General features: G+C 45.2%; 4 protein-coding genes and 1 long non-coding RNA gene across 6 annotated transcripts; 2 read left to right on the plus strand and 3 right to left on the minus strand.

The window, feature by feature from the left end:
• Positions 1 to 2,201: 2,201 nt before the first annotated feature.
• On the minus strand, positions 2,202 to 13,403 carry ATP6V0E1 (ATPase H+ transporting V0 subunit e1). The gene is given in 5 exon segments (XM_037397867.1): positions 2,202 to 2,717; positions 5,599 to 5,703; positions 5,705 to 5,726; positions 10,952 to 10,999; positions 13,208 to 13,403. Coding segments are annotated over 4 exon segments (246 nt in total). The 5' UTR covers positions 13,312 to 13,403; the 3' UTR covers positions 2,202 to 2,717; positions 5,599 to 5,631.
• A 1,024-nt stretch (positions 13,404 to 14,427) lies between these two features.
• Positions 14,428 to 18,637, minus strand: RPL26L1 (ribosomal protein L26 like 1). Its single transcript, XM_037398800.1, has 4 exons — positions 18,508 to 18,637; positions 17,336 to 17,508; positions 16,466 to 16,606; positions 14,428 to 14,599 (listed from the first exon to the last, which is right to left on the minus strand). Exons 2-4 carry the CDS (start codon positions 17,501 to 17,503, stop codon positions 14,471 to 14,473), a joined length of 438 nt encoding a protein of 145 aa, XP_037254697.1. The 5' UTR covers positions 17,504 to 17,508; positions 18,508 to 18,637; the 3' UTR covers positions 14,428 to 14,470.
• A 1,086-nt stretch (positions 18,638 to 19,723) lies between these two features.
• ERGIC1 (endoplasmic reticulum-golgi intermediate compartment 1) lies at positions 19,724 to 82,523 on the minus strand. 2 transcript variants are annotated; one of them, XM_037398798.1, is made up of 10 exons: positions 82,498 to 82,523; positions 57,581 to 57,642; positions 50,751 to 50,823; positions 40,493 to 40,587; positions 39,728 to 39,852; positions 37,121 to 37,225; positions 33,543 to 33,603; positions 32,268 to 32,368; positions 29,371 to 29,493; positions 19,724 to 23,539 (listed from the first exon to the last, which is right to left on the minus strand). In XM_037398798.1, exons 1-10 carry the CDS (start codon positions 82,506 to 82,508, stop codon positions 23,432 to 23,434), a joined length of 864 nt encoding a protein of 287 aa, XP_037254695.1. In that variant the 5' UTR covers positions 82,509 to 82,523; the 3' UTR covers positions 19,724 to 23,431. The 2 variants fall into 2 exon arrangements, with proteins under 2 accessions (XP_037254695.1, XP_037254696.1); XM_037398799.1 differs by lacking the exon at positions 82,498 to 82,523 and adding an exon at positions 79,432 to 79,599.
• LOC119152970 lies at positions 79,664 to 100,202 on the plus strand. Its single transcript, XR_005105994.1, has 4 exons — positions 79,664 to 80,279; positions 88,114 to 88,311; positions 89,496 to 89,651; positions 99,379 to 100,202. It is a non-coding gene; the product is annotated as an uncharacterized LOC119152970 (long non-coding RNA).
• A 7,549-nt stretch (positions 100,203 to 107,751) lies between these two features.
• DUSP1 (dual specificity phosphatase 1) lies at positions 107,752 to 110,430 on the plus strand. Its single transcript, XM_037398500.1, has 4 exons — positions 107,752 to 108,258; positions 108,397 to 108,545; positions 108,659 to 108,878; positions 109,370 to 110,430. Exons 1-4 carry the CDS (start codon positions 107,889 to 107,891, stop codon positions 109,738 to 109,740), a joined length of 1,110 nt encoding a protein of 369 aa, XP_037254397.1. The 5' UTR covers positions 107,752 to 107,888; the 3' UTR covers positions 109,741 to 110,430.
• Positions 110,431 to 126,487: the final 16,057 nt, after the last annotated feature.

Consider the following 126,487-nt stretch of genomic DNA (forward strand, 5'->3'; position numbering starts at 1 on the left):
AAAAAACATTTTTCCCGCTAGAAGCTTTGTAACGTGATTCTCGAAAGGAGGGACCAGCCACCCACCTCTGACAACTAAATTAAAGCCCTTTGCGTGAGTAAAATGCTTCTGTGATTTCCAGTAGAGGAAAAGTAAACTTCAGAACAATTTCCTGTGAGGGGCACAGATGCAGATACTTGAATTTCCTAAACAATATGAACAAAAGAAGTTAAAAGCATTGGAAATGACCCTGACCTAAACACTTGCTGTACCTGCCACCAGTGTTTATAACTCCCAGTCTTCAAGACCTGACTATGAAGTCCGTTTCCTTAATCTTCCTCATTTTTTTACCTTCCCCCAATAATACCAATGCACACAAGGAGATCAGAGAGTTTCTCTGCAGTCAGGCTTTCTATCTATTTCAGGCACCAGCCAGCTTCCTTCATGTATACTTTAACATTTAGCATTCTCTTCTGTTGTCAAAAAAACCCAAGAGGAAACTGTTGACGGCTTTGATACCTGCATTGTTTGTTAAACACCAGTGGCTGAATCTGTCTGCTCCAATTTCCTGTAGTCATGCAAAAAAAAAAAAAAAAAAGAAATTATCTGAAGCAGTGTTAATCCCTGGCACACATGGAGCAGACCATTCCATAATCACGATGTAGACAGTAGGTCACACAACATTCAGCAGAACAGAAACAAAACATTTTCAACTTCTTCAATCATGCTACCACCTGGTCTCAGTTTCAGAGAAAATATTAACCACTCAGATAAAGGGAAGTTTCTTTATCTGAAAAGCACCTAAATAAAAATTGAACCGGGGCTCGTTTGTCCAAGCTTTGAATAGCTCTTTATATTAAATTCACCAACAGTGAAACACACTGTGTAAACTGTTCTAGTTCTCCTTTGAAGTGATAGCTTAGAACCTAAAATAGAAAGCTTGTTAAAGAAAATGATAATACCAATATACTAATACCACTCTTTGTCATTGGATATTTTCTTTTTTGATTTCTCACTTCAGGGTAAGTATGACAGGCAGATCAATGTATTTTTAAAACTGTTACATATTCAAAATTGTCAACAATGTCTTGAAGCATTTCACATCCCCTCCTCATATGATGTTAACATGTATTATCCTCCACACACTTCAGAAAAAGACAACCAAACAACTGCCTAAGCTTTTGCAAGATCACTTGGTTTCAAATTTTCTTCAGAATTTTGTGACACACTATACAGTGTCATGGCGTACAACTTCTTGCACGTTAAAAGTACAGCTTTCCGTAGTAGGTAACTTGAAAAAAATTTCCACTATCCCAGTCCCAGCAGTCACTATGCTTATCTGTAATCATGGACGCATTCTTACTTCTTTTGCAGTTCATGCTGTCTCCAGTTTTCGATCATTGCAAGTTACAGCATTTTGTCAGGATCTTGACATTTCCTGTACAGTAAAGGGTACGATCCCATTGAACAAGTTAATCATGCTACCCAAAAAGGAAAAAAACAACCCAAACTACGCTGTTATGTGCTTGTGCATAACAAAACACAGCAAGTAATAATTGCAATTCATCTGGACATGATGTAAGGAGATCAGAAAGCATACATGAAGACGTCTGTGCATGCAGCAGTATTTATGTCCTTTGAAGCTAGTCCTTAGCAAATGACTTACTAGATTAATTTCCAACTCCACGGACTCAGTTGACATCAAGGAGCCTCAGCAATCTTTCACCTCTGGCCTATATTGCCACGCGCTTTATCAGGTCTGCAAGTCCACGTGCAAGCGTCAAGTCAGCATGAAACAACTGTTATGTTTTTGTTTGATTCAAATGCTTGCTACTATACGTATCCTCCAAAGAGGCCAGGGAGTAAGTCAATCTCCTATCAAAATTACTATTTATGCTTCATTCAAACTAGTCATGTTATCTCTGCTACTGAATCCCCCTAATATCAGATGACGGGAAGTTTATGGAGAAGAGGCTCTCAAGCTAAGCATTCACTTCTTCCTGCAGACCTTTCAGCAATTTTAGACTGCAAACTCAGCCCTTTTTTAGAACTACTCAAGAAGTCTTGATACAGGCAGCGAGCGTGCTCATCTCGCCATGCTATACAACTTTATTACAGTTTATCTACATCATCTAAGTTTCCTCAGCTTAACTGTGGCTTACTATTGTCTGATTAAAACAACAGAAAAGCACACCGTAACAGTTAAACATGGCACAAGAATATTTGGTATAAAGCAGAGGATTAGTTTTATTTCCACATATGAGAAATTTTATGACCAAATTTCCCAAGAATACAACTAATTTTAAAAAATAAATGCCATCAACATGTGGCACCATTGTTTCTCCTCTTCTCATACAGTTTCATTGCACACATTTTTTTCAAGTGTAGTCAACCAACAGGGGTACACAGCAACAGACAACCTAAGACCTGTAAGACATATACAGCGTTTCTACAGGGTGAGTAAAATGATCAGGAAAGCAGACTCTGTGACCCATAAAAACTTTAGAAATTTTCATCACTTCTGAAGTTAACTAAGATTTACAGTACCAAAAAGGAGTATAAATTGCATTAGGCACACTGTTAAAGGTATAGTAGGAAAAAATATAGGGCTTTGAACAAGCCATTTGAAGCACAATAGAAAGGTTAAGGCATTAATGCAGGCTTGGTATCCAACCAACTACGTTAAGGGCATCTTTGGGTCAGTGGAGTTTTTCATCTGGAGGAAATCTCTTCTTTACCTGTAAAGCAAAAGGCAACTTAATTATTCCTTTCCATGGATACAATTCACTCTTGAAGACCTGGTTGTTAACCGCAACTATTTCCATTCCACAAATGCACCGAGAAATGGGCAAGAACTGTAGAGAATTCATCTATATGGAGCTTCAAAGGAGTTCTCTCTACTTCCTTCTTTCTTAGCAGTTTCATTTCTGAAGTTACTGCAAGTAGCTTTAGTTACATCATAAGCTGGTAGAACAGTTATTTTACTAGAAAGTTTTCAATGCTGTGACAGCATCCAGTCATCTGGATGATAGCCCTTCTTGCACTTGCATGAAGAAAGTTTCTGGTCTGAGAACACCGACTGCAAATTGACAAAGTCAAGGATAAAAGATGGCGTTAGAACACATTACTTAGAAAAGGCTACAGCCCATATTCACCACAGCTACAGAAGTCTGCATTTTCTTACATACTGCCATACAAGCCATTAACTTGATTATCTGGACAAGTCATCTGATACGTCATGATCACCTGAATTGGAGGGATGCTGACCGAAAAGACTGAACCTCCATAATTTGGCATAGATCAACCAAGCCGGCATCTGTAGAAGCTCCTCACTAGAATGCAGTAGCCTTCTGTGTTCCACTTTTAGCCTGCTCTGTTGGTCAAATAAAATGGGTTTGCTTTGCTTAGACTATCCTCATTTTTAAATAAGATCTCTCCACTCTGGGAGTTAGTATTTCATTCTCTTTAACTCTGCATCGTCTTTAGTAATCTATCCAAACCTCAAATGAAAGAGAAATGGGATGCAGAAAGGAGTATAGTACGTGCACCCCGAGTGCTGGAAAAGCACATCTTAAAACCCAAAAACAATTGGTCAAACAAGAAATGGTAGCTATCTTCACGGGAAACTGTGCAGTGTCAGAGAGATAGATCCCAACTCTTTCAGATGGAATCTAAGCCACAGCTCCTGTCTAATGAGAAACTCAACAAGAGGCTCCAAGTGCAGAGGCACACAACAGCAAGAGACAGGACGCTGTAACAACCGGATCATGGTAGCCACCTCCTTGCCACTCCACTCACTCAACACTTCAAGAGTAATTCAAACAAGATCATGGAGAATAGTATGCCCTGTGATAGCCCATTTCTAGCAGGAAATAACATCATATTTAACTATGATATTTGAGGATTATTATATGCTTTTACTTTCTTGAACCATTCTTTTTCACAAAGAGAAGAACCTTAATTTCATTCCAGAATTAAGCCAATGAAATCAGACATATCAAAGGTTAAAATAAACTGCTTCATATAACGCAACAGCATGCACTATATAGGCCTCAAAATCTCCCATTAATAACTTTTAAAATGACAGTTCCTCACATAAACTTTCTGGCCAGCCCAGAATGCATTAGAGTTCTCCCTCTTCCTTGGTGGAAATTTACTTCTACTTCTCCGGGAAATCCTATATTGGAAGGGAGGGGGAAAAGCCCTGACTCTTCTAGCAGGCACCTAGGTTCCAGGAGTTGTATCTCTGGTTACAACACACAGACCATTCATCAGCCAGAAGGAAGCCCAATTTTTATATCCAAGGCATCCACTTGTCCAGATAAATACATCTCTGTTTCAGATCTCAGGCAACTGAATTATCCTATGGGATTCAGGGATCTGTACGCCCATTACCAGAATACACTGGTCTCTGTTTTAGCTAACTAATTATGTGTTAACACATGAGCAGTAAAAACGCTCTTAGGAAATTCAGCTTGACTGACTTGGCTAATCACAGGCCTCTACTTGAAGCAGGGCCAACTCTACCTTTAGCTTCTGCTTGCTGCTTAAAAAAGAAGATACAGACACACACACATGCCACAGTCTGACAATAGCACAGTTCAGAGAAGCCTACTTTGAAGCAGTGGAGCTTTGCTTTAGGGTAAATGTTCAGGATGCTTTACAGACAGCGTTTAACTGAGCTGTAACATCAACTGTCATCTGTCCGCTGCTATTGGACTTCTGTAAACAGAAGTTAAAGTAATAACAGCAAGGGGGTAGGCAGTTAAAGCTAAAAGGACAAAAAAACCCCACAACCAAAAAAGTAAAAAACTTCTGTCTCTAATATTATTCAGTTACCAGCATAACAACTAAAACCATGGGTACTTCTTTCCACAGCTATCCTTCATTTGAACCTTCGACTCCAAATGCTGCCATTCTAGAGAAACCCGAAGTCATCCTGGTAACTTTCAGTACAAGACTTTGTATTTTTGCTGGTCACATCAGAAAGTATGCCCAAGAACTGCAACAACAGCATTCCAATAGCACTGCCCAGATAGCAACCACCAGCTCTATGATTATAGCCGCACACAGGCTATCATTAAAAAAAAACCCAAACGCTCATCTAAGCTCAGTGTTAGTGCTATACGTTGACAGGAGATAAGGGATCATTCTCATTGCAGTTCTCACTGACTTCCCAGATGAATAAGGGCAACTGTACATTGCTTTGGAAATCAGGACAGGTCTTGGATGAAGTGGTAGTAGGCTTGAAGAGAGGTCTAACAGTTGTTAAAGATTAAGAAATCCACTTATGCTAGCTATTAAGAGACAACCCACGCCTGACTATTTTTTGTTTTCTGTAGGAAGAAGAAATGTACTGTCATTCTTACAAGCCCCTGCTTACTGAAGCACAGCACCACATGACATGATAGCAGAGAAAATAACTGTACAGAATTCCATCCAAGCTTGTCACAGTATCCGTCAGAGATTACATCCAAACTAACGCTTTGTTACAGCCTATAGAAAAATAGACTTCTCCTGCAAAACAGCTAGCAATTCTGACACAATGCTTACACTACTGTTCATTTCTCCTGATGCTTTAACATACAAAATAGATTATAAAGTTGGATCAGACTCCACCTATCGATAAATTGCAGCAGAGGACATACATCCTTAAGGCCATTGAGATTTAAGGTACCAGATTGTTTCATTGCTTAACTGCGGCCCAAAGAGGGGGTTGAGTTGAAGCCAGAATTGCAATCAGGCCACTGCAAGACAACCCCCCAACCCAAAGAGAAGAACATCAGCCAATTACAAGCTTATGATGAAGGCAAGGCTTGTCCAAAGCACAAGTACTATCAGAGAAGACGACTATTTTCAGGAAGATCTACTACCAAACCAAAATTCTACTCAAGCTCGTACACAAAGACCAGATGGCAGCAATGAAGATCTGGTACCAAATCAATTCTGCAACTGAAACAATAAATTGTCCTGTTCAATTTGAAGCAACACAAACCCACCAGACAGCATTTCTCTCATACTCTTCCTTTGACAGGAAGGTGTTTAGAGATGTATGAAACTTGGGTATTTGTGGGCTCAGAAGAGAGAAACGTAAGAGGGAGAGACCTGCCTCTGAAGCATCCTTTAAGCAAAACCCTCTGAGATACATGCTCTCTCATTTTGCTCTTATTTTCAGTGTATGACAACCTACCCTTGCAGAGATGGTATATTTTTCATCAGAGATTGAACAAAAGCAAATTTAAACCCGGCACAGAGGTCAAAAAACAGGAATCTGAAACAAAAGGGTACAATGCTACAGGAACACACACACAGAGAAAAATTTTAAAACCCCACAACAAAACCAATATAACAACAAGCCCCAGATTATCAGCAGCAGCAGCCTTGACAGGAGAGCACTTGACAAACTTAACACGCAAAGCCATAGCCAGAACTGAGAACAAGAGGAATGTAGTTTGTGGAAAATACCAGGAAAAACTAAACAGAAATAAATATTCCACTGTTAAATGATACATTTGCTTTGTACAATATACAAGATTCAGAAGAAGCAATGGATGCTTCCATGGATTTAAATCTATGTTAAATACTTATATAAACACATTTAGTGAACACACTGGCTCATCTGTCTGCTATTTCTAGAATGCTTTGTAAGAGGAGAAAAAGCAGAGCAGCTTTGTAATGGGAGCTGCCACCAAATGATATCAGAGTGCTTAGGCAGTCATGGAAAATTCCACACAAACCTTGATGCTTTGACCAGCAACCCATGTGCAGGTCGGCTGTAAAATGTGTAGAACAGCCAGGGGCAAAAGATGTGGACCAGACTTCAAGAAACCCATCACTCCTCTTAAAATTTACACGTATTTATTTTCAGTGCTGCTTTCAGTTTTGCACAAAGTAGGACTTTAAATGATGTGCTGAGCCTGCCGCAGTGTATCCATCATGTAAGCTTGAAATATGTAAGCAGGCTCTACAAAAGCAATTAAAACATCAGCAAGACACCACCAAGAAGAGCCAATAACCTTTAGGTTGAGGTGTTTCTACTTTGCTGTCCAAAGCAATGACAAGATATTTTGAAACCACATTATCACTATGTCAAATTTACTTAAGGGAAAAGCAATTAGCTCTTTAAAAGTATCTTGGAATTTATTTTGCAAGTGGTTAATTTTCAGATACAAAAGACAGATGAAGGGGTGCCAAGAGCACTGTACCATCTGCCTTAGCAATCCTGAACTAACAGAAGTGGGAGGAGGGTAGGAACACTAAAAGCCTGTTAAAGCACATTATTCTTTTTCTCACTGTACAGAAGGAAGGAACTGTATGCACAAATATCTCACCTCTCTATGCTTCCTAAGTTCAGACCCAGCATGGCTGTGAATTAAATGAGCTGGAAGCACATTCAAAATATTGATGTGTCCCAGCTGCACAACCATGCTTTAGGCAAGCACTGTGCAGTTTTCAAAAGCTATTTGTTGGGACCATGCTGGATACCCAAGCTCTGAGCCACAGTGGCATTACAGGTCAATAGTATATCCTCCTCCCTGCCCTGCTAGGGCCGAATAATTTAAAGCAGTAGTTAGGCACTGAACTCTACGACTCCCTTGCATTCAAGGTAAGTCATGAAAAAGCTTTTCCCACATTTTGCTTAAGCAATGCTGCTTTATACAATAATCTATCATGACAACGCAAAACAAAACGCAGCATTCGAAATAAAACAAAGCAAGCCTCTGTATCCAACATGTAATGTTTCAGAGTTGCTAAAATCAGGTATGGCATTCGAGCCACCCACAGGTCCTTAAATTCTACCAGATACCATTTACAACAGTTAGTGTTAATTACCCAGCTCAGACAAGGAAATTAAAGTCCCTTATGTTCTACCAGAAAGATTTTTTTAAAAGGTCTTCCTGCCATAACTGCCATCTGTCTATGCTGCATATTACAAATTAAGGTCCTGCTATCTCTGTTTAAATGTCAATTTGGGCAACCATATTTTAATCCTTTTAGAATCAGTAGCAAATAAATCTCTTTTTCAAGCACCCCATCCTCTGTTAGTGGAATACTGTTTCAGGAACTGCTTTCTAAACAGCACAATAGGTTTAGACTTTGACAGTACCTTACAAACATAGTGTAACCTATAATTTCTGCAGCAGTAACTCCTTATACTTTGCCTTGTATTTTATCAGGTTCCTAAGGCTCGTGCATTCTCCTTCAAAAGACTGCTGGGTACAATACCTACCACAATTATGCACTTACCAATGCAAAACTTTTCCACAGAACAACCAAATCAACACCACGTGATCAATATGGTTATTCAAAATTATCACTGTTACATCTAAACACAGAAACAGCTTTAAGTTGAAATGTATTTGACTTCAAATTTAGTTAGCACAAATTCAGTTTGATGCAAATCAATTTGTCGATCAAGTGGTGTTCAATGAAGGCAGAAAATTGTTTTTTCCCCTGATTTTCAACTGCAAAGGTAACTCAAAAGTGTAGGGAAGTAGGTCTAGCAGAGTTCTAAACAGCTCTAAAATAAGTAGGTAACAGCACCAGCCCCCTACTAAGTACTGTACGGTAGAAGACCATACCTGGGGCAACACAAGTTATTTTAACCCTAACATATCCAACAAAGAATCCTCAGAAACCATTCTTCTGGGTTTCCTTCAAGACTGGCATGAAAAATTAAGTCTCTGGTCACTAAAATTAAGGTTCAAAATTTTTTCAACGCCTCCCCCAAAAGAGGAAGAGGATATGCAAAGAACAGATTTACATACATTTGAATAAAAAAAGAGGAAAGAAAGGTTGAACCAGATGATCTTTTCCAACCAGGGCTGTACTATGACCTCATACAGAATTCATGAAGGGGGTTGGGGGGGTGTGGGCAGTGGGAAGAGCGTGTGATGAGACAAGTTCTGTCTTGGAACACGAGAAGAAAAATCTGGTTTCTGTTGTACTCTGGAAAGCACACGCTATGTACGTAATTTGTGTGGCTGGGTTTAAGTACTAATGGTTTAAAATATAGCAAGGTTTTGCTGCTTCTCTTTTTTCAAGGGGTAATTGGAGAAAGCCAAATGGAATACAGAAAACAAGTTAGAGCCCACAAGATTACAAAAGAATCTCCTCACTGGACATGCAAGAACAGATTATAAGTCATGTTAATGATACTAGATTTATAATAGGTGTGTTTTGGTACCAAAAAAAAAAAAAAATCACTAAGCTTACAAGTCAAATACTACTGCACATTCGAAGATTCCACAGCATTCAGTCAAAGTTAAGAAATTCTATAACAAATACATTCCGCATCCTAATCTAGAGGTGTCTGAAGATGCCACATGGCCTTGACTTTAAGGAAACTGCACTTCTTCAAACAATAAAGAAAACAAACCCTAAGCTTCAAGGATTTTAGAAGAGTAGGACATCATTTCTATTAAAATACAGAGTAGAAAGAACTTAAGTGAAAACTTTAAACAAAACTCAAACCATCCCAACTTATTGTAACCTAAATGCAGTAACCTAATAAAAATGAGCACAGAGTTGCCTTTTCTTAGCGAAGCATTTGGGACCTACCACAAGATTGGGCTGCTACGTACTTTACGTGCAGGCGAGGGGACCTTCATAGCACTGAGATTCCAAAATTTCAATCCCAAATTCAAGTCGCTGGCACTACAAAGCTTTTCAAGTCTCTACATCTGCTCAGCAAAACGTGAATTTTAAAAAAACTATCACAGATACAAAACACAGAACCATGTGCTGTTCTTTTACAATTATCCAGCAGAATGATTACTTAAGACTTCACATGTCAAATACTCTGAATAAAAAAACCCACGACCAACCAAACCAAAAAACCCCAAGGCCTCACCTGTATAAAACCTGAATATCACATTAAACTAAATCAAACCTGCACAAGTCTGTGCCAGAGGCCAACGCAACGTGGAACTAAATAGGCCTCTCCTGGAACATGCTGATACTGATAACATGTTTTTTGGCTGCCAGTTCTTTTTGGGGTTTGAGATTAGAAATGCATTTCTCTAATATCATGTTAAACTCCTCAGAGTAGCATAAATAATGCCTAAATACTTCAGGAAAGTACAAATACTACTCAGCTTCAAATGGAACCCTGAATAATGATTTTATTACAAGTTAAAACTAAAGATCTAACCAGACTTTTACCAATTTACTCTCCATAACTTTGAAAGAATGTGTTATTTCTGCATTGACAAGATCAGTCCCTACAGCTGAGGGAACAATACGCACACTTTCCATTACCAGACTCCAGCTACAGCTGGCTTACCTCTTGCCAACAAGCAAGCATGATATGAAGAGTTCCTCAACAAGTAATTTTGTTATTTCTACTAATTCTCTTACAGAAAAAGAGGCAGCCTCAAAATATACATTTAAACAGAAACAGTCTTAATATATCAAAGCATAAGTCTGTCACAAAAATTGTCGTATATAGGAAAACCCGCACGTATAGGTTTTTTCACCCACTGCTCTACCAGATTTCGACAATACATTCAACCAAACTAAGTAAAGCAAATTCATCAGTAAGTTTAAATTACTATCACCTTAGAAATAAATGTAAAGCATAAAGAATGAAAAAGGCAAAAAGTCATTGCTCTACTGTAATCAGGAAAATTCTAGAATTGACAAACTGCCATTACACTTGTGAGTGAATAAACCAGTGAACTGGAAAGGAGTAATGTCAAGTCAATGCAGAGCACAATTCAACTGTTACGTGTCAGAGGACAAAAGGAATTCAGGTTTGCTTTAATTCAGTAACTTGCAATAGCAAAATGTTTTCTTCTGCACGTTAAAGGTCTTTAGAACTAAGAATTCTAAGAGCTGTCAGAGAATGCCATCTGCCTAAATCTGTGACACATTTGAAAAGCTTCTTCCTGAGTATTTTGAGGATATAAAAAAGGAACTTTTGATTGTGTCAGAACTGTATCTTAAGAGGCAAGACATTATTTATACTTACAACAGGTAGCAGCAAACAGCACAGGTCACCAGCATTGTGTTGATAACACTGCAAAAAGAAAGGAGAGAAAGAGCTGATTAGTTGTCATGTTATGACTGACCACAAGATAGGTCGGAAAAAAACCCCAGCAAACAAGTACGAGTTCAACTTTGATCATATGGAAGGTGACTCAACATGAGTGTTCTAACTTACTCCAGCTGAGTAAGTTGCAGAGGCACAGCTAAGACTCTGCAGAGGACTGACACAGCTCTGGCAAGCAGAAGCATACAGCTGTATTTAACAAAAATCTGTCCAAAGAGGAGCACACTTATGGAATGTCCTTGCTCCATTTCAGTCTCTTCTACCAGCAATTTACTGAATTACTGAAGCTGGATGTTTTAATACTAACGGTAAACAAAAAACATTTTTTCCATTTGCAAAATTCTGCTTACAGAAAAATTTCACTATAAAATAACTCTTTATTTATATCGTGAAGGTTTGCAAAACAAACACAAATAAAATCCTGAAGCCACATGAAATTATGCTGTAGTATAAGATTTTCCTTTCTTGCTGAAAGAAAATTGTCAGAAAACTGTAGTTACACTGAAAAGAAGCAAGAACCAAGCAGCTTTTGAAATTGAAAATGGTAAAACTGCAGCTATACACAACACGATTTTGAAATGAGATTTTCTAACAGCAAATGATATGCAGCTCATGGAACTCAGGAGCAGAGCAGAGAGGTTTTTTTATTTTTAAATTATAAAAAGGGATTTCCCTCCATGTATTGCCTCCCCATCCAAGTAACAGAACTCACGCTAGGTCAGTAACTTCCAACCTTTTTGTGACATGGGTAACATTCATATTTTTCATCTATCAATACACACCCACCTTCTGTCTACTTTCAAACTAATGCTACAAAGCTAACACAGCCTGGATTAAGCTCAGGAACCCTTCCTTTCCAGGGAGCCCCAGAGTCATTGTTTAGGAGTTTAACCTATGCAAAGTGAATTCTTAGATCAGTTAAAGTTTGCATTGACTTATTTTGTTGGAAAAGAACAATGCTATTCAGAAACAGGCTTTGGGTGGAGTTTTTTTTTTTTATTTTTTTAATAAGATAAATTAACAGACTATACAGTGTTACTACAGTCATGCTATAGAATCAGAACACAGCAGTGTGCTCTCTATTTATAGTCATTAAACAATCACATTTTGGAATAACGACAAAACATCTGTGCGTGACCCACATACTTAAGGACATGCCTGGAAGACATATTTCCAAGGTGTTTCTGAGGGCAGGCACATTTTCAGACACAAAACACAATTCAGGTATGAAACTAAGGCAGCAAATATCAGAGCTAAAGAGAACTTGAGGAAAATTCCTCCGCGTTCAGGTAAACAACTAAGAGAAAAGACAGTTGGTACCTGTGGAGCAGAGGGGATGTCAGAGAGATTAAGAAGTCATTATCTCCTAGGGAAAAGAGAAAGACAAAAACTTGTCTAGTTTTTAATCTCAGCAGCTACAATCACTACCACTGCAGTAATTACGCTTCTGCCTAGGTGCGCCGCTTTTGTCCTCAGGCCACCGCAGCCAACAAGGCCACTAGCACACATTAAGCAGGAACCGAGATCTACTACAGCAGCTTTTTCAGCCTCATCCAGTGCGAAACTCGAGGATGGTGGAATGAGGTAGGAAGAGATGGAGTGAGAAAAGGAGGAAGTTATTGCTCAAACAGCACCTAACCGAACAACTGACGCCCTTGCCACAGGGCGCCGTGTATGCGGGCGCGCACAGGCCCGAGGGGCACGCTCCGAACGGTTGCGGGTCACTGAGGCGCGGGGACCCGCTCCGGGCCCCGGCCCCACGCTCAGGGAGCCCCGCAGCCGCTGGCTCCGGCCCCCCGCCGCTGGCTGGGTCCCGGCTGGCACCGGCGCCTGGGCCCCGGGCCCACCCGCCCTCCACGCTGCGCCAGCACGGCAGCTCCGAGCCCGCAGGCCGACTGCGGCAAGGCGGCGGCTCCGGGCCCGGCGGGGCGGCGAGCGCGGGGCACACACGGCGCTGCAGGGCCTCGGCGGTGGGGGGAAAGGGAACTCGAGGGAGCCGGCGTCGCCAGGCCGCAGCTGCCCGGCAGGCCGCAAGGGCACTGCGCGCCTCCGCCGGGCCGGGCCGCGGGGTACCGGGCCCGCCTCCGCGGGAGGCCGCCTCACACGCTCCCCCCCCACCGCCCCGCGCCTGAGGGGGAAGGGAAGGGGCCTCCCGCCGCCCCCCCGGTCACTCACCCGCGGTTAGGCCCCTTGGGCACGAGCCACGGCAGGACGCCGCCGACCACCCCCCAGAAAACGCTCATGACGATGATGGGCACCGTCAGGCCACCGTACGCCATGGCCGGGCTGGCGGGGGCGGCGGCGGAGGGAAGCTGCTCGGTCAGACCCGGCGCGGCGCCTCCCCTCCCTTCCCTCACGGCCGGCCGCAGCGCCCCGCCCCGCCCCGCCCGCCAATCAGCGCCCGACACGTCGCCGGAGCCCGGCGGGCGCGAGCGCCGCTTGGCCCCGCCCCCGCGCTGCCGCCTGAGGAGCGGGAGGAGGGTCGCGGCAGCGAACCCCGAGGGCCTTCGCAGTGCCGGGCCTCCCGGTGAGGGACGAAGCCTCTGCGCCGACACCGGCGCGCAGAGCCGCCTCCTGAGGCAGACCGGCGCCCACGGACGGCTCTGGGGGCGGGAACGTCGCGTGCCTCGGTTCCCCCATGCCAGGGCTCAGCTCCCAGCGCGGTGCGGCGGGAGCCGGGTGTGGGCCCTTCCCTCTCGATCGGCGATGAGGGCCGGCCGCCGAGCCAGCGAACTCACCTCGCTGTAGGGCTCGCCACACGCCGCAGGCGCTCGCGATCCGCTCTCCGTCACGGGGGTGTGAAGCACCAACCCCCCCCCGGTTGACCCAAAACCAGCGTCAGCAACAGCACGGAGGCGGCCTTGGCTCTGCCCCGGGAGCACCGCAGAGGTAACGCCCATCCTCAAGGTGCAGCGCTCGTGTAAGACCCCGAGACATCACAGCTGTGTGTGGCCACAATGCGTCTGATGCTCTAAAATATCCTTTCCCCTCCAATTCATAAGGCAGTTGAGGAAGTGTAATTTCAGAGAATGACAGAAAGAGATTCATGGCCAGAAATAACTTATTTCAAATGTTGGATAGAAAATACACACACAGTGCACACAACTAACATGTTCATTTAAAACCATGAACACATCCAAGTTAAGGACCAGTGGAAGAGACAGAAGTATAATGGTCATTAGACACACGTTTTCAGGACTGCACTATTCTAACACTAGTTGAAATATTCCTTTATGGGGAAAAAGCCTTCCATTTTCTTAAAAGTAAAAATAAGTATAAAAACCTTTCTAATTTACAGGAAGTATTTTTTACACAGCCAACATCAAAACATGAGGAGTATTTAAATGCTACAGACACAACGTATAAAGACCTTCTAAATGAGTAGACACAATAGGTTTAATTTTAGCAGTTCTTTAATGGTGTCAAATAGGAACCCATCTATTCTTGCATCTTTTCGATTGTTTCTTCCTTGTATTTGCCCTTCTCCTTGCCAACCTGGCGAGATTTTGCTTTACGCTCCAAGATCTTTTTGCGGTCTTTGTCCAGTTTTAGCCTAGTGATCACCACCTAGAGAAAGGACAACAAATTTAGTCTCTCTTCAGTGTTGGAAGTACAGCAGCCTGACAGAACTGTGGTAACATAGCACAGCCCAAGAAGACCAGCTGTGGCACACAAGTATTATTTCCACACACTATCTCATTTGGTTTGAGTAGAACCAAGGTACTGAATTCCCTCTCTATTTCACAATTTTCCCAGGTGCACTTAGGGATCATAGTATATGGACAGTTGCTTTTATGCACAGCCAAGAACACCTGCACAAACTGAAAAGCAACCAAATTTCTATTTACTGCATAACAATTACTTCAAAGTAAATCCTATTTCCACTATGCTACTCAAACATAATGGACACTACATCCATCTGATGTATATGTATAGCAAACAGCTGATCCCACCACCACAAAGGCATGTAACGGATCACTATTTTAATTTCTCCATGTTTGAAACAATATTACCTACATTTTGCAACACCAGAAAACTGTGCTGCTGCCATTATTGTGTCATTGCTGTACCTCTGGCTGAACTACAGGCAACAGCAGAAGTTTACACACCATAGTGACTCACAGGAAGACATTTTAAAGAACACATCTGCTGTTGAACAGCTGCAAAGAGGCCAGGCAATTATCAAGTATTACCAACAGGGACACATAAAAGGTAGATTGCTCAGGCCATCAGCCACCCTAGCCTTAATGATACTTCTAACAAAGCAGCAGCAAACTAAAGCTCTAATTTTCAGCTCCTCGCAGCCTTCAGTGCTGTTTGTGCCCCCTAAAACTGGCAAAGTTATACATGTGTTGGTATTACCGAAAGGAGTACTTTAAAAATACAACTGACAATCAAATCCCAGAAAAACCACATAGGCTGCACCAGGGCTGCACACTCTTCAGTTCCATTGTGCATTTAGGTCTCTAACTGTAATTAATTCCTACCTCTTTACCTCTGCCTCCACCCCACTGCAAGTTTGCAACTAACAAAACATTCCTCTGTTCCTTTTCCACTAATAGCCAGAATCTTTATGCAAGGCTTTATCAAGTTCCGTTTCCCAATTAGAGAAAACTGTCACAGAAATAAAGGACCAGCACAAAATTCAGCTTCTTTCACTGCAATTCACCACACAAGCAGTACATACACTGCCTCCATCACAATGTCACCTTGTCCATCAAATGTTATTACTGCACACAAGCCATTATGTTGTTTTGGAGTAATTCTGCTCTCCCTCTGCTGAACATGCCAACCATTTAGAGCAGAAAACCTGCTACAACTGGATTTCTTCCACAAACACTTCAGTATGTGTGCCCACATGGCAAGGCTGAAGCAGACTAATTTTATCTGCTGCGAACCAGGTTTTGGCTAGTTGTTCTGTTTAGTTTGAAATGTTTCCCTATTATGATCTAAACAGGCTTTGCCTGGTTTTCATGAACTCTAAACACTGTAAAACTGCAGGCTAAAGCCAGATTTAGAAGAACTTGTAGCCCACAAGAACAAATCGTGATTCTGAGCGTCTCCCTCAACATTTCTAAGATCTCCTTCACCAGTGCAAATGCCACCATAGCAAAGGTGAAGGGCTGTTTTAAATGATCTGGTTTGTGCTTTACGAACGTCAGGCTCTTAAAAGAAGTATTTAAGCAAGACTCTAATATCTCTAGCAGCTTCTCCACCAAATCAGACCTAGAAACATCAAGGAGTTCTTGGTTTCAATTCACTTCTCTACCATCAGTACACTAACATTTCCTTGTTTATTACCCCATCAATACCATAGTATCTCAATCTATTATTCCACGTGCCATAACGAGGTTCTACTCATGCCAGCAGCAGTGTCTTCGTCTGCCAACAAGGTCTGCTCGTGCATTTCAGACCTCACTTCTCGCACTGTACCTTGCTGGGATGGATCCCCACGTGGACAGTTGTGCCATTAGCCTTCTCACGCTGAACACGTTCAATGTAGATGACATATTTTTTTCTGTACACCTGGACCACCTTGCCAATCTGCTGTCCTTTGTAGTGTCCCCGGACAACCTAAACACAAACATAAGCAGCATGTTGTCTCATACTTCAAAACCACCCCTTAAACAATTACCTGACCTTAAGAAACACTATCTAATTATCGCAACAGAAACCCAGAACTGCACAGGTTGAACTCCCAATTCTGCTTTTGTATAAAGGTGCCACAAAGACATCAATTACTGGACAAGTTCAGCAATCACTAAACCAGAAAATACAATGGGTCAGAACCATAGCTCTCCCTCATTTTCCCTGTGGTAAACTCTAATAAAGGAACTTTATCTTTTCAACCAGAGGGCTAACAGTCAAATTCAACAGGTTTTCATCTTAGCTGTTCACCTATCACTGTGTTTTTATAAAAAAGCCACTTAAATTGGATTAATTTCTAAACTGATCTTTCAAATATCACAGGCAGCAAATAGTCTATAAAAAAAACAATTCTCATTTGTATTTTACTTCTGAAAGCCTTTAAGCCAGCATGATAACGCATGTAACCAAAGCGCAGTAAAGCTGCCAGCACACTTGTGTTCCTTGTCACTGATGTGATCTCAAGAAACACTCCACAATAGGCCAAGTCTATGACTACCTTAACCTGTATTATTTCTGCAAGACTCACGGCAAAGCTCCAGCATCAATCTGAGTTTGTCTAGCCTTTCCCTTTTGCACAGGCTATACGTGAAAACTAAAACACAGACAGAAGTTCACGTGTGACAGTACCACTTAAGAGACAGACAGCGCAGCTACCTGGACTTCATCATCCTTTCGAATGGGCATAGAGCGGACATTGTATTTCTGCCGCAACTCCTTGGAAAGTGGGGAGGACATTATTTTTCTTCGAATGTGAGAAGGTGCATTGAAGTGTCGTTTGCGGTTTTTGCTGCGGTCTGAGGTCACAAATGGATTGAACTTCATTTTGGCTGCATAAAGAAAAACAAAAGTTTGAGACACTTTTAACTTATACATGCTATTCTTTATAATCTACCCACATGAAGTACGCTAAGACATAAAACAGCTATTGCAACTACTTTTAATCCTACCCCCAGTTAATATATCCTTGCAAACTGTACTTTTAAATAAGATTTAAGCCTCCTCCCTGATTGACAATGACCCTGTGATTGACAGATGTGCTACACACATGCACATCAGACCTTTCTAATACAAAGCTTGCTGTTCCCAGGACACCTGGCTGGCTAGTCTTAATTTTGCACTGTAGTATGCACCACCTTCATTTATAAATGTATATTCTGGACACACAGAGAGAGGGAACTCATCCTGATCAGGTATCTCCAATAAAGCACACCACCAGACTGGTGCATATAACAGACCTGTAAATCTAAGATATTTTTGGCCTTCCCTAAATCGTAACAACTGCACTACAGGATTGTGTGTTATGACACAACTCATCCTGACAAAGGCACGTCCATTAAAGGCTGCTTTTGCTCAACTCCGCAACTTTAAAGCGCTCTGCACCTGTCCCTCCTGCGCAGGCCGTGCTGTGCATGGCAGCCCGCCCGCTGCCCGAGCCGCAGGAACCCAGTAACCCAGTGTCAAAGAACAAACCGAGGAGCATGAGGTGTGCCTGGGGCTCAAGCTCCCGCGGCGCACCCGCAGGCCTGCCCCGCCGGACATCCCCGCAGCCACGCTGCAATGCCGGGCTCCTGTACAGCCGCTGCCCGGGACGCGAACGCAGTGCCGCGGCCGCAGCGCCCGGGCCAGGGCCGCTCACCTCCCCGGGCACCGAGCAGGGCCCAGGCCGCGCCGCCCCCCAGCCCCGAGCGGCGGCCGGGCCCCTCCCCGCCGCACTCCCGCCCCCCCGCAGGCCCCGCCGGGTACGCCGCGGGAGCTCCGCGGCCAGTAGGGAGCCGCACCGCGCAGGATGGCGGCGGATGCGACGGGCCGGACCGCGCCGCCCTTACCCCGCTGCTGCCGCCGCCACGCTCGCCCGGAAAGAGAAACACCACCCGCTTCCGCTTCCGCGAGCGGCCGCCGGGAACTCGCGAGACCCTGCGCGCGGCGCTGGGGCCACCCGCGCCCCCTGGCGGGCGGCGGGCACAGGTGCAGGGTGGTGGGCGCTGTGCCGCCCTGCCCGGGGCCGTGCGCCCAGCCCGGGGCCGTGCCCAGCAGCCCCGTCCCCGCTCGGCGCCGAGCCAGGGGCGGCAGCTCCGGCCCGGCCCCGCGCCCGCGGCCCGGCGCCTGCCCCCGCAACCCAGCGCACCCGCGGCAGCTGCTCGCGCTTCAGGCAGCGCTGGTGCCGTTACGCTTTTCCAAGACACACAGGAATTTATTCCCAAGGAAAATTCCCGGCGGCAGAACGCGTTATTGGTAGAAACCAACCCGTCCGTCGGGTGAGCAGCAGTACAGACACCTGATGGCACTGTGGTTTATACAGAGGCGGGAGAAGTTTTCAGACTGCGGTAGCTGTGGCAGGCTGAGGGTGACCTACCGCCCTACCAGGCGATGACCCGCTGCCCTACCTGGTGCCGCTGCTCCCCATTACGCACCACGAGGGCCCTTCGGCTCCATCCCACCGGGCAGCCCAAGCACCAGCCTGCACCGAGGGTGCTGGAAGCAGGCGGCATCTCTCCCTGCACGCAGATGCTGTGCAGCAGACACCAACGCTAGCAAGCGATAGCGGAACTTAAAAGGAATTGGTTTCTTAATAAATTGCAGATGCACACAGTGCCCACGTTCACTGTGTTGTAACCCTTTACTATTAATCTTTTCTAATTGCCTCAGACACTTATTTCTAAATCATCAGTGAAACAAGGCCACCAGGAAATTAAAGGGGTGGGGGGCAGGGAACAAAACCCAGGTTATTTTCTATACCAAGCAGCACAGTGACTAAAGCTGGACCCAGCAAGTTCTAGGCACGGTCCACGCACCTCTCATTAAAAAAAGGGAGGTTGGGACACTTGGTGCTGTTGAAAACCCAGCACTGAATGTCCAGACATGACTCAGTGCCGATTACAAAAGAGCCTCGTGTTAACTTTCTACACAGTGACCTGGCTTACAGTGATTTCATTGTGTGATAACGCTTAGTTCACTGAAATAATAATTAAAAACAAAAGGAAAAAGCCCTTTTAGATTGATTTTGCAATAGTAGTAGTGCAACAAGAAGCCAATCAAAACACATGAGAATTTTATTTTTAATTATAGAACTAAAAAGGCTAATATTTTATTAACATAAGGTTGCAAATTAAAAGAGAAATGCCAGAACTCTTTCATAATCTCCACGGTAAAAATGCTAAAGACTTGTGCTTTAAACATCGCCGTAACATACTACAGGACTGCGTTCTCCCTCCCCTGGTCCTCTCTCCCTTCTTCCAAGGACTATTGTGAAATACCTCATTGACATACCTCAAACGGCTATTCTAAAGCAGATACTCATCACAATCATTTTCAGCCCAAACAGTTTGTCTATCACACGTAAAAAACAACTTTAAATGAGAAATATTCAGAAATTAACTACAGACATTACCATCTACACTGCAGATTTCACTTTTTACAGAGCAGTAGTTGAATGCAAGTATTTGATAAATCCGATAAAAACATTCACAAATGCCTACCTTCCGATTTTTTCTTACCCCATTTCCATTTTTTTTCCTTAAAAAAATAATCTTCAGCAGTCCACATACTGCTCAGAATACACCTAAGCACAGCTTTCTCTAGAGCTAAAAATGTTAACTCCACCATTGCAAAGCAGACTATGCCACAAATTCTCACTGTATGATGGCGTGTAGCTTTAGAGGGACTTACTTAAACTGGAATATATACAAGTTCTAAATTTTTTACTTCCTACAGGGATGTCTTTCTTGGAAAACCACAAATACTTCTGTCAAACTGCTGACTTGAAAGAGCAAAGTCAGGAATGTGGATGAACACCTACAATCAATAGCTTTCCTTCTGCTACGGCTTGAAATTATTTTTGTTTGCAATGACGTTTAAAAGCATAACTAAGCTCATTTTGTCTCTAGACAAAATGTTGGAAAATAAAAGTGAAATCTAATGAGACACATATGCATGGGGCAGGACTGCTATCACAGTAACTACCTCACTTTCACATTTGGAGAGATGAAGAGCAGATTCTTCTGTAAACACATGATGCAGCATCATTACACGACCCAAGCCACCATGTCTGAAGGACAAGCTCACCACAGCTCACGGCAGACCCAGAAGGTAGCCTTGGCTTGGCAGTACTCAAAGGCTTAGGCTTGGTTTAGAGAGATAAGGTGCGGACTGTTTCCTCAGCAGAGTTTTGCCAGAACTTGAGTACAATTTGGTTTCCACATCTAGCAAAAAAAATGTGATTTATTAGGTTACTGCAGTCGGCATTTTGGCAGAGAGAGCAGGCACACTGAAGTATGCATCTGTTATTTCCAAAAAAAGCCAAACAATTTCACTGGTCTGGTTTAGAGAACTGGCCTGGACTGCCCTGAAGGCAGTGTTTCATTCAGACAGAGGATAGGGAGAAGGGCAGAAATAACACGTCAGGGGACACAAGGAATCTGCAGCCAGCTTTGCTTGTTTGTGTTGAAGAAACTGTACCAGGGAAGAAATTTAGGAAAACTAACAGTACAGTCCACTGCACTACAAAGATCTTCTCTTGCACAGCTCAGGAGAGGGATGCACTGCTAAGATACTAAAAATTACATCCCTGTAATCCACTGGGTTTCACAAGCTGTGAGCAAAGACTCAACAAACTCAAGAGGAAAAACTAGGACATGTTTGCTGTAAGCTTCAGCTGGTCATAGTGGATTAGATTAGAGGAAATCCTCCAGCCAGCAAGAGAAGCAACTGCAATGGAAAATCCTGGCTCCTACCGGGCAGCCGCCGCTGCCATCCAGTGGGTACCGCTTGTGGGGACACACGGACGCACACACCGAAATGAAGACAAGCATCTCATTTTTCAAGTTGATTTTTGTAAATGGAAAAAAAAAATATGTATAAAATCTATCCATACATTAACAGATACAGGAAGTTACACAATCCAGTTTACACCTAAAGTAATAGCAATCAGTCCATAATATGAAGAGGGAAAAATTCCAATGCTGTACTTTGTCCGAAGTCACTACAGGGCAGAGGATGGCAGGGGAAGGGTGGCTGGCTGCTTCTTTTTGGTGTGCGGATAAAACTGGCTACCTTCCCTACTTCCAAAGTAAAGAGACAATTTCAACAGACATGTATTAGGAATACTTACTTTTGAAATGCATCTGACTCTAGAATTAACACTGAATATTCAAAGATTCGTATTATTACAGTATTAACGTTTGGATACTTTTGCCTCCAGGAAAGGGCAGTGGGCAGTAGATATTATCCAAGAGAAATCCTGCACCTGTCAGAATTTACAGCATTGATTGAGTTAAAGATTTTTATTTTAGGACTTTCATCCATCCTGGAACGCTTAAAATCTGTGTATCCTCAGCTCAGACATTTACAAAGCATGCAGAGACTGTTACTACTCAAGGAACATTTAGGAGGCTACGGAAAATGTGCTGGTGGGTATTGGTCTAATTTTAGTGAACTCATGTCTACCATTACATGCAAGCCACCTGGCAGTAGTTTTCCCCTCATGCCTCCGTTTATTGGAGGCCCCAGAAGACAAGGCTTGAATGAATGGGCATGGAAGCTCAGGTACCATTTTAAGGAATAAAACAAAACAACTACTAGCAGGGGCCAGCTTGTGGGAATGTCTGGCCTGCTACTGGTGTACCTGTGGGTGAACGTGTCAGTCTGGGGCTCAGAAAAGATGCCTGACAATTTTAAAGGAAAAGGGAGGCACCTTAAACCCTGAAAAGACAGACATCCCGTGTTTGACAGGTGTATTCAATATACACACACAAAGCAAGACAGTAAGCTGTGCTCATCCACCCAGAAGACTGCACCATTTTCCTGAACACATAGAATATACAACCCCTTTTCAAAATAACAATAATAATAATAATAAAGCAGAAGTGCAGAATCCAGACTGTTGGGTGGTCTTTGTGTTTAAAAAACATAAGAAAGAATAAAAGCTAATGCTGTAAAGACAACTATTCCCTTTCAAAGCAAAGGCCACATAAAACTGTGTTGCTCAGTTTGGTTTTTACTTCATGCCACCTGTAAACACAAGACTGGATATTCAGTTTCTGGGAAGAAATGAAACCACTTTTACATCCAAAGTAAAAAAAAGGCCCTCCACTGCCTGGATCACAGATTACCCAGGAAAAGGTAGCTGGGGGAAGGCTTCCTCTTCTCATTTGCTCATTTCATTAGGAAGGTCATACCTGAACAAAAGAGCTTTCAATAAAAGCACAAAACATTTCTTGATGTTATTTCTGCCCTCTGTCTCTAAAGTTTGCTACGGGGACTAACACTTCCCATTCCTCACCAACAGATACATCTCTTTTTGGCACCACAGGTGGAATTTCTTCCTAATGTATAGTTTTACCTTATACAAAAGTCGATTGTCTAACCATGCAAATCCAACAGAATTCCAAAAAGTGCCACAAGACAGCTCAGCTCTTTGCAATCTACTACCTAGCTCGTACACTGCCACAGGAACCTCCCAGAGAACACTCTCATCCTTACTTTGATCTGGCAGTATACTTCATATATGGCATTTCAACCTCTCTGTCTGGGGGGAGAGAATCGAAATCCACACCCTGATTCCATTGATTTTTCACTCTCAGAGCTCTGAGATGCATGGAGATTTCCTTGATTTGTTGAAGACTTCTTCACTGAACAGCCTGATTAGAGAAAAACTTACTGATTCAATCAAATAGAAAATAAAGACAAAAACAGGTAGTGGTAGATTTCTCAATCTTTGCTCCTGTCCTTGGAGACTAGGGTAGAGTTTCACCCCTACTGCATTTTCCCCAGCTGGATCTTCTTCCAGGCCTCTGATGCTGTGAAAATGCAGGAGTCGAGGATCCCAGCTACAGTAAATGTTCCTCCAATGATGGCACATATCTGAAACGTACAGAGAGAGGAAACAGTGTCAGTGATGAGGGAAAACTTTACACAGCTTGAAACCGAGAGGAAAGATATTATTGCCTACTGCTAGGGTATTTTTTGGAAGCATTGTAAGAACTGGGTAACAGTACTGGGGACGTAATTACATGACAGTAATTCAGGAAAACCATTCCTTACAGTGGAATAACTTAGTGCTATCCTGAACTCATCATAGCCTGAGCTAATCATAAATCCCAGCTCTACGAGCCTACAGCATGAATGCCGTTCCTTTCTGGGGTAAACTCCACGTAACAAAGTTTTCTAGAAGTTCTGTGTTGCTCATATCTTCCTGCTACTGTCTTCTACTCTAAATACCACGGCCTTGTAGTCTTTTCCCTGTTTCACAAGACACAGCATTTGCAAGCAGGCAAAAGACACTTACATAGCATGTGAAGGACAGTGACTAACAGAAACCTAGCTACCAGTGACACCTACAGCTAAGTCTGTCTAACACTTTCCATTACAAGGGCTGCTTACAAAAGCACTGCCAACTTAACTCTTTGTGGGCCCGAGTTTTCCATGCAAGATGTCTCGGGCTGAATTATTTAAACACCAGTAAAAACACGTAATCATTTTCAAGAACAGAATTAGGGAAAAAATTAATCTCCTGATTAGCATAACAGCCTACTTCAGTTCTCAAGTGCTAGAAAAACACACCAGTATTCTGACATGTCAAACCGAAGGCACTTGGGCTTGGAGCACCCACAATCAGAGGGCACCGGTTATGGACTTGCAACACAGTGGTTCAGTTCCCTTATCTATGAAATGGGGACAACGCCAAACTTTCCTTCCAGGGAAATTGCAAAGGAAAATGCATTTGAAGGGCTCAATGCCATGACAATAGCCATCTCAGAGTCCTTGTGGAAACATATGGCTTATACTCAGGACTGAGTTAATACAAACCACCTACTAGTAACAAGGCATCAGTCAAACACCATCGGGTGGGAAGAAACACTGCTCACAGGGTGCCACCCCAGCCCTCACACTGCACAAGGCAGGGTTCACATGGAAAGTATGATACACAATATTGTAATGTAGTAACGTTTAACAGCCAAGTTATAATTACACAGGACCTGGCGTTTCCTAACTCCCACATTTTTTACTTCATAACTGTGATGCTCTTTTAATTTGGTCTTTTACATTGCATAGGATTAGGTGGCTGTGAGAATAAGAGACACCAGGTCAGTGCGAAGGGGACAAGATACAGAGCTTATCTCCTAACAAGGGCCTGCCTAGGACAAGGGGAATTTTGCTGCGAGCTACAAGCCAAGAGAGAGGAACCCCAAAATCAGTAAGCCAATGTAGCAGGGCATCAGGGAAATACAATACAACTGACACAGAAGGCAACCAGTGCCACACTAGACCTACCATGCCACGTCTCTTCTCCCACACAGCTTTATGCCCCATGGGCAAAGTTACAGACAAAACAGTAACATAACAGCAGCAGCAGCAGCATTCAGCTCGGCAGGGAGTTAGCAGCAGCAATGGAACAAACAGTTCGTAAATGGCAGCAAGAAATAAGGCACTCATTTACATACATATTTATAACTGGGATATAGGATTTAGCGAGCTTGGTGAAAAGAGGAGCTGCAGTCAACATGGATTTTGCAGGACAGTTGACATTCCAGCAGATAAAGGCTTCAAAAACCAGAGCGCCAGCCCGAGGCAGTTAGTATTTCTAGGGGACAAGTCCAGCTCCTGCCCCTTGTGCCCCCCTCCTTGCTATCCCTCGGGGCATGACGCAGGATGACTTTTCAGGGAAAATGACCGCAATGGGGTTGGGTTATTTCAGTCCACAGAAGCTCAGCTGACAGGAGATGTTCACCACAAACAACAGAAAAACCATCCAACACTAAGATTCTGCATCATATGGTAGGAAAATCTGATTTCAGTGCAGCAGCGCAAGGTGGTGGGGAATAGAAAAAAATATATATTCATCCGCACAGCTCTGTACTGCTGAGTGTTTATGAGTCACACACACCTGGCATTCGCTTGCAGCCTGCCTCCCAGCACGCACACAGCCCTTTTGTTTCCTTGTGACAAAAAAAAAAAGAGCAGCACCGGGGTTGGTCTCTAGGTCAGCACAGAAGCTGCACCACCGTGTTTCTTTATCATCGAGTTCCAATATGTACGGAGTGTTGCTCCTTAGCAGCACTGAAGGAAGTCAGGCATCATGTGCTTCGTTACATTTAATGGAGTTTTATACTGGGAACAATCTGTGTTTGGCTCCGTGAGGTTACAGTTCGACTCAGGCCCAGCCATTAGAGAAGGAAGGGAAAGAAATACAGAAGTGTAATAACTACAGCAGTGACGGACCGTGCAACGTGGGGTACGCACAAGGGTTCTGAACAGAAAGAGTTATAAGGCAGTGGCTGGGATGCAGGCTGAAGTTTAAGGGGAAACATGAGCGGATATGGAGGAGGCAAGGCTGCAAGCAAAATGACAGAAGGGCAAGTGTCAGATATGTGACTGTGGACCTCTGGGATGTCTTTAAAATCTGAAAATTGCTTTTAACGACAGAGGGAACCAGTAGGACCCCTAGGTAATTCCTAGTAAGATAAGTTGCAGAATCCCACCCCCAGAGATTTCTGGCTGACCTGCAGCACGTCTCATAGAACAACACTGTCTTGGTTTTAAAAACACCATGGGTTTTTCATACCTGTGTATCACAAACATTGATTTTATGATTCCTGTCGGTAACAGGACCCATGGCCAAAATAATTCTCCCTGCAACCATTCCTCCTGCCTCAATTATTTCCAGTTTAATTTTTTTCACACTTACAGGGCAGATGAGTCCTCCCATTATCGGGGGGGGGGGGGGGCGCGGAAATTAGAGAAGTCTATTCTTTTCTTTGCATTTTGAATGCTTCAGCAGAAATTTTGCTTGTTTTCTGCCTGCTCTCCCCTCACAGCCCCTAGCTGACCTCACAATAAAACCTTCTTTCAACTTGGCCACTTACAGGAACTTGTAAATTTTAAGCAGCAAAACTTTCCCCCTTCCACCATACATCCTCAAACACAAGGCCATGAATGGCTTCTGTCTATGGGGAGATGCCTTGATTTTACGCAGTACAGTTTAACGGGCAAAACCTACTGTGTTTACCACTATATGCCAGGTGTCTGTGGTTAACCCCAGGATCCACAGAAAATTCACAGTATGGTGGCAGTGGCAGCGTGGACGCACAAGCAATACAAAATCTTATTTGGTACTGAAGTTATTGAAGCACGATAAAGTAAAATCGATGCTAAACCAATGCCTTTTGTCCTGCACAGGAAGCATCTCTCACATGGTACAGAAAATTAGGTTAATTCTTCATACCACAAAACCCCCAGGAGCAGACACGGGTTAGAGTTGGTCTGCTGGGAAGACAGAAGACCTGGGAACACCGCTATGGTGCTACAATGCTGCTCTTAGCAGTGCTGAAGTTTTTTTGGGACAAACTCATTATGAACAAAGGGCATCAGATAGCCTTCCCAGCAGCATGTTCTCTGCTCAACAGCCAAGACCCCTCTCTCATCTCATCTCTCCACATGGGATTATCCCTCCACCGTGTATCCTTCCCTCCAATGTTGACACTGTTTCCCTCTTAAAGTCTCTTTCAAGCCCACAGGATCCTCTGTCATCCCTGTGAGATATTTAAATTTACTGAAAGCCACGCTGGTGCCCCAGTAAACAATCTGCTCACTAAAAGAAGTTGCAGGTGATCCTCTCTACCCCAGAGCCCCTCTTGTGGTTTTTAAATAAAGCAGCTGCTGCTCAGAAAAAGCTGATGCTTTCCATGGCCAGCCCCGTTCAGCAATGACTCGAGATGGCCCAGTACAATCTCCACTTGGACCTCAGCCCAGTGCTGATCATCACTAACTGGTCTCCAGAGCAACCGTGATGCAAAAGGCCGCGCTAGAGATACAGGAAGGGACTAAAGCAGTGGAAAGGACAATGGAACAGATCATGTCATCAAAATGGGGCAAGGAAACCTAGGACAAAAGGTGCTTTGATCCTCTGCAGCGCTGCTCCCTCCCAGAACCTTTTCAATGTCACCCTGAACGCTGTAAAGCTTTACGTGTAGCCATACACATACACAGCCAAGGCTGCCCTGCTGTGCAACATTCCCAGCCTAACAGAGCAGGAGCAGGACATCTCTATCAGGGCCAGATGGTCCAGACTGACAGCCACAATACAGCACCTGCAACGAGGATCTGCCTCTAAGTCAGCCAGGTCTGACAAGGGTCTGGCACACCAGTCTGACATACTGACTAACAGCTACTGCAGGCAGCCGTGTCATCCACGTGTCTCCATAGGAAGGATGTTCAATTGGAATGGCCCCAGGTGAGCTGCTTGAGACTACAGCCATGTGTAAGAGCAAACAAAAGAGACAAAAATCAATTGTAAGCCTCTTCTAAAGCAGTCTAGCAGCCAGCATGTGCCTGTCTACCTTTACAGACAGGATGGGACAAAACTCTGGCTGGTGCCATCTCAAATTCAAAAGGTCATTGTGACAACCAGTGAGGAAAGCCTCTCCTGTGGACTCCTCCTGTGAACTCTGAAGCACAGTATCAAATTCAACAAAGATGCTATTTATATGCATACAATAGCGTATCAGCAGTAAATCAATGCTAGCAACGGACATGACAAAAAATTAACGCCAGCTATCAATCATTTCCAAACACAGTTTCCTGTTAAAAACACCTCCACACCCTCACCCCCAACAGGATGCATACAACACCTATGATAGCATATTGATAGGGTAAGAAGTAGAGGCAGTATGAGATGCCAAGTCATAAAATGCTGATATGTTTGACCTTTTTTAGGACTATGTTTTGAAACCAAACAGACATGCTAAGAAGAAAAGGTCTTAAACCAAACCACAGCATTTCGATTTTGCTTCAAGTCCCTTGCTCTCAGTATTTGTGTATCCTAGTGATCACATGCATTACTAAAGTTAAGGGAACTTGATGTTTATCAGAAACTGCAAAATCAAAATCTTTTAAGTGCAGCACAGCCACACTGTTTATGTTACTTCCAATGAAAAACATTCAAGCAGTTTAAAAATCAAAATCTGAGGTCTTCATTCCAGCCAATTTATCAACGGCTTCACATTCCACCATGCCTTACTGGCACAGCAGATTGCAGCTTAAATTTTAAGCCAGCTCCCTGAGGACACGTTTTTTAAAGTTCTGGAAGATCTTTAAATAGCTCTTTGCCTAACGAGCAGTTTGGACAGTACAACTTTGTTATAGATGGTAAGATCAGTACTGCAGGATCTTACCTGGGTAGATCAAAACATAACTCTTCAGGAAAACACCTCTGGAATTTGATAATGCAGCTCTTCTCCACTTCTACCCAAGAGTAAATGTCTGGAAGTGGTATACCCATATTAAGCCAAGCAGCAGCACTGAGTAAAACAACTGCCTTGTATTCTCTGCAAGTTAGATCTCATCATTAGAGAGATGGTTTACTGCAGCACGCTTTACTGCATACCACATTTGCTTCACTTCCAAGTTTCTGACACGCTGCAATACTGCCCATCCTGCCTACACAGAGTTCAGCACTTCTAGAATAGGATCATTTTCTTTCTTCGTGTGCCTAGCTATTAAATCAAGTTGTCAGCGCACAGGGCTCACCAGTTACCTCACTCACACTTCAGTACAACCGTGGTGATGTACTGCTTTATTTCATTCATGTCACAATGCTCTGAAGCCGAAACTCAATTCTTCTGGAGAAGAAAGGCTCAGAAGAGAAATGAAAGGCAGGCATGAGAAAGGAGAATTAGAGGTTTAGAGTAACTCACCGATGTGATAAACCTGTACAAAGGCTGTCGTCTCTCTGTGTATTTGACTGTGATGGGGCTCAAATCGTAACGAAACCAGATAGCTGGGATAATGCGGCCAGTGTGACTGTAGGCTACGTACTCCTAGAAAAAAAAGTGGGGGAAAAATGGCAGAAAACGTGAGCAATCTCATTCCAGATAGAGTGTCTGGAGTAAAACTCCATCTGTGGATCTGACCCTTATTCCACTGTTCTGTACTAATGACTGGACTGAAAGAAGCAAGCAATTCCTGTATGACTGCCCACCCTCATCCTTATCAAGTAGGAAAATAAGTTCTTTACGGTCTGATGATGATATAGCTGGGAACAGAGCGTGATGGTGCTTATTCTCATCTTCATTCAAAGTTACAGAAGTAAACAGAAAGGCTGTCATTGATTTCTCTAGCTTAGATCTGTTCTATTTAAATACAAGCAGTGTCTTAAGTGGTTGCAGGTAAAGTTTTTTGTACTGTCAGTATGTAAATCAGATACTAGGATATTCATCAAACAGAATTTAGTTTGCAAGAACCTGAAAATCCCTTCTCACCCCTGCACTCAGAATAGCAAGCAGCAGCTCCTGTCTGTAAGGCCCCCTTCGTATTGGGGCCAATAGTGTGAGCGCTTTGCCCACGCAGTATGAATTGAGCCACGTTTAAAAATCATGCTGAAAGTCAAAATGAAACTGTATACAGACAAACATTGGCAAAGGTTCAAAAAATATTCCAAGCTGGCTTGGGAGAGACAGCTTCACAGACTGCCAGTGATAATCTCCTTTAATCCATTTCTTTAATAACAGGTTACAGTGCAATCAACCAGCCACAGGACAACACCCCGACAAGACATACCGCAGTGTCAGTGTAGAACAGATACTAACCTCAACTTCGTATCAAAAGTCACATCTTTTTGAGCTAATATTTTGCCTGTACTCTCAGTGGAAATAGGTATCCATTTTCAAGGTTCAGGACATTTATCTTGGCAGACTGAAGAAAAATCAAAGAATAGCAAGCTGGGGACTCAGCAATCCCATGTGAGCCATCAGCACCGGCATGGCACACACTGCCTCTTTACCCAGCTGCTCTTCCCTTCCTTACCCCTGTGACATGCCTACCAACTCAGATGACCTCTTCTGTTTCAATTCTCCTTCACGCAGAGGCAAAGACAACCTCCAACATTTCAGAAAGATGAAGGAAGGACAAGCAATAGGTGACCCACGAGCATGATACAAAAAAAGATAATTTTACCCTTTGTGAGCTCACAGGGAGCAAGTGATACAGCATCTATCTCCTTCATTAATGTCATATAAATCCCAAATTTCCCTGTATTTAGATTTTTCCCCATGGATGACAAGAGAAGCAGAATGCAGCTGAAGTCTCTAGTCATAGTATTTTCAGGGCTCTTACTGCAGAAGTTCTGCAGCACATCTTGGGACAGTGGTATCTGGGGAAGAGTGGAAACAGAGGGCCTAGGAGGTCAAAGGGGAGAGCAGACAGGCAGTCTGTACTTAAGACACTATTCGTCTTTCCATACTAGTCAATCTACGTCAGACTATTCCAATGGCTTCTGCTTTCTGTTTCCCACCAATGAGTATAGGAGTCAAGGACTAAAGCACAGATAAAGAGATTATTTTTTTTAAAGAGAAGAAATTGCAGAGGCAGCACTGTTTCTCTGCACTTCAGTTTTGATAGAACTGACCTCATTTTTTCCTTTTTCTCCCCTTTTCCCCACCAGCGATCCTGCCCTGATGAGTCAGTCTTGGCTGAACGCCCCAATTTACAACCATGCTCACAGAAGTGTCAAAAGCTCCTGCTGTCTGTTTTCCAAATTACTTTCAGAACTTGCGTCGCAAAGGTCTTATCAGAACAACAGTTGTGACATTAAGCAGAACAAATACATTGTAATCTGAACAGAGGGAGACATCCAAATCACTGGGACGCACTGTACAAGCAAGCCCAAAAGTCACTAGACAGGAATGTTAATCTGAGAACTAGGCCATGACAGTGCATGCCTGATTCTCAGTTATGGCAAACTAGCAGTAATTAGATATTATAAACAGATTCTGGACTTTCGTTTAGCACCTGAATGGCAAATCATTTTAAATTGAAAGAGACTTTTTACCTTAAAAAGTAAATAGGGTCTGGGTTTTTTGTTTGGTTGGGTTTTTTTTGGGTTTTTTTGTTTTTGTTTTTTTTTTAAAGTTCAATACATTATATTATTAACATACAAGTATCTTCACAGTTATTATAACTTTATAATTCTTAAATTAATTTACAATAACTATCATAATCCACTACAAAGTAGGCACTTTGAAACGGTCAGCCAGTACATATTTGCTGCTGCAGGTTCAGTGGCTTAATATCCAAAAATCAACATTTGTAAAAAGCTAAAAACTCTGCTAACTTATTTTTCTGATACATCCATCATAATTGAGACTGTTTTATTAGTAAAACCACGTGTAAGTGCAGTTTTGTATGTTCAGCTGGACTGCAGTTTCCATGCAGACGGAGCCTGACACAAATCACAAAGAGTCCCCGCAGCATGTAAAATCCTTCCATACGACTTAGAGAAATGCAGATCAGTTAAACTGACGTATGAGAAAGTCAGGAGTAAGAATACCTTTCTCCAGAGTTAAAGCAGTACAACCACCTGCTCTGACAAACCCTCACAATCCCAACCCTGGTAAACACCAGCACCTGGAGCACCAGGAGCCCCACTCTGAAGAGCTTCAGTTCCTCCTTCTCCCAGCAGAGGCTACTGCTCACCTACAAACAAACGGACGTGGCTGCAGAGCAGAGGAGCAAGGAGGAGGAGGAACGATGAAGATCCTCCATGCATCCACTGGGCTGCAATGAGGAGCTTCTCTGAAACTACTCGCTGCTTTACCTTATTTGCTACAGTGTATTGGTACGAGTATCGCTGCTTGCCGCTCATGTCTTCATACACCGTCGGGACTATCTTCAATATGTAATCGTGAGATGCGAGAGCTGTGGTCAGGCAAGGAAAGTATATGTTAGCATTCAGAGAAAGGAATCACAGCCTACGCAACATTTCAAAGTAAATGCGCAAAATCAACTAAAATAAGTCAGCCACAGAAAAGGTATCTCCTTCCTCCTTATCTCAGGTTTGGTGACAAAGTGACAACCCTACATTTACGTCCTTTGTACAAAACTTTGTAAGGCAGCTGGATGACACCAGAACCTGCCCACCATTCTAAGACTTTTATAGTGCCACAGCCCACAGAGAAGTCTGGGTCACTTGAACCTTCCTAACTGCTTGCAAGTGTAAATGATTCAGTCTTATCAGCACCACAAAAAGCTGTCCTGGTTTAATCAAGAACTAGCTCAAGTCAGAGCTGCAGCTCACTGAGCTTCTTTTGACAGAAAAAGCTGAGGCATCACAACCTGTGTACTCCTATTTCTTGTGCATCCATCTTTTTTTCTCTTCTTCCTTCTCCTACAACTGCTTAACAAATTCTTTTTTTCATTATTTAAATGGCTTGTACCATTTTTTGTGTCTGCTGAAACAGTTCTAAAACAGAATTCTAAACTCTTTCTCTGCAGGATCCTTTAGCCAAGTGTAACACAATAACATTTGGCTCCTGGGAAAAAAACAAAAAAACCAAACCAAACCCCAATTGTCTAGCTTCAGGAACAGCCGTAGAAATTCTGTTCCAAGAAGCAGACAAGACTGATATCCTGCAGGACCCAAACACCTGATGGAGAAAAACTATGCTGAATTGTAGCACGCGCTGGAAATTTCTTTTTACGTTGCTGGTCATAAAGGAGGGCAATGAAAACGTCTATCCTTCCAGCCACAGGGTAGAACTTAAGGTAAGAACTAAACTGCAACACAACAAGAAGGAAAAGTTCTGGTGGTGGTGACAGCAGCAAAGGGAAGCTATAGGAATAGGGTGGGGATAAAAAGCTCAGTATTCTGAGGAGGTCATAATAGACCTGGAGACAATGTCCAGGCTGCAGAAGGGCTGCAAAGGACCTTCTCTATGGTACCGAGGAAAATGGGAATGTCAGTCAGCAGTGTTTGGATCATTTTGGGTAAAGAGACAAATTAAAGACCTCTGGATACTCCGGTGTTGCATGAATGGCCCTGTTTTCCCTCCTACAAAGAGTGGCTAAGACCTGTAATCACAAGAATACATACGATTTGAGCTGAGTTTGTCTGCTCCCTCCAAGGCATTGAATGCTCCATGAACGTTATGGACCTGGAAAGCAAAAAGGCATATGAAGAAACAATGCTCTGACTCTGCATTCTTGACCTTTGCTTCCCTAGCCTATCCTCCAACAAGGAGATCAGCCTGATTCAACCCTTCCAAAAACAAAGCCTCAACCCAGTAAAAAGATGACTTGAAATATCTTTCAGTGACCATCACTGTAGAGGTTGGTTCCAAGTAAAAAAAGTTGATTTCACAATGTCTTACAAGATGAAACTCCAAAACCACTCCAAAGCTAAAGGAATTGCAGCTGGAAGAGGCCAGTTGTGAAATTTCATTGTGAGATATTTCCTAAGAGCTTTACATAGTTAACTGTGAAATTAATTTATCAGGCTGAAAGGGAAATAAATAGGAGTCATATTCAGGTTACAACTCAAGAGTTCCCCTGTAAAGCTCATGCCGTAGCAGTTTGGCTTGTACAGCCTTAACTCATTAGCCCAGCTCGCACACCATGCACACTATGCCCTTGGAGATGGGAAGGACACATGCCAACACTGCCATCCATTCAGCTTTTCCTGCAGCTGGTCCCAGGCATGCAAGTATCCATAACAGGATTTCCATCCCATGCCTTCCACATACTATGATCTGGAGCCTGATGTCCACCAATAGAATAATCAATCTGTGAACTCTTCAGACAGGGAAAACCCCACAGCAACAGCTGTAGGTTAGAGGTTGCATCATCCACATCATGTACAGCAAGCTATACAGAAAGGAAAAATAACTCCACAACCCAGAAATTCCTGGTCTTAAGCCAGACAACAGGGAAGAAGAGTTCGGAAGAACTATTGGGTCATGGGTGTGACAGAGTTTCACCTCACCAACAGAGCAATGCAACCTCCTTCCCAGACCCTCGCAACAACCGGTACCACGCGGATGTATTTGTCTCATCCTAATGGCTGTTTCCCTATTCCCAATGCTATGGAGTGGATGATGGTTTGGAGGAAGCAGCAACTGAGCCCATTTATCTCCTGAGAAAAAAAATTATAGAGAGACAAAATCATCAGCAAGTTCAACTGGCAAGATGCTGGTAACAAGCACAGAGCAAAAGCAACAGCTGGACTTTCCACAGCACCTTTCAGTCGGCTAGCATTTGAAATGTTTTAAACAACAGCAACCATTTCTGAACTGCACGTGCAGACTGTACGCATTCTTTACTCACTGCAAAAAGCGCACAATGAAAGAGATGCCCCTGGACTGGGCTACGTTATTATGTTCCATTCTTGATACAGCTGAGAAGTAAATCTCTTACAGAATATCTGGGCTAGAGACTTTAAGGTCCACTTTGAACACTCCAGCAGTAAATATTCAGAGGTTACTCAGCAAACAACTGTATCTGTCCTGCAAGGTACCGATATATTTGGACTTAAATTCCTGTCCTTGGCTCCCCAGCATCCACACATCTGTTCATACGTAAAAGTTGTCTGCTCTGCATCCCTCTTCATGATGAGTTTGCAAAGCTGTGAGTTACAGAGCTTCCACACAAAGCCACCAGACATCTCCACAACTGCCTGTTTCTGTGCCATCAGGTCCTTTAGTACACCTGCCTCTCTTCTCTTACAAGGTGGATGGCATTTGTAACTCCCAGTCTGATGTTTTACCATGATTTTCCTTGTGGAACATTCTGGACTCCCATTACAATACTCGCTGTCTGTAGATTGCTAATTAATCTCTGCCATACAAAGTGCACAGGTATGTTCCTTGGGGGAACGTACTTGTTCGTACCTTATTAAGTACCTGGAGAGACTTCAACAAGGAGTAAGCTTTTGGCTGCAGTACCAAAATTGTTTTGCAACAGAGAACTTCAACAAGCCTGTTTAGCCAGAGAGCAGGACCGTCCTGCACTACCAAGGCCAAATCCAGTACTTGCAGTAAGGGCACAGGACGCTAGCCAGCGGTTTAACCGTGCCAACACTTTATTCTTTCTGGAGAACACAGCATGTACCTTAGTGGATCATTCCGGCAGAGCTGGTAACAACCTACAAAGAACTAACTCCCAGCACATGACACAAGCGAATGAGAAGCTCCTCAGCCTCTTCAAGAAATATCAGCATATATTACATCAAAGCAGGTGGAGACAACCCAAAATATTCAAAGGTGTACCTACATAGATTTAAAGCTCTCCATACTCGCTGGCTCTCTGCACTGCTTGCTGAGTCTCGGTAGCACATGTTTAGCGAACATATCCTTCTTTAATTTGTGCTGTTGAACTCATGTTTGCCTACAGGATCAGCAGCACCTACATGCTCCGTTCTTGTGTATGGAAGATGATGATGAGTTATTTTGAACTTTGAAAATACTAATCATAACTTGTCCAAATCGGGAGCCAACTACATGTTTACTAGACAGGTTTCTCACCACCAGAACTGAAGATACTTGCTTCTTTGCCCCCAACAGTCCAGGCTTCTCATCTCATTCATGCTGATTTGCACTTCAGCTCCATTACTCAAAGACTCCACGATAAAACAATGGGAACGCTACCTTAGAGCGCTGATTTCCCACGCAAACTGCAGAACTCCCTATTAGCACTTACCTAATATTTTTCATAATCTCTGTGTGCTTTACAGACATTAAGCCAAGCTTATTTATATGCTAATACTCCAGCGTTCCCACACAAGATATTTCCTAAAAGAAGCCGGGAGCAGAATCAGAAGACTACAAAGCAACGCTTAGACTTGTTAGCATGAAAAAGGGTTTTGGAAGTGGGTGTACAAGAAGCAGACTAATGAGACGTCTGTGCTGAGGAAAGAAGATTACAGAGAGACTACGGGTAAGCAATGTTTAGGGTGAGACGCAAACTGGGTGTGCACATATATAACTCCCACCTATGATGCTAGCTCCTTGGAAGTAGGCTAGAGAAGTGCTGTAATCTGTCCTTATTGAGAAATCATGAATTATTACATAACTTGCAACACCTGGTGAAACTCTAACCACTGGGCAAGTGCACACACTCAGCTTCTTCCCAGCAGGGAACTGCCAGTTCTAAGTCTAACTTGTGTTTCATAGAACAAATTTGACTAATAGGTGTTTGCTATACAAGTACAGTGAAGTGAATTAAAAATAACTTGACTGGTGCCACGGTGAACACAGTAGTGAGCACACATCTTCCCTTAGCATACTCAGTGCTCCTCTGCAAAGGCAGTAAAAATTTGTTTCCTGCATTGATACTGAAAACAGTACTGCATAGGATTTTGCAAAGCCATGAATCTGTATTTCTACTCCCTGCAGGAAGATAGCCACAATCTTCCAAAAGCACTTTCAGATAAAAACTAAAATGACCGAATGCTGCTCCTTCCTGAAGTGGTGACATGTAAACAGTTTGCAAACTCTTCAGGACTGAGTGCACACTGCATGAACGCAAGGGATGGACTTGCTTACCCAGGCAGTTGTTTCTTATGCCCTCCCCGCACCATACGTGGTCCTTCCGTAAAACCGAAGTGTCTAGTATTAAAGTCACTCTCATTGCATTCATTCCCCTAAAGCCAGGGAATTTTCAGGGAAGAGAACTCACCTGTAACTTGTCCCCAAATGAAAGCTTGTGGATGACGTGAGTCATGTCGGGATTCTGAGGCTGCGCAGTGGCACTGTGTGTTGACACGTGAAAGTTACCAGGGACCTAAAATTAGTCAAGACAAGGAAGACAGGATTTCACATTTTATCCCTCAAGGCATTGCTCAGCTCTGTGATACGAAGTGGAAATACCAGGATCCATGCAGCCTGGCAGGCTGTATCCACTTAGCAGTGGACAACCTCTGGCACATCGGAGAAAGGCTCTGAAATACTTTCCTGCACTTGACCAACAGCCTTATACTGCACACAGAGGATCGCTTACATCCCGCAGCCCAAGAGTCTGGCACCCTCACATTGCCGCTGCTGCTGACTAGGAGGCGATGAGTGGATCACTCCCAACTTTAGGGATTCCTAACACTTAAGGCTATGTCTTTCATCCCTATTACCATAAGATTCGTGTCTCTGACAGGCAACAAACAGTTGCTTAATGTTTTACTCCCACATCTCACATTTGTAAATGGGCCCACTGCTGCAGAACAACCCAAGAAAGCTGTGGATACATTCTTGTTGTAGTACTGCTCACGAGTAAGCTTACATTTGAGAAGATTGTGTGTAAGTATGAGTTTTATATAAAAAAAGAAAAAACCCACTGAAAACAGTGAAGCTTCCCATACAAACTAAGCTAGGTCTTCAGCTGCTAGCCCTGGCAACAACCCTTCCACGTACAGCATTTTTCCATTCTTTATTTTTTAAATGTAGGGTAATACAAAGTTCTGAAAAATACAGATTTCACCTAAGGACTCAGTTCCAAGACAGAAAATAAGCACTGTTGTCATTCTGGTGGGATCACTCTGGCACGCATACACTTCTCAGGTCACTAGCTTTACTCCATGAAGTCTTTCCGCAGATTCAGCTCAATCACTCTTATGGAGGATGCAAGAATTTTCTCGTATTGAGAAAAGGTTGGAAAATTAAACAACACTGAGAAGCAATCTGACATGGCCTAAGACAAGAGTGGGAGGACAGTTATACAACTGGTGCCTGTTGTGCTCTCTGCAGAGACACCTCACCAGCAGGGCCACGGGAGGCCACATGCCGGTTCCATGTGCTTTCAGGAAAGCTAATTTAAATGACTTGAGGAACAGCAGTGCACCCCTGGGAACACTTTCAGGTGTGGACACAAGCTGTGTCATACACAAGCTCGGTAAACAGGGTGGCAGCGTCTGCAGTAAGTAGTACACACAATCATCTCACTGATATCTCGTCCTCCCTCGTCAGGTTTGAGAACAACACCCAAGTGTAACCCTTGGTCAAGTTTCAAAGCCTGGCTACGTCCCACTCCAAGCACTGGCTCATACAGAAGCCTGTACAATTCCTGCCAAGGGACTGCAGATGTCCATCATCCGTGAGAGGTTCAGGTTTTCAGAGCCAGAAGCCCTGGACCAGGTCCCCTTCTTCTGACAGCAATCCCAACCATATGAGGCAACGCAATTAGTGGCCCTTCACAGATTAAGCAGTGAGGGGAGCTCCTCGCTGCCACCTGCAGCAGCCCCCTTTTGAGTTGTTTTGGGGAGCAGAACACACCACATCTGGCAGAGAAACCCCCCAAGTATTTCAGCCCTGCGCTTTGGGAACTAACAGAACAAGAACTGCCTTTCAGGAAGCCCTTTCCCAGTTTTGTGGGCTATCAGCTGCCAGTAATCTTGGTGGCTTAGAGGCAAGGGAAGAAATGTCCTCTCTGTAAGTCCCTAATCCTCTCCACGCCACAGAATCAGTAAGAGGTTCTGCCTGTTATTTTTAGATGCGATTTAACATGACCTGGGAGGAAAAGAAGGAAGTAGGATTTTGTAGCCTGTGGTACATGAGGAGGCATGAATAAAGGGTGTGCCCTTCTGAGGACATCAGTGGGCCCCACCACTGCCTCCCCCACCCCAGCTAGTCATCTCCAGCATTACATAGCAAGATTATTCAATTCTGAACACACCCATCCCAGAGAGGAGCCTCCTCCAGGCCTGGATTTTCATTCTTTGAGACAGAAGCAGAGCATCCCGACAAAGCATGCGCAGAGGCCGCACGCATGGATTCCAAACATCTCAGCATGGAACCGCTTCTGTTATGCTGGCACCCTCTAGTTGGGAACATTCCTGTCATTCTGCAGCTCTCGAAACAAAAGAGCACTTGGAAAGAGACATTGCCAAAGACCTCTACACAGTGAGTCACGTTTTGGAGGTGCAAAAGTCATGACGAGTAAACATAGAAGGCATTCGGCATTTGTAGGTAATTCATACATCCCCCTAAACATTAGACTGCTGCACCGAGAGAGACAGCAGTGGCCGCAACGCAGAGCTGCTCTCTGCTGTTAAGCAATGCTGCCTCAATTACCTGTTTCGGAGGACGAAGAGAAAGCCTGATCTAACACATTCTGTGCGGGCCTATCTACGCCGCCTCCTCTCTCTGCACTGTTCTGCAGCACTGAAGGACTGAACTTACCACTGATGAGGGACACAAACATACACTCTACAGGAGAGAGACTGACACACAGATTTTCATAAGCGTTTTACAAATGGGTCTTGCTAGCATTTCCTCACCCACTGTCATTCCTACTCACCTTGTTGATGCTGAAATGGCCCTCAAACCTGCAGCCATCCCCATTATTGAGAGGTATCTTCATCGAGTTGTCAATATGACCCACTTCATGCCTTCCCATTTCATCTTGGATGTCTAGTCCAACTACTGCATGGGTGGGAGGGGAGGAGACAAAAAAAAAATCCAATCAAAAGAAATAACAGGAAGGCTGCATAGGAAAAGCATGCACTGCTTTTACTGGGAAAAAAATCCACATCTTTTTTCCTGACATTTGACTGAACTGTGCTAGTAACATCATTTGTCAAATATTGTTATACCATCTCTCGTAGCCAAACTTCTCAGACTGTATATTTGACACAAATATACCTCCCTTATTTTTCCAGCTGACTGCAATCTCAACTATATAAATAGAAAAAGGTCAGGCAGATAAAGCAGGTGATTTGCAAAAAGCCAACAAATTGCTGATGCATTCAGAGTCACAAATGAAACTTGGAAGGTTTCTTGCTCCCAGACACAGAAAGGTTGCTATGAAAAAAGGAAATAAGATTTAGAAAGAAGCCAGTGACAAAGTTAGTCAGCCACTAAGAAGAGCTGCAGAGCGAGCACAGCGTCCAAGAAAACAGGTGTCCTGGCCTGAAAAAGAAAGCAATGTGGCATTGGCAAAGGCCGCAGCTACTTTGTCTCCATCAACCTTGTTACAGAAGAAGGGCCACTGTACCAGTTTGGGACTGTTTCAAGTATTACTTAAAATACAAATAAAAACCATTAAGTGAAAAGGGGTACTCACATTCACAATGCAGGTTTGGCAAACTGATGTTCAGATTCACTTCTATTTTACCTCCACTGTCTTTGTCTGGGTCATCCACGTAGAGCTCATTAACTCTGGAGGAGAGAAAACACAGGTGGGTTCAGGCACCTAGCTACCTTCCACAGGGGAAAAAACCAAATAGCATGGGAAGGGAAAAAAAGGAGACTTTGAAGCAGGGGGTTTGACTGTGTGACAGCTGCAACAGAGAGAGACAGAGAGTGAGAGCAGAAAAAGCTCTCCACAACTGCACAGGGGCAAATCACAATTTAATTTTACTTCTTGCATGGCAAGTGCTGGAGGCTTTAAACATGTCCCTTGCAGCAGCAGCAAACAAAACTTCTGGTCCGATTTATGCTTCTTGCCCTCTCCCCTAACCTGAGTTTCCAGAGCTGATACAAAACAAGAACCTGATGTTGATGAGGCAGCAGGCTAGTGTGCTAGCCCTCTGCATACCTAGTCTGCTACTCCTTTTAGGAAAGAGGGAAGCATGGGCTTTTCGATTTGTTTCACAAATAATTTTAGAGAAAGCCCGCTCTCAACTATCCCACAGGAAAGGTTATTTGTGTACCTAACTGCCTTTTGTTATTGCCACCCAGCGGACAGAGCAGCAGCAAAAGAAGGCAGCATGGCATAGTTGTATCTCTCTTCTTATTATCTCATTTCAATCTATGAACGGTAACTGAAAGCAATGACTAAAATTGAGGAGAAGAGGATTTGAGCCAGGAACAGATGGGAAGAAACATCCTGGACAGCAGGACCCAACACACTATGCAACAGTCTCCCAGAGAGTAATGTTGTTTCATAGCACCCACAGTGCTGGCACATATTTCACAGAAGACAAAATACACATATAGAGCGAAAGAAATACAAGAGTATAAATATTTATTGTCAGCACATACAATCCATCTGACATGTAAAAAATAAACCAAAAAAATCCAACACAAGCACAGCTGAATGAGCTGAATGGTCCTAGAGAATCCACTCCAGGGAAAGTCACCATGCCGAACTGAGAAGACTGTGAGATTCCCTGACAGCTCTTTCTCCCTCAAAGCCCAACACTGTTTTCGGCCTCATAAAATACGAAGAATTGACAATTTATCTTCCAGTCAGACAGATTATAAAGCTATGGGAACTTATGTTCAGGCAAGCTACATAAAGTAAACTACCTTTGCTACTAGAGTGCTATGTATTATTTTTATTTAATGCTCAAAGTGCATGAAACCCTTTGACAAGCCCTTGCAGAAGAGTCTATATGCTAATAGACAAACCAGACTAAGGGCAGCTACAAGACAGATTCAAAGTGATTTTGCTCTGGTGATACATCTCTGCACCATAATGAACTGTTTGCCCCGTGGATCGAGAAGAAACAAGCCTTCACACTGAGAAACACACAGCTGCCAATTTTTTTAGAGGTAATTACTCACAGGTCAGTGGGGTTTACAGACACTCATTTAAAACCAGCACAGCATTTGTTTTCAGCTTCACAGCCCTACCTTTCTCTGTTTTTAATTGGCTTGACAAGTTGCTTGCAATCATTACTCAACGTATTTTTCAAGTGATTAATAAAAATGACACAGAGGGAGGGGAAAGATTGCTCATCAGTGACCTAGTTAGAAGCTTCTTGGCTGAGCCCTCTTCTCCCTGGTGGAATGTATTAAATCTTCTATGTGTTTATTACTGGCAGATTGGGTAGCAATTGGGATTAAGTCATATGGCCAAGTATGGTTGTGAGGAGCAGCTCCAGCCAGGACAGGCATTAATCCCCCAAAGCCATGCGCCTTTCTGTGCTCCCCAAATCCTCCCATCAAGATCCCAGTTGGCAGCAGACCTGTTTCGTAACAGCACCTGGCTTCTTCCCAGCTCTCTGCCGTCTGAGATGTGGGCCATGCCCAGCCAGTGCCGCCAGCAACTTGGCGTTACTGGCAAAAAGGAGCATTCATGCCAGGGCTGACAGAGAAGCGGGTCAGGTTCAGCAGCTCAGCTGAACATCCCAGCTCCTTGGAGGAAAGCTCTAGGAACGTCAATATTTGTATTTGCTGATTTCCAGTTCCAAACCTGTCAGAAAACACGCGGTCAGGTGCAGTCTGTCAGCAAAGGCACACAAGTGAGCGAGCAGTGGGTGCCGGCAGGAGTTACGGGATGAACCACGCAGAGGGAGCCTACGGAAGCTCTTATGTAGGAAGGCAAGCAGTGAGGTCACCCGGCTGCAGACTGGATCACTGAGGCAAAGAGAAGTAGGCCAGTTTGTCACGTCACACAGCCCATTAGCTGCAGATAAAGGAAACTGGTTTCCTGTCCTGCACTCCAGTCACTGGACCAACGGTTCCCAACTTGTCCCTTGGGCAAGGCTCACAGCCATTTCCTCCTCCTCCTCTTTACCTACTAGCCCCCTGGCCCTCTCCCACCCACGTTCCTGATTTCATAACCCCATCTATCACTCCTTAGACATCTGACAGCTTGTGATAGTTCGTCTTCCCTTCCCCTCCCTCGGCCCTGCAGCGCTGCCGTTCATGGAGCATGCTGCCTGCTGAACCCACTGCTCCCATCTGGCTCCGGCCGCACCAGCTCTTGCGGGGGGCCCAAGCCCACAAACCCAGCAAGGTTTCTCACCAGCGGCTCCAAAGAGCACCCTTCACGCTGACCTGCTCTGTTATTGAGGTTCCCTCTCACTATGGGGAACCAAGGACACAATGACAGCACACCACAGGCTACACTCGCTGGGGCAAACCGCAGGAGATACATCATCGTTTTCAACAAACTGGGAATATCACTCCCAAAATACGTTCTGGAAACCTCACAGGTAAAGCAAACGGCCGGGGTCAAGGCTAGTCCCTGTGAAGCAGAGCCACCTAAGTCTGGACGGGGCTGGCAGGGAACCGGCACTTACACCTCCCTTGCTGTCCTTCTCCCCAGGGCCAAGCAGCTAAATTCCACACAGCCTTCCTATTATTGAATTGGACAATTCTGGGATGTTGGGAAAAGCACTAGTTACCACCTCTAGTAACTCTCCCTGAAGGGATAACGTCTCCAGTGGAAGAATGAAGTTGGTTCTAATTTATAGCTGTCCCTCCTGGAACATAAAGTGTCCCAGGAGTAACAGAGCTTAACAATGAATCCAGGACGGCCACAAGGCAAATAAAACCCGAGGTCAGACAGAAGGACACTGTAAACACAGCTGCTGCTTTGGCTGTTTAGAGGCAGCGTACAGCGTCGTATCGCAGCTCCAAAGATGACGCATACCTTCTCCGAAGACCCTAACCACACAGGAGCTGGTATTTCACCGGTTGTCGTTAAGGACTATGTGAGTAAAAGCAGCACAATAAAGCAGGGGTGAGGTGCAGAGCTAGGAAAGTACAATGAGGGCAACAGGACGGGGGGAGGTGGCCCTCTCCCCCCCCAGGGCCTCCCACCACTGATTCAAGGAAAGGGAGGAAAGCTGCTCCACGCAGCAGGAGCCATGATCCACACAGAAAGAATCTGCTTCACTTCTAGAAAGAACCATTTCTAAATACCTCACATTCCTGAGTGGTGCTGCTGGGCTTCTCGATTGCTTATCCCCTTTGCTGACAAACTTGCAGCATTACACAGAAAATGTTGGAAGCACTCTAGCTAAGATCGCAGATCATGCAAATGGCACGCCGAGACAGAATGAAAAGGAGAAACACCAGCAAGAGATCTCAGCATTTCTTTAAGATTTTATCCAAAGAAAGCCAGACCCATCCCTCATGCTTTAGCACTAGATTTACGACACAGCAGCTTTGTTTCCCCAGAAACAAAACTTCCTCAGTAACTTACTTCCTGGTCACTACTAACCAGCAGCCCTGGCCACTAACATTAGACACTTCAGCACTTCAACAGCTGAAGAGCTTGCGGCCCTTGGAATACAAGAGGAGACACACTGCATCGACCTTTCAGAGCTCCACATGCTTCCTGGGTGCTCTCTAAACACATCTTCCTTGTCCTTTATCATCTTCATCCTAGCCTCTGTTTCAAGTTTTAGCCTTTTTTCCCCTCCTCTTTCACAGCAAACAACAAGGCACCCTCCCTCCCCAGCCATCAGCCATATAGAAAATACAGCCATTTACTCCAGGAAGCTGCATTTTACCTTGTCCTCCAACTCTCAGAAATCCTCCCTGGTCCCCAGGACCCTAAGCCTAAGAGAGAAAATAATTATTCTTTCTTGAGGGAGCTCAAAGCTTCTCAAAAGACTTTCTCAGGCAAACTCTCTTGGCTTCACTTGCCATTTCAGCTCTAATCAACCACCTTCCAGAAACAACCATCCAAAGCTAAGATTCCTGTACTACCATCTTTTCAGTTGTGCCAGACCGGAGAAGATCCAACATAAGATAAACAACCCATCTTCTTCTCAATCTGTGCAAGGAAACAACAACCTGCTGGTCAGCAAATTCGCTACTGTGTAATAAATTGTGCACATGTCTATTGCTCTGCCATTTGTAATCTTACTTCTACGCCCTGATCTCAACCAGTTCTTCACTGAGAAGGTCTTTGTCCCAGATTAGGTCTTAGCTCAGCTGTGAAGCACAGAAAATGCACTGTCCTACACAGGAAGGAATTACAGTTCTCCAGGAGGTAGGAAGGAGAAGGGTTCGAAAGACGTCAATGTAGATTTGAGTCAGAAATTGCAAATGACATCACAACACGACCTTCCACTTCCTGCTAACCCACACATGTGCATTAGGACAAACGGCATAACAGCACTTCACAAATATATAACACCTTTTATTAAGTAATCTCCAAGTTACTACGCAAACACTAATTAAGCTTCTTAGCACCCCTGAGAGGTAGGCAGCTACGTATTACATCCTTCTACAGAAAGGTCTCAAGGTTAGTCCATGGCAAGAAGAGGATTACAACTCCGCACCACTCTGACTGCTAGGCTGTATCCCCTGTGCTGGTCTAGTTTGCTCCAGCATTTCATCTGCCTCAACGGGATCAGTTGCTGGAGTTGGAGTTTTATCTCCAGTTTAGCATCAGAAGGTATCAGTGGTAGCACTGTGCTCCGGGTGCAGACGGCTTATGCTCCGAGCTTACAGTTTCCAGCAGAAACTCTTGCTGCACCAGGATCACGCTCTGCTGCTTAGAGCAGGTGCAGCTTGACCCAGCAGGTTGTTAGCAGAGATTTTCATGGGCCAAGAGCCACAAGACACATTCCACATACCTTGGAGAAGAGCTAAGGGACGAAAACCCTCTGAAGGCAGGTAACAATTCTGCTTCACTGCAGGATCAGGCTTGGGCATACAAATGAATCCAGTGTGAACAAGCAACGCTGGTCTCCGAAGCTCCTAGTGTTTTGCTTCCTTCCACATTGGGGGTACCTGGCAGCCTGCACGAACAGTCAAATTGTGCTGCACGTGATGTGGCCCCGGCAGAGGAGCTGCGCTGTGTGATATTCATAGACTGGGCAAGGTATTTTTCAAAATGACTAAAGCTAGCAGGTGTCTCCAGTGAATGATCCGGTCACCTTAAATGAACATTTATTTGGACATTGCTCATGATTTACAATTTAATACAAAGACAGTGTGTTTATTACTGCTTCAGTAATTAATTGCCTTGCAGGGGGGCACAGCCTTCCAAGTGGCAAAGCTGTAACTTCAGACTGCTCTTTGCCTGTTACTATATTTAAAAAAAACCCAAACAACAAACCAAAAAACCCACTGCCAGAAGCTGTGTGCTGCTTTCTGCCGCATGCTTTGGCAGAGGAGTTATTGTTGAGCAGCTACACTCATACCACAAGTACCCCATTCACACCCTTCTGCCCCTTCCCCTGGCTGCCAAAGTGAGGCAGACTAGATCAGTTAATTACATCTTTCCTCCTTAATGATGGAATACTTGGAAAACTCTTATTGATTCTACAGAATATAATTCATGACCTAATTATAGTGATAAAACTGCAAGATTATCATCTTGCCAGCTATTAACTTCTAGCACTGATCTGAGTTAATTAGAAAAGATAGGTGATTTCTACACTCTTGACTTGCAACATAACAGCACGATGAATGAGGAAGGCTGCTAAAAGTATGCCAGGCAATTTCTAGCCCTGAATCTACTCTCAACTCTCAACCTACTACTGATCCTGCCCAGGAAATACCAAACAGATTTAGCACTTCAGCTTAACTTCTTCAGCTATCTGAGTCGTTTGCTCAGTGGGACAACCGTGCTTGATACTGACAAATTTTGCAGAGGTTCAAATGTGTAGCATGAACCTCCTTTTTTTAATCCATCTTTTACAGAATTAAGGAGGCCAATCTAGGTTCTTGTTTTGGACTAAGTCTTCAGTCAGTCTCAGTTTGGACAGAACATAAAACCAAATGAACAAAAACTAATCAAGAAGCTCCTTGATTTCGAGTCAAAGTCATCCTCCCTTCAACTGCAATGACTGGTTGTGGCTGAGCAAAGAAGGAAAAACCTCTTCCCCCACCAGCCCTTCATTCTGCTTTTCCTGGAAAGAATGCAGCCCCACCTAAGAACCAGGCTTTGATTTCCTTCATGGCTGCTCAGCAGACAGCCTGTTAGGGTCACACAATAAATCAAGATGAGAAACTAGGAGTTTTCTACCCTACTCAGGCTCTACGCAGGAAGCCAGTCAGCAGCAAAATAGGAGATGCATTTGCAGCGCGTTACCTATGGCACATGAACTTCCTGCATGTCTGCTGTAATGTGCGCACGTCTTAGTTTGGCTTCCTAAACTGAAGTAAGATCCCCTGCACAGACGCAATCTTCACGCTCATTAGAAATGCCCACACGAGTTATGACATACCTACTGTGATGCACGCTGCCTTCCCCACATAGGTAATCTCTTTGGTTTTAGTGTTATGACTGTTATCCTCAAGATGAGGGCGTAATTTCTTGGCTTTCTGCCACCCAGACAAGTCTTTAGCAGTTGAGATTATAAACGCTAAAACAATGGGCTGGTCAAGGAAAAACTGCTTTGAAGTTGGGCAACACTGACCGTACTGAGATTTCTAGTAATACCAGGAATTTCAGTTGCTACAGCCATATGAACGTAGAAGAAAGTCCAACAGTGGGTAGAAGCGAACAAGTATTCGGGGTTAGCGTGGTGCGCAGCAGACCTTATTTTCTCACATTGCAACATGAGTTCCACAAACCACACCAACCTCTAACTTTAGAGACAGATACCAAAGAACCCTCCTGCTGGTGAGCCAGACAGTTAATCCTGTGGGTACCACTGCTGTTGAGGTTGCTGCTGACTTGCCCTGCAGCAGGCTGTCAGTGCACACACACCATGCACAATTACTTGGCTTAATGGGGCTATGAGGTAAGTATGAGTCCACATCAGCAAACCTGGTACGTCTCTGATGTGAGGCACCAGGCCAAGTGCTCTCGATTTCACCTTGCCATCAAAAATGTGCAGCTATCCCCACGCAATCCAGCTCTGTCAAGCGCATGACTGCTTTAAAGGAAACCTGACGCAAGAGGAGAAAGACTGATGCAGTCTCATAGTACAGCCAGCACTGGCAAAGCAGGAAAGCTCACCCCATGTAAGTGCATGCTAATTAATCATTCAGATCCTGGCTGACACTAGGAAACTTCAAGCTGGGAGAGATATCTGTTGTAGGAGACTTAATACAAAAGAAACTCTAAGCTTGCAATAAAAGTTGATAGGAATTGAACAGTTTGCACATAAGGAATCTTCCGTATCTTCAAAAGTATTTGATTCATGGGCAAACAAGGCTCAAAGTATCTCTGTAAGGTACCGTCTCCCCTGTTATTTGCTACCATCCAGTGAACCGGTGGCACAGAGTTCTCACACTGTTTGTTCCAGACCACGCAGAGCTCCACACTTCTGCACCCTTATCCCAAATGATGAGGCTATATACTGCCTTGCAACACATCGCTACTAACACACAACTGAAAAGGAAGCACAAGAGGTTCACAACATCTTTAAACACCTTTAAGGTGTTCCCAGAAGAGAAAACAATGAGTAAGAAATGGAAAAAAGAAAAGTTTACTTCCACTTTAAAAGTTGCTGAACTGGGAAGCACTTTGTTATGTGACTTTCTAAAATATTTCCACTATTACAGGGGAGCCTGTTCACCAAAGCTGTGGGTGACCTGTTCCCAGCCACAGAGGTTTTGATGACCTATAACTCATCAGAAGGAGGTTTTCGTATTCTGCAAGCTATTGTGTTGGATGGTCCATGACAAATCAGTTTCCTGCATTCGTCTCAGTCTCTTCCACGACATCCTCTCTAAAATTTTACGGCTTTACCGCTTACAAACCCAGTTCCTGCTAGGAGAAGGCAGTTTACCATCTCTCTGACGTTTTAATGAGAAACTTGTCAGCTGAGCATGCAGGAGCTTATAGCACTTCTAATATCTTTGCGGAAAATGCATCATCCTGTTAAGAAAAAAGCATGAAGAGGCCTCAGAGGATCATACAATTTTGCTATTCAAAAAGAAATCTCTAGTCGGGAAACTACCACTACATAAAGGCATGTGCACTCAAATAACTGGATCAAAATCAGGTAACTATTACTAATTCTTCTGGTAGAGCATTAACTAAACAAAAAAGAAAACCAGATGAGAGAATGAGATCTAAGAGGACAGCAAAAAAAAGTACTATTTTACCTGAAGCAATTTATCTAGCTTTTCTCTGTTTTTTAAAACAAGAAAACCCAAGAAAACTCAGCTCCTGAGAGAAGTGGGTTGATAAGGCGGCCCTAGTATTTTACAAATAAATGCATGGAACTGAATTCAAAGAGACGGCAAAGATAACATCTCTGAAGTAAATGTGCAATGGGCATAAAAAAAAATCAGCTAGAACTAGATTACACTACTGGCTTAAGGTTAAACATTACCCAAGGTTAAAATTATTATTGAAATCATATTGCTGACCCAAGTCAGAGCTGCTCAAAAACAATGAAAAAGCGACATGGTTATCAGAAGCCACGTAAAGCATGGTCAATCTAAATACAGCACAATAAGCCCAACGTATTTCAAAGCCCAACTTCTTCGCTCAGCAGTGACATCTGTTACTATCTAGACCATCATGTAAGTCTGACAGAAGTTCCACCCTTCCTAACTATCCAGGAACTGTGCATCACAGTCTAGTGAGCTCATGGACACATCAGTAGGATGATGGAGGATATTTCCTAGAACCTAAACCAAAGGTACCCATGTTAATGGTTACTAAGAGAAGTTTCTTTCAAGGGAGGAGCAGCATGAGAACAGGGAGAAAAAGTAGTGTGATTAACTAAAATACTTGTTCCATGAACAATTTTTAAAAGCAGAAATTATTTCCATTTTGCTCAAAGCAAGGTCTCACAGAGGCTACCTGGGACAATTTGTCTTCAGGCACAAAACCCGTCAACTAAGTTTCCAAGTAAGGCTCATCAGGTGAAAAGAAAGAAGATAAATCTCATACATGAGCAAAGCTATCTGCATGTATCAGAGATACAGCTCTGACATTAAAAAAAAAAAAGATATTATTAGCATTAAACTAATAACCATTCATATTTTATGCAATTCATTTTTCCAAAAAGCATCTCCAAAAACATCCAACAAAGACTGGCAGAACGTGATACCCATTTTATCCACAGGGAAGCAAGGGGAAAAGAGAACGTCTTCTCAGAGATCCCACCATGTCTGCGATGGGACCGCACAGTCTCAAGAGCACAGACCATGTGGATTCATCCAGTAGGCACCACACATTTAAACATATGGTGTCACTGATGAAAAACATGCTACTTTTTGAGAATCACTTTGAATCAAACAGGGGAAAGTGCCTATTCAGGAGGAGAGGGGAAGCAAATCTCAGATGAGGGCAAGAAAACAACAGCCTAAGGAGGAAGAAGGAAACTGCAACTGACTGGAATTCATCATCTTAGCATTCACACTGCCTTACACCTGATCACCAGAGAACTGAAAAGGGTCAGAAGCTTTTGATCCGCAGTCACATGAAAAATATCCACTCTGCTCAACATGTATGCAGCTAATAAAGGATCAAGCAGGTCTGCAACAGTTTTCTCCATCAGAATTATTTTAGAACCAAGGTGTTCCCCAGCATACTCTAGTAAATTAAAAAGCTGAATGAATGACTGAGAATTCAGACTCAAGCAAAAGGAATACAAAAACCATTAGACAACTAACGGACCTAGTGATATTACAGGCATATTCTTCCAAGATAACAGAGTGAAGCTGTAAAGAATCATATATGCACATACATTCAAACAAAGGAAAACATGATTTTTACTTACATTTCAGTGGCTATGAATCCGGTGAGCTCAGACAGGAAGAGAAACAGTATGAAGAGACAGCAGCAGACAGAGACTGGCAAAGAGGCAAGAAGAGGAAAAGGTTAGTTTCATATCTCTAACAAAGGCAAAAACTGTTTTCACCCAGGCATATTGTTCCCCCCCATGGATACACCACCCAGACACACTTAAGAACTAATTTAGAGACGCAAATGAGGCCATCAGAGCCGTAACCTTCAATGGCATGCTAATACCCAACATCCTGCTGGGTATCTTAATTCTTGGTCCACCTCTTCCACACTGATTTCTAGCTCGCTATGGTTCTACCAGCACACAGCCTTGGTCTGCCAGCTCTCCCAGCTTCTTCACAAAGCTGCTTGACGATATATTACATCTTTGGAGCCCTTGCTCCAAATAGAGTTTTATTACTAGTAAAACCTCGAGAAAAGAAAAAGATCAGCACTTCCTTGCTTCAAAAGCATACGGTCAGCTACAGTGGTTTGTGGATTAGGAGACACTTTGGTTCTTTATCAAATTGTAAGGCTACATCTAAGTCATCCCACAGCCTGTACTACCCACTAGATAGAGCTGGTACAGCAGAGACATGGCAATAATGGACTAGTCTAGCCAATGCCTGATACTTCTCTAATTTCTCCATTTGGCCATACATTGATTCTTCAGAGAGGGAAAATTCCCAGCGAAGGAATTGCAAAGTATCTGGACAAATCCCATATCTTTTCTAAGAATGCCAACCTAGAGTTAAAAGAAGGGAACCCAAAGTAACTGGCACATTACTGGTTATTCTTCATCAGGAAACTATTCAAAACATCGTACAGTGACATTCAGACAGCAGTGACAGAGTCATTGACCCACAAAGGAGGGGCTGGAAGGACACCTGTAAATCCTATTGAACAGGGATGACTGGAGGAGACAAGGATGTGCCAACTCAAGGAGACAGGGCTGCAATGTGTATCTGTATGAAATAAAATACCCAAGTTCACCATGAATCACTATACATAAGAGTAAACCAGGAAATGGCATGCTACTCCAGGGCTGTGACAACAGTACCATCTGGCTCACCCCTCAAGCCCAGCAGAGCTGCAATGACCAAGCACTCTTTGGAAATGACCACTTTACCATAGCCACTAATTAGGATTGAGAAATAACACAAGAAAAACTCTGTTCCTCAGCTTTATTCCACATGACCTATACAGTCTGAATGCCCGTTCCTTTGGGAAGCTCAAGCAATAACGGGCTGGGAAGCAATTTTATCATACAATTGCGTCTGTCCCAACTCCCTTGGTAGAGAATGTGAGAGGCAAGGGAAGGAAAGAGGAGGTACTTAAGGCAAATACCGAGACAGACCCTTGTGCGACCTAAAGCCTTGTGCCCCATTCTTCAGATTAGTCAGTTTATAGTTCTGAGGAAAGAGAAATGCGTTGCTTCCCCTTCCTCATCAGAGTAATTTCAAGGGTGGATTAATGTACTGACCCTCTGAAAAGTGCAAGGGTTTAAAAGAGATGCCAAAAAAATCCATTAGCTAGGATGAAGAAAGAGAGAAAAGGAAAAACAAAGACCAGCAGGAAAATGAGGGGATATTAATTTCTAAAGAGAAAACTCCGTCGGTTACACAGTTGCTTCCAAGTCTTAACTGTCAAGACAGAGAAGAGCAATACTGCTGTAACCCAGCTAAACCATCGGCATGGTGCACCATGCAGCGTGGGGGAGGAGAAAGGGCTACTTAAAGCACAGCAGCAAATCCTTATGAGAACATACACACCTACGTAAGAGCACAAAAAAAGTAACCTAAGCACAAGACTAGTTCATCCAGTGTTTCTTACTGTTAATCACCAAACAGCACAGACGCAAGATCTCTGATCTTTGGCAGTATGCAGGGGAGAGCATCTGACATACAGACAACCCTTTCTTCTTTAATTGCTTCCCATATTCCTCTTTGCTTGTTATCCTGTAAAGGCTTTCCACAGCATCAGCCAGACCTCTCTACTCTCCAGGACTTCTATGCAAGCCTGGTACTACTAACTGTAAACTCTCTCCCAGAGTCTTCTTTCTCTTCCAACTTTTTAATATTCTTCTCTGCCATTTATATCATCAAATTACCTTCTCCTTTTCCAGTATACAAAGCATCTGCTCCCTCAAGTCCATCTTCCAATCCAGCTCTTGCAGGGAAGGCTTGTGACAACACTTACCAAGCACAGTACAGTAAAATTCCACTAACCTATAACTAAAAAATCCTGCAAGAATGCCCTGAAACACCTAGCAGGGACTGACCTTCAAAGCTTCTCAATGTCTTCAAACTGCATTGTCAGTTTTCAACCTTAGAAGAGATTACTGAGAGTGGACATGAGAGGGGGACATAAAATCACAAGCAGCCTGAAGGAGATGAATGGGCAACAACTACCCCACTGTCTCTTCCAGCATGGGAATGGGAGGGAAGGGGGAGGTTTTCCTTTACAGAACACCTAATTAAATTCTGAAAATTCATGACTATGGACGTTGAGAATGCTTAAAGAAAAATCTGTAAGATTTCAAAAAGGAATCATACGTGTCCTGAAAGAGAAATCCATTGAGGGCTACTAAGCGCAAAGGTACCACCTCCAGCTCAGGCAGTTCCGAACTGCCAGCGGACGGGGGCCTGGTGAGGTGTTCAGCCTGTCCTCGTGCTCTTTCTCAGGCATCTGCTGCTGACCACTCCTGGCCAGAGGACACCAGGCTGCACAGACATTTGCACTGACCTAGCTAGCATGGCCGCTCTTGTGTTAAAACTCTTCTTGTACACACGCACATTTTCAGGGTGGGGGGGTGTCTCTAGCTTGAGAAGCGTGAAAGACTTACGCGTTAAACCATCTCTAGAGCCAATGGTTTTTCAGATGCAGAACGTGAGCTCCTCTCCTTAGCATGGAGCTGCAGGCATATAAGATGTTCCCAGCATAAGAATTTACACACACGGTGCTTCGGCTGCTTATTTCATAGCGAAGGTCTTTACTTGCTTCCATGCAAATGTGCAGTTCCTGCCACCCACATTTGACAACTGTATTATATTTGGAAAAGTAGATTAAAGGCTAGGATCAGACAGAATAAACCAATTCATGCATAAAGCTTAGTTTAACTGCAAGAGCACTGTGATGTTCCCACAGAGCTCAAAGGACCACCTAAGACAGGTTTCTTAAAACTCTAATATGATAACACAACCAATATATCAAAGGTTGCTGGTGTTAGATGCACTGAAACACACTGCTGTTGGCTAATCAGTAATCCCAGAAGGCTGGGAAATTCCGCCAAATTAATTTTCCTGCACTAGCTTCAACAACCTAACCTTTTTGTACACACCCTATCTATGTACATTCCTGACTCTTCCTCCCCACCCCACAAGAAATGAAAGAAACGCAGTGTTTAACACATCATACAGACTGCAAACGTGGATCCATGGCTATATTAAGGCATAAAATTATTAGTATTTATTATTCAACGGAGCAAACTGCTATGAAGTGCAAGGAACGGGTCTTGTTACAGATGCCATGTGAATCATAACTTCGATATTTCCTGATGTGTATTTAAAACTCCAGCCGCCAAACAGCACAGAGTATTTCTGGATAACATTACCATGTGTGCATACAACATGTGCATGCAAACTATGCATCCACACTGACTGATAAATAGCAGGATTGCTACAGCAGCTGTCCAAGTTGCAAGCCCCTCTCTCAAGAAATCAGACTGCTCCTGTCCAGCCAGATGCCAACTGCCAGCCAGCCAGGGCACGTGCTGCTGCTGCTGCCTACATCCCCAAACATGGCCAAGTTATCACCACGTTAGTCAGGTCTGTCGGAGCGGCAGTGCGCTGCCATCACAAACACGCTACGCAGGGGTGGGAAGACCTGCGACTGGCACAAGCATCTGGTGGGAGAGGGACAACAATGGCATGACTGGCTGAGTGGCACAGGGATCACGGTGCTGCCTGAAAGAAGAGATTTTTTATTGGGAAAAAGGAACGAGTAACTTCTGCATGCTTTTCAGAGAAGTCCACAGCAGCGGGTTTGTTGTTCTGCACAAACTTTACTCCAGTAAAATGCAACGGACTGGTCTTGGTTTCTTCATTCCTACTGATTTTCACTAGTCAGAAGGGTTGCTACACAGACCTGCAGTATCTTGCCACGTTCACTGCAACTTCTGAAACTACATAGCCATACATAATAGAAAGCCTCAATAACCCTCCAGCTGGCTTCTGAACTTGCTTGCAATTGAAGATTGCCTTCCTCTTCTCCACCAAAATACCCTAACACTTACTCTCCCCTCCCTGAGCTGCTTCCCTCCTGGAAGACTTGAACTCTTTAGCCTTGGAGGTCAGAAGCAGAGCTGCTATTTTTCCATCTCTTCTGTAACGTGATCTGCACCTTCTTCCCTAATAAACCTCAAATGTATCAAAAAAAGGCCTTTTTACAATCCAAAAGTAACTGCAGGAATCCGGCAGTAAATCCATTCCTATTCCTGAAAGCTTCCAGCACCATAAGTGACATTGATCTAAAGTTTCAGCAGAAATCACGTGGAACTGGCCTAAATTAAGTCAGCTACTAAGGGCTATTTTACATCTGCTCTTTAAAACTTGGAGGACTTAAGGAAAGCCAAAATACAGCTGCAGCCATAGTAATATCGTGTGTTTACTAGATCCCAAAATATTTTTTCAGAGGCAGAATGTTTCCCCCTCAAGCCCTCAATGTTATTACAACCTGACTTCCCTAAAGCAGTTCTCACAAACCATGCCACCTTTCCAAATTTCAAACTGGCATGGCAATGGGCTGGTCTCATCCACGGCCTCCTAAAACACGCAAGATTTCTGGCTTTCAAATTACAAGACACAGGCTTGGTCAGACAGAGAGCCCATTAGGAAAGCTGCACACAAGATCCTCACATGCAAAGCCACCAGAGTTTGTTGGCTGCCTGTGTGGTTCAAAAGCTTGTATCAGGCTGTCTCCAAACACTCTGACAAAAAGAAGGAGAACCAGTTAGAGAAGAAAAATCAAAGCCTGAGAAGCTGCAAGTAACAATAGAGAGAAATAAGTCAGCTAATAATTTTAAGTAAGAGTCACAGCCTTCAAGCCTTCCCACAACAGACTTATCACTTGAGCTGTTTACTGCAGATCAGAAAGCCTAACACTGAATGGCCTTTGATGGTTTTTTTGTTTCTAAAACACACTCTTCAGCAGGTGATTCATAACAAGACCAATTCTCAAAGGCAGCCCAGTTACAGTGTGGGAACACTTAGTTTCCAAAACAGAAGGTAGGATCACTAACAAGTTCAAAGTGTTCTTTCAGAACACTAAATCTCATACACCTCTAAATTAGCAAACAGCTTTATTCAAGCCCTTTGTTCACAGTCTCAGCAAACCTAAAAGGGAGTCAACGTACAAGTAATTCAGCGGTCAGGAGAACATGGAAGACAAGGACTCTCTGAAAGTAAATATCTGAGTAACGTGCTATCTTCACAGAAGCAAAGAATAGTTGAGGCTGGCAGGGACCTCTCTAAAGATCAGCCCGTGCAACTCCCTGGCTCAAAGCGGGGTCAGCTGAAGCAGGTTGCTCAGGGCTGGGTCTAGCTGATTTGAGTACCTCCAAGGACAGAGGCTCCACACCACCCTGGGCAACCTGTTCCAGTCTTTGACCATCCTCACAGTAAGGAGCGAGGAGTTTCATTAGCTCACAAAGGGCTTTCCTTTTGTGTCCACTGATTCACTGGCACTGACTCAGTTCTATTTGATGCCTGCTGTCACCAAGGGATATGACGTCACTCACGTCAGCAATGACATACAAGGCTACTGACCCATCTACAAGAATGGATGAATGGAGCACAGCTACATGATCAAAGGAAGCCACTGTTCAATGGAACAGGAAAGCTGCATTAGGCATCTAATTACAGGCCTGGCAGGATCAACCTGATCAATGTTTACCACTCTGCACAGAGCCCTCGCTGCATGTAATTGTGTGAAATTGCATTACTCAGCCTACAGCCTCCCTCAGGAGGAGGAAGGAAGGAAAAGGGGCCCAAGGCAAGAGATTGGTATCAGCTGAAGCCTATGCATTGATACACAGGAGTGAGAGTGGATCACTATCAGTGGTTCCTGACCAAGCAATTTTTCTTCTTTAAAAGCACAATAAATAACAACGAAATAAAATCTCTGCTCATTAGTCCCACCTACAACATCAGATGAATCCCCTGAGTATGCGATGAGAGAAATATGCGTTTCCCAAATCATCTTCACCGCTGGCCACCACATATTTGCCACCCACACTGCTCCTTACTGCTCCAGAACCCAGATTCCCTGTTGCAACAGTTTGGCTCCTCAAGTCTCTTCCACAAGCAAAGGCCTGGGCACACCAACTGAACACAACTATTACGGGTTGTTTTTCACACCGAATGAGGGGATGCCCACCAGGCAGAGGTACAAAATCTGCAGTCACCCGCCTCCACCAGTGTCTGGAACAGACTCACAGCTAGTGTTCATGGAAAGACCCTAGCAAAAAGCTCTCTAGCTACTTCAGTAGCCAGCAGCCTGGGCATTTCAGCACTAGCTTTTAGGAGCTCCCTTTCGTGACAACGTATCTTTACTACTTTCTGTTGCCGAGGTCCTGAATCCATGCAAACTACTTTGCTGTTTAGTACAACCTGACAGATTGGGCAAAATGAGCTGTCTCAGCAACAAAGGATACCCTTTCCAGTGTTTAATATCCCTTTACAAAAATTCCCTGGAGACAGAGAAGCCAAGCAATCTTTAATTTTAGATCAGAGCTATGCAAGGACATAAAAAAGAAGGATTACTTACTAATAGCCCCTGTGTAGGTTGGCTGTGTAAGGTCTTTTGGCACCTTCCTGTAGATGTCAAACCTGAAAGAGGAAAAGTAACAGCCATAAAACAGGTGGAACATTTCAATACATTTTATGTCCCCACAGGGATGAATGATGCCGAAGTTTTTCCATCCAGCCTTCCAACAACATTTTTCAGTTCACAGAAGGATATGAGGAGGAAAAACAAAGTAAAACAAAAAACCCTTTTTCTTTTGTACAATTATGTAACTGTGCTCCTTCTTGGCTCCAGTTTCCAAAGCACTTCACTCCGCCTGTCCCTGCCTTGCTGTCATGGATCTGTGCAATCTGAACCGTGAGAGATGCCAGGGAAGAAGTCATGCTGGACAAGTTTATAGACCACCGTAAAAGGAAAAGGATACTCTACAGACTCCTGAATAAAGAGTCCTGGCAACATGCTGAGACACAACCTATATTGCCCCTTGCAGTTCGCATCCTGCCACAGTCAGGAACTGACAATTCCAAAGTCAGAAATCAAGGTGTTGAGACAAGAAACCTTACCCATGGACACTGGATACACAAGAGATTAACCCAGAAGTTTGCTGCTCCCCCAGCAAAATCCAGTTTAATATTAGACTGTTGTTTTGATTCAGTCATATCTTTTAATATCCATATGGCTCAGCTTTGCTATTTTAAACTCTCCATGGTTAAACTTTCACTGCCCCTATGATGTTAGCTGTATTATTTCCTACAGCCTTGTGTTCCTGCACATCCAGCCGCAATGCAGCTCTGACATCAGTTTTTCCACCACTCAATAAAAATTAATTAATGCATTAAAAACACACACACACACCCCCTAAAGAAGGAAGTGACTTGTTCTCCCCCAAAACAGACTTTTTTTGGATATACCACAAGTGGGTGAGATCTGATGCTTTTTCCAGCCCTGGAGAGGCATGAGAGACACTGGCTTCCAAACTCCCGTTCTATACAGCATCAAGGCGAAACACCTCCATGTTTATTCAGTAGTTCCTACTACACCAAATATTATACTGGGAGTTTAAAAACTACATCTTCTTTCTTTTCTTCACTCTTCATCTGTTGAGATCACTTACAACTTGGAGGCACTCTGGATGAATAAAACAGGACTTGCTTTGCATGAGATTAGGACACCGTTGCTATGTTTCATTCAGGAGTTGAAGCTGGGGGAAGGAAGGGTAGGAGAGGGAAAGAGAGCAGGTATAAAGACAGTTCACTTGCCCAGCTCAAGTTCTGAACAAGCTATGGCATCTCTTAACCGTTCCAACAACCCACTACGATACACTTGACAGTGTGCTGCACAGGATATGCATGGAGCTGTATGTTTTTATGACTCTCTTCACTGTCATCTCCTAAATACATTAGTAATATTCCTGAACCAAACAGTCCATTTATGGCTTTCCAGCTGCCCTGAGAACAGCTGGAAAGTGCTGTTTACATTCTTTCCACATAAACCAAAGCAACAGCAGCAGCGGATGGTAAAGCAACCCAAAGCAGTTGGTGACATCACGGTCTCACAGGCAGAGGAAGTAGCTGAGCGTTCCTGCTCACAGCCCATTAAACACTGAAAGCTGGTGTCGTCTCGCCAAAGTCACAATAATAGATCAACAAGGCTAAAAAAGCTGAGAGAAAAAGAGAGAGAGAAAGCACATGAACACACAAGAGCTGCTGAGTGTGAGTGAACAATTAGAAATAGGAAATAGCTCTCTGCTGGACTGAGTAAAAACAGCAGCATGTGGATACTATAAAAGGAAGTTTTTTCTTACAATGAGAAATATTTACTAGCATTAAAATGATGACCCATCACAGGATTAAAAAAAAATATAAAATTAGCTTTTTAAATAACTCAGTGGAAAGCTGGTGTCATGGCAGGGTTCTCTCCTCTCAGACTGCCATTTTAATCATCTAAGTAACACCCAAACCCTACAAATTAAGTTTTACATGGCATAAGTAAACTAGAATTGGGCAAAGACACTACAGAGAGTGATCAATGGCTCCTGGCCACATTTCTCACCTGGCCTGAAGTGTTTCAAAGACAGTCCACCTTCTCTGTGCTATTCTTCTTCCCACCTCTTTGACCACAGGGTTACACTCCCTCCCTCTTCTACCTCCATGACACATGTTCGAAAATGGCTTTAAGCAAGTCTCTGGATCTGATCTGCCTGGAGTTTTGAGAACTCTTGGGTCTATACTTACAGCCTCAAGCCTCCCTGCAAGCACAGTACAGCACATTCACAACAGCTGTCCTTACACAGGACCTTAACACACTTTAAGAATCACTTAGCGTATGAGCACGGTGAGGGTACACAGCTCGCTAGGCAGACATCAGGCAAACAGAATTCTAGCCTTGAACTTACAGTCTAGAGGCACATACAAGAAGAAAACAGAACAACCCAGGAGAATTTCATAACGCTTTAATACTTTGTTTTGTAGAATTAACACATTTTCAGATTAGGACAGCCACTATGGAACAACACAGAATCAAGAGTGGACAACATACACGCAACAGGCGATGAGAGCAGGCTGGATGGTAGGGAGGGAGGAAGAAAGCTCAGCTGAGATCTTATAGATGAACACTTATAGAACACAAGCTTATAGAAGCTTGAAGAATGACATCCAGAATCTGATTCAAGCAGCAGAAGGGAAGGCAAGCAGGGAACGTGTATTCAAGCCTGCAGAAGGATGCTGAAATTATCACAATTAACAATAACAGCAAGGGAATGCAAAAAGACAAGTTTGGAATAAGAGACAAACACTGCTGGCTAGATTTTGCTCACTGCCACGTGATAGCAGTAAGGCCAAGAGACTACCAGTCCAGAAGGAAAAGGACTGGCTCTGTGCAAGTATCCTGGCAGAACATTCATTTGCTTGGAAAAGACATGCTTTGGATTAGAAGGGTTTATACTCTGGCAAAGGAACAATACTCTTCAAGGTACCAGGCACCTTCCCATAAAGCATCTGACACTGGCTACAGCTTGAGAAAGTACAATTTATTTAGTCTGATCCAGGATGGTGAAAACAGCAGTTGGGTTTATGCCTTCAAAGAAGGGCAAGTTGGGAGCTCAAAAGGACAGCAAGACATCGAACTTCGAAGAGCATGGCAGATGTGCTGGCATTGCTAGGGAACAGAGCTATCTTGTTAATTCTGATTTAAACTCCTAGTCAGAAGAAGATACAAATGCATAGGATTCAATGACAGCTTGAAAATTCTGTTTGTGAGACACCAGAGAAATGAAAACCCATGAATGTATGAAATGAAAAGTAGAGAATGGAACCCAAAGAAGGCCTCATTAATTACATGCAATTATAATAAACAAATCAAGCAAACTTCTCAAATAAATGTGCGCAATGGACATGAGTTATTGTAACAGGAGACCCTAAGTCCCAATAAATCAGGGATTTGTGAAACCCTTAGCTCCTATCAGACCTAAGAGTTAAAAACTCGATTAACTTCTAGACTCTACTAGACAAACCCTTCACCTGAAGGGTTCTTCAAGAAGCTGCTGGCTTCTTGCCTTGGTCACAGAGCTCCAAGCAATTTCAGGGGATCACTTACACTGTCCTGGGAAGGGAAAAGAATGAGGATTAGACACCAGAGGCGATGGTAATGTATGAGGGAGGAGGCCATGGAGCTGTATGCATGGTAAAGGGGAACAGGTTTTACTTGCCCTCAGGTCCGATGTTCCTGCAAGCACCTGCAGTAAAAATTCCAATAAGCCTCCAGGTTCCTAGAGGCACTGGTCACTTGGGAAAGTATTTGTACCCTGGGAACAGAGAGGAACCTCATGCTCTGTATATTGCAAAAGCTGCTTTACAGATTTCTGATACTGGCACATTCAAAGCAGTGGAAGATACTGCTAACGCTGGAGGAAGACTGGCTGTTCAGAACTGTTCTACCAGCCAGCTCATAATGCAGCAAGACACACTGTACTACTCTGTGAACATCCACTTTGACAGTCTTGCAGTCATATCCTAAATGACCGTGAGAAGGCAGGGTTAGGTTTACGGCATGTACCACCTGGTAGTAACTGCTAAGTGAACTCTCTTAACCCGTAGTACTGTGCAGCAGCAGCAGCGTACCCCACCTTCGGTTAGGGATACATTACTTTACACTTACAAAGCATGCACACATACAGTTTCCACAGGACAGCCAGCACATTATTTATATATAGCTTTTGGCAACTTTCTTCCTTTGCTCAGAAAGGTAAGGCTTGTAAGGCGAAGTAATATCTTTGAGTTGATCAACTGACATAGTTGCAAAGTGGAAACAACAAACTGTCTGCTCGGAAAGTTCTTCCTCCAGGTCATATGTATCCTCATAAAGGGAAGGCTGGACCTTGCAATACCACAATACAAGGCTAAAGATAGAACTAGGCTGTCATCAGTGTAACAAAGGAAGTTCCTGACACATCTAGTGTATCTATTGTCTTTTCTTTCAATTGAGAGCATGGTTGCAAACAAAGAAATAAAAAAAGGCTGTTTGGCAATGTCAGAGTTTTGCAGGAACCAACATTCATAACTAACATGAGACAATGCTACAATACTTTTTTTCCCAATCCAATGCTGGAAGGACATAGCAAAAAATGTTCTCACCTTCCTGACAGGAATGTCAACAAACTGGTAAAACAGCATTGTAAAGAAGAGCAGCACAAGGATCATTCCTAACAGGTTGGAACAGAGCATTCACAAACCTTAGCAGGATTAAGCCAGGTCTGAGGCAGAACTCCGGCTGCCTGATGGACAGGTGTGCAACAGTCCTCTCAGAGACAGAAATTACATGCTCGGTCTTGTCTTACTGGAGTTGCACAAATGGATGATGAGGTAAAATTGTAGATGGGTGCACCTCAATAGAGCCAAACAAAAGGATGGCAGATTTCAAGTGCCAGTGAACAGCAGAAGGACTTCAAAAGCTCTATTGAGACCAATATGGGCTGTTGCTATTCAAATATTTTTTCTTCAGACATAAGTATAAGCTCTTCACATTCACTTTTCAGGATCTCCTAGAGCCACAGAAAGCATCAGTGTTTAACAAGTCCGAGCTGGACGCAGTAGTGTCATCTGAGGGGGACAGCCACAACCAACCATGTCCGAGGCTGGCAATCCAGAGGCAAAGATAGGTCAAACCCAACAGAATTAAGCAAACTGACATCATCAGCCCTGGGGTAAATTCCTGATTTCCCTTTCAAATCTATCTGATTGACAGCCCAAGATGGGTGACAAGGAGGGCAGAAGATGTCTACCCAAACACTGTGGTTTTTTCTAGAGTAGATACTTCAAATGCCTGCCCTGAGAATGGGGATGAGCTCAATCCCTCAGCAGGAGCTGCTAACAGGGCCTCCTGCCAGGGCATGCTTTATATACACCTGAACAGTTTCAAGTCTGGATCTGAAATATTTCAGGAAATGAAGTAATAAATACGTAATTTCACTGAAGATTACCACACCTCCAAACAGAAAAATCCTCTCTGACATCTTTGGAGTCTGAGAAGAGCTTCAATAAAATACTACAGTAACATCTCTGTAAGATGCTGTTAACTTTTTCATGAGGAAGAAGCAAAGAACTTAAGGCAATAATTAGAAAAAAATACTTACAGGTAGAACTAACTAGTTGTTGGTTAAATTTGCATGTCTTGTAGCAAAGGGAAATGCTGATACCTAAAGGAGTTCGCATTAGAGAAGGAAGAACACTAATTCCTCCTTCAGTTTACAGCATTTAATGCAACCCTCAAGCATGCCCACCCCTCCCTGGCACAAACAAAGGAGCAATGCACTGGCCGTGTCACCTGGGGCAGACATTTAGAGCACAGCTTATAAATCTCCCTTTACTACTGACTCACTGTGCGGAGTCACTGCAAAGAGACAGGAGATGCTTTAGCTCTGTTTGTGGAACTCAAACACAATTCTGGAGCACGCAGCAGTGGGATGTTTTCATGTGCTCTTCTGTAAAGTCCGGTTTTACTGATTTAACGAAGGGGCAAGGGAAAGATTATTTTGCAGCTCTTGGACTGTATTTTGGATTCCAGTTAACCAAGCAGCCAGGCAAAAGTGCAACACATTCACATGTGGCACATGGTCACAGCACAGAATTTAGGCACTATAAATCAGCAGCAAACAGATTAATTTTCATCCCTTTCCACTCCTCAGATGAGTCAGAAATGTAGCTTTAATACAGACAGGGGAAAAATATTTTTGTTCTTCAGGCAGACAATGTTTTTCCCCAGAATAACTGAATATTTAAACATTAGTCTTCTTTTTGAAGCATACTGACTCTATCATAGGTACTTCTGCAGCATGTATTGAAAAGGGTTAGTGTTTAGCGGACACAATCATTCATTACAGAAATCACACTTGTGATGTCAAAGATGATTTAAAAATTCTATCATGGCTGAAACGCCATTTTTAGCAGGTCAGTGATGGCGTAAATACATCAGGTCATCTCGTCTTAGCAGCAAGGGTCCATGGTTGTGATTCACACAGAAGAATGTGGGTGTTGAAACAACACTTGATTCCCTACCTCCCATGTTAACTAGCTTTTAGAAGTGGCATTTATTTTTCAGCAGATACCACATCTGAAGTTGAGGCCACTAATTCCTGGTGACATTACTCACTCTCAATAATGAGCCCAGTGCACAGTGCACAATTACCTTAATTTTATTACACATCGGCAGCTTTGAGATCTCTTTGAAAAAAGAGACAGCCTGGTGCTGCTGAACCTCTTTGCTTCGTTAACAAGCACCTCTACTTGAAGTGACTTGCAAGAACAACACATTTAACAGCAGAAACGTAACTTCAGTGCAAGTTATCCATACAACTAACAATTCTACAGCAAATTTGACTAAACTAGACAAAGAGGGGATTACCGAGTACACATACAAAAAGTTAACTTTGAAAATACTATGAAGATTATGTTGTTATTGCAATAAGAAATCTGAAGAACTGTGGAGCCAGTGTTTGTATTCCAACATGCTGGATGCTGGAGACTCAGTGCTGGACAAGTGCTCGTTCATTATGAGTGGGGAGCTACATCTCCACCATAATCCCTCAGATACCATAATGCCTTTCAAAGAAAAGAAAAAGGGGGGGGGGGGGGTAGAGGGGTGGTGTGGGGGTGTAGGAAGATGTCCCTAGGGTTTCCAAGATACAGGGGAAAACCCAGATAAGAAAAAGCCAACTGGTGAAGCCTCACGCCTGAATTGTCACAAAGGGCTTTCATAGTATCAGAAAAAAAGTCCATCTCTGATTGCTTCCTTCTTGGGAAGAACCACAACTGCTTTGAGAAAGGGACAGGCTGCAGATCGAAAAACAGAAAGGCAAGGCACCTATGACACACACACAGAGGGACAGACTGGTTGTCTGAAGAAATGACGAATAATACACCTTCCCAAGTTGAGATGGCTTCCTCGATCAACAAAAGCCCTTGGTCAAGGGCTCAAGTTTAAATCACAGCACAAAGGAACAAAGAAATAATAAACCCTGCCTTCAGTGGCAGCTGGCACTCCAGTGGGAGGCTGTGGGGCAACGATACGGGCTGTATCACTCAAGATTTCCGTTGAGATTCTCTCTTCTCACACAATATTTACGTATTTGCCATACAGGTCAATTCACTCAAGACAGCTGTGCAAGTCAGAAAGCAGGAATAAGACTGTCTTTTCAGAACCTTTTCAAAAAAAACATGACTGTGACACACTAAAGCCACTGACCCTTTCGTGTACCAAGAAAGCAAGCTCTAAAACCTGGCACGCCAGCTAACACCGAATTTGTAGGACAAGCTCGCTGCTCTACAAAGTGAAATAAGATCAGGCTGGCCTTTTAAGAACTATTTCATGCAAGAAATGTTTCCTTGCCCCCTGTACGGCAGAATGCAAGCCAATTAAAGCACTTTTCAAAACTTCTTTCCCCTTCTGCTCATGTGCTGGTAATGTCCATCCACTAACAGCAAGTAGCGCAGCTCCTGTGAACTGGAGATACATTCAAGTGCAGCAGTGCTGCTATTTTTTTCCCATTTGTCAAGTCCTTCTTACAAACCAAAGAAAAGTGGATCAGAATACGTGGCTACAGGCCTCAAATATCAAGAATCTGAGAAGGCATGTCGTCAGTATTTCTACACCCCCCCCCCAATTCGTGACTAACATAACAAAGAGCTTGCCTGTTCCTCACAAAGTCCATTTATTGCGTACTCACCAGTAAATGGAGTTACAACACAGAAGGGAGAATTTCTGCCATTACACACCGTACTTGCCATGTTCAAGAAATACAGCGACACAGAGGTATCCATGCACAGCAGACACATTAAGTTTTAAGAAACTTATTTTTCAAAAAGGAACTTTTTGTCAAAAAAGACAAAGCACTCTGCTTGTTAATTATACTGGGTTTCTTTTTCAGGTAGACAGAAAAACTGCCGTACAGTGCCTTTCTAGGAACATACATTTATTCAAAACGACAGACTGCTTTCAATGAAAACTACATGCACTGGGGAAGGTACACAAAGAGCAAGGCAGCTGCCAAACATAACCTTGGACAGTCAAGGCTATACCAGCATCCATTTCATCTTTGGTAAGAGTCATCTTGAGGCAGCTCTGCCTGATAACAGGTTAGAAACCATCTAGTGTCTTCTCTTCTTTGAGAGCATCTACCATCCAGACAGTCTAAATAAATTCATTTTTAGGCCACATCCCTCTGAATTACACCAGGCTCTCTACTGCATGTAGACACCAATGAATCCAGCCAACTAACAATTTCTACTCAGCTGCCACTGAAGAGAAGAATCATCCTTAACTCTGAGAAGGATTAATTTTCCCTGGAGACAAGGCCATAACCTTGGGATTTGTCACTACACACTTCTGTTCTTCCTCTTACCATTTCTTATCTGTCTCCTCCAACATTTCTGTTATATTGCTGCGTTACAGACATATGATTCAGAGAGCAGAGATGGTTGGTTCAGTCACCTTTATTTGGTTCCCCACAGAAGCTACAGATCTGATGCAGAGACAGACAATCAGCTCGTCCCACAGGATTTGTATAACTCTATCTATTTTTAAGTTTGTCATTTCACGACAGAAGAGGTGCATTAGCAGTTCAGGAAACCAAGGCGGGTGTGAAGTGGGGAGTGGAGAATGAGCAACCTCAACCCCACTTCAGGAAACATGTTTAAGTGCACATGAAATGAGCTGGAACAACAGCTCTTAAGAGTTTTCAATCCGTTTGCAGTACGGGCTACCACACAACTTACCTTCTGCGTAGTAATGCTGCTACCACCTCTGAAAGAAGCATCCCTAGAGACAGCAGAAGTTTATAGACTATGATTCATTCAGTATCTGCTGCTATTAAGGCTCCTAGCACAGGTAACACTTAACAGTTGAAAATGCAGCAATTCACTTTGCATAAAACGCTTTATAAGGAGAACACAGGAAATGGGAAAAAACTCAGTCACGATAAATATAAACTGGATTAAGTCTATCAGGCATTCAAAGACAACTGTGCCCAAATGGACTCCATTTTCTCTCTCCAGGAAAACTTTAGTGGAGGTTGGTGTTACAAAGGGGAGATCAGAACTTAATCACAGCATCTGTCTCGGAAGCTTCCTTCTGCCCCTCAAAACCACTGTACCCGGGAAGCAGAAGAGGGGGTGGGGTGGGGAGGGAAGAGCCCTCGTTGGGATTGGGTATCTTCTGTGCGAATTTGGTGGACTCAAAAGGAAGCTATGGAGAGACTGTTGTCACAGCAAGATGATTCCAAGGCTGGAGACTAAAGGCAAGAGGAAACGCCCTTCCTTTAGTACCCATGGAATTTCTAGAGAAACCTTCCCACCAAAGGCATGCTGTTTTGTGTCAAGGCGAATTTATATCTTTGTGATCTGCTGACTGCTCAGGCAAGATGATGTCCATCATCTAACTAAAGCTTAAGAATCAGAAGTACAAGTGCATAAGAGAAAACCTCTTCAGAGGACGTTAAACTCTAAATAAAAACAAGCAGGCTTATACATATGCCTTCACTCCACCAAACGCAGACAGGTACCTCCAACAGAGAACGTACCTTCCTGGCTTTGTTCCCTCCTATGAAGCACATCAGACACTCGCAGTAAGATCTTTAAAAGCAAATCTGTTACTTTTGTATAATGGGTAAATCTAAAACCACCAATTTCATTTTCAATGTGACTGGTCAAGCTGAGGGAAATGTAAAAGCAGAACAAACAGCACAGCTGAGTCTGGTTTGCACACACAGCGCTCTTTTGATTAACAAAACACTATCTATTTAAAAAATAAAAATAAAATCCCAGGCACCTATTTGTTGTTGTTGCTGGGGGGGGGGGCGTGGCCGGGAGGCGGCTTTTATTGTTAACAGTTGTTAAAACCCTACCTAGAACTACTGTGACCAGGATTAGAGAGAAAAAGATTAACCTCTTTACTTGTTAAATTGATTTTATTCAAGACTGTAGAGTGTAGCAGCAGGCTGACTTTTAGGGTATGGAGAGATGGCTTGAAAGACCAGATATGCCATTCCATGCACCTAACAACAGAATATTTGAAATAATCTAAAAAGTAAAAATTGCCCTGGAGAACAGCTAGTATGTAGGACAATGATGATAAAGGAACAAGTGGGGCAAGACTTCCCTCTGCTTAGGACTTGGAGAGGGGTTGGACGTCACCAGACTCCCCTGGGAGAGAGGAGATGAATGAGCAGATGGCTGGGCAGGTGACAGAGAAGACTACTCCGCAATTTTGTGGGCTGGATTATGTACCCTAGGTGCTTGAAAACAGCTACGAAAAAGAATGTCATACCAGTCTGACCAGCAGTTTGGAGCAAGTCCCTATACTAGGGAAGCATGGACTTGAGAGAAGATGCAACCCCCAAGTAAGAGGGCTGGAGACCTCTAAAGAACAGAGAGAGGGAACTGCCATGTTCCCTCCAAAGTAATGTCAGGATGGAAGAGGGTGGTCTCTGTCTCAGGGACACTGGAAAGAGCATTAAAATCTAATTACGAGATTTACAGAGTAGAAGTTCCATCAGAACCAATGCTCTTGGGTTATTTTGTTTTTAACTAGGGAAACATCAAGGACAGCGTGTCTTTTTAAAGTAAAATCTCTCCTACTTTACTCAAAAAAACCCCAGTGGCTTCAACTCCCTATGTATTTTCAACTTCTTGTGGTCCTTGCAGAACCTGTGCTAGACAAAAATCCAGAATTTTGTTCCATGGGTCTATTGAAGAATGAATAATTTCTACACATCAGTAAATTCACTCTAAAGCAGTCCACAGGCAGTAGAGGTGCCTTATTCTAACACCTTCCTCTATATATGTATGGAAAGCACTAATTTTTCTATTTTTATGGAGAAATACTAGTCCAAGATTTCATTCTGAAATCCTTTCTTTAGATCATGTTGCTTTTCCGCACATTCAGAGGCAAGCGCCTGCTCAAACAACTCTGCAAGAACACTTAGCTCCTACACAATCCAGCACAGATAAGAAAGAACTCTTCTTCCAACAAAGTAGGTGAAATCTATCCCCCTGTTTTACAGAGTGAGAAAACAATGGCAGGAATTCAGCAGCAGGGAAGAAAATAGGAACTACTGACTCCAAGCACTTCATTTTGTGATTGTTAATTCTTTGTTTAAATGAAATTTCTGTTTCCTGTCTGCCGGTAGATGAGAACATAATGTGCAGAGAGCAGTTCAGGACAGCTTCTGGGACAGCCACGCTGCGATCTCACAGATGGGATGCAGCAGTGGCAGCCAACAGACCTGAATTCTGTTCCGCTCCCAGCACTGACTCACTGTGCAATTTCTGTTCCAGTCAATTAAATCTTTCTTCTTCAGCTTCTTCATTTTGCAGAGTGGCACCTGGTAACATTTGCCCACCTTTCATCAAGCACATTGAAATCTGCAGATGAAAAACTCTGGAAATACATGAAGTATTACTGATCAAAGTTCCAATTCTTTGAAGGTCTGTACAAGGAAAGCCGCAGGAAGACGGGCTTACGAAAACAAACTGGATGTGCACTGCAAGAGCTAAGCCTCAGTTCAGTAACAAGGACATGCCTGGAGCGCATGTTTACGAACAATCTTGATCAGGAAGAGTTTCATGAATTGGGACACAAACTTCGAAGCATGTGGAAAGTAAAATAAGTCATCTCGTTAATCTCAGTTGCACACAAAAAGTAAAGACTGAATATAAAAATACCAAAGCTTGGCCCTAAATGTGAGTTGAAATGCAAATACAGATTCAAAGGAGCACTAATAAGCCGATACTTGTAAATACCAAGCAGTTATTAACACATTTTATAAGATTAACACCTGCGTAACAGCAGATAATATACAAACATCATTAAGTAATCAAGCTAGTCCTCATTTACACACAATAGGATATTAACATACATACTGCAGAAGTGGAGCGTTAATGGGCAAACTCTCAAGGCTTTAAAATGACATTGGAAACTGCTTATCCTGAACTACTTTGAGCAAGCTCTGATATGTGAAGGACTGGACAAGGGGGTGCAGGGGCTAAAGCAATTTTAAACTGGTTTAAACTGTGCTGAAAGCAGGAGAAGACTGCAATTTTCAGACTCTGTACGACTGACTTTTCACTCCCAACATCACGTCAGTTTTTGAAGCATTATCCTCCAAATATTTTTTTTTTTAACCTGCTGACTCTCCACACTTCTAAGCCCAGGAGTGAAATGTAGGAATAGGTTTCCTTGCCAGCTAGCTCCTCCCTCTTAATTCTAGTTCCAAGAACATAATGAAACTAACAGAGGAAGTTTCTGAAACAAGGAGGAGTACTGAGAACAAGAAAACAAGGTTAGCCAGGAGGATTGTCATTAATTATATAATCCAGCCTTTGGGTAACTGGACATTTAGGGAAAGGGGCTGACAGAACAGAGGCATCAGCCTCTGCAGCATTATGTCATCTGGTCTGCTAGTTACTTAGCAGGTGCAGGATTTGTATAGGAAAAAACCCAACAAACCCATTTATTTCTAGGACAAAAGAACTATGAATCCACACACACTTGCAGAAAGAGGGCACAAAAAATGAATACATTCTGCTCCTGTTTATATTGATTTCTTTCCAGGGAGCTAGTTCTCCTGTTTTCCCCCTTCTGCCAGCCTTCCCAACTCCATTGTGCTGTCCTGCCTAACACCTTTTTGTCAACCACGTACTAAATTTTGTGCTCTTACTCCTTCAGTGCATAAGAAGCTGTTCCCTATCACCCAGGAATACAGAACAATTGCTATTGCTGAAATATGCCAAAAGTGCAAACTATTTCAGGTGGCACTCAAGAATGCAAGAGAGGAAGTGGTACATCACTTTATTTTTTTTATATGTTAGGCTCAAACATAATTCAAAGGTAATTAGGAGGAAGAAAGTATTTATAATCTCAAATACTCAATGGCACTGTCTTGCCAGCAAGCATTTTATTTCCTTTTAAGCAGTGAAGCAGGCGTCAAAATGAAGGATGGAAGAGAAACGTATTTTTAATAAAGTGAGCAAACTATACTCTGCTTCATCAAAACAGGAGAAAAGTATCATAAGGAAAAAATGTTCAAGTAAGGGGACTGGTATTTGAAGGGATCAAGCCCTTCACTGGACTGTAAGCAAGAGCAATCGTACTTCTGAGTGGTAGTACTGTACTCTGGAGATCAGAAAGAATGGAGGCAAAGAATGGGGGACAGGATTAAAGTTCTATGGCTGCTCCCCAAGCTAAATAAATTGTTCAGATACTTGAGTGTCATAAGCAGACTGTAACCCTTCCTGTCCTGGAGCCTTCATCCCCCTTAAGCTCAGAGATTCTTGCTCTTAGAGAACCCCAGCACATCCCAGCGCCTCCCACCATCACATCGCCCAGACACTTCCTCCAGTGCTGTCCCTCACCCACTCCTTCCACTGCGAGCCCTGCAGTCCCAAACATTTCTCCTTTATCCCAATTTGAGACCTGCCAGTTCAGGGTTCCTCTACCTCCTGCCACGTTCCTCTGGCTCCATCTCACTGTCCATAGCTGCTGGTTCCCAGTGTTGCCCCAGTAGCCAGCTCCTCAGCCCTCCCCACAGACACAACGTTCTAATCTCTAGCGGATACCGAAGAAAATTAAAAGTTGGACTATAATTTCCAAGAAATTACCTACACACAACTCAGAGCATAACCAGGATACATCTTTGGGGGGGGGGGTGGGGGGGGTGGGGTGGGGAAAGTTGTACTATAGTCTTTCCCATAGCTTCCTGGAATGACAAAATGTGAAGACTCTGTTGCTGCCTTTACTGCTGAACACCTTGAAACAAGATCTGTTAAGATTAATTTAGCATCAGAATCATGCCAATTTTATTTGTGGAAGCTGCTTTCTTAAAGGTTTAAGTCCCAGCTGCACTAGGAGAGCACACAGAGATTTGTACAAAACAGCACGAACAAATATAACATCTGGTGAACTAAAAAAAACGGGGGGGAATCTGTGAAGAAAATAGCTCTGTCTTCACAAGGGTTCCCTCAAAAGCACAGAAGCCAATCCATGCTGTACTGCAGGACATAGAGATTTCTCCGTATCAAGAAGGGAAACTCCTAGAGGTCTGCTAAGCCCACCATCTCATGCTGGACCAGGCCAAGAACACCACTCAAAGGGAAAACTGTTCAGTCACTGCTCCGCAGAGTGAGCGAGCAAAGGAAGGTCCCCTCAAAACAAACCAGTCACTGGCGCTCAGAAAGGGACTGTTACTTGCCTGAAGCTGCGCAGAGTTAAGAACAGCAGAACCCTGACTTGAGAGAGCCCACAACGGCACTCACTGCTTTACACACACACCACCAAGTCTTCCCTGTCCTCCAAAGCAATTCCTATAGGACAAAAGGCATTCTTAATACACAAGATTTAGGGTCAAAAAACCCACACCCTTTCCCAAAGCATGCAGCAGGAATTCAAATATATTGTACTTTTTCAGTACCTAACCAAAGAACATCAATAAACCAGCAGTGACCAGCTTGGGTTCTCCTATTTAAATTCCAGTCTAAGGAGATAAGAATTTCTGTACGTGCTTCTACAACTCAGTCCTATTTTTTAGTTGCATATAACTGTATTACCTAAAAGCAAGTACAATTCATGCATCATCCGGCTTCCAAGTGACATTCCTGGTTTTGACTCAGTTTCCAAGAAACATCTGTATTGACGCTACCACACTAGAAAAACATGACTAATACAGACCCAAGACGGAGCTTCAACTTGTAGTTGGGCATCAGGTTTACCAGTGTTTGTTAGTCCAGATACAACTTGTTACAATGCAGCAGCCAGATTCAGATTTCAATTCAGTAAGGTCATATTTGATCTAGAGTGACATGGAATCCGAGTGAGGCTCCGAGACCTCACCTTTATCAGAAAACACAAAGCCGTACTTACATCACTAGCTCCACTTGTGTTTTGGCAGGCTCTCCAACCCTGCTTTATTCACAGCATACAGTGGTCTACAGAGATGGACAGCAATTAGGAAGCCAAGTGATCTGCCCTAGGATATGACTGTTAAATAAATATTAAGCAACCATGACTGCCTGAAATCCTGTTAGCAGTAATACATGCCTGTCCATATTAACATAGCATTTTGAAGGCTCTTTTGTTAAATGCCAATCTTTCTGGCTTCTCTGGATTAAACTAGATACATCTCATTTGGAAACATCCTTAAAACCCAAACAAACAAAAATCCAAACACACACAGCTGAAATGCAGCAAATCGCACTAACTGCAGTCTTTACTTATGTGTCTGCTATGATCACTTCCAAAATACTCAAATATTTCAGTATAAGGAAGATTTTGTAGATCATGGCAAGATTGTGGTTACTTTTTTTGGCAGAACAAGCTTTCCATTTTGGGGGCAACTGGCTCCATACAGGAATACCTAGACACCTGAGTGCTTGTGCTTGGGTAGAAGACAAAAAACCCCAAATGATCCCACTGTTTCTTCTTTCATTGCAAGACTATTCTTTTCTTACTACCTCCGCCATTTGAATTACATGCCTAAAAAATACACAGGCACACTTCAAAACACAAGCTGAACAACATCCACAGCTTCTCAGTCCATGCTGGTGGTATTGCTTCAACTTTGTTTACAGTGTGATTCAGCTATTTTCACAGTAATGAACTATGATGGCATGAAGAAAGCATCTGTGTCATCAACAAGTGAACAAAGGAGGACAGTTAAAGTTTAGAAAGAACAACACAAAACTTTCCTACAAAGCCAGACCTTAATAGTTCTGTACTTACTTGGGAAAAAAAAATCTACTCCAACTACATTTTAAGAGAAATAATGCATTAGGGAGGGAGACTTAGCAATATTTATACACGTGCATGCTATGTATAATCAGCTATTTGTGGCATAAACATCAGCAGACTGTCTGTACAACCCTGCTTGCCCATCTGACTGCAGAATAATTTCTCAGGTGTCCTCAAAGGCCTATTGTTGAAACAAAGTTAGTCATGGCACTGCCTGGCACCAAAATCAACTTTGGTAATTACGTAAGGTGGCAGCAATACCACTTGGAAGGCTTGTTTACCAGTGACATTGCACAATGTGAAGTGGAACATGCTTGCCAGACATGGCTGCAGTTCACCATGAAAATACACTTGCTCAGTTACCAGGCGCTATGAAGTGGTCAGCTATCACTTCAGGAATTGGAGAGAAAAAGCGCAGGTCCCTGTGAACTGTAGAGAGGCAACTACCTAACCAACACAGAATAATGTTACTGCCACTAGTTTAAACGTAGACATTAACTTTGGAAGTGACAGCTACCAGCTCAGTCACATAGAGGACTGAAGATTTTGAAGGTGGCAATGTCTGTGGCTGTGGAAGTGACAGTGACCATGCACAGCTTACTACAGGGCACATGCAAACCTTTTTGCTATGCCATTGCTACCCGCAAACCAGAAGGTACAACTCATCTAAGAAGCCATATCAGCTGGCCTTCGCTGTTCTTTCTTCTCTGTCTTCCCCACACTGTTTCAGCCAAGAAGACACCTACCTGCTGCTATCACCACCATATACCTTCTATAGGAGAGGCACCATGAGCTCATTTGTTAAAGTCAGTTCAGCAAGTAATTTTGGCAAATGAACTTGTGCTAATGCAACCAGTTAAACAAGGTGCTGGGAGAGAGGTAGCAGGTGGATGGAGTACAGAGCACCATGATCTGATGAGAAATGCAGAGCTGGTTGAGACTCCAAACTAAAACTTCTGAGCAAACACGCGTTTCCACTAACCTTTGGTATTTATTAGGCAGTGCCAAAACATCACGTAGTCTCCATTTCTGCTTAACAACTGGCAAATGTTCAAACAGGCCAAACAAATCCCATACAAGTTTAAGTGAGATTTGAGGGGTTACAGAAAGATTTTAAGTCATGACCCTCACAAACCTGTTGAAAGAAAAATGGTAGGATTACGAAAGATAGCTTTCTTCCTTCTTTTCTTAAGCCTGTAAGAAAGCTATTTTCCTTAGGCTTGTAAGTGAATGAAAAATTGTTGTCCAAGGGGTTGCTTAGTTCAGAAAAAGATTTTTCTCCTTAACCTTCAAATCACCTACAATTTACTGGTTTGCCCTCACTAATCTGGTTGGGAATGGAAGGCAGACAAACAGACCTCCCCGATGTTGCTGAAACAGTCTGTATCACTGGTTTCACAACTGTGCCAGGTCAGATGTCTTAAGCATCAGTTTGGCTATTAGCCATCACAACTCTGGTCTAAATGAAAACCAAATACACTGCCCCTTCTAAAAGCAATAAGGTTGGAAGCGTGTCAGCTCGTTAAGACTGGACAATTTGATTTGAAAAAAGCACAGAGGAACCAAAGCAGAGACGTGCCTGTGACCCAAAACAACAAAAATGTCATTTATATCTGAATCAGAATACCCACATAAGAAGTATAATTTATCAGAGATGCGCCAAAGAACAGCTGACTGTGGGGGACCACTGTACTGTGCAGACGGAATAAGAGCCTTTGCCGCAAAGGCCTTCCATCCTAAATCAGCATTTAAATCTAAATCCTTTCTAAAGCTGGCTCCTTTCCCATAACCTCCAAAATCCAGGTGTAACATACTGTTACTCCATCCACAGATGTTTGTCACTCTATGCCAAAAACGTGGCCAGGGCACAACTGAGAACTGCCCACAATTAGAACAAAACCTTGATTTCAGAGAGGTCTATTTTAGTTTTTCTCAGTCTAACCAGTTAAAGCTGCCAAAATAGTTCAGAAGTTTCAGTATTTGCCACAAACCCAACCGATCAGTAACTCTTTCATGCAAACAGGCAAACACCAAGAAAAGCCAACAGATTCAAAATAACTTGCAGCAACGTTTCTCTCCAACACATCCACATCCAGTGCAGTCAAGTCACTTCATTTTTACCTCTGTAACTCTCAACACCAGAGCAGTGTAAGGTCCAGCACTGGCATTAGCTGCTGAAGCTAACCCTCCCTGCTACATGGATCACACGTGGGAGAAATGTTCCGACCCACAATCACTATTCCAGATGACCCTGGCTTAAAGTTCAACCTAATTATGATTTTAACCAACCACAGATGCTGCAGCTATGCAGGTGACACTGGGTCTCCTAAATGCTTGAGGGGGAAATACCCTTTCAGCTCCAGCGACCTAACTCAAAATCCCCAATTAAATAGGTATGAAGCTGCTTTGCTAACGAAAGTTCTAACAAACAGGGAGAGAGGCCACAAGGAAAAAAATCTGGTTTTCTCTTACAGTCAAATAGGTCTTAAAAAATAAGAAAGAACCAGGCCTTCCAGTGATACAAACTAATTTAGCAGTTCTGTAGGAGGGCCGGTGTCTTGTGACATGCATTGAACAAACCTGTACTGAAGGCTCTAATCTGGAAGCAGAAAACTTGGTTCCTTACCAACATCACAGCAGGACTGTAGAGATTAGTGTGAATGAAATGCTTTGAAAAATTAAAAACCCTAGGTGAGTACTAAGTATTATTAAAACCCTAAAGATGCTTGGGACAGAATAATTATTATTCACTTGAAATTACTGTGAAAAGTATTATTTTATTTATAAATTAAATGCATTTTATATTAGCAAAAGTAACAACAAGACAAGAAAACAGAAGTCCTACAGAAAAAAAAGTACAAGTAACAAAACAAGCTACTTCCATATCTGACACCAACAAATATGCCTCAGACCAACCCATGGAGACAACTACCAAGAAACACGTTCAAGCACTTTGGGCTCTTCAGTCTGGCCAAATATGAACCCATAAGTCTAGGAGACAGGAAGGAGATTTAGTTGTGTGGACGGAAATTATTTCTTTGACTTTTAGTTGGTGAGGAATAGGGACTTCTTTGGTCATGGGCTGTTTTCATTACTTGCCATTTGTGTCTCTCTTCTCCAGATGAGACTGTGGCAATCCATTCCTCCTAGAGCTATTTTGTGTGGAAACAGAGCTTGAGTCCCAAACTTTTACCTGGTCTGCTATGCCCCTTTCTACAGCTGATGTTACCTATCAATGTCCTGTCATTCTACAATACCAAAAATAAAAGCTCTAATTGAGGGAAAGATCCAACAAAAAAAGAACTGGCCTTCCCAAATGCCCTAGCAAAGCAGTTAGGGTCAGTGATTTCTTCAGATGCATTAGCAACATAGACCTGTGAAAACTGTGGTCTCTAGAAGAACAAACACAATGCCTTTCCACTTGGGACCTCTGCATTTTGGACTCCAGGAGATACTTAGGGACAATTTTAAAAGTTTCTTAAGAATCCAACCCTCTAATCATACATAGGCATAACACCCATTTTACAGTGTGTGCTAAAGACAGGGTGCCAAACTATACCTGCCAAAGAGAACATCCAGTTGAAATCTCTGAAAGAAAAACCTTGCATTTCACAAGATGAAAAACATCTCTTCATTCAGAAACTTACTAGAGTTTTAACCTTATTTCTCTAAGAGCACTGTATTGTATGTTCTATAGTTGTCAGGAAGTAACTGTACACTTCTTTTAACGTACGTATCATACTTCACCTATGACAGTAAAATTTTCCAGCCTCAGCAGATTTTGTTCCATTGACTGCACAATGAACAAAAACCGCAACAGCTTAAAGATAGACTCCAACTTTCGCAAAAATTTTGGTCCTGAACTTCTGTTCAGGCTTCTAAAACAGGGAAGTGGTTAATTGCTCATAACAATAGTTTCTCTGCATCTTTAAATAGAAAGTTCTTGTTATCAACAGTGGTCTTCTAAAAAATTCATCTTTGCAGGAAAGCTGAACTTCAGCTTCAGTAAGCTTACTATTTGAGAAGGTGCTTTGAAGTGTCTGTTTCTAATCCTAATCCTCCAATGTGAATGACAAAGAAGTTATTTGCAACTGTGAGTCTTTAAAATGCAGATCTGAACTGATGCCTCTATGTTTTTGTAACTCATTAACACAAACTCTGCAACTCTGCCTTTCCTTAATGCCTTTTTTCCATTCCAAAGTGAAGCACTAGTGCTGTCTCTTAAGATGATTATTCTTGGTGAGCCAGTGTTTCCACATGCACATTCTGAGACCCAACAAAAATTACATTTTCAAAGATATCCAAGATAACATTTTCTTTATCTGCTATTACAAAGTGACAGCCACAACCCATGATCTCTTATTGTTCATGTATTGTACAAGTCTGAAAATAGACGGCAAATGGGATTTGCAGCTGGCAGAATGTCTCCAAAGCTGAGAAGATATTTTCTATCAAATTTTATAAAAGCAGAAATGAGGCTCTGGGCCCCGGATCCCAAATGATCCAGCAGATGCTGTTTCCAGCTTCAGCAAGTTTTCATTCAGAAGCAACTGCCTCCATGTTCAATAGTGCCCCATGGATCACATACAAGATCCTGTCAGCCTGTATAAATGAGAGGCCTGATTTAGAATTACAGCAAAAATACAATACACAACTTTTGTTCGGGTGAACTAAAAAAACCTGCAATATCACCATTTCCCCCCGTCATCTCAAAGGGGTGCAAATGTAGGGTTCACGATGGTCCTACATGAGAAGCACCAAGCAACAACTGTATCTGTCAATTCAAAAAAACGTGTATTTTTTAATTGTAATGTTAACGTTCTAGTAAAACCGACAGGAGAAGACTGTGTGTCTTCCCCATGGCACCTATGAATTTGGTGAAGTTATGTACAGTTTCCAAAGGTTACAACTTGTACCAAAGGCACAAATCTTTAGTTCAGGAACGGCTTGAAGAGAAAATGAATCCACAGTTGCTATTTCTGCACCATGTGAGTCAAAAGGGCCCTTTTCACTTCTGCTTTGGTGCGTGGCACCGCGCACCTGGCACCTCACACCCACTCCCAAGGCCCAGACCAAGGTGGGGGCGCCGACGGTGCCCCCCAGCCTCCCTCGCACACAGCCCCACCGTGGCCAGCGCCCCCTCCCCGAGCCCTCGGGGACCCGAGGGAGACGAAGGGGCCCAGTGCCCTGACCCCGGCCCCGCGACCCGGGCCCACCCGCCCCGCCCGCGGCAGCTCGAAACTCCACACGCCGCCTCTGCGCTTTGCACAACCGCGTTATACAATAACCGCCGCTCGCCGGGCTGAGCCTCCCGCGTTCCCACGTCCCTTCCCTGCCCAGACCTACTTCTTTCTTCCCTCCCTCCATCCCTCCCTCCATCCCTCCTCCCTCACAGCAGGTCACGGGCCCGGCCCTCGCCTTGCTGCTGAGCCGCGGCCTCACGTCAGCCAGTACCGCCGGGCGTGGGGCGCCCACCGCAGCCCGCCCCGGCCGGGGGCGGCGGGGCCAGGGCAGGTCGCCTGGGGAGCGGCGGCCCCCCGAGGGGGCGAGCGAGGCCGGGCCCGGCGGGGAGGGCGGGCGGCGCGCCCGGCCGCACTCACCTCCTGAAGTCAAAGGGCATGTTGGTGGCGGGCGCCGGGCAGGCTGCGGGCCCCGCCGCCCCCGGCCCCGGCTCTCGCCTCGCTGCCGCCGGCTGCAGGGCCAGGAAGTGACGGGCCGCGCCGCCGCGCAGCACCAGCCCATTGGGCGGCTGGAGCCGGCGGCCGCTTCCGCCGCCGGGTTACGGGCAGCGGCGGCTGCGGGGCAGCGGGGCTGCGGCCGGGCCTCGCCCTCCCCGCCGCGCCCCCGCCCCGCCTGCGCTCCCCACGCCGCCCCGCGGGCCCAGGGCTCCCCCGGACGCCCCACGGCTGTGAGCCCCCGCCCCCGGCGCTGAGGGGCCCCCTGGATGCCCGCAGTGCCCCGCAGCTCCAGGGCCCTGCCCGCGCTCCATTGCCCCCCGGGCCCCTGCGCGCCCCCAGCCCCGCAAGGGCCCAGTCGGTGCCTCACGGGCCTGGCCACCTCTCTGGGCCCTGGCAGCACCTGCTGCCCGATAGCCACCGTGCGCCTGGCCTCGGGGGTGACCCTGCCAGGCGGGGCAGGCCCAGCCCGGTGCAGCCGCCCGCCCGCAGCCGCTGCCCACGTTAGCGGGGCACGTTGGGGTTGCAGCCCCCCCCACCGGCTGTGCCAGCCTGCCCAGCGGGACTGCCCGGGCCTGCAGGCCGCAGCATGGCAGCTGTGCAGGGCGTGCTCAGCATCGCAGGCGTAAGGGCCGGTGTTTGTGACGGCGGTATCTTTTCTCTGGCTGGAGACAGAGTCAAGCCTCAGTGGCAGACTGGGGAAAGCCTCACGCTTCAAAGTGCCTGTAAAGGAAGGAGGAGCCCTCCTGCACCGCTGCGACACGCACCCTCACGTACACCTCCTGGTGAGGATGGACTCCTCTGGTACCAGTGTGGCTCCTTCGCTCGCTCTTCAAAATCTTTCATTGGAAGCCAAGGAATTAAAATAAGAAAAAGCTGCCAATTCTTTTGGCGAGGCATTTCCTCAGTCTTGCCATTTTGCCCAAATGCTTTTGTCTGACTGCATCCCTGCCAGGGTTAATGCAACGCACATGGCTGATCCCGTACTGTTCCACACTCCCAGCGTCCTTCCCTTAATAATGTCTCCGGATAATAGCATCGGCCAGGGACTTCTTGCTGCAGGTAGAGTGACCACTGCTTTATTAGGAAGTACTGTCCCTTATATACAGTGCATGTTAGATTACAGTGCAGGAACAAGATACAGCTACTCTTGCCTTTTAAGTCTAAAAGCAGGGCAAGAGAAAGAGGGAAATGACAGCAATCTAAACAAGCTGTGTGCAACATACTGCTTTTCTAATTGATTCTGCAGCTTTCTTCCTCTTCCTCCTGCTGTCATCATCTCTGTACTAAGAGATCCACATCTTTTAATTTTTTCCTTTCACCCAGAAACTAGGCCCATATCTGGATAAAAAAAGAAATTCAGATTGAAACAAGCAGAGAAAAACTACCCAAGAGTCAGAGCTGTTAATCAATGCCATAGTCTTTCAAAGGAAGAGATAATAATTCATGCTGGTAATATTCAAAACCAGACTGGAGGAATCCCAAGGATGAGATAACAAGGCACAATCCCTCAGAAGCCCCCAGGGAATAGATAAAAATACCTAATTGGGTGGGTTTTTTTATCGCAGACATCTAAATTATTCAACCGCATTGTGCAAGCACATTCAGCAGATTGCTAACAGATCAGCCACGAAATCCTGCTGCACTTTGCATTGTGCTCCAAAACTGAACAACCCACTGAAATTAATGAGACAATTCTCCTCTCTCATGAGGTCAAACCAATTACATAGGCATAGCCAGAGGGTACTATCTGTAGTGGAAAAAAACAAAACAAAACAGTGCCTATCAAGTTCTGGTTACATAACCAAGTGCTTGTCTAGGCTCCTGGCAAGGCCCCGATATCATTAGCTGTTATTAACTGTCCTGTGCAAAGGCATCAGCTCTCGCAGGAGCCAAGAGAGTGCTGAAGTGGTTACAAAAGCACTTCACTTCTACGGCAGACAAATCTTGAGGTGGCCTTGAAGAGCTGTTCCTTTTGCAGGCTCAAGAACACAACACAGTGAGAGCTGATATTGTGAGGATTTTATTTGCAACTAAAAGGTCAAGCTCTGAAGAAAGTAATGGGCTCAGAGCAGCGCCAGGACAGCTTTTCAATTGGGTCCAGCTCCCTTACATCCTTGCCAAGGGAAGAAGAAGTTAATGCCCTGAGATAAGACCCTCGTCACAATATTGTTTAATTACATAAGGCTTCTAGTGAGCCTGAGATAAGAACAGGAATTTGTCCGCAGTCCAGCTGGGTGCGGCTGCTTAGATCATGTTGTGTATTAGAATGGGAACTAAAAGCATGGGTTTATTCGAGGTGGTTGTCACATCATTAGAACTGGAATGAGTAAACTGATACTGAGAACTGATTTAAAAGTTAGCTCTCTTTTTCATGTGAACAATACATTAACATTTTCCTGACAACAGTAGCCCTAAAGCTGTATCATTTCTCTTCAGATTGCATTAGGAACATTAATTGAGCCAAACTGTTACTCTGAAATCAGTAAGTAAATATTTTCAGAACTCTAATCAATGAAGAAACTGAAGCAGAGGGATGGATTGACTCACCTAAGACTACAGAATAAGATCAGCTTCAGCTCTAAAATTAGCAGACAAATCCCTTCCTAATTCTGTGTTCATACTTCTTGTGAAAAAGAACATTTTCCTTATTCCAGTTCACTTTCTTATAGATTAATTAGATCACAGATGACTGTCCAGATTCCTAACTAACACCTCATAGCAACAAAACCGGTACTTCCTATAAAAAAAGTGCCTCAAAAGTGCTTCATTTAAATAATTTTCCTGGATATTTATTCCATAAATCTGTTCATGCAGGTAAAATGTTTTGTCTTCAGATTTCCTAGACATTCTTAATTTCTAGATGATATGCTATTCTGTAGTTTTAACTTCGTGTTGATAGTTTATATTAATCCTTGATAATTTTGATTATCTCTATTTTGTAATCTCAAGATTCCCTGTTTCCCAGAAAAGTGTAACTTTGATCCTTACCTCTTCAGCATGGTTTTGGGTAATACAATACCCTCTAACACTTGGTGTGTGATTTCTTCCTTTGTTTTGTTTGTAATTCCTTACACATGGCTGAGTTTTATGTTAGCCTCTGGCTTGTGCCAGGGCTCTTGCATCGGGAAAGCATTGTAAGCGCTGTGACTGGGTCATGAGCAGCATTGTTTGCTAAAGGTAAAGCTGGGTACATACAGTCATCGTTTAGGTCAATTAGGTTTCATTCATCAGTTGGGAATGTGAAGTGACTGTTAAGGAGGGTGCAGTGCTTACTGACTTAGCCCCTTCTGCTGCTGAGGTACTTTTGCTCCCAGCTTTTTGTTTGGGATATTGTGTAGCAGGATGCCCACTGCCACGTTTTACCCCGCTGCATTTATTCACAGGATACCTTTGTAGCACTTGTGTCAGGGTGGGTTGGGGATTGAAGTGAGCGCATTGCTTGGCAGGGCGTGTTTACTTGATTATGTGTTGTATTCTGCAGGGTGTGTCGCTGACTGCATGAAGCATTAAACACAACTGCCGTTCAGGAAAAGGAAAAAACATTTTAGAGAATGAAGAGAAAATGTTATAAAGCATTTTAAAATATAAATAACAGCATGTGAGGAAGTCTTTCTGAAGGAACAGGATGGGCATGTAGGTGAAGAATTCAAATACAAGTGCTGTGCTAAGTATAATCAGTAATGAAAGCTCAGCCCTTCCTTTTAGGATTTTAGCAAGCTACATGTTGACAGAACTTTCCAAATACCAGGGAACAAAACAGCAAGCTTTAAGTCTTGTTGCAGTGTAGTATGTGTTTATCATTATCACATATGTTATGTCCATCGATTATCGTGAGACTGGACTTTAAATGGACAGTAGAATAAATTAGTATCTACTCAACTTACTATGCAAGGTCCTTCTTTGTTGAGTATCTGAGCTTTTTCCTTAAGAAGACGTAACAACCACCTCTCTTCTTCCTGCTTAATAGGCAAAAGAAATAATTTGAGTATTTGATAGATCACAGGGCTGGGTACAGCTGCTGTGTGTGTGTTTGAGTATGGAGAAGGGGGTCTGTGCAGCCGTGTGGCCTCTTCCTTGTCCTGCGACAGTGGGCAAGCACACAGTTGGGCAATGCTAAGGGGAATCTACTCCTCTTAAAGTCCCTAGAAAATTTACACTGTTTTTAATACGGCTTCTCTTAGTTTGCTTGTTTGCTTTACTTTTGGGTGCCAGGAATTTACTATGGGAAAGCCACAGTGAGCAGAACATGAACTCCACAAAGAAGTTTCAGCTCCTGTCACAGGCATACTTCAGGCTTTTGCAGCATTGCTATATTGATTAGTGCTTAGTGTATGTAGTTCAGGAAACAGCAAACGCATGAAAGGTCATGGCCAAAGGGAGTTGCAAGTTAACTGTTAACTAGAGCGAAGTCCTGTGGTAGGGGACTTTGAACACTAAAACAGAGGGCCAAATCTCAAAGAGGTTTGGGACTAGAAGCAAAGAAGAGTTGAGGTTTAGCACCTGATTTTCAAAGGGGAGTTAAACGCCTAAATTCCCTGCACACTTGAGAGGAATAGTTAGGAACTGAAAGACTTGAAGTGCCCTTAGCTAGTACACCATCTGGTGAGATGCCTACATCAGCCAGTAGGAAATACTTAGGAGAAGGGGACCTCTGAATTTCTCACTGTGAAAATCATACAGAACCAAAAAGTGTTTGTTTATGGGTTTAAGTAGCACATTTGGCATGGACACATGAATTAGTCTCCTCAGTGAAAATATGCCTGGGAGATAAGCCACCCCCTCTACTTTAAATACTCAACAAGTGTTGAAGAACATTGCCCTGGAAGCTGTTCTGGACTTTTGAACAGGGAGCGCTGTGAGAAACTTCAGAGCATTCAGGGGAAGGGAGGAAAATGTGCTCTGCCGAGCTTCTGGAAGGTGAGCCATGGTGTAACCAAGAGTGCAAAATTTCTTGTTGGAATAGGGTGCTTGGTTACGGCTCTTAGGTGGGAAACAGTGGTGGTATTGGGACTGGGATACTGGTGAAGGGGTCCGTGACTTACTAATGTTAAATACCTATAAGCACATAAGCACTCCTGGGAGTTCCCTTCTGCTGTGTACTTTAAGCCCTACTCAATCAGCATGCCTAGGAAACTGGGTTCGTAAGACCTTACTGGCAACCCCCCCCACACCTGATTTCTGGATGGACTTAGGCAAGAAGTAGCTGACAGAATTCAGCCCACCCAGAGCAGTGGGACTGCTGGGCACAAAAAGGCACCAGACCTTTTGGCGCCTGAAGAAGCTTTCACCAGAAACTGTAGGCACTTAACAGCATCTGACGTAGCTGAGGAGGGGAGGCAGAGCTTTCCTGGGTTGCTCTCATGAGCACAGGCGCCAGCAGTCTGCATAAGTTGCACTTCAGTGCCTGAGTGCTATTTTGGATCTCTCCCAGAGACCTTGCACCTGCATGGTCTCCGTGGGGATTCAGTGCAAAAGCTCAGCAGGGGCTAGGGATGCTAAGTGCCTGGCTTGCTGCATCAGGGAGGACCTTCTCAGGATGGATGGCTTCTTCCTAGGTATGAGCTGTGGAAGCCAGCTTGGGCATCCAAACGCAAGGTCAGGCTATGTTCAGGTCTCTGTCTAGCAGGGGGGAATGCTGTCCTGTGGCCAGCAATACATGGAAACCAGAATTTTTCAACAGAATGAGAATGTGAAGATTCAACGGCACTGGGTCATCACAAAGTCCCTCAGGCAGTATACAAGTTAACAAACCAAAACCTTGACAAGGAGGAATTTTTCAAAGAGGGCAGTGGAAGCTTTGTTGGAAGACTTGCCAAATCCTACAGCACTCTGTGGGCAGCCAGTCATGCTACGGCCCCTTAACAGGTTTTTACCCATCATTTGACCCATTGAAACCGACAGCGTGCGTGACATGTTGATTAGCACTTCACCGACTTGCTTTTGGCATGCTCCTCTGTGCTGCCTTATCAGCTTTCTCAGTGGTTTCCTCTAGATACTGTGTAGCATTCAGGGAGCTGAGTAAGCCCAGTGAGACATTTCAGGCAAGAGATACATGCTCTTTTTTAATCTTTTTCATAGTAAGATTATGGATTTTTAATTTCTTCTGCTGTGATTTACTAGCAGGCTGCCTCTTCGGCAAATGACACTTGCGTTTTCATCATTCTTGCTTGGTCGCTTGGCAGTTCTGTGATGGTGAGTGGATTGGGGAGGCTTTCTCAGTGCTAAAGAATCTGTTGCAGAAGTCAGGGTGTGGCTAGAGAAAATCTTTTATAAAGAGGTTTTATTAACCCTCTAACGAATGAAGCCTGAGGTTGCTGTCTCTGGCCTTGTGTTGGTTTCATGGACTCAACATTTCTGAAGTGTCATTGTTAGGGTATGATTTTTCAGTATCTGACCTCTAATTTGGCATGGGGTTAGTTTTGAGTGGTCAACTTCACATGACTTGCGATCTGGTCTAGCATCTCTCCTTGTTATTGGCTTCGGGGATCTGCCAGAGACTCCAAACTGGTGATTATCTCAACGTTTTGTCTCTAGCATATATGAGATGGAGTTGGAGAGAGAGAGTGCTGTAAGTACACAGAGCATGCAAAGAAGCGTGGAAAGACACAAAAGATGAGTGAGAAGTGAAGGCCCAGCAGAAGGGAACTGGGAAGACATCAGAGCAGATATCTGGGCAGGCTTGTGCAGGATCTTAGAGGTGAGTATAAGAAGTTTCAGCCTATGGCGGAAACTAAGAGGAGATGTATCTGGGGAGCTGATTAATTAAAAACAAAGCTCAGGTGGAAGATCCCTTTCAAATGACAGTGTGCATAATCAGAAATCACTAAACCAAAGTGACTTGAGCAAAGCAAAAGCAACAGATAAACATAGAAAATTCCCCCTTTCTTTAGAGGAAGGCAGGCGTAGCAGTCTCCAGGCTTCCCCCTTGCTGAAGGAGACCCCTTATACCCTGTCTCCTATGAGGCCACTTCATGGATTCTTGCTCAAGCCTCTCGCAGAAGAGCGAGCAAAATACTGCCCTCCTCGTGCTGTGATGATAAGCCTGCAGTGGCGTTAGCCAGGGTTTATTTTAATTGGAATTTTTTACTTTTTTCCTGGCACTTTAAAGTTTATGAACGGAAAGGATCAGTCTGACTCAGAGACTGGGCTACTTCCAAACATTAATCTTAGCTGCCATATGTTAATGTAGTTTGGCTCTGCTGCATCCTATGGTGTAAAGTAAGATGTCTGTACCCTTTCATCTCTGGTGTCAGAGGCTACTAAAGGGAATATGTCAGAGACATGGGCAGATTGTGAGTGCCTGACATGCAATCAGGCATTTCAAGAGATTGTGTGAGTAAGAAGGCCTAGTAATCATCCATATTCTGTTTTCCTGAAATCCATACTTTATCATTCTGCAACATTAGTTGCCAAAATGGTAATGTCCATGGAAATTCTTTGGCTTGTACTGACCCTAAAATCTATATATATTGGTTATCATAGTATTAAGCCCACGGTAATAAACCTTGGTGTGTTAGGTTGGGTTCAGTGGTACAATATTTAGCCCCTTCCTTTTTGGTTGGCTTCATAGTGTGGGTATAACAAATCCATAAACAAAGATGACTGTCCTGTTCATCATGGTTTTTCCAGCACTGAAACATGAGTCTCTCATCATTTGTGTTTCACTTTCTTCCATTCTGTCTCCCAAATGTTTCCATTCTGCGGCAACTCTTTTCAAATTTTATCCAGTCTTTGAGGGTGTACACTTAAAGTATTTGGTGCTTCCCAGCCCCTTCCTCATCTTCTTACTCATGCACTCTCTTCCCTGAAATCATCATGGGAACAACCTTAGGCAAAAAAAGAGAGAAGTTTCCAATTCTACTTATTTCAATGGAATTTCCCTGCTGCCCTTTTTCCATATCAGTGGATGTTTTTTACTAGTGACAGTAGTGTGAACAACGTCAGGAAGATGAAAACATCATTACAAGGGCATTCGCAAAGGCTAACATTAGCCTAATGAAACTAATTTTCCTAGATTCCCTCTCAAGCCTATGTGCAGGGAAAGGTTTCCTCCAGAGGCAACTCAGAGCAGTAACTTCATTCCATGGAGTACATAGGGTATCCAGAGAGATTAACTCATTAAGCCTAAAACTTAAAGGCTTAAAAAGATTGAAATCCACTCTCGTCCTCAGGGGGGTTACAGCAGATCTGTACCTAGCCCTGCTGTTGTAGATGTGTCGGCTTTTGTGCTCACGTGGAGAAAGATGGTGATGACTGGCTCACCGCTGGGTTATTGTACAGGACAACAACCCTCAGTTCTCTTCCCAGCTGTGCAGCTACTCTTCTAAGCAGTTCTGAGCCCTCTGGCCTTAGGTTTCTGCAAGGGAAATGATGTAAGTCATTATGTTAATTAATATAAACTTTCCTTCAGGAGGACAGACATTTGCTAGGCAGCTGATGGACATTCAACTACATCTAGCGCAGGCTTAAAGTTGAGAGATGGCTTGTGATAATGTGGGTTAACAATCAGTGAATGGATCTTTTCTGCTGCTAGACACACAACTTTCCCACATCGCAGGGAAATTTTATGTGCACATTTTACATTTTTCTATTTCCCCACTGCAGGCGCTGAAACAGCCAGAGCGACGTTTGTGAGCATATGACTGACGAACGGTACAGTACGTTCACTTGCTGCCCGGAGACTCGTCAGAGTGGCAAGTTGGAGCTGTAGAAGATAGAGATGACTCACGACTGGAGCTTTATGTAAATGAGGAACCTCTTCTGTTGCGTCCTGTTGTACCAATGAGGCCACGTAAAGTTCACGTCAGTGACGTTGCGCTCTCGTGTCCCCTCTGTCTTTGAGGCAGGGCAGGGAAATGGGGTAAGAGAGGTGTGGTTCCCCCAGCGGGGGCAATAGGTCAAAACTGGTAGTGAATCTGAATGTGAAACCCCTGGAACTGAAGATTCTTTCCCAGAACCGATGCCTGGAGAAAATTTGCTGTTGCCTTTTTCTGTCAATTGCAAAAGTGATTGAGTCTTTTGCCACTTACTGTAAATTCTGAGGGGGAGCCAGATAAGGGGGAAGCAGTGAACTTAGGCGAAGTGTTCTCTCCCTGGGAATCAATCAGTTTTAGTAAGATTTATGTATAATCTGTGACGTGGCTAACAAACTCATTTAGCTTATCCAAAGCATGAGAAAAGGTCCTGCTGCTAAGTGGTACAATACTTGCATGCCCTCTCCTAATGGCCTCATGTAGGCAGCATCTCCTAGGCAAGAGTGATGAGGAGGAGTAGAAGCATGAAAAAGCAGTGGAGCTGAATTGTGTCTATCTAAAGCCACAGATAATATGATTCCAGGTGGGGGGCCAAATTCTCTGACTCACCCACACAGAAATCACACTGAAGTTTAGTGAAGACAATGGAATTGATCTAGTGTAAAACTGGTATGAGAGAGGAGAATGCCAACCTCCAAAATGTTGCCTTCCTTAGCTGTCTTATTTCTAGGGTGCCACGAGTCATGTGTATGTATGTTGCCAGCAGATATAGCATAGTCTGACTACCGCAGATGACTCCAGAGAGGTATGAAAAAGCCGACAAACTAGAAAGGATTTGTCTTGCGTTAGGTATGTTGTTTAAAATCAGAAGGAAGATTTAATTGACCCCAGTGTGAGTTTTGCTTGACTAAGGACTTAGTAACTGAAATGAGAGATGAAAAAAAATCTGCCTTGCTACCCCAGAGCTCACAGAAGAGTGACTCTCTGTATTTACTCTAATTCTGTTCAAACAGATGTAACTTGCCTCAAATAGTTTCAGAGCCCGTATCAATATTTCTTAGTATTCAGCATGTTTCTTCTTATTATGATTCTGTTCCTTTATCTGTAGATATTATCTGACCAAAACACTATAAAATATTTTTCTCATCCATTACAGTCATCCTAATTAGATAATGCTCAGTATGTTTAGTTTATTTACCTTTGTCTTGTTTTTTCCTTTTCTAATTCATTCAGACATCAGCTGTGGCAACCAGTCCTACCTATTTTAACCCTACTCTTGTTAGTATTGTGGCTATGGAATTGATGGGTGTTTTGGCTTCCAGAGAAGTCTGCAGGAAACTTCCCAGACAGATGAATTGATTCAACTCTTGCTTCTCACTGAGCTTAAAGGTCAGTCTTATGATGCCATGAGTTCTTCCATAAGCTAAGTCCTTCATATATTTTTGCTCTTCTCATCACCTGTTCTCCACTCTGTCCCACGATGTAATGGCTGATAATTGTGCTCTTTCCAATGGTGTATCTCCTGGTCCATTGAAGGTAGGACTTTTTTCTCAGCAGAAAGCTGACTCATAAAGTATGCTGCCTTCTAAGCTTAGAAAAAGTGAGTCACTAATGGATTTTTCATTATACATTCAAGTACCATAGACTGAAATTTTGTCCTACCAGTCTAATCCTGAGGTAGTGTTTGGGAGTCTTTTTGATTTGGTATTTTAGTTATGTCTCAGAGAGGCTTTGTGAGATACAAAAGAACGCTGTACAAGGAGATGTTTTTTATTATATGCTATGAGTATTCTCACTAACTTCAGCAGCGCCATGGTTTCACTCTTTGTGTGCGGTGTGCTTCCCTAACTAAAACACCACAAAACTCCCTTTACACCTGCATCATGACATGTTCAGCATCTGCTTTCACCTAACACAAATAGTCTACGGTTGTTTTTTCAGAGCTGTGTGAGAGCTGAGGAGGCTGGGACATAACTAAAATAATGTGAATCGCTTTGGTGCTATTGTATTAATAGCAATAGTCCTTTTGTTTGGGCAATGCTGATTTGGTGATCTTTTAGACACTTAGTGAAGATTGACCAGTTGTCATGATGGCCCATGACAGAAAGCTAAATGCTATTATTTCTGTTTTATGAACAAGGGAATTAAGGTTGGAGGAGATTAAGTTGTGATAGGGAGGTAATGGAAGTATTGTGGATGGAACCCAGAAGCCCTGTACTTTTTTTCCCCCCAGTGCAACAGTATTTTTTATCAAAGATTTTGCTGTCTTTGCAGTCACTGCTATTTAACTTCGAGTGATGTCAATGTGAATGAGCATCTGGCAGAATCTGTGTAGAGCTGCAACATAGCCTGCAATTCACAGGAGCATACCAGCTTTTGCCTGTCCGTGTTGTATTCTGTTAAAATAGTTTTGCAGGGTATTTTGAGGGGGGAGGTCTGAATCTCTCTGATTCTGACAGGAGCTGCTATTTAAAACCATGTGATGAAGGTGAAAAAGGGGTTCTGTTAGGGTAGTTGCTTTGTTCTTCATTACACAAAAGTGGATATGCTGCAATGACAAGTTTGTAAATCATAGTTAGTTCCGTTCTCACACCACCCAATAACCTTACAATCTCTCTGTCAACTTCCTGAAGACTTTGGGAAGCTATAATTTGTGATAAAAATGGGAGTTAAAATGTTACGTGTATCTCAGAGCTGAAAATTTGTGGCTGGCTGACCTTTTCATTTTGAGCAAATGCACTCATTTCCTTTACGTTGCTTACTGTTTCCCTCTGAAGCTTGGCATAATAGGAAATCCTCCATGATTGTTCTCCTTAATCAGTGGCTCCATTGTGCCGGCTCCTGTTCCTTTCAGTGAGCAGTGCAGAGGATCTCGCCATGCTCCTAATGGGCATCGCTCTCTGTGCTGTCAAGCCTGAGTGCCCCAGAAACTCAGACGTTTCAGTTCAGCTGCCGTGGATGAGAGAACACCATGAGCTGGGTGTGCTAAATTCAGTATGCTGTCAGAATAAGGAAACAGCCCCCTGATTTTCAGTTTAGAAAAAAAGAAAAAACAAGAACTGGGTTTTACAGTGATATTTCCCGTGTTTGGGATTAGTCTTAGATGAATAATGAAAATGAAGAGTTCATAAATTTAGGTTTTGCTTCATTTCCATATGTGGGGTAATATCATTTGTTGTCATGTCATTGCTATTATTTGCATAGTCATCTGACAATTATAAAGAAGGCATATGAATCTTTAGGACAAATAACTTCTCCAGAAATATATTCTGAAATGCCTACTAATTATGACTAGCACATCATTTTTCATTTTCTCATTTCATTCTCTGTGTCATCCAGTCAAGGGACTGAAGTTCAATGTTGTGAATGTACACCACAAATCACAGATGGTAGCACTGATATACATAACTCTTGCTAAAAATTAGGTGAGTATTTAGAAATAAAAGATGTATTGGCAATACCTTACAACAGTTTGTGGAATTGAAGAAAGACTAAAGTTGCCAAAAATATTATTTGTATTGGTAACCTCTACTTCGTAAAGCATAACATAAACAAACACACAGTGACGGGCTGGTGCTCAGGAAGAGCTGATGGTTCCCCAAATCTTATCTTATGCTTCCTGTTGCACCACAGTGGTGTTGACATCACGTTCCTGCACATGCAACATGCAAAAAGCTGTTAGTGTTAGCACAAACAGTTTTTGCTTGTTGCTATTGATTTTCTGCTGTTCTGTTTTTCTCTGACAAAGTGGGGAGCCAGGTAGTCAGTCAGTCATTGCAGACATTTCACCGTACATCCAGATTTTTGCTTTCCTATCATATGGCTTTCAAGTGCAGCTTGCAATAAAAAAGATAGAGCAGTGTTCAGAGGACTTTAGACAGTGTAACCAATTACTTATGCAGAAAGTTCCCAGAAAAGACTGAGGCAGCTTGTATGACAGTATGGTACACAAAAATGGCATAACACCACCAGGATATGGCTTCATGCATTTATACTGGAGTCAAATCTCTAGGGAAATGAGGTTAGTGGCGGCGATGATGATAATAATACATAATGCATGCTCCCCTTGGATCTTGGCTGACTATCAAGACAGACTTCCTGATGATGAGATGCATATGTCTGCCTCCAGTCTCTTCAAGGTATCTGCAAGGCACCACTTTTTGCAATTACAATGGACTGCAGATGAGAACATGCACCATAAGAAGCAATCCAGGAGCATTTATCCCAGACTTCTGTCTCTGATTTCCATAATCGTTCTCATCTCAACTTCTCAGACATTAGCAAGCCAAATCTCAGAACAGCTCTGTCAAGTGGTGACAGTGGTGGCAATGGCAACCCAGAAGCCTGGAGGTTTTTAGTTTTGCCCATCATGCTGTGCCTCGTTTGCATGAGGGTGAGACAAGAGGGTGAGAGCTCCCTGTCACATCACGCTCATAATAGATGGGGTCACTGAATGTACCTCCTTGGCTGCCAGTAGGGACCGCGGGTCTGCAAGAGCCTGTTACCAAGGGATTCTTCATGAAGACTGCAGAAAGCACCTGCCCCAAGCTGTGCAGCCATTGTCTGGGGAAGTGGCTTTCTGCCAATTGCCAAACATAACTGAAGCAAGGCCACAGCGATGTTTGTGGCTTTTCTGTTGGCCTTGTAGCTGGCAATGCCACGCTGCTTCAGGTAGAAAAGACAAAGGGCAGCCCTGCGGGGGAGCACTGCTTTGGTTGCAAAAAGGCTCACCCCAGACCGCTGCTCTCCTCTGTCATTCAGCTTCTGCTGGCTCTGTCTCTCCCAGTGAAATGGGACCAACTGCGTTCCCCTTCCTCCCAGGTGCTATTGAAGCTATTCTGGTTTCTAAGAGAAGAACAAAAAGCATCTCAACACACCGGCACATCTACAGAAATACCTTCTTTGCTGTTGCAAGGAACACCAAGTTTATAATAAGTCATTAAACAAGATAAATAGACCTTGGCAAAAGCAGAACAGATCTTCCCCAACACACGGACTTATAACCCTGGTGTATGTCAACACATCTCAGTGCACTCAGGCATCACTTAAAAATATTTCTTCATCTGCTAAAAAGCAAATGGAAGCTGGGATTTGCCCTAATTTGGGATTAGAATATACTTCTGTGCACTCCTGTCTAATCACGTACTCACCTGAGGTTGGACTGAATGTTTGTTTTGGTTTATTTTTCACTTATTTGATAATGAAGAAACACGTGCTGCTTGGCCTGTCCTCTCTGACTCTCAGGCTGGTTTTCTGTTGCTGATTTTCATAATTTTATCATTGGTCTCGTGACACTGAGCTGTTCATGTTTAATCATAAGTGCATTTAACATTCTACATGACTTGTTTAGATAATGTACAAATGAAAATAACCTTTGTTCAAGGCATTTAGTATCAATTCTTTTTTTCATAAGCCGCTGTTAATCAGTGTTGTAAAACGGGATGATTTTTCATGACATTAATGTTAGAGATTGATTCTAGATCCATTCCACATGAATTTCTTTGTCCCAGCTACACTAAGAAACGAGCAGGACTTGCCCCTCCGGTCTCTCCAAGAAGGGAAGAAAGTTTCTCGAGCACATAGAGCACTAGCAGGGCAGCATGCACGAAGCCTGGATCAGTAGATCACTCTCAAGTGAAATTTTAAAGGAGCTTTGTTACCTAATTCCTGTTGATAGCTTCTGAAAACCTTCACGATCTCATCCTTCGACTGCATTAAACTGTCAAATAGAAACAGTAGATGATATCTCAGAAAGTCAGTGAAAGTGCCAGCTTCCCAAGCCTGTGAGATGCTCGAGGCAGTGACAATGAGTGCTGCTTGGGCGGCCTGGGGCAGAGCCCTGTGTTTTGCCTTCAGGAGCATTTGAAAGAGGAAGGGGGAAAGAGTGCTCATGGGCACCTCTAAGGAAGCCCTCTCCTCCAGTGGGAACTTGCCTGGCAGACAGAACAGCTTTAGACTCCACTGGATACATCTGCCAGCTCATCTCTCTGTCTGTCTACATATAATGCCCTGGCACTGTAATTGCCACATAAACCATCAGGCATCACTTTTGCCAGAGGTTTTTTTCCCCCAGCCTTTGAAAACAAAGTTAAATATAACTATCTTTCTCCTACAGACAGAGAAACCAAGGTACACTGAAGGACTTGTACAAGGTTATGTAGCAAGTCACAGGCAGTAAATCACCAGGTGTCCTGATTTCCTCTCACCCATATGAATCCCTAGAACTCACTATCTCCTATAATAAAGCTTAGCTCAGAGTCTTATTTTGAAATATAATTAATATGCAAAGTGCTTTGATCCCCTTTGATGAAAGATTCTGTGTAATTTGCTATCATATTATAAAGTAATACCTCTAAATGTTACGCAGCAGTAGAATGAAATACGGATAATTCGTTTGCTATTTTTAGTGAAAAAACTGAGTATTTTACTCCAGCAGTTTTAGGTTACAGTCATTTTCAAGAGCAAAGCTGTGAGGTTGCTGCTGCTGTTGAAACATTTAGAAAGTGAGGATTAGCAAACATACAGTGTGTTCTGGGATAACTGGCTTTGGAGGGGTGAGATCCCCCAAGAGGATGACTAACAGCAGGATGTTGGACATAATTTGCATGTTCTCTGACTCTGCTGCAATCATTTGTGTATTGGATACTTGAATTAAACATTACACAGAAAGTCGCCCTCTTGCCAAGCTGACAGCCCTGCTGAACAGTGCATAGCCCTTGGATGGGGGCTCAAGGAGGAGGGCTGATGTTATTTCAAGCAATGGTTAGTGTTGGGTTCAAAAAGAAATAACTCTGTGTGTGAGAGGACTTGTAAGTTGTCAATGAATACTCTCAGGGTTTATTTACTCATTCTGCACCAGTATCCTGCTAGCTCTGACTTTCAGTTTTTTTGCATTTGCTTCTGTTCTTTTCCTGTGGTGAACTTGATGCTGTTGATAGGTGCCATAAATCATCCCTACATGCTCAAATGCTTTCACTGTACAGGAGGTTCAGCGTGGGCAGTGGCAGATTTCCCTTGCTCTGCCTGCTGAGGCTGCCTCTGGTTTTCCGTAAGGAGACAAGAGAGTTCCCTGCTCTCATTGCAGCCTACTTGAACTAGGTTTCCTCACTGACAGGACACCAGCAAGTGCTTTTTCTACTACCCTGCTTAGAAAAAAGGACTAATAAAGACCCCCAAACTCATTTTTGTGGATCACCTGTCTGGGAGGCAAGATCTGAACAGCACCTCCCATCACAGCTAGCCTCTCTGAGAAATCGTCTTCCACATATAAAAGTTTCAATAAGAGAAATACTGATCACGTATTTCCCCTTTTAAACATTATTTTTTCTGTCAGTACTGATGGTAAAAAAACAAACAAAGAAAAGGAAATGTTCAAAACTAACTGACAGAGTGCACTCATCTAATCATCTAATTAGCTTTCTTGCTGATTGTCACACTACCTTGCTGTACCCTGGCTTAAAAGTCAAGATCTTTGGGGCAATGACTGTGTTTTACTGGCTCATGTGTTTGTACAGGTCCCTGGCAGTACCCTAACTCAGACAAAAATCCCATCGGCAGGTGATGCGAGCTGCCCATGGTGTGCAGACTCTGAAAGTTGCTGGGTTGTTTGCAAAAGTTTTTGAGCCGTCGGGTCACAGTTGAGGTGTTGGGGCTCCTGTGGGTCTGGCTGCCAGTCGTGTACAGCACTCAGTGCAGCTGGCAAAGCCAGGGGTGGTGGTCAGGTTCTGCTCCTACTGTGTGCTCAGGCACCCTCCTGAATTCTCTTTCCCAACTGAAAATGTTGGCTTTAGTAGCAAGTTCCAGTAGGTTGAACTCATTCCTGCTGCTTTCTTCTGCTTAGGATGGGTTACCACTGGAATACCAATGACAGTGGGAACCATTTTATCAAATGCAATCTTCCAAAACCTGTTTTTCAGTTGTGGTCCATCGGAAAGACATGAACAATTTTCTTCAGTATTTCCCCCAAAGAGCTCAAACCTTTTAGTTAAGAATTATTCATTAGACCACATTCACATTTCCCTTCCCTTCCCTTCCCTTCCCTTCCCTTCCCTTCCCTACCCTTCATTCCTTGCATTGGGCTAAATGCATGGTGAGAAAGCAAAGTAGAAAGCACCACTGGGAAGGCAATACAATGACAACAAAAGAAAAGTCTGTAAAAGGAAATCAAACCCATCTACTCAGTGAGGTTTCCCTCTGTGACAGTAAATACTGAAGTTTTCTTAAAGAAGTAGTAACAAGGTTGACTGGGAAGATGTTCCTTTCATTTCCACCCTAGGGGGAGGTCAGCAGTTTGGAAACTTGCAGCAGCCGCTGTTGTCCTGGATGTGCCCACTCTGAGCTTCTGCAGAGAGGAGGGGTTGTGATCCAACCCCAAATCATGTATTACTGCTGGTCACAGCTTGGGGGGCTGCAGCGTTGACCGAGCCTTTCCAGCTCCGTCGCCTATATATCCAGGCACCTCAATTCCATGTACTGGTGGGTCATTCAGCACAGAGGTGTGAGGGGGAGAGAGAAGGGTGGAGAGTGGACCTGGAGTCCAGCTCTGCTTGCTTCGCAGACCATGACACATTTCTTCGGTAAGCTGCAAGCCCTCCATAGCAGAGCTAAGCCAGCAGTGAGGAATGTGCACAGATCTTCAGTGGGCGCAGCCACAGCAGCATTTCTCCACTTGTACTTCTCACATTATTACTGTGGCTCATGGTGCCTCTACCATCTCCCTCTGAGCCACACTTCTCACCATACCATGCATTAGGTTCTGAGATGGCAGGTGCCACCTATACCCTAACTTGGTTTTAGAGTCTGAATTGAAGCTGCAAAACCCCAGGTGCCACTGAGAACCTTTGTACCTTTCCCTGTGGAATGAATGACATTTTTCTCTCCCTGTGCTCTGGACAGAGCTGGACGCCGCTGGCTGACCATCAGGGCTTTCGATGCAAAATGTGTTACGATGGGTAATGCTAGATCTGCTTTTCTTATCTAAGTCCCAAATGCCTCTGAGGCTGGTGTGTTTCTGGGCAGATGACCATGTGCCTCGCGAGCAATGCCAGTAGAAATCAGAACGTCTCATCTCCATTCAGAGTTACAGAGGCAAGGATCTGTTCACGTAGTTGCCTACTCTCCTTCTCCCTAAGCCAGACTCCTACCTGGTGTAAATCAACATTTTTCCATTGACTCTAACCCACTATTCCCAAACAGATTTACCAGGAAGACTACAAGCACTCCACTCCCAACCTTCCCCAGGTGCGCTGCTTGGCACGGCACGTGCTGCTGGTTTGGTGCTGGGGAAGCGACTCTGTGGTCCCCACAGTCCCACGGTGGCTCTGTACAGTACCCTGACGGACTCAAGGAGAGCTGCACACGTTTACAGCAGACAAGAGACTGGCCCAGAGCAGTAATTCAGATATTTTGTCGCTGACGCTTTATAAACAAAAGTCATTGGTTTCAGCATAACATGCTATCCTCCTATTTCTAAGTAAAAGATACATCACAAAGTCCTCAGGGGGAAGGGTTGTGAGTAATAGCAATGGCACAGAGCCTGAAGCCCAACCAGCATGCCAAACAATATTCCAAGAAGATATTTCTAAGTTACAGAAATTGCGTAAGAGTGATTATTATTTTTAAAGTAGAGAAAACGAAGTCCAGTTTCTAAAAAAGCAAACACATATTTTTAGCCTTGCTGGTCTCTTGATCTTACACTAATGGGAACCATCTGTGCTGGGACTGGCTGACGTTCCTGGTAAATAACCTTTCACTGCAACATTCCAGATGTTTCAAAGGCTTCTTTGCGAAGAAGTGTTTGTCTCCCTGCCTGTCACTCTCCCTTTCTGCCTTTCCTGTCCATGTTTACTTCGAGAATATACATTCTTTTATTAAAAAGCTTTTGTTAAAAATAGCTTGTCAGGATTTTGGCTAATCTTCGTTATGATTCTTGCTTGCTAACGGAGAATGAAAGCTTTCATTCCTTAGTGCTGAAAGACTTAAAATGGAGTTTTGAGAAGGAAGCTGAAAGATTTAGAGTAAAAACCACACCAAAAAATTAGTCGGTGATGGATTTCTTCCTCGTTTTGATCCCTCTGAGGATTCCAGCTATTGAACAGACACATTTTTTTTTGGTATTGAGAGTTTTTAATGTGACAAACTTGTATGGAATATACAGATGTCCTTTATAGGAACAAGATACTTCACTACAAACCTTTTGTAACTCATTATGTAAAATACTCTTGTGGTTTGCTTTGCTGCCTCTGCTGTGCTATATCCTGGTGGTGACTGCCTTTCCTATGTGAAGGAAAACATTCCTGAACACATGGGTCACTTTTTTGTCCTAGCGGAGCTAAGTTGAGCCAGAATGATGGAAGGAAAGTAGGGAGATTTTAAACCATCCTTTAAACTTTCTGTTATCTCCACCTAGAGTCTGCCTGAAATCTGATGTGTTACAGCTTCATTAATGCTGCAACTTGGGCTCAGGTACAATTAGATAAAAAAAGCTGTGCTTCCAGTGTCAAACCTCCTACTCAGGTCTCCAACGTGATGCCTGTATCATTAGCTAACGGCATGCTACTCAGGAGCAACGAACCTTTTGACGCATACTCGCCAGTGGGTAATTCCTTTGTTTTAAAATCTTTATGTCACTGCTGAGTGTAAAAGCTCTAGGAGGTAAAGGAGAGTCTGTCTTTTGGTTTCTGAAGGATTTGGGGTTATAAGGCTGCGCAGTGCTCTGCTGTGGCTAGGGCATTGCGATTGCAATTGCAGCAAAGTCTGGTTGTCCAAGGCTGGGACATGCAGCAGAGCTGAGCAAGTGCGGGGTTTTTAGAAAGCCATCCCTTTGTTCTTTTGTTACCCGTTATCAAATCTGTTTCATAAAAAAGGCTTCCTGAGCTTGGGTTTTTTGTGTGTGTGTTAATACTGGTAATATGATTTAAATATTCTGATGATTCATTTTCAGTCCAGAGAGCTGAATCAGCCATGTAGAACATAACTTGCTTCTCCCAAACCACTACCTTTTCCATCCTTTCTCGTCATTTCTATATGAGGATGATTCATGCTCCTCTTGTATTTACCATGTGAGAATATGCCCGATTCCTTTAGCTAATTTCACTTCTTGTTCTTCTTCTTCAAGAAAAAAGAAAGAAGAGCACTGAGGAAAACGAAGTGGCTGCTGGTTGATGTGACATATCCCACCGGTGGACCTGGCTGGCATGTGAACTGCACTTGCACCAGACAGAGAAGAAAAAAAGGAGAAAAAAATACCTTGTATTATTAAACTGATCAGAGCCCAAACTGCAAAATTCAGCCCCTGGCTCATATCTCACGTGTTTTTGAAATTCTGGGTGTTCAAGTGAGGAGTTGTGTTCAAATATAACTCCAGTATAGTGATCTTATTTTTGCTTGTTTAAAAGAAGTTCCTTATGTTAGTTAGCTATTCAATTCTAATCTGTTTTCTCTGAAGTGTGATTATGGTTGTGAGTGGCTCAACCAATTAACTGGGAGGGTGGAGTTAATTATTGATTTACCTGATTACACATGACGGCTTTCTGCTCTCAGAGGTGGCCATGAGATATATGAGAACATAAAGAAAGCTTTGTGGCAGGTCTTGAGATGACATTTGGATGCTTCTCCCTGCTGTCTGTGGTGCTGTGCTTCTCAGCATAACTTTGTGGCAATCAGATCAGTTTTAAAATCGGAGAGTGTCTGTGCATTCCCTTTCTCGCTGCCAGTGCAGCCTCTTACCAGACCCAGGGCTCCCTGGCTGCTGCCCCCACTTGGGGCTCGGCAGGGTCCCGGTCCACATGAAGCTGTGACCATCCCACGATGGGACTGTCCGGCTGCTTGAGCCATCCAGGGGCTGCCACGCTTGAAGGAAAGTCTCCCCCAGCTTTTACCCACTTCCATTTTAGTGCTTCCCTCAGCCTGCTGCTTTTATGGGATGCCTTCTCCCTTTATTGCAAGGTTTGTTTTTTTTTATACCACAGCAGCTGTAAAAAAAAAAAAATTAAAAAAAGGAGGAAAAAAAAGCTCTTTAAGAAGTGAATTCATGCAAGCGTCCCTTTGACTGGGCCTCTATCTAAACAGAGCTTAGCATTTTGTATGGCAGCCGAGGTGAAATCACAGCTTGTGATGGGCTCCAAGAGCCGCAGGGCGTCTGGCCACATGTGTGGCCACCCCCCAGGAGAAATGTCCCATGTTTGGGCAAATTTGTTTGAGCCAATGCTGCTGTATGACTTCATTCCTCATTCATCCCCATCAAGAAACAGTTTGTCCAATGCTTTGGAGAAAGACGGCATGAACGCTTGCTAGACTCACCTGAAGGTTTCCCAACAAGGCAATGAGATCAGCTCAACGCTGAGTTTTATCGGGTCAAATGGGGCATGAGCAATGCTGACAAGTCATGAGTGGCCATGATAAGGCATTTCATGGACAAAGAAATGGGTCGTTAGATCCATCTCCTGGCTATCATGTCCTGTCCCACTCGAGGTGACATTCAGAGGACGCTATACAGTGAGTCACTCTGCCCCGTATGTTCTCATATACTTTTGAAAACAACAGTGGGCCAAAGTTTGGCTTTTTCCACAGCCTAAAGGTTTTCATATTCAAAACAGTCAAGTGTTATTCTCTCCTATGACTAATACTGTGTTTTCACTAACCGCTATTACACACAAACATCACCTCACTGTATCACATGAGAGAATCATGTCATATTGCAAATATTTTAACAAACTGCATAGTAGAAAATGAATAAGCAGTTCTGTATTTACTGATATGGGGGTATTTTTTAACAGTTACAAATGAAATAGGAAGATTGGCTATAAACACCTTGGAAGCTCACGCTAAGAAAGCACAGAAAAAGGTGCATGAATAACGAAGGGACTCGGATGGAGTGTGTGCAATGTAACAGCCACTGGAATTGCTTTGTGCTTTGCTTCCCTTATGAGTTTCTTTATTTTTTTACATCCTGTTATGAAGTGTCACTCTTGGGTCTCCACACTGAGTTACTCCATAGTCCAAGAATGGGAATTGTGGCTTTAGATAACAGCAACCTCACGTTATTTCTGACAGTTTACAGTTGCTTTTGCTGTTACATCCTCCCCTTCTGTCCCCTCAGCAAATTACCACTTTCAACACCACTAGACACTGAGGCAAATTTAGACAGTAGGATGCAGGAATGGTGCAGCCGAGCAGAGTGAGCGCGCCGGCAGGGGCTGCCTTCTGGGTCCTTGGTTCCTGCACTTAGCACAGGACTTCAGGAGGAGGCAGAACTACCTTTCCATCACCTCTGCAGCTTTCAGTGCTGACAGTCCTAGATTATTCCAAGCTGCCTACATCCACCCAAAGTTATTCTTGAGCTGGGAGCAGTTAGTACATGTGGGGACTCTGAGCATGAAACTCTTTCTCACAGTAGCTGTTGTACTGGCTCTACAGACCCTTGCACCCACAAGCTGGTGGGAAGAGAGGTAGCTATAGGTAATGAAGAACAGGTTTGCACTCCCTCCAGGACAGGTAACAAGATGCCAGACTCCAGCTGTACCCCTTCCAGCTCTGCTCCATCCTAATGGGCACAAGGCAGCACAATCCCAGGCTCAGAATCAGCCCCTCTGCCCTTCTGTTGGTTACTGTGTGCCATGCACATTCATGAAGCCTTCGTCTCTCTGTAAACATTAAGAAGAACAAAAGAACAGCCTGCAAATGGTAGTGGCTCAGCATCTCTTATCTCAACCTTTATGAGAGCGGATAGTTCTGGGAATCTGAAGCTCATACGTAGCCACAAAACACCAGCATCACATGACTAGCAATAAACCCGGCTCTCATGTTTCTGGGTAGGAGAGCATGCCTCTCCCTGCTCCGCGGTGTGAGGTACGTCATTTGTTTTCTATCCAAATTTACCCTCCTCCCACGGAAGCCTTGCCTTACTATACTAGCCATTAGAGGATGTTATTGAGAAAATACGCGTTCAAGCAGTAGGAAGAATAATTTCCCATAAGTATATTTTATTATATATCTAATACCTTTCATCTTGAAATATGAGAACTTTACAAATACAGTGATTTTATTGAATAAATACCCTTATGCCTAGTGCATGGCATGATTCATAACAGATTAATAGAGGCAATTAAATGTAAGATTAAATTGCCTAAACCATTTGCCCTACTAAGCTGATCCCAGTGCTATGAACTGTATCAGTGCCACTAATTCCCAGAGATTTTCCTTTGGAGGCAGGTATTTAATGATTTTGAATATCAAATCCATGGTATCCCAGACTGGCTGTCTAATGCCTGTAATCATGTTAAAACGAAGCACTAAGCAACTCGCCTGAGGCAACTCGGTGAGTCACTGGAAGAGAAAGCAGAACTCCTGACTTGCATTAGCTGCTCAAGCAGACACAGAGCCACTTGCAAAATTATGACCGGGGACCGTCCATGCTGCAGAATTCTCTAGCGCCTTGGGTTTCAGGCTGTGAGATGCCATATGTCGGGCCCTGTGACAGGCACACACACATGTACAGGGTCATATGGTGCCAGGTGCGCTGTCTGGGTGCCTTGGGTCGTGTAACGGAGCAGCAGATGCAGAGCTGATGGCAAGCCCCCCGTTGCAGCGTGGGGCTGGCTCCGGGGGCTGTCACATTTTGTAGCTGGCAATGTGTGGTGTGCTGCCTGCAGCATCGTGAAGCGATGGGGAGCTCATGGCTCTGCATTAAAAAATGCGGCAGAGAAAGGCTCATGGTGAGGAGCCTGAAGTCCAGGGAGTGACCACTGTGGTCCATGTGGGTGCAGGAAAGGTACCCACTGCTGCCAGCACCTGCTGTCCCCCCACCACTGCCCAGAGCCCTGGGGCAGGAGGTAGCGAGAGGTCTGGGCTGGGCAGGGCAGGAAAGAGCTGAGATTTTCTTAGGCAGGGCTGGGAGAAAGGGGCTCTCCTTATTCCTCAGTGTACGTCTGTATCCAGGATGTGTCCTCAGCTGAAACACCCGAGCTGCTTCACCAACTATTTTCCACTCAGCAAGAAATTGTTATGCATTGGACGTGGCACACAGAAACAAGGCTGTACCAGGTTTTCCAGCCTGTCTTTCCAGGAGTGAGACCCTGGCCCAGAGCTGCTTTTCATGCTGTCGGGACTGACCCTTCTGACTCCCTATTCCCCCATCTCATCAACTGCAACATGAAGAATCTGAGGCAGTCTGAGCTCAGCCAAAGCCTGGTGAAAGGGTTAAGTATCAGGATTCAAATGCATTAAAAAGAATGTTTTCATTGTAGTATGAATCATCAGTAATTCTATATTGTTTGTATTCTATTGTATTCATCGCTGAATCCTTTTCTTTGTCTCCTTCCACTCTTTTTTCTCTTTCTTTTTCTTCCTTTCCTTCCTTCCTTCCTTCTTTCCTTCTTCCTTCTTTCCTTTTTCTTTCTCCCCTCCCATCTTTCCTTTCTTTTTCTTTCTGTTTCTTATGAATCTGTGTCTCTGTAAAATCTGCCCAAATATTTACAAAAGGAAATGCTGGGTTGTGAAACTGAATTCTGAGAAAATGTTACACATGCTGAAGAAATGCATCCAGCATGGTTTCCAGATGTTTCCCACATGCATTTTTGTTCTGTGTCTCAAGTGCTGAGGCTTGATCCTTGGTATCTTTATTCAGGCAAAACTTGCACCGAGGGCAGCAAGACAGGCTCAGGTCAGGTCCGGGGGTGCTGTAATTCTGGCTTTGTTGGAACAGTTCAGGACTGATTTTGGCTATGAGTGACTAGTTAAAAAGCCTGAATAACCAGTATTACTGGGTAACCAGTTTGTGCAATGGGCCAGTTCCAGGACAGGGGTTATCTATACTTGTCACCAAGTGGCTAACAAATTGGCATCAGTGTCAGTCAATGCCGAAGCTGTCTGCACCCCTCGGTTACCTTCCGAATAAACATCAGCCATGTTGCGGTGGGAGACCTCTGGAGAAAGCCAGCCAGGTCTCCGGTCCTGCTGAGACAAAGCCAACACACTCGGCTGTGATGTGATGAAATTGCCATGAAGTCATTTTCCCAAGAAGTCCTTAACGCCATGAGCAAGGGCTCACACTGATGGCGCTCTCATGTTGTTATGGACTTGTACATGTTTTGGCAGAGCAACATGGGAACCGTGAAAGCTCAAGTGATAAAGGGGGCTGAATGCCAGCAGTGGGTCCCATGTGCTCAAATCAAAGCACCTCCACACTCCATGCTCTTGTTTCTATTATTACCCTTACAAAGACATTGTGGCCGGAGTGCAAATAGGGATTGTTTTGGAGGAAGGGGTTAATTTTGTATTTCCTGGCTTTTGTTAAGCAGGAAATCTAACCCTTAAAAAAGTCATTCAGGTCAGAGTGAGCTCCTAAAAGCACTTCAGCCCTGTTTTGTATTTTCTTTTCTTTCATTCTTGTGGCAGGTTTATTTAAGAAAAGAAAACAAAAATAAAGCAAGGAAACAGCTAGTCCAGGATTACAAGTGATTAAGTACACACTGCCACATGTGATGAATTTTTTTCTTCCTGATTCAAACTGGGTGTAAACAAGACCAGATTCAAAAGTCTAACAATTACATAAGTCCATCGCAGAGCAATTATCCTTGCTGTGGAGGTAAATTCCCTTTGCGCAAAGGCCTCAACTGGATGCCATCCCTGCACTGCCCCAGAGCAGCCGAGGTATGTGACCCACAGTGTCCGGCCCTCATTTAATATCTGCGTGATGCTGGTTATCACCATGACTGGGAAGGTGATTGCCATTGAGATCAGATTCTCGCTTAGTTGTGCAGGTGTCAGACACGCTGATTTCTTTAAATTTGGGAAAAACCGAAGTTGCCAAATTGGGGTGTGTGGATGTGTGTCATCTCAGTCTTCAGCTTTGTTTTCTGTATGGGACATTGAGAAGAGTTTAGGACAAGAGTTTAGGACAGGAGAAAAGACTGTCAGTGCCATATGGGTACCTGTCTGTGAGCCAGGGCTGGCTGTTCCCACCAACGGGACACTAGTGGCACAGCACCATTAAAAATACTGCTTCCCATTAAAGCATTGCGGTGAAGTCTCCCAACCCGTGCTGCTGCTCCTGGAATGCACAAGGCTTTGGGTTGGTTGGAGGAGTGCAACATCCCAACCAAATTCCCTGGGAGAAGGACATTCCCAGCTCCCAGCCCCACAGAGGGCTTCTCTGCTGCACCCCGGAGGAGTCTTTGTCTCCTATGTGCTCCTGCTGGGTGATGCCTTGGAGTGATTCCTGGGTGTAGACCTACAGAAAGGTCAACACCTGAGCTCCATATCAAAAGGAGGACATTTTCTCTCGGAAAAGGTGACGACTAAAGTCCTGTCTTATGGCCATCTGCTATACTGGTTTCTGCTGCAAAAAGCTGGCAAGGAACGAATCATTAATACTTCCCGCTGTTCAGCTCCTTAGAAAAAACTGGGTAGGGTGGTGTTTGACAGATGATGTGCAAGGTCACCACAGCTTGTCCATGGCACGATGTCACAGCGATGCCACGTCCCAGGAGGAGCTGGTTCAGAGTGCATGAGAGGAGGACCGGTGGGTCCACGGTCCCTGCCCACCTCCCACGCGCTCATGGTGCAGAGGGGCACGTGTCACCCACACGGCTGGTGGGTACCGTCATTCACACCCAGTGATGCGCTGTGGACAGCTGTGGGGTCCCAGGAACAGGGTGGGTGATGGTGTGGTAGAGCAGAGCAATTTCCCAGCACTGAAGCATATGAGTGTTTCCCTCACAATCTGTTTCCAACCTGCTGTTAAAAGAACAACAATAAACAAATGGAATGAAAAGTGCAATCCTGTGTTTATTTTTAAGGAAAGTGTTGAAAAAACAGATTCACTTTGAGGCTGCCGTTCTGGCAAGAGCCCCACTGCTCAGCAGAGCAGGGACAACCCTGCCACGAGTGGGTGAGCTGGAGCTGGCACTTGCCTGTCCCTGCTCATCCCTCTGCCCCCTCCTCACAGCCCCCTGAGGAGCCAGGAGATCCTGGGACACCTTGGCCAGGTGAGGAGCCCCGCTGGCCTGAGAAGGCCTGAGGTGGTTAAAGGCTGGGGGACATTGGTGGGGGAGAAGATGGAACATTTGAGGAGTGACAGTTCTTGGCAGCCCGCGAGGGAGAGGAGCCCTGGTGTGGGGGGTGGGTGGAGAGGTCTCCTCTGAAAGGAACAGCTGAAGAAGGGATGTGAGAACAGAAAACTGCTGGAAGGGGTGAGGAAGGAGCAGCACAGCTGGGGCTGGCAGCACTGGGGGGGCAGAGGAGCTGCTGGCCAAGGGCTGGGGTCAGAGGGCCAAGGCGGGAGGTGGCCCTGGGGGGGCAGCAGTGGCCGGGGCCAGTGAGGGGCCATGAGCTGGCGGCCGGGGAGGCATCACAGGGAGGCAGGGGAAGTGGAAGCAGCACTGACTGGAAGCCCTGAGTAAGAAACACCCAAGTGTCTCGGTGGCACGAGGCAGTCGCCCACAGTAAAAAGGAAACTTTTGGGAAGCGCTGATGCACTGCCAAGGGGGGGAAAAAGGGATCCCACTGCTCCACTGCCGGTTACTGGGCACCCCCAACTCCTGGGGGTGTTCTCCGAGGGGAAAATGAACTTTACATGGGCCACAGATCTACCACATTTTTTTCCCTTACACATAAAACATGATGGGAAAAGCTCTCAAATATGTGTTTACATTATAAATTTTTACACAAATATATGTATACACATATGTATTTATGTGTAGATATGTCTGTACACGTATTTATGTCTATGCATGAATACAAATATACGTATGCATATGCTCATCTCTTTATATATATATTTTAGAAGAATAAGCACGCCCACACCCAGGTTCTGCATGCCGCTGCACTGCTGCCCCACCACCCTCCATCCCCCCAGCGATGCTCTGGTTTCTGTGGGAAAGGGGGGGCACGGCCAGTGCTGTGGAGGGGGTGGACAAAGGATGCCCCAGCCCCAACCAGGCCCTGGAGCCATGGGGTAGGGGACAGGGGACAGCTGGCAGCAAGGTGGCCCAGCCCCATGGCCCCTGTGCTCGAAGTGGTGGGCACAGTGTGAGTGTGTGCGTGCGCCTGAGGGGGTGTGTGCATGTGTGTCTGCAGGTGCGTGTGTGTCTATGTCTGTGTTTGTATGTGCACATACATGTTTGTAGATTAACTGTGTGTGGATGTGCATGTATGCACACATATCACCATGTTTATGGGTATTTGTATGTGTATGTATGTGTGTATGTCAGCACCTGCTTACCTGTCTGTACGCACACACGTGTGTAAGCGCACATCTGGACGTCTGTTTACATACGTGCACGCATGTTCACATGTATGTGGCTGCGCGTGCAGAGCCAGTGTCCGCCCCGGTGTGTGCGGGCCTCTGCCGGCGGGGGCGCGCTCTCCGCCGGCCGCGCGGCCCATGACGTCATGCCGGCCGGGCTGGGCGCGCCCGCGCTGGCGCGCCGCCAGGTGACGTCTTCGCTGGCGCCCACGTGACGCGGCCCCATTGAGAAAACGCCGGCCCGGCGGCGCGGCCCTATATAAGGCGGGCGCGGGCGTGCGGGGCCGGACTGGGTTGTGCGGTGCTGCGGGACACGGGCACCTGTGGCACTGGCCGCGCCTTCCTCATCGTCCTCCCTCCTTCCCCGGCCCCGAGCCGCCATGGTGAACCTGCGGGTGTGCGCGCTGGAGTGCGAGGCGCTGCGGGGGCTGCTGACGGAGCGCGCCGCGCAGTGCCTCGTCCTCGACTGCCGCTCCTTCTTCTCCTTCAACGCCGCGCACATCCGCGGCTCCTGCAACGTCCGCCTCAGCACCATCGTCCGCCGCCGCGCCAAGGGCGCCCTGGCCCTGGAGCACGTCGTCCCCAACGAGGAGCTGCGCGCCCGCCTGCGCCAGGGGCTGGTCCACACCGTGGTGCTGCTGGACGAGCGCAGCGCCGACCTGGAGCTGCCCAAGCGCGACAGCACGCTGCTGCTGGCCCTCGGCACCCTCTGCAGGGAGGCCCGCGGCGCTCGCATCTGCTTCCTCAAGGGTGAGTGGCCCCGGCCGCCGCCGCCGGGGGAGCGGGGGGCGCCGCCGGCTCGGCCGTGCCGCCCCCGGGGGCTGCGCTCGCCCCCCGCCCGCCGCGCAGCGCTCACCCGGCGCCTCTCTCCCCCCTCTGCCCCCGCAGGAGGTTACGAAGCCTTCTCGTCCGCCTGCTCCGAGCTCTGCACCAAGCCGGCCGCCCCCACCGGCCTCAGCCTGCCCCTCAGCGCCAGCAGCGCGCCCGGCAGCGCCGACTCGGGGTGCAGCTCCTGCGGGACCCCCCTCTACGACCAGGTGAGCGGGGGTGAGGGACTGATGGGGACCCGGCGGGGCGGGTGCCGGGAGGAGGGGAGGCTGCTCGGAAGCTACCGACTGAAGTTAACCCGTATCTGTCCTTTCTGCTTCAGGGTGGGCCGGTGGAAATCCTGCCCTTCCTCTACCTGGGCAGCGCCTACCACGCCTCCCGAAAGGACATGCTGGATGCTCTGGGGATCACAGCGCTCATCAACGTCTCGGCCAACTGCCCCAACCACTTCGAAGGGCACTACCAGTATAAAAGCATCCCCGTGGAGGACAACCACAAGGCAGATATTAGCTCCTGGTTTAACGAGGCGATTGATTTCATAGGTAAGCGAGCTCTCTTTACAGTCTGTGCTTTTCCTGGGGTAATGCACACTTCTTTTCCCCTGGTAAAACCTACATTTGAGGCTGGGGAATTTCATTCCCTTGGGGAGTCATACTTGGGGAACACCTCCATGAATTTCATTCTGCTTGGAGGAATAAGCTTAGCTTTACAAAGCTGTTCAAAATCTTAAATTGAGAGACATCGGTCTTGCAGGCAAGGGCTAGTGAATTGAAGCAGATAAGTATTAAAGCAATCTTGCAAGACTGCTAAAGTGACCTGGAGGAGCTATTAGTATAATTGGAATTGGAGCCCAGAATGAAAATAGCTAGACTGCTGTTCCCTCAGGACAAAGGCTCCCTTTGTCTCAGGAGCACTGGGTGTACCGATTAGGCTAAGGAAGAGATGAATTAAAGAAATGTAAAACAGCAGCCTGTGCTTTCCCACCTCTGGAAGCAGTGGGACTTGTTTGCTAACTGCATTTTAATTCTTTCAGACTCTGTTAAAAATGATGGAGGAAGGGTATTTGTGCACTGCCAGGCTGGCATTTCCCGGTCAGCAACCATCTGCCTCGCTTATCTCATGAGGACCAATAGAGTCAAACTGGATGAAGCCTTTGAGTTTGTGAAGCAGAGAAGAAGCATCATCTCTCCAAACTTCAGCTTCATGGGGCAGTTGCTTCAGTTTGAGTCACAGGTCCTTGCCCCCAACTGCTCAGCAGAAGCTGGTAGCCCTGCTATGTCAGTATTGGACAGAGGAGCATCGACCACCACGGTCTTCAATTTTCCAGTCTCCATCCCTGTTCACACCTCATCCAGTGCTTTAAGCTATCTTCAGAGCCCCATCACCACTTCCCCAAGCTGCTGAAAAGCGGGTGAAAATACGTTCAGAACTCAGACTTACTGTCTCAGAAGTGCAATAACAACAGGGACAGTGTCATCAGTCACTCGTGTTTTGTGGGGAACCATCCATGCATCCCAAACAGTCTCGTAAACCGAGAGGAGCTCACCCAAAGCCAGAGAACTAGGTGTTACTGACTTTTCTGCTGACTTTTAAAGCCGGTATTGGGATGTCTACACAGAGATAAAAGGACGTTGTCTCTTCCTGGGCTGTTCCTCCTTGTCTTGTCTGTCCTAAGCCTGCTCCGTGTTTAGTAGCATGCTCACCAGTATTCCCATTCCTGGACACCTTGAGCAACACTGATGCTATCCCCTTTTATATGACAGTCCTATTTATTTATTTTTATGTTAGTGCATTGTTGGGGTTTTTGCCTTCACAAACCTAAAGTTTCATTTCTAGAGAAACAAAATACCTCAGTATTTTTTGGTACTATAATCCTGTGTGTATGTATATCTGTCAGCTCTTCTTGTTTCCCAAGCACTGACGTGAAAGCACCAGGCGAGTGCTTTTTTGAGTTGCCAAGGGTTGTATGTTTGCTGATTTATTTATGATGTGAAATAATATATTTCTTCTTATGAAGACATAGTTTTGTTACATGATTATAACTTTTTTATACGAACAGAATAAATTATGATATTTCTATTGAGCTGGATGATACATTCTTTGAAGTCTTGTGTTTTACAGCCCCCCAAAATCACATGGAAGCTCCCAGGTGAAGAGCTGTCAGAGAAATCTGATCTTTCAGCTCTACTGACCTCAGGTCTTGATGGAACTAGATAGAAAAATGGGTTTAAACAATGTAATTGAATAGAAATAGCTGCTGCTTCTTAACCTGAACTTTTCTTTGCCCCTGTGCAATTATATGCAGTGGCAGAGAGCCAAGGCTGGTTTCTCAGCTCTAAGGTGGGTTTTGGCTGTGGTGGTGGCCACAGAGCTGTAACAGTTTGAGCCAGCTGAGACTTGAGCACAGGCCTACAGTGAATTTAAAACAGTTCTCCTCCTAGGAAGGAGGAAGAAGCTTCCTTGTTGCTTGTTTACTTTTAATGCTTCAAAGGTTAAGTCTAAAAATTAACCTGTTGGTAACAGATCTCTAATCCTTGTGAGTTTGTGCCAAGGTATTTTCTTTTTCTGATCTACCTCTCTGATGCCTTCTTGTAACTCTCGCTGTCTCTGATACCAGCCTGGAGTATTTGGCTTGCTGGGCTGTCTCTGTAAAATTGTGGCATAGCAAGAGATCAGGTAACCAACAAGTCACTTTTCTTAACCAGACCAAAATAAATCATTTTGTGCTGCAGATTCTCACTAGAGTGATTTCTATCTGGCATTTCAGTTTAGGCAATGAAAAAAAGTTTTTACATAGCACATGGAAAGCCAGGCAGGGGAGCTTTAACAGATCAGTGCTCATGGGCAGGAGCAGCAGGGTGAGGGTGCTGGGCAGCAAGCGGTGCAGGGTCAGTGCTGCGTGGTGTGATGGAACTGCACCTCTCTATGGGTTGCATGGGGCAGGATGTGTATGCTGGGAGCAGTATTGCTGTGACATACCCTTACCAGGGGAAGCTGGTGTGGAAGAAGAGATGCAGCTGGAAGCTTGCTTTCCTAGGCAGGGTAGTAGTACTGGTAACAGGGAGATGGATTCTGGGGGAGGACTAGGACATTAGGTGTCCTACATCTTCTCCGGAAGGGAGCCACCAGTCCTTGCATCTCTGATGTTCAAGGATTCAGGTCCTACTTTTTTGCCTGGTCAAAAATGGGTTTGCTTGGGCAGATGCAGCAGGTTATGTCTCTGTAAAATCAAGGCGTTTCACGATCCTAAGCTCGTGGATGAGGGGTTTTCTAAGCATAAAGCAGTTGTGCTCTTGTCACCTAACTGGAGGCAAGCAAAGCACCACAAATTCCTGCTGAAATCCTGCAAGTTACCTGGAGTATTTCCGGTGCTAAAATCCAGGACTCTTCTCCTGGGAGAAGGTGCCCTTGAAGGATGGGATGATGCACTGCTGCGTCTGAAATTCTTCCACGTGAGCTACCCCTTGGATGCAGCTCTGTCGTCAGCACTACGCATCAGCCATCGCCAAGCTCCAACCTGACACCGAGGGATAAGAAAAAATGGAGCAGCTGAAAGGAGGAGAGATCCCTGGGCACTAGGAAACAAAGTCAGAAACCCTTATTTTCCTAAAGCATGCATGAACCTCAAAGTGAATATCCTCCCCAAAGTCTCTCCCATGCTGTAAATCCTGCAAAACCCCTTTGTCCATGAAAAGTCCCTTGGCAGGTTGTGCTGCTCCATGGGATCGCACCTACCACTGCTCTCCCTGTAAAGCCTGCAAGGCTGTTTCTGAATGTGTGAGCCTTTTTACACCTGCAGTAAACAGTGGAACAAACTTTCACCTTCAGAGCAAAGCAGGGCTTGTTCAGTGGAAAAATACAACCTTGGCAGCCCTGGCCATGCAACTGATAAAAAAAAAAAAAAATCCTGACTGTTAATCGCAATTCAAACAGAAATCCGCTCCCCGTCAGCTGGGGGAGCTTGTTTATGTGTTTCTTGGAACAATAAAACTCATTACCTGGCAGCCGATCAGCTTTTATAACCTAAGCAGGCACCTGACAGAGGGGTGCAAAAGAGAGCTGCTTCAGCACAAAGCCCGTGGCGGACAAGCCAGGCAGTGACAGCAGGGCTGCAGCGCCAGCGAGGCACTGGCACACACTTCCAGCTCTGTGGGCACGTGGCGTCCTTTTCCAAGTCTTTATCGTGATTCTTCTGCTCTTAATCAGAGCCTCGCGGTGCCCAGAGCCCACAGGCTCCTGCAGACTCTCTGTGGGCAGGATCACGCCCAGATCCCGAACTGCTCCCGGTCCAAACAAAGGGAGGATAAGGGGGCAAGAACAATAGGGGAAAATAACAGAGATCAGCGAGACCTGAAAATGTCATCTCAGCGCCACAGATTTGGGGAGACAGATGGGCTCAGCTGGGGTTTTGCTGGGAGCAGCGGGGGAAGGAGCGGGATGGCCAGCAAGGTGGTGGCCAGAGGAGGAGGTGTGGGCTGGGCAGCGATGCACGAGGGGCGCACAACTCGTGTGGCGGAGCCAGAGGATGCTTTGCTGACCCAGCCGAGCTGAACTTTGCCTGCTGTGGATGTGTTAGGGAGGCATTTTCTCTTCTCACCCCCCATTTATTCTCCCTGCTTTGCTGTTTTGTTTGGGATATCAAGGCACACGGCTCACCCTGGGTTACAGCTTTGAACTCCCATTTCCCCCAGGTCCACCATGAGCCATCTGTCCCGCCACGCTAGCAGGGCTCAGCTGAGACTTTGCCCCCCACATCCAGTCTAAGACCCCTGGAAACCAGGCACACAGCAGGCATGGGGAGGCCTTTCAGCTTATATAAATCTGTAATACATCCCCATGGAAACCACAAGGAGTTTCCCCTTGCTGAGGACGGCACTATCGTCACTTCCTGCTGCTGACAAACCAATTTGTCATGAAGTGATAAAAAGGCATGTTTTGTTTGCAGGAGCTGGCTCCAGGCTTTGTTCCTCCCAAGCCAGAGGCTGCTCACCCTCCCTGAAGGCAAACAACGGCCATCGTGCGCTGCACAGGGCAGGGATGGGGAGACGTGGACAAGCCCTTTGGCCCCCCAAAATGCCAGAGCACAAACCACCGACACCCCAAATGTGACAAAGCCTGTAGAGAAAATGCAAGTCATGGCAGTGAGTAACCCAACGCAGCCTGTGGGGCTCCAAACGGCACCGACGGATGGGTCCCCACAGTCAGCCCGCGTGGGGACACAGCACATGAGCTGCGCGTAATATCCCCGGCAAGATGTAATACCCAGGGGATACGGTATACCCAGTTATCACATGACAGACAGACAGAGAGCTCCAGATTAGATGCATTTTGGGTAATCCCCTTGTCTCAACGCTTTTGCCTTTCTTTTGTAATCAGTGCTTGGAAAGGTGCTGGGCGTACTCAAGCTTAGGGACTATCCTGCATTAGTCACACACACCCCCCCCCACCCCCACCCCGCCGTGTCAGACTAGCAGGGCCATAAGGATATGTTGTGCCATGATGTTGAAAAAAGAACATTAAATCCAGATCACACACAAGCAAATCTAGTTTGCCTGGTTACCACCTGGGTTTTTTCCTCTGTCTGGCTCCAGGGCAGCAGAGAGGGCACTGAGTGTCATTTGGAAATGGTGTTTAAGTGTGGCCCCGAAGAGCCCACTCCCCAGCTCTGCAGATGAGTGGCAGTGTGATGGGGAAGGAGAAAAGGTCGTGGTGTGCGTCTGCCTGGTATGGTTAGAAGTTACTACACCTCGAACCTCATCTAAACCAATTTCTTATCCTTTCCCTTGTCCTGCAATGGTGTCTGTGACAGGCACCTACACACAGTATGGCCCATGAGACTCCACTCAGGGTTTTGGCTTCACGGAATCTGCTCCAGTCCAGGGCAGTAGGGGGGTTGGGAAAACAGCTAAAACCCAGGCTCAAACCCACTCATCCTGAAAGAACAAATTATCCCTGAGGTCCACGCTGCCTGTGGCCTTCCTGTTACATGCTATTTACTATGGTGCCGAGCCAGCAGCCACCACTAATGGGGGGCTGGTGGCCCAGCCAAGAGGCACAGCCAAGGTCCCCGGCCAGGTGGGTCCCCTTAGCACCCATCAAGGCATTAAAGGTTAAGTGGGACCAAGATATTAAAGGAGGGAAAGCGGCCCTGAAAGGAGAGATCTGAGAGCTTGGGGAGAACCTGCTGATTTAACTGGCATTGCTGTGAGGGCTCTAGCTTGGCCAGGTGGCCCTGCTGGGGACCTGGCTCAGGTCTGTGTGTCTAGCTCTTCTTCAGGCTGTGGCATGCCGAAGGGTAACCCCCAAGGGATAAACCCGGGTACCTGAGAGGAAGCAGCTGAGTTGCTCTGCTGCTGGGGTGGTGTAAAGGATTCCTGGTTTTGAGAGCTGTTTCCCAGTTTGGAAGTGCCGTTGCACAAACCTGGGCCCGTCTAGAGAGCGCCGAGGTCCTGCGTGGACCTGACGCTATTAGTCTGGCACAGAGCAAGTTGATTCCCTCATCATAAGACTAGTGGCCAAAACCAGGGGAAAAGGTTCTTTGTCCTTACATGGTGTGGGACAGCCTGTTTTCCAGGTGTGGGTTTGTTGGTTTGGTTTTTTTTCCCCTCCCCCTGGGAATTTCCATTTCCAGGGTTTTCCAGCTGGCGCGTGTGGCTGCGCACCCTTCCTGCAGTGCCAGGCTGCATGTGCCCGTGGTGCTGAGCCTCGCCAGCACTCGCCGCTTGGCTGGGGGCTGGCTGAAGTCCCCGGGAGGCTGCTGGGCCGGGGGTTTCCTGAGCAGTGCTTCATTTTGCATTTGCATGTGTTTCCTGCTAGACACCGAAATGACTCGGCCTGGGCTTCCCCTCCACGGTGTCGCTGGCAGGCAGGGGAGTGGGTGAGATGAGGCAGGCGGCACAGCCCCTGGGCAGCTTCCAGCTCAGTTTCCAGCTGGTGGAGGGTGGACCTGTCCTCCAGGTGGGCACTCGGCACGGCGGTGTTGCTGGCTGGGAGTTTGGAGGGCTGAAGGTGCTCGGAGAGCCAAAAGAGAAGATGTTCGTGAGCGTACCTGATGTGTGGGAATGGGGACGAAGCACAGCCAGTAACAGTGGACACCAGTAACCCTGTTACATCTTATCTAGGTCTTGTTTGGTGCTCAGGCTGGGTGAGTCAGGGCTGTGGGAACAGTAATTTCATCAGGCAATTCATTCCAAATCCGTATTGCACAGACCATGTTGGGGCTATCACGAGTGCCACAGAAAATGCTTCGTTTCTCATAAAAGGGTTGCGTGCGACACCAGTCCCTCTCATTTCAATACCTTTAGGCTCCCAAACTGTAGGCCATGTTTAAAAGTAAGCTCCCAGAGGACCCTAATACCACCTAGTTGCCTTCTAACTTAGTAACCAGTTAGCTACAAATTAGCAGGTTCTCAATACATTTTTTTTTTTAATTGCAGTCTTTGTTTCAGAGCCAAATATAGGTCCCACCTGTACTAAAATAATAGACTATGGTGTGACTCTTAGACTTCTAATTTTTGATATAATTTAATTTTATTTAAAAGGTGTTTTTTTTTTTGTTCCCCATCAATTGTGGTGATGTCTGAAAATGGCTTTTTCAAGTCTCTTACATACTGGAAAGGGGTGGTTTCTTTTCTGTGTCTTCCCTAAGTTCTTTTCAAAATATCATCTATGGTACGTTTCTTTCCACATCAGTATCTTGTTCTTATTTCAAATCTTCTTAAGGCTTTGCTAATTGGCAACTGGGTCATAGCACTATGTGGTTTTGATGGCAGGTTTTTCTAATTTATGGAGGATATAAACTGCAGATGTTCATTAACTCTAATAGTTTTTCCTGACACTGTGATACTTGCAGACCAGTAACTTCTTTCCTTTCTCATCTTCTGCAATGAAATTATGGTTGTGGATATGTATTTCAGGGGCTTTTGCATGATGAATATTTTAAAAATTACATCTACGTGATTGTTTTCAATCCTGTATGCACGTACAATAACATACACAACAGAAAGGTGCAGCGTTTGCCACTTTTGAGTGGTTTAAAGTGCCCAGCATTTGTTCCCATTAGCCAGGCGATGGGGACACTGTTGATATAAATAAGTGGCATAAACTACGTAATTGTGTCTGGTGAGTCTTTCTTTTTTAATCACATAAGCATTGGTTTAAATGCTACGTTACAGGATGTTTCCTTGGTCTTTGTTGTTAAAATAAAGTCTGCAGTCCTACACGTGCTGGCTGTGATAGCATCAGTGTGAACTCAGCCTGTGTCTGGGCACACGTGGCATTTTTCCTGCGTGGCTGGGCTTTGCTGGGAGATCAAAGCTCCCGGCTGCTGGTCTGGGTGCCAGCCTGGTGGGATCCTGTAACCAAGTCTGCGAGGTGGCCACTTCTCCCAGGGCTAGCTGTATCACAGCCAGCACCTCATGGGAGGAGATGACCTCTGGAAACATCTTCAGGCCTTGTTGGCAGCTGAGCGTGAGGCATCCAACTGCTCAGGACCTTTCAGGATGCACTAATGTGAACTGCAGCATCTGCTGAGATTAGCGCAGGTGGAGCGGGATGATCAGAGCTGGTCAAATGTTGAAACCCTGTCGGCTGCTGCAGCTTGGCTGGAGCCGCTGTTGCGTCACTGGGATGCTTCTTGAGCTGAAGGATTTCTGGCTGCCCCAGGAGCTGTGTGAGGAGCCAGCTGAACAGCAGATTGCACAGTATCAAACAATAGTTCCCACCCTTTCCTACCGACTAGGAGGAACAGAAAAGAACAAAGCCATTTGCAAGGATAAAAAAAATTCCTTTCGATCTTTGTCTCTCGCTCTCCTCACTCCTGGAGCCAGCAGACATCTCAGTGCTGAGCAACCCCCCAGATTTCAGCACCTTCCCTTGTTCTTCTTTATTCTTTAAACGCTTGTCCACAGGCGCCGACGAAGAGGGCTGTTTATAACTGCCTTTTGTTCCTCTGTTTACAGCTTCCCTTCCAGACTCCAGGGATGCCTGACGTCAGGGTGCTACATTTGGGCTCCTACTTTTATCTGGTGCTAATGCCTTCCATGAGCGACAGGAATGTGGACGGCAAGGCAAGATGCTGGGGGTGCGTGGGGAGGGCAGGGGGGAGGCAGGCAGTGCTGAGCCGGGGCATCGCAGGATGCTGCCCACCCTGCCCTCCCTGCCAAGCACCAATTGGTTTGCTGGGGAGCACCACGGTCATTTATGGGCTTGTGTGGGGAGCGCCTGCCCACTGGCACCCCGGCCGTCCAGGCAGCTGGCAGAGCCCTATGTGGCACTGCGAGCTACACGCTGAGCTATTTTTAAGATGCCTGGGCTGCATCCCAAGTATAGCACGCTCTATTTCTGGTGCAAAACGATCTTCCTGGGTGGGGGATGCAGAGATGTTTTTCGTATGAAACATGTGGGTTTGGGTTTGGAGGCAATGAAAGAAAGAAACAGCTGGGCACGACTGGAAGAGAGGCACAAAAAAAGCAGAGAAAGCTGGTGGCCGTGAAGGCTTCACCCAGAGGGAGAGCACTGTGCTTGCTGCTGCTGTCGAATGCTCGGTGCCAACGGTTCGTTCATGGATCAGGAATCAAAAAGGCCTGGGTTTGGTTTACAGCTGGGGTTTATTGAGGACACTGGAGGGCTTTGCATTTGTTTGAAATAGGCTGCCTGGGGCAGTTTGAGATTCCAAAACATTTAACAAGGCTGAAAGGGATGAACAGGGATGCTAAATGCAGAGCTGTAAACTTGCTGGTTGCTTTCACCAATTTTGGACCCACCTCTTACTCCAGATCAACCAGATCTCAAAGGCAGCAGAACACAGTTTGTTCACCAGGGTTTAAAGAAATTCCTAACAAGAATTAACCAAAGGGAGTTATTCGTTTACTACGTGCCTTGTAGTGATACCAAGAGGCCCTGAATAGTGCTGCAGGCTCCAATACAGTGCAGATGTCACATTCATGGGGCAGCAAAGGAAAACTCTGCTCCTGTCTCCTGATGCCAGAGCAGATAGACCAGGCCATCACCCAGGGGCTGCCAGGCTGCTTGCTGTAGGAACCCATTTTACAGATACAAGGTGATGCGCAGGACCATGGACTGACACGCCGTGGCTGTGGCTTTTGCCAGCGCAACCTTCCTACCTACATCCGAAGCGGGAGGTCTGAAGTGTTTCATCTTCCCACGCACAGGTGGGCTGGTGATGACACAAAGCTTCTGAGAAGATAGAGAAGGATGTAAAGAAGTTTTCTTTAAAGCTTAAAAAGAATTCGCCATTCTTAATTTTTCAGTTACCTTCTAAGGACTCACTCCTTAACTGCACGTGGCACCAAAAAATGCCATGGCTGTGACACTAATCGTGGTGCTAATCAAAGTCCTGCTCTCTGAAACCTACTGCTGCTACCTCCACTCACCTGTGCACCAGGAAGGGCTTTTCCTCAGTCATAAATTCAAAGTGGAAATACTTGATGTTTCCAAAACCCGGCACAAGACTGACAGCTTTTCCTTTGAGATGCTCTTTTGGAGGAATATTTAGGGTTGGTTTTTTTTTTTGAGGCTGGATGAAAATTTTCCACTTTCTGATTTCCAATCAAGGCTGATTTAATACTATCTCTGTACAAAAACTTGCTCCCAGGGATAGAGCAGAAAATAGTTCCACTTGCTATCAAAACACAGAAGAAAGGAGTGAGTAATAACATTCAGAATGAGAACTAGTTCTGTCTGCAGGTAGAGACAATCAGATCCAGCAGACTGGGCTTGCGGTGATGTTTCTCGTCAACTCTTTCTGGTTACCAGGGGTAGCAGAAGTAAAGATACAAACTGATTTCTCAAGTCAGAACAGACTATTTTGATTATGCAGTTCAAGTCCTGCATAATGTAAGCCAAACTTCTGGTTGAAAAAAGCCTGTTACTTAGAATGATGCTGTCCTGATGAGTGATTTCAAATGATGGTGTAATTTTTGTGGAAGGATTTTGGGGTAGTGTTTTAGTGGAAAGAGTAGATGAAAAAGCAGTGTCAGAAATCATTGATTCTCAAAACAGTTCTGTGTTACTTTCAGCAATGCACCTCCTGCTTTTCTACCTCAGTTTACTGTTCTCTAGTATGAAGGCTGTGATGTTGTGTTTCGATATTATCAGATTCAACTAGGCTGTTCACCAGCTGGTGACAGGCAAAAGCAGCTCACTGGTGAGGGCACGCTTCCATCAGGCTTTTCCTGGTGGAGTAAGTTGAGCAATTTTAGGATGCAATAGTAATATCTCACCATTGCCTTGACGTCAATATGTTTTGCCAAATTTTTGTCCTTAGAGGAGTTGCTGTCTCTCCCAAGGGGAGCTGGGATGATGGGCTTGCAGGGAGAGTACAGGTGGCTGTGCTAGTGGCCTGGCCACCTTGGGGACATGGTTTCTGAGCTTGGTTTGGAAGTGGCCTTGGCAAGAGTGGGTCCAGCTGAGCACAAGGATGGGGAACAGTCTGGGGTGGATCTGGAGCAGGAAAACCCTGGATAGAGATTGAAACTGGTGTGGAGTGATGAGCGGAGTCAGAGATGATGGGTTTTGGGGTGAGGGAGACAGAAAATGTGTTTACCTTGCAGGGGGAAGAACCAGGACCTGAGCAGAAATGGGGAGGTGTAAGGGGACGTGGTTGGGAGCAAGGAAGGTGCAGGGAGATGCGAGGGCACTGGGGAAGTGGGGGAGGCAAGGGAGTCAGTGACCTCTGTGTTTGTGGCAAGAGAGGAGACAGGGAGTTATGGGAAAAGAAGCAAAGGCATGCTGAAGAAGGAAAGTTGCTTCATATTTTAGTGTTTTTTTCTCGCACAGTGAGGCAGGGTCCTGGGTGGAGAGAGATGTGGATGTTGGCATCAGAAAAGGAGATCTGGATGGGCAAACAAAGAGGGTTTGTGAAGCAAGATGGTGAAAAGACAGATGCTGGAGTCGTCAAACCATTTGGTGAGGAAGAAGGTAAAGCTGACGCAGGACAGATCCAATCTGCAATGGGGGAAATAGTTCCTGGATGCCAGAGATGCTACAGAATGTGAAGAAGGAAATGAATGCTGAAAGTGAGCTAAACCTGGAGGCAGAGCTCCGTGATGGGGGGAAGGGCAAAAAATTTGAGGTGGAAGAAAGTGAAGTATGAAAGAATCAAACATTTGTGATAAAGGCAAGGAAAATGAAGCAGAAAAGATGGGGCTGAGAGGAGGCAGATAGCTGGGAAGTCAAAGTGATCAAGTGTAAGGGACGGGGCTCCCTCCGCCCCATGCAGACCAGGTTGGAAAGGGGACAGCGCGTGAGGACAGGAGGAAGTCAGTCTATTTACCCATGTTTTAAAGAAATGTCATCCCATTGTGCGGAAGGGAAAAAAACTGACTGGTTTCTAAGGAGGATTGTAGCTTATCTAAATCAGGACAGAAAGGGTCATAACAAGGTGAGAGGTGGGGAACTTGTGTTCTCAGAGCTGAGCACTCAGGTCATGACGGGGTCTTTCAGGGAGAGAGCGTTCTGTTTCTAGGAGCTATTTTTCCAGAAGGTCTCCATTCACAACAAACTGGTCCACGCTGAGCTGTGAACAGCTGAGCTGGATTTCTTCTCACCTGCAACTAGCTGGAATGTTTCTTTTCCATGGGCAGGTGCTACATGTGGTCCCACAGCACTTCCAGCCTTCGATACCTCGTTTGTTCCTTACGCAATTGGGAGGCAGAAACACGGAGGAAAGATGCAGCTGAGTGCAGGTGAAGCTGCAGAGCTGCGTGCCTGAAGTTTGGGATTCGAGGATCCTATTGACTGTTTGCAGTGGAGAGCCTGAACTTGGCTGAGCCTCTCGCCCACTGCTGCAGCTTTGGCTGGCTTGCTGCTCCATCTCTCCCTTCCGCGGCAGAAGCCAGTTTCCATTCTGGAAGACAGTTTCACTCCTAGATAAGAGGGGCTGATTATCCCTTGTTTTGCCCTTTCTACCATGGCATAAGTGGGTAGAAGATATCACCACACCAGAAGTGGGACCAGTTGCTTCAGGCTGTTCCCCTTCAACCTGGCTTTCCACCAAATCACCGGTCCTGGGGCTGGCCAGAGATCTCCGTTTTCCCACCCTCTTCATCCCCTTCAAGCCGGTTATGGGTCTCTGAAAGGCAGCTAAAGGAATGAGAAATGGCTTTGCAAGGAGGAGGCTGCCTGTGGGAGTGCGGTGGCTGGCTGAGCAGCTGCTTGTCATGGCCAAAGGCGCTGGCCATGTTTGCAGATGTATCATGCCGGTTGCCTGGTGGCTGCTGTGATATGTTTATCCTCTTCCTGAGCTGTGTGAACTGCTGTTCCCTCGTGCTGCAAAGTTCATATGAGGTGCTGGAGCTCACTGGTTATAAAAAGTGATGGCCCAGCCGGTGTGCCAGCTGCTCTGCCAGGGCGGCTTGTGCAGCTGGGGGTGTAGAGCCCGTGCAGGGGGCAAGCGGTGCATGTGTGCTGTGGGGTCAACTTGCCAGCTGAGCAGCAAGCTCCTCCCGTGCCGTGTCCGCACCAGCCTCACTGGTGGCACAGGAGCGTGTTGCTGGCATGCTCCTCACGGAGTTGTCCCTGCTCATGGGTGACGGGTGTGCATGGGTGTGCGGTGACCCCTGAACTGTGTGCACTTTGGCAGCGAGGGCAGGGAACAGCCACCTCCTGCTGAGTGTGTGGCAGAGGTGGCCGTGCCAGACCAGTGGCTACCCAGCCCCTCTTTGAGGATGCAGAGGGTGGGAGAGGAACCAGGCAGGTGTACTGGATTTCTCCCACGTGAAGGTGGGGCAGCTGCTCACCAACAGCCGTGCCCACCCTTGGAGGTGTTGGCTGTGCTGGGAATGCCCTGCATGATCCTCAGTCCAAAGAGAGGGCTTTGTGAGACCACCGGCCTTTCCCTGTGCCACCAGGAGAAGTGTGCGTTCCTCTGGCCCCACTTTAGCTCATGATCAACCACAGGGAGCAGGCAGCCGCACAGGTCCATGCGTTTCCCTCTTCTTCCCCGGCCCTTCGAGAGAGGGGCTGTTTGGTGGGGCTGAGCACACAGGATCCGTGCTGGAAGAGGCTGGGAGCAGAGGGGCTGTGTGAGCCTTCCTGCCTGGCTCCAGCACCACGCAGTGACGCTGGTGCCGCAGGAAGGAACAGCGAGTTCCTGAGGGGACATTCCTCCCATAGCTGCGCGGCCGCCGCGGCCCCCCGGTACATGAGCCTGTCTCCAGTGGCTATTATTGAATCCCATTTCCATGGCACCTTTCCAGACCCATATTCCTTTTCACACACCAGGGTGGAAGCAAACCCCTCCTCCCCACCCCGCAGCCTTCATCGAGAGGCTTCTTGCAGCGGCTGTACTTTTCCAGGGTGTGCAGAGCATCCCTGTGGCTGCCAGGCGGGAGGGAGCCCTGCGGCTTCATTGAGGACTCCTGGAAAGCAGGTGGGAGGGATGCACGGGCTGGTGCTTGAACTCAAGTTCTCCACGAGTAAAAGCAACCATGTCCTTGTGCCCTTCACCCCTCTTTTTGCTCCTTATTTGCTGATAAAGGTCTTACCAGTGTCCAGTGACTTTTCTTAGAAGTTACTCAAAAAGTCTGTTGCTCACTTTTCTGCTTGTGAACATTCTCCTTTTTGCAGCGTTTCTTTCATTTGTCTCACAAGAACGCAAATAATTTTTTTGGCCAGCAAAAAAATTCCTTCAGCAGCTGTAGGAAAGTTACGGAGAGGGGAGTGTGTGCTCGTCCCTGCCCCATCTGCCCTCTGGGGCCAGGCGCAGCCCTGCCTGGTTGCTGTATATGGATAATTCTGCCCTAGATAGCTGTGGTGCTGAGCTGTCTCTGGGTTTTTTACCCACACAACAGACACCAGGTCCCTCTGAAATGTAGTGCTTGAGGCTGAAACTGAAAGTTCGGAGAGAATTAGTCACTCCTGTACCCTAGTAACGTTGGCGAAAACCAGGCTCAAACACAAGGCAGGAGAGTGTTTTGCAATCCCAGCAGCAGCCCCACGCTTCGGCTGATGCCGAGGGAGCTGGTGGGGGAGCACTGAGCTGAAATGCACCCCAGCCCCTTCCTCCTGCCCCATGCACCCCACAACGGGCTGAGCCCCGGCGGTGAGGGTCTGGTGGGGATGGCACAGCACCCCGCTTTGCATTAGTCAGGACCAGTATGGGGGCTTGTATTGTGTGTCTGCCTTGTGAAACAGCAACTGCAGCCCTGAATGCTTTTGAGCGACCTCCCTGCAGGGTGTCAGACCCAGGGACCCCCCTGGGAACAGGGTTCCCTTGGGAACCCTCTCCACCTGCCGTGCTGCCAGCACCCCCATCCCAACCTCAGCTTGGAGTGTCTGCAAGTTCACCATTCTCAGGAAGGTTTTGAGCTGAGTTCCAGCTCTTTCGGGCCCGTCACCACCACAGCCTTCCTGGAAAAGTTCGAAGCTCTTTGCAATGTGGAGCTGCGGCTGTTTCTCCCCTCCCGGCCCCTCTGCGGGGGTGCTGGGGTGCGAGGAGGGGGCTGTGGGGCAGGGGCAGCCCAAGCTCTGCCTGCAGCGCTGCCGGGCTGGGGCTGGTTTAACTCATTCCAGATTCGCAGGGTTCACGTCAGCGCCTGAAATGAGAACCATGCTGTGCTTAACCACCGCAAAACATAGCAACGGCACAGCAGCGCTGGCACCCGTGCAAAGAGAGAGAAAAAAAAAAAAATAATATCAACGTAAAACAAAACCAAACTGGTTTTTCAGGCTTGCCTGGGCTTCACAGCACAGAAAAAGGCAAAGCTTCCAGGAAATGGATGTGGGCCCGTGGAGGGACTATTATGGATGCTCTGAGAACTCCCACCCCTTTCAACAGGGAGTGTTTGAGGCAGTGCTGCTGTGGTCCTAGCAGTTGGGGAACCTCCCTGGCTCTGCTGTCCCCTGGAACTGGCTGTGCAGGCAGGCCTGGGCAGGGCAGGCAGTGGGCAGGAGCCGTAGTGCTGCCTGTTCTGCTCTGCCTCCTGCACTGCCTGCTCAGCACTGACCTGTTCAGCGCCACTTAGGCACAGCTTGGAGCCTCCGGTCACAAGGCTGCTGCATGTGCAAGGCATCTGCTGACCTCCTCAAGCCATCAGAGGATCAAGGACGGTGGAAAGAGGGGTCAGTTACTGCCCCAGGAGAAGGATCCAGAGGGTTCATGAGTCCTGGAATCCACTCCAGGAAAGGGGGGCAAAGTCACGGGGAGCTCCAGGGAGATGTGAACCCCCACCTTCGTCATATCTGCTGTCTCCACAGTGGACCCAACCAGTCTCCTGTGTCTGACCATCCTGAACTGAGCAGGCTCAGGTGTGGGCTCCAGATCCACATCTCAGAGAGAAAGACAAGTCCTTGTGCAAGAAGATGACCTACCTCCCAATCCTCCCCAACCCCACAGCCTTTCTGGGTGCGACATTGCCTTGCACCTCATGCCAGTCCCTGCCGCCCTGGAGGTACCAGTGGTCCTTCCAGTGTATGGAAACTGGGATCAGAGGTGCAGGAGAGGTCCCTGGCTCTGTGCAGACTTGGTACAGGGAAGCCAGTCGTCCTCTGTATGATGCGTTTCTGGGAGGGATCTGGGCAGTGTTTTGGGTGGCAGAGAAAACTGGAAGATGAGAGAGTGGGTGCAGTTGGGCATGTCAGGAAAGGCAGCCCTCACACTGGATCATGTCCTCTGCTCAGATCAGTGTCCTGCCTCCGACGTGAGTGGAAACAAGTGGCCAGCTCTAATGGTGCTGGGGAGGGAGGGAGGCAGAGGGAGTCCTGAGGGACCAGCTGATGCCCTGCAGCGGGAGCTGAGGTTAATGCTATCATAACTTCAAATGCTATTAGTAGTTAGAAAATACCAGACGGTCCTTTAAAAATCTGCTTGCACAATTTGGCTCTTGACCCTTCTGGCCATATATTCTCAGGCTTGCTAAGTGCTATGGGACGCAATATGTCCTTTTATTGCTCCTCAGTTGACCGGCCATTTATAGCCTCCACCTCTGACGGCTGGGTCTCATATTCTGAAGTGGCACAGAGAAGCAGGATGGATCAGCTTTCCTTCTCTGCCTCCTCCCACATACCTTGGTCATGCTACCTTCAGCACTTCCCCTTCCCACAGTAAATAAGCTCTCTTGGCAGGCTAAGCGCAGCCCGCAGCGCTAATTTCATTCACTGCTTGATCTTTTTTCTAGACTTTACTGGCATTTGCTGGGTAAAGTGAGGCCCCTCCCTGCATGTGCTTTCAGCCCTGGGAGAGGTGCGTCCCAGCTGTGTTGTTGCTGTGTCACTTGTGGCACTGAAGAGTTTTGCTTTGTGTGGTCCTAGGACATGAGGAAACATGCTTGGACAGCTCAGGGCTTTCACAGTGGAAACCTAGAAGTGAATCCAGACTGCAGAGAGACCTGGAGAGGAGAAAAGCGTGTTGTGGTTCATTGACCTGCACCTCCAGAGCCGAGCAAAAAAACCCCAGATGCCTCTCTTCAACCAAAATTCTGCAACCTGGGGAGGAAGCCTCTGCTCTGCCCATGTGAACATCTCTCTGGAAGACAGGTCCCCACCCAACAGTGTCAACCCAGAAAGGCACTGCTGAGTGACCTGTGAATGTCCCTTGTTTATCAGTAAACACTTTGCCACTCTGTTAGACGTTGCGTCAGCACAGTGACCACCACAGAGGTACGATGGGTTTCAGTGATCTCAAGCTCTTATTCAGACAGTAGTCACATCGACTGTAGAACCTGATGTGCTTTATCAAGGAGGTGAGTCTCCATCATATTTACACAGAAGGAAGAGGTGACTGAGTCATGAAGTAGCTCATTAAAAATTGTCCAGAAAGTCAGTGAAGGGGAGAGAGGTAGACAGAGAGAAATGGGGCTCAGGTCTCTTGAGTACCTCCACCAGGTCCCAGGCACCGACTGTCAGTGCTTTTATCAACTTCCACTTGCTTTGAAATACTCCTCAGCACATTTTCCACCATTTCATTCCATTTGAAAGGAGAGGCCATTAAATCTTGTGACTTACAGGAGTGATGAAGTGACTCATGCTAAGCCAAAGCAGAAGTTGCTGTCAGACACCTTACACATCTGGACTTCCATCCCCACATCAAACCACTGCTGAGGTTGCTCTGAAACCTGCAACACTACCCCGCTATTACATGGCATAGAGAGATGGATCAGCAGTAGTGAACAATGCATTTGCAAGGTGTGAT

Source organism: Falco rusticolus, chromosome 8, assembly GCF_015220075.1.
Source record: "Falco rusticolus isolate bFalRus1 chromosome 8, bFalRus1.pri, whole genome shotgun sequence".
Classification (NCBI taxonomy): Eukaryota; Metazoa; Chordata; class Aves; order Falconiformes; family Falconidae; genus Falco; species Falco rusticolus.

What these genes read in the sequence shown, in the direction of transcription:
- RPL26L1 (XM_037398800.1), bottom strand. Translation starts at nt 17,503, where the DNA reads ATGAAGTTCAATCCATTTGTGACCTCAGACCGCAGCAAAAACCGCAAA. An exon ending in GAAAGGATGATGAAGTCCAG is followed by an intron (nt 16,607 to 17,335) that starts GTAGCTGCGCTG and finishes GTTTGTGTTTAG; the next exon opens with GTTGTCCGGGGACACTACAA. An exon ending in TGGGGATCCATCCCAGCAAG is followed by an intron (nt 14,600 to 16,465) that starts GTACAGTGCGAG and finishes TCCTTTCTCTAG; the next exon opens with GTGGTGATCACTAGGCTAAA.
- ERGIC1 (XM_037398799.1), bottom strand. Translation starts at nt 79,451, where the DNA reads ATGCCCTTTGACTTCAGGAG. An exon ending in GCCAAACCTGCATTGTGAAT is followed by an intron (nt 39,853 to 40,492) that starts GTGAGTACCCCT and finishes CCACCCATGCAG; the next exon opens with TAGTTGGACTAGACATCCAA. An exon ending in CATTTGGGGACAAGTTACAG is followed by an intron (nt 33,604 to 37,120) that starts GTGAGTTCTCTT and finishes TTTGCTTTCCAG; the next exon opens with GTCCATAACGTTCATGGAGC.
- DUSP1 (XM_037398500.1), top strand. Translation starts at nt 107,889, where the DNA reads ATGGTGAACCTGCGGGTGTGCGCGCTGGAGTGCGAGGCGCTGCGGGGG. An exon ending in GGACCCCCCTCTACGACCAG is followed by an intron (nt 108,546 to 108,658) that starts GTGAGCGGGGGT and finishes TTTCTGCTTCAG; the next exon opens with GGTGGGCCGGTGGAAATCCT. An exon ending in CGAGGCGATTGATTTCATAG is followed by an intron (nt 108,879 to 109,369) that starts GTAAGCGAGCTC and finishes TAATTCTTTCAG; the next exon opens with ACTCTGTTAAAAATGATGGA.